Source organism: Salmo salar, chromosome ssa01 (assembly GCF_905237065.1).
Source record: "Salmo salar chromosome ssa01, Ssal_v3.1, whole genome shotgun sequence".
Classification (NCBI taxonomy): domain Eukaryota; kingdom Metazoa; phylum Chordata; class Actinopteri; order Salmoniformes; family Salmonidae; genus Salmo; species Salmo salar.
In genome coordinates, this window is record NC_059442.1 from 41,070,144 (window position 1) to 41,205,414 (window position 135,271).

The following is a 135,271-nucleotide window of genomic DNA, read 5'->3' on the forward strand; positions in this document are numbered from 1 at the left end:
CTGGCCCTGGATGGAGGGATGTGTGTGAATGACTTTGCAAACTATTTTTACTGAGAGGGATCCAACGATGACTTGGCTAATGGAGCTGGTAGGAAAACGTCTTTACTAAAAATACTACAGCCTTTGGTCTGCCTGAGTGACTGCATTGAATGTCTTACGTGTTAACACTAAAATATCACACAAGTTGGCTCGTTGCAGTGTAGGCTACCGTATAAGGCAACAGCACATTATTAGGTCTGATTCAGACTGCACACTCTCACACACAGCACACACGCACACATGTCTGTATTCATACACCAGTGGAGGCTCCTCAGAGGAGAAAGGGGAGGACCATACTCCTCAGTGAATTTCATAAAAATGAAAATTGTAAAACATTTAAAAAGTTGTCATTTTTAGATAAAACTATATTAAATATATTCACGTCACCAAATAATTTATTAAAACACACTGTTTTGCAATGAAGGTCTACAGTAGCCTCAACAGCACTCTGTAGGGTAGCACCACGGTGTAGCCAGAGGACAGCTAGCTTCCGTCCTCCTCTGGGTACAAGGACTTGGTTCACACCCCCTTCTATAGTCTTACACAATAATTATGACAACTTTTGGAGGACGTCCTCCAACTTTTCAGAGCTCTTGCGTGAAATTGACATGTACACCCAATCAAAGGATCAGAGAATGAATCTAGTACTGAAAGCATAAGCTACAGCTAGCTAGCACTGCAGTGCATAAAATGTGGTGAGTAGTTGACTTAAAGGGAAAGACAATAGTTGAACAGTTTTCAATAAATTAATTTCTTCAAAAATTAAGGAGAAGCAAGAGAGAGATAGAGAGTGTCATTTTGTTCAGATTCACAGTACTAGATTCATTCTCTGATCCTTTGATTGGGTGTACATGTCAGTTCACGCAAGCTAGTTTAGCCTACTTCAGCACCCTACTCAAACAGAAGGATGCTATGTTAGCTAGCTAGCTATGACTATCCAACACAATACTGGAACTCTTCCAAGTCAAGGTAAGCTTTTGGTTTTACTAATTTCTTACTAAATTGCTTACTGACTATACAATGTAAAGTCACTGCATGATTGTAGAAGGTTTACTAACGCATTAGTTCTATTAGCTATGTCACACACAGCTGATGTGTTGTGCATTGAAGACCACAAACGAAGGGAAAAGGTAAAAGGAGGAGAGCACATAGATGCGAGAAGGAATACAACTTAGCTGCTATGATGAATATGACCAGTTTTTATGCATTCCCCCAATCCTGTTGAAAAACATTTCTTAAACGGAAAGCAAATGGAACAAAACAGGGATAAACATATCTGAATTTGTCCAATAGAAACTCTCGTTTGCATCTGTTGGACTAATGATCACACCGTAGATCAGCTAGATCACCTCAACATTTTCTCTCGACCTGTGTGCACCTACATTGTAATCTTTCATTCATAGGCTAGGTTGTAGCAACCTCATGATGGGTATAGGAAAAATTTGAGTATCATGTAGTAGCCTAAACCTATCGATGTTACATTGAGCTGGGTGATTGGAATATGAATGACAGTCATCCAATATGCTGTAATAGAAATAAGGCCATGCTGATGAAAAAATAAATAATCCTCCCTCATCTTAAACAGCACTGAACGCCACTGGCACACACACACACACACACACACACACACACACACTCAATGAGTTATTTGCTTTTTCACCGACATAAAGTTTAACATATGCACTGTCTGTTTCAAACAATACTTCTAATTTTACAAAAATCTTATAAGAAATACTCTGACAAAAACTGGTTTTAGGGGAAAACAAACCTCAAGTCACAAGGAACAAAATTAATTAAAAAAAACATGAAACAAGTCAAATTATTCTAGAAACCAATCATCTTGATGAGGTATTTGTTAACAGCCATCAACAGGAAGCGGCGCAGGTCCTAATCCAGGCACCTGTCATCTCCCGTCTGGATTATTGCAACTCGCTGTTGGCGGGACTCCCTGCCTGTGCCATTAAACCCCTACAACTCATCCAGAACGCCGCAGCGCGTCTGGTGTTCAACCTTCCCAAGTTCTCTCACGTCACCCCGCTCCTCCGCACACTCGACTGGCTTCCAGTTGAAGCTCGCATCTGCTACAAGACCATGGTGCTTGCCTACGGAACTGTGAGGGGAACGGCACCTCCGTACCTTCAGGCTCTGATCAGGCCCTACACCCAAAGAAGGGCACTGCGTTCATCCACCTCTGGCCTGCTCGCCTCCCTACCTCTGCGGAAGCACAGTTCCCGCTCAGCCCAGTCAAAACTGTTAGCTGCTCTGGCACCTGGAACAAGCTCCCTCACGACGCCAGGACAGCGGAGTCAATCACCACCTTCCGGAGACATCTGAAACCCCACCTCTTTAAGGAATACCTGGGATAGGATAAAGTAATCCTTCAAACCCCCCCCCCACCCCAAAAAAAGATATAGATGTACTATTGTAAAGTGGTTGTTCCACTGGATATCATAAGGTGAATGCACCAATTTGTAAGTCGCTCTGGATAAGAGCGTCTGCTAAATGACGTAAATGTAATCAAGAAAAAGTCAACATTGATTTTATTAATGCAGGAGATTAATTACTTTTCCACTCCAAAGATCAGGTTCACCAAACAACAATACATGGGATATGTCCCAAATGCCACCCTATTCCCTACAGTGAGGGAAAAAAGTATTTGATCCCCTGCTGATTTTGTACGTTTGCCCACTTACAAAGAAATGATCAGTCTATAATTTTAATGGTAGGTTTATTTGAACAGTGAGAGACAGAATAACAAAACAAAAATCAAGAAAAAAATGTTATAAAATTATTAGCATTTTAATGAGGGAAATAAGTATTTGACCCCTCTGCAAAACAATACTTAGTACTTGGTGGCAAAACCCTTGTTGGCAATCACAGCGGTCAGACGTTTCTTGTAGTTGGCCACCAGGTTTGCACACATCTCAGGAGGGATTTTGTCCCACTCCTCTTTGCAGATCTTCTCCAAGTCATTAAGGTTTCGAGGCTGACGTTTGGCAACTCGAATCTTCAGCTCCCTCCACACATTTTCTATGGGATTAAGGTCTGGAGACTGGCTAGGCCACTCCAGGACCTTAACTTCTTTGGGATAGGGGGCAGTATTTTCACGGCCGGATAAAAAACATACCCGATTTAATCTGGTTACTACTCCTGCCCAGAAACTAGAATGTGCATATAATTAGTAGATTTGGATAGAAAACTCTCTAAAGTTTCTAAAACTGTTTGAATGGTGTCTGTGAGTATAACAGAACTCATATGGCAGGCCAAAACCTGAGAAGATTCCATACAGGAAGTGCCCTGTCTGACAATTTGTTGTCATTCTGTTGCATCTCTATGGAAAATACAGCATCTGTGCTGTAACGTGACACTTTCTAAGGCTCCCAGAAAGTGGAATGGGGTGTCTGCTGTCTCTGGGCGAAGAACAGCAGGAGAATTTGTAAGTGGTCAGCCTGGGTACAGTGACACTGGAGATGTGCGGTCCCGAGACTACTCCATTTTTTTCTTTCAGCCTTTGAATGAATACAACGTTGCCGGGTTGGAATATTATCGCTATTTTATCGCTAAATTGATTTTAAACAGCGTTTGACATGCTTCTAAGTACGGTAATGGAATATTTTTACATTTTTTGTCACGAAATGCGCTCACGCGTCACCCTTCAGATAGTGAGCTGAACGCACGAATAAAACGGAGCTATTTGAATATAACTATGGATTATTTGGAACGAAAACAATATTTGTTGTTGAAGTAGAAGTCCTGGGAGTGCATTCTGACGAAGAACAGCAAAGGTAATCCAATTTTTCTAATAGTAATTCTGAGTTTAGGTTGTCCCAAACTTGGTGGGTGTCAAAATAGCTAGCCGTGATGGCCGAGCTATGTACTCAGAATATTGCAAAATGTGCTTTCGTCGAAAAGCTATTTTAAAATCTGACACCGCGATTGCATAAAGGAGTTCTGTATCTATAATTCTTAAAATAATTGTTATGTATTTTGTCAACGTTTATCATGAGTAATTTAGTAAATTCACCGGAAGTTTTCGGTGGGTATGCTAGTTCTGAACATCACATGCTAATGTAAAAAGCTGTTTTTTTTATATAAATATGAACTTGATTGAACAAAACATGCATGTATTGTATAACATAATGTCCTAGGAGTGTCATCTGATGAAGATCATCAAAGGTTAGCGCTGCATTTAGCTGTGGTTTGGGTTTATGTGACATATGTGCTTGCTTGGAAAATGGCTGTGTGATTATTTTTGGCAGGGTACTCGCCTAACATAATCTAATGTTTTGCTTTCGCTGTAAAGCCTTTTTGAAATCGGACAATGTGGTTAGATTAACGAGAGTCTTATCTTTAAAATGGTGTAAAATAGTTGATTGTTTGAGAAAATTGAATTGTGGTATTTTAGTTGGTTTTGTATTTCGCGCCGTGCGATGCCATTAGCTGTTGGCTAGGGGTTTCGCTAGCGGAACGTCTATCCTCAACAGGTTAATGTGCTTCTTCTTGAGCCACTTCTTTGTTGCCTTGGCCGTGTGTCTTGGGTCATTGTCATGCTGGAATACCCATCCACGACCCATTTTCAATGCCCTGGCTGAGGGAAGGAGGTTCTCACCCAAGATTTGACGGTACATGGCCCCGTCCATCGTCCCTTTGATGTGGTGAAGTTGTCCTGTCCCCTTAGCAGAAAAACACCCCCAAATCATAATGTTTCCACCTCCTTGTTTGATGGTGGGGATAGTGTTCTTGGGGTCATAGGCAGCATTCCTCCTCCTCCAAACATGGTGAGTTGAGTTGATGCCAAAGAGCTCCATTTTGTTCTCATCTGACCACAACACTTTCACCCAGTTGTCCTCTGAATCATTCAGATGTTCATTGGCAAACTTCAGACGGGCATGTATATGTGCTTTCTTGAGCAGGGGGACCTTGCGGGCGCTACAGGATTTCAGTCCTTCACGGCGTAGTGTGTTACCAATTGTTTTCTTGGTGACTATGGTCCCAGCTGCCTTGAGATCATTGACAAGATCCTCCCATGTAGTTCTGGGCTGATTCCTCACCGTTCTCATGATCATTGCAACTCCACGAGGTGAGATCTTGCATGGAGCCCCAGGCCAAGGGAGATTGACAGTTCTTTTGTGTTTCTTCCATTTGCGAATAATCGCACCAAATGTTGTCACCTTCTCACCAAGCTGCTTGGCGATGGTCTTGTAGCCCATTCCAGCCTTGTGTAGGTCTACAATCTTGTCCCTGACATCCTTGGAGAGGTATTTGGTCTTGGCCATGGTGGAGAGTTTGGAATCTGATTGATTGATCGCTTCTGTGGACAGGTGTCTTTTATACAGGTAACAAACTGAGATTAGGAGCACTCCCTTTAAGAGTGTGCTCCTAATCTCAGCTCGTTACTTGTATAAAAGACACCTGGGAGCCAGAAATCTTTCTGATTGAGAGGGGGTCAAATACTTATTTCCCTCATTAAAATGCAAATCAATTTATACAATTTTTGACATGCGTTTTTCTGGATATTTTTGATGTTATTCTGTCTCTCACTGTTCAAATAAACCTACCATTAAAATTATAGACTGGTCATTTCTTTGTCAGTGGGCAAACGTACAAAATCAGCAGGGGATCAAGTACTTTTTTCCCTCACTGTATGTAGTGCACTACTTTTGACCGGAGCTATATAGGCCTTGGTTAAAATTAGTGCACTATAAAAATAATAGGTTGTGATTTGGGTCTCAAACATGGGTATGATGTACTGTCCATTAGCGATAGCTTTAGCTTGTAAAGCTTTACTGTTAATTGGATTGACAAAGACCAGAAAGAGATATCCGATATTGGTTGGAAATTCTAGTTATTTTTCATACAAAGCTTTAATCCCAGTTTTTTTCCATTATGGGACTATTTCATGACTCCTTGAGTTCCATATATTGTCTTCTTTCTTTACTTGAGAGAAGGTTTTGGTGCCAAAGGTGTTAACACTTAATATGCCGAGCCTCGCTACACCCCTTAGTACACCTATGAGCAGCCATTTTGACTGCAACATTCTAATAATCGAATAAATACATTTCATATATGCTATCGGAAAAATTATGCTTTGGTTGTGTTCATGAAGGTCTTAGGTAACATTAGAATCAAATTGCATACCAGTTTTTGATGTGCTCAGAGGACCGTTTTAACCACTCCTATAGAAATGGTAGATGATCATATACTCAACAACAAGGTCTGGTTTCAATATTACTGAAACAGAACCCAAGTGGTAAATATAAAGATCCAGTCCATTGAAAAAATTGGAGGCCCCTTACACTTACGCAAAACTTCTAGCAAAGTGCATAGTGCATGGAATTAAAAAGATATTGTCAGATATTATTCATAGTAATCAGACAGGTTTTTTACATGGACGATACATTAATCCAGGGCTTAAAAACAAAGGTGTCATTGTGCGCTGATGATTCATGTTTTCTTTTAAATCCACAATTTGGATCACTCTACAGACTCATAGATGATCTAGATACTTTTTCTAACCTCTCTGGATTACAACCAAATTAAGTGTACCCTGGTTAACTCTAAAGTCATATCACAATTTACCTATTTGCTTATGGCCTTGCCTACACCTAGCGACTTGTTTAAAAAATTATATTAAAAAAAATATTCAATTTTTTTGGAATGGCAAGCCAGCCTATTTATATAATTATTATGAATTCGGAGGACAGAAATTATTAAATATTAACGCATTAGACCTCTCACTAAACGCTTCAGTCATACAAAAGTTATACTTAAATCCGAACTGGTTCTCTAGCAGATCAGTAAAAATGTCTCACCCAATGTTTAATAATGGCATTTTCCCCTTTATTAAGATTACAACCTCTCACTTTCAGTTATTTGAAAATGAAATAATCTCCAAAAATATTGCTATTGTTAAAACAAGCCATAGAAAGTTGGTTGCAAATTCACTTTAATCCACCAGAAAATACAGAACAAATACTATGGTTCAACTCAAATATAGTAACTTTTTAAAAACCAATATATATATATATATATATATATATATATATATATATATATATACTGCTCAAAAAAATAAAGGGAACACTTAAACAACACATCCTAGATCTGAATGAAATAAATAATCTTATTAACTACTTTTTTCGTTACATAGTTGAATGTGCTGACAACAAAATCACACAAAAATAATCAATGGAAATCCAATTTATCAATCCCAATGGAGGTCTGGATTTGGAGTCACACTTAAAATTAAAGTGGAAAACCACACTACAGGCTGATCCAACTTTGATGTAAAGTCCTTAAAACAAGTCAAAATGTGGCTCAGTAGTGTGTGTGGCCTCCACGTGCCTGTATGACCTCCCTACAATGCCTGGGCATGCTCCTGATGAGGTGGCGTATGGTCTCCTGAGGGATCTCCTCCCAGACCTGGACTAAAGCATCCGCCAACTCCTGGACAGTCTGTGGTGCAACGTGACGTTGGTGGATGGAGCGAGACATGATGTCCCAGATGTGCTCAATTGGATTCAGGTCTGGGGAACGGGCGGGCCAGTCCATAGCATCAATGCCTTCCTCTTGCAGGAACTGCTGACACACTCCAGCCACATGAGGTCTAGCAATGTCTTGCATTAGGAGGAACCCAGGGCCAACCGCACCAGCATATGGTCTCACAAGGGGTCTGAGGATCTCATCTCGGTACCTAATGGCAGTCAGGCTACCTCTGGCGAGCACATGGAGGGCTGTGCGGCCCCCCAAAGAAATGCCACCCCACACCATGACTGACCCACCGCCAAACCGGTCATGCTGGAGGATGTTGCAGGCAGCAGAACGTTCTCCACGGCGTCTCCAGACTCTGTCACGTCTGTCACATGTGCTCAGTGTGAACCTGCTTTCATCTGTGAAGAGCACAGGGCGCCAGTGGCGAATTTGCCAATCTTGGTGTTCTCTGGCAAATGCCAAACGTCCTGCACGGTGTTGGGCTGTAAGCACAACCCCCACCTGTGGATGTCGGGCCCTCATACCACCCTCATGGAGTCTGTTTCTGACCGTTTGAGCAGACACATGCATATTTGTGGCCTGCTGGAGGTCATTTTGCAGGGCTCTGGCAGTGCTTCTCCTGCTCCTCCTTGCACAAAGGCGGAGGTAGCGGTCCTGCTGCTGGGTTGTTGCCCTCCTACGGCCTCCTCCACGTCTCCTGATGTACTGGCCTGTCTCCTGGTAGCGCCTCCATGCTCTGGACACTACGCTGACAGACACAGCAAACCTTCTTGCCACAGCTCGCATTGATGTGCCATCCTGGATGAGCTGCACTACCTGAGCCACTTGTGTGGGTTGTAGACTCCGTCTCATGCTACCACTAGAGTGAAAGCACCGCCAGCATTCAAAAGTGACCAAAACATCAGTCAGGAAGCATAGGAACTGAGAAGTGGTCTGTGGGCCCCTTTGTGTTGTTTAAGTGTTCCCTTTTTTGTTTTTAGCAGTGTATATATATATATATATATATATATATATATATATATATATATATATTATTATTTTTTTTTAAATAAAGGTATAATCTTTATAAATGATATCATAAATAGGACTGGTGGAGTTATGTCACATGCAGCTAACAAAATTATATGGAAAAGTCTGCTCTACTCAGAATTACAAGCAACTAATTGCAGCATTACCGTAAACATGCAAGAGGCAAGTGGAAGGGGAAGAAAGTAAGGAACTTGTCTGTCGGCCCTGCATTAAATACCAAAATTGGCTAAAGAAAAAGAAAATAAATAAAAAAGTACACCCGTTTATAATATGAACAAAAAAATTGACAGCTGTGCAATATTGATTGCAAATAGTTGGGAAGAGATTAGATGTACCGGTTTCATGACACATGGTTTAAAAAAACTGCTGTTTAGAAATGTTAGCAAATTTATTACAAATAAAACTGAAATATCACATTTGATAAGTTTTCAGACCCTTTACTCAGTACTTTGTGGAAACATCTTTGGCAGCGATTACAGCCTAGAGTCATCTTGGGTATGATGCTACAAGCTTGGCACACCTGTATTTGGGGAGTTTCTCCCATTCTTCTCTGCAGATCCTCTCAAGTTCTGTAAGGTTGGATGGGGAGTGTCACTGCACAGCTATTTTCAGGTCTCTCCAGAAATGTTAGATCGGGTTCAAGTCCGGGCTCTGGCTGGGCCACTCAAGGACATTCAGAGACTTGTCCCAAAGCCACTCCTGCATTGTCTTGGCTGTGTGCTTTGGGTCATTGTCCTGTTGGAAGGTGAACCTTCGCCCCAGTCTGTGGTCCTGAGTGCTCTGGAGCAGGTTTTCATCAAGGATGTCTCTGTACTTTGCTTCGTTCATCTTTCTATTGATCCTGACTAGTCTCCCAGTCTCTGCCGCTGAAAAACATCCCCACAGCATGATGCTGCCACCACCATTCTTCACCATAGGGATGGTATGGCCAGGTGATGAGCGGTGCCTGGTTTCCTCCAGACATGATGCTTGGCATTCAAGCCAAATAGTTCAATCTTGGTTTCATCAGACCAGAGAATCTTGTTTCTTATTGTCTGAGAGTCCTTTAGGTACCTTTTGGCAAACTCCAAGCGGAGGAGTGGCTTCTGTCTGGCCACTCAACCATAAAGGCCTGATTGGTGGAGTGCTGCAGAGATGGTTGTCCTTCTGGAAGGTTCTCCCATCTCGACAGATTAACTCTAGAGCTCTGTCAGAGTGATCATCTGGTTCTTGATCACCTCTCTGACCAAGGCCCTTCTCCCCCGATTGCTCAGTTTGGCCGGGCGTCCAGCTCTAGGTAGAGTCTTGGTGGTTCCAAAATTCTTCCATTTAAGAATGATGGAGGCCACTGTGTTCTTGGGGACCTTCAATAATGCATAAATGTTTTGGTACCCTTTCCAAGATCTGTGGCTCGACACACTCCTGTCCCGAAGCTCTACGGACAATTCCTTCGACCTCATGGCTTGGTTTTTGCTCTGACATGCACTGTCAACTGTAGTACCTTATATTGACAGGTGTGTGCCTTTTCAAATCATATCCAATCAATTGAATTTACCACAGGTGGACTCCAATCAAGTTGTAAAAACATCTAGGATGATCAATGGAAACAGGATGCACATGAGCTCAATTTCGAGTCTCATAGCAAAGGGTCTGAATGCTTATGTAAATAAGGTATTTCTGTTTTACAATTTTTATACATTTGAAAACATTTGTAAAAAACACTTTTTACTTTGTCATTATGGGGTATTGTGTGTCAATTGATGAATATTTTTTTTATTTAATCCATTTTAGAATAATGCTGTACCGTAACAAAATGTGGAAAAAGTGAAGTGGTCTGAATGCTTTCCAAATGCACTATATTTTCAACTATATATAACTATAACTACTATAACTATTTCAACTATATATATACAACCATCCCAGTTCTGCAGATTTTGCTGCAAAGACAGAATCATTAGATCATTTGTTTTGGTACTCTCCAAATGTAGGTTTTTTTGGTTGCAGGTTCAGGAATGGCTGAAGAATTGCAACATTTACCTGGAGCTAACCCTGCAGATAGCGCTGCTGGGTGATGTAAAAAGTAATAGTCAATCGGTCAATAATATAATAATACTCTTAGCAAAAATGTTTACCTTTAATTTACAATCAGTAGAATCTTTGAGACTAGAAAAGGTTCAGAACTTTTGTGAAACATCATGGTACAGTTGAAAAATATATGGCAAAAATAAATCAAAACTGGATGGTGTTCAGAGATAGATGGGAGGGGTTGAGTGGAGCTGAAGGATGTCACTAAAAACAATCAAAAGATAACTATTGTAAAATATACTGTGTCCATTAAATGTATATAGTATGTATAAGCTGGAAGTAGAAGCCGAAGTAGAAGCCGGGTTAGGGGAAAATAATAAAGGAATATATATTTGAAAAAAATATACAGTACCAGTCAAAAGTTTGGACACATTCTCATTCAAATGTTTTTCTTTATTTTTACTATTTTCTACATTGTAGAATAATAGTGAAGACATCAAAACTATGAAATAACACATATGGAATCATGTAGCAACCAAAAAAGTGTTAAACAAATACAAATATATTTTAGATGTTAGATTCTTCAAAGTAGCCACGCTTTGCCTTAATGACAGCTTTGCACACTCCGGGGACATAGTAATACCATCAACCGTGTGTAGTTAACCTGTTGGGGATAGCGGGCAGTATTTGCACGGCCGGATAAAAAACGTACCCGATTTAATCTGGTTACTACTCCTGCCCAGTAACTAGAATATGCATATAATTAGTAGATTTGGATAGAAAACACTCTAAAGTTTCTAAAACTGTTTGAATGGTGTCTGTGAGTATAACAGAACTCATATGGCAGTCAAAACCCTGAGACAAATCCTAACAGGAAGTGGAAATCTGATGTGTGGAATCACTTTCAAGCCTTTGCCATTGAAACACACAGGGACTTATTAATCATTTAGCACTTCCTAAGGCTTCCACTAGATGTCAACAGTCTATACAAAGTGGTTTGAGTCTTCTATGCTAGAAACTGACCCAAAGAGAGGCTTGGGAAGTTGGTCACAGGGGGAGGGCCATTACTACTATGACGCGGGAACCATGGGAACCCTTTTGTTCCGAAACGTTTAGTAAGACAATGCAATCGTCCGCCTTGAATATTATTGAAGCTCTGGTTGAAAAAGGCCCTAAAGATTTATGTTATACAACGTTTGACATGTTTGAACGAACGTAAATATATTTTTTTTGCACATTCGTGACGACAAGTCCCGCGCGCTTCAGTACATTATGAGTAGCCCCCGGAACGCGCTAACAAGAAGGAACTATTGGGACATAAATTATTACATTTTTCGAACAAAACTACATTTGTTGTGGACCTGGGATTCCTGGAAGTGCCTTCTGATGAAGATAATCAAAGGTAAGGGAATATTAACAATAGTATATTTGATTTTAGATGGTTCCAAGATGGCGCTAACATGTATCACCTAGCCTATTTTTCTGAGCATACCACGTCGTTTATTGCAAAGTGTGATTTCCCAGTAAAGTTATTTTTAAATCTGGCAATGCGGTTGCATTCACGAGATGTTAATCTATAATTCTTTGAATGACAATATTAAATTTTAACAATGTTTTCGAATAGTAATTTTGTAAATTGTAGCGCTGATTCACTGGAAGCATTTGAGGGAAAATATTTTCTGAACGTCACGCGCCGATGTAAAATGCTGTTTTTATATATAAATATGAACTTTATCGAACAAAAAATGCATGTATTGTGTAACATGATGTCCTAGGAGTGTCATCTGATGAAGATTGTCAAAGGTTAGTGCTGCATTTAGCTGTGTTTTGGGTATTTGTGATGCATGCTAGTTTCTTTGAAAATGGCAGTGTGATTTTTTTTGGCAGGGTACTCTCCTAACATAATCTAATGTTTTGCTTTTGCTGTAAAGCCTTTTTGAAATCGGACAACGTGGTTCGATTCAGGAGAGGTGTACCTATAAAATGGTGTAAAATAGTCATATGTTTGAGAAATTGAAGTTATAGCATTTATGAGGTATTTGTATTTCGCGCGACGCGATTCCACTGGCTGTTGACTAGGGTGGGACGCAAGCGTCCCACGTTCCCAGACAGGTTAACTAGTGATTATGTGAAGATTGATAGTTTTTTATAAGATAAGTTTAATGCTAGCTAGCAACTTACCTTGGCTCCTTGCAGCCACAAGGTCCTTTTGACTCTGCACTCGCATAATAGGTGGTCAGCCTGCCACACAGTTTACTCGTGGATTGCAATATATTGCAATATATTCGGTGTCCAAAAAGGCCGATTACCGATTGTTATGAAAACTTGATATCGTCCTTAATTAATCGGCCATGACCTCGAGTCAAAATGACTACCTCGGCACTTCTAGTGTTAAAGGGATAGTTTGGATTTTTGGCAATGAAGCCCTTTATCTACTTCCCTAGAGTCAGATTAACTTGTGGATACCATTTTTATATCTCTGCATCCAGTATGAAGGAAGTTAGAGGTAGTTTCTCAGGCCAATGCTAACTAGCTTAGTGCAAGCGTTTTATTTTGTCCAAACATTAACCCACCTATCATGGAAAAATGCATTGAAAATACAGAGAGCGTTTTTCACCATGAATGGCGATCAGCGTTTACCCACCTACCCGCAAAACACCAGTCTCAATGTCAACAGTGAAGAGGCAACTCCAGGATGCTTGCCTTCTAGGCAGAGTTGCAAAGAAAACTGGCCAATAAAAATGCTGTACAAAATCTTCAGTTCCTTGGCAATTTCTCACATGGAATAGCCTTCATTTCTCAGAATAAGAATAGACTGATGAGTTTCAGAAGAACGTTATTTGTTTCTGGCCATTTTGAGCCTGAAATCGAACCCACAAATGTTGATGCTCCAGATATTCAATTAGTCTAAAGGCCAGTTTTATTGCTTCTTTAATCAGAACAACAGTTTTCAGCTGTGCTAACATAATTGCAAAAGGGTTTTCTAATGATCAATTAGCCTTTTAAAATGATGAACTTGGATTAGCTAACACAACGTGCCATTGGAACACAGGAGTGATGGTTGATGATAATGGGCCTCTGTACGCCTATGTAGATATTCCATAAAAATATTTTCCAGCTAGAATAATTATTTACAACATTAACAATGTCTACACTGTATTTCTGATCAATTTGATGTTATTTTAATGAACAAAAAATTTGCTTTTCTTTAAAAAACAAGGACATTTCTAATAAACTTTTGAACGGCAGTGTACATACCAACACAAACCCGACACACACACATGCTAGCATATACACACATACACAAGCAAATACACACACATGCATGCACACGCGTGCAGAAACACACACATGCCAACAGAGAGCATGGTGGGAAGACTCAGAGTCACCCATGTCTCCAAGAATTCTAGAAGTTTCCACTTTTAAATGCAGCAACCCCTAGTTGTTAAAGTGGCTAGGATGCCGGTCTCGAGGGGGAAGAAAGAAAGCATTCTCTTATTCACATCTGTGACACATCAAGGAAGCAGCGGGATGCACAGTGGACATGTCTTCACTCAGTGTCAGGTGTATTACAGCTCGCCTGGCTGGCTGAGGGGAAGAGAGAAATGGCAGCACTTAGCTCCACTGCAAGTCATTTTGTTTGCAGTTGGCACCGTTTACGGACGTCTGATGGCTGCGTGTAAAGTCTATGAACCAAAGTGCACCCTATTCTCTATTTAGTGCACTACCTTTGACCATTGCGCTCTGGGGTCAAAAGGAAAGCAGTAAATAGTGGAATAGGGTGCACTTTGGGACATATCCAAAGATGTTTTCCTCTTCGTCTCTATTTCGTCTTTCTGTTTTTTTCTGCAAACGTGTTTGTTTTTTTGTGTCCTAACATGCTATTACTCAAGTCAAGACTAACCCTCTATATCAAAACCATATACATTTTATATAGAGGGCCCCAAAACATGTGAACGCAACCATCAGTATGTCATTGTAATGACTGTTAGTCTCTACCCACAACACTGAGAAGCTATTCATGTAAAGATAACAGATTATGATTTGCGTAATACAAATGAAATACAAACACTATTATAAACAAACACATTTTTCCTGATTTCTTTCTCTGACAATGATCTTGGAAGCTTGCCAAACAAATTCATGAGAGTGCATCCCAATAACCCATGGGCCTTTGTCAAAAGTAGTGCACTAAATAGGGAATTGAGTGCCATTTGGGATGAAACCCATGAATGGCTTAGTGAAGACAACACAGCTAATAGTTGAATACATTTCTCATGTTGTTTGGATTATTCGACCGTTATCATATTTCATCGGATTACAGATTGGCCGCTTATTAAATCCCCTTCCGAAGCAGATGCAATATGTATGCCCCAAATGGCACCCTATTCCCTATGTAGTGTACTACTTTTGACCAGAGCCCTATAGGGAATAGGGTGCCATTTGGAACACAATCAGTATCTGTGTACAAACCATAAAACAAGCACAAAAAATGTACCACAACCAGATGAATAGTTTTACAGAATTCCTATTTATTTAACAACAGGAAACAAAAAAGAAAGCTATTCATTATGAAGAAATGTTCTGTGGCCCCTTTAATTTCTCATCTAAATAGCAACTTTCTTTCTCCAGATGTTTTGACTGTCTCTACCAGACCGAAACAGCTCTGGATTCATAATCGCTGTCGACTGACATGATGCATGCATTCATTTCTGCTGCTCACAATCCCTGAGAAACATTACAGACAAACCAAATTACTAGGCCCTGAATATACAGAGTACTGACTGAGACAGCCTCATATACAAGTAATGCATGTCCTGACCCCTGACCTTCTCAGTCTAGTGACTTATATCTACAGTGTGTTCAATGTTACAACTCCCATAGGGCTTCGTAGCAGTACATAGACACGAGCCAGGGCTTTATCAGGAATGGTGGAAGATATTAGTTATTCTGATTGATTTGGAGGCTTTGCTTTGCAAACATCCTCTGTTGTGACAGTACAGGACGGCCTCGTCCCAGACATGCAGACGCTGTTACCCCTAAATGACATCTCCTAATATGTCTGCAGCTGGGTTTTAGAGAGCACCGCACCCTTGACTTGAATATCAATCTAACAATTAGGGAAACGCAGATCCACATTCAGGGGCCCTCCCTCCATCCCCCTTTCTCTCCATCCATCCCTCCTTCTCTCGATCCCCCTGCTGTTCTGGTGAAGGAATTCTTCATAACCTGAGATGGGAAGATTAATTAAGATTATCAGGTGCTGTGGCCCCTGCTCCCTATGTGTTTACTCTGCATTTGGCCCTTATAGGGATAGCAAACACACATATCGCTGCTTCTTATTTGAGGACAATTGCTGCTGATGAGGAAGGGGAGATAAGGGGATCACTAGGGAGGAAATGGTGCTAGCTCCGAGCTCTTTCTTTCTCTAGACCCAGTGGGAGGCTAGTGTGAGGCTCCTGGGTAAAGCTTGAATAACAAATGAGTTTTGCTGTGGATTTGGCTAATCATCCTGACTGTGCCCTGCCTGCCTAGGCTGAAGCCCCCCCAATTCTCATACTTATCACAGAGCAAAGTCCAAGCACTTGAACTGCAGACCCCTGTCCCTAATTAAGGACAACTGCAAATGAAAAGCAGCTGGCTGTAATTACATAATTAAAGTGGCTTTTGGGGGGAAAGAAGCATAATTTCTGCAGCCATCGCCATAAATCTTGTGCTGTCTGAGCCCATACTTTTAACATGAACTTTTCCCCAGCAGGTTAATGCATTACTCATAGAAAAAACACAGTATCCCTTTGTATTTTGGTTGAACCTGCTTAATAACAAAGAGTAAGTTGGGCAGGCGGGAGGTGGGCCGGGCAGGGAGGGAGCTATCTCTACCCGTGAATGACTCAGATAGTTTCTACAGCACGGTGTACTGACACCTTCACTTAGCTCCATCTGGGACCTTTTTTTCTGTTTTAACACAAGTTGGGTCCGCTTTTTGACTGGGCATGCTATGTGCACCAATGAAAACCTCACTTATATTAATACTGAGTTGCCTGTATAAAGCATGTACCAAAGATGGAACATTTGAGCTTCATAAAACACATTGAATTACAGTCAGCTTAGAAGAATTGTATGAATGGGAAAATAAAACAGCAAGTTAATTTCTGTAATTTTAATGTCCATTGTTTAAAATGTTTTAATAATAATAATTAAATGCTTGCCGCTGATGTGCCAGATTTTTTTTAAAGTTTCTAATTTTATAATTACTCACTACAAACCCTAAAGTGAACATTTGGTTTTACTTTCGATAATTCGGATGAAACCAAAGTCCGGGATAACTTTTCCCCTAGAAACTCTAGAACCACCAGCTAGCAGAACTGCAATTAAGCAATTATGACCATTTCACAGAATAAGCTATAAACACCTCTAAGTGTATTGTGAATGGGCCTCTGCACGTTCCGACAGCCCTAACGCACGATCTTTTGTCAGCCTCTCTCCAGAATGATTAATAGTTAAATTTTTCCAAATTATTTAGACACACAAATAATTTCATACAACGAGGGGCTATTAGCACATCTTGTAATAGACATGTTACTATGATGAAAGCTTTAATTTGTTTTCGGAGCACTTAAAGGGTTAGAAAAGCCACTCCGCTCCCCATCATCAATCATGTGTCACTTAACCGAAGTGTTATATTATGGGAGTAATGAAAATACGCTCAACTTTAAATGGATGCAGTTGGACAGCTGGCTTCCCCTGGCTTTGAATCCCTGCTTACTGTTTTCACTGTAAAGACAATTACACGTAGTCCTCTGGTACATGATTTGTCCAGTCAGACATGAAGGATATTATTGGCACCAAGCACAACTGCTATTATGCTAGCTGTCAGACAGACGTAATTGAAAAGGAAAGTGTAGTTTCACAGGAAGAAGAATGTCTGATGTATGGTGGTTCTTATAGCTTATGTTGTGATTAGCAAGACGTCTGAGTAGGTCAACAAATGAGACATAATGCTCTTCCTCTTTTTTTATTCTTAATTTAAAAACATCTAAAATATTAGCTAGACAATACAGTATTGTTTAGGGGCAGAGTGGATAAATATTCAGAATATTCAAATATCTTTGGGCAAGAATATGCCATGGTAGACAAAGATGGGGTGAGATTTCTCTCCTGAATATAAAAGCCAGAATTATCAGTGTTGCATCATGTATTGATATATTCATGAAATTGAACACTGCCCCAATACCCACTTCTAAACACACCGATGTTCATAGGCTGATCATATTCAGAAGGAAAGTAAATCTCTGGGAAAAGACATGAAGTAAATGGTGTGCAGTTCAAGGGATTATAAGAATTGTAGCTGTTTAAGGTTTTAACTCTGCTGTCATCCATGACCAATACAAGGGCCAATGGTGGTCCTATTTTTGCGTCGCAAATGGCACCCTATTCCCTAAACAGTGCACTACTTTAGACCAGGGCCCTGGTCAAAAGGATTACACTACATAGGGAATAGGGTACCATTTGGGAAAATGTCAATGATTTCCTTTGGCTCTTTGTTGAACTGTTCGCTGCATGTTTTCTTTTCCCTCAGCATGCATAGCCTACCCACAGTTGTAGGTGATGTTATTTCTATTGGAAAGCAGTTCAAAAAGGTGGCTCAGCCAAGGACAAGGCTACGAGGGAATCCTACATTAAAGGTAATCATGGTGGCAAGGGCAAAATGTGAAGCAGATTTCCACTTATTTACTTTACGCTACTTTGTGACTTTAAACAGCGTCAGACCAATTACAAGCCCAATGCACGTTCTCCCTTATGGAACGGCACGGTGCTGTGCCTGGACGCCGTTCACTCAGTTTACTCTCTCGGTTCACTCTGTCTCTCTCTCCCGGACTGGCGGTGTACTGTAAATTAGTTTTCTGGTTGAGGTAGAGCTGTTTTTGTAACCACGCTTGTTGACACGTTTCCGTGCTGCCAAGCAGAGGACCTGATTGGGACCATGAGTGTTCCAGCAACGGCATTCGTTTTCAGAGCCCTGACAGACTTCAGGGTTAAGATGTTCCGAATTAGATTTGAATTACAACCACTAAATGCCCCTGTCACAGCGTGTTATGGCTGACACTACCCATGTGCGTTTAGCTGACTCAGGTCTTATAGGAAGGCCCACAGCTAAAACAAAGGCATACTCCAAAAGGCACAGCCCCTAAAATTGTCACTGTGTAAAATGGTAATAGAGAGGTATTTCTCAGATCACAATCCTAATCCTCACGCAGCCCCACAGCCTTAGCTGGGAAAATAGGCCCTACAATCCTGGGTGGAACGTTTCCAGAGAAGGGGGTTTTAAGATAAAAGCAAATAGAATTAGTTTGATCTTTAGAAGCTTTTTCTGTTTTGATTTTGAGAACCAAGTGTAAAAGAAAGAAGATGTTTTTTTAAACATATGAATGTTGTTATTTGCCATTGAATTTGAGATGGGTACTTTTCTTTTGATGTTTTTAGTGCACTAAAGACTTAGCTAACAATACAAGAGGAGAAGAACATTTCAGTTAGTATAAATAAAAACTTTAGTCGATTTAATGAAAACAACACACGCAAATAAACAACAGAGATGGCCTTAATTTATTAATAAGGTAAAAAAAATATATGTACAAAAATTTGAGATTCAATAATAACAACAAAAATCTGAACCATCAATCTGGCCAGACTGCAACACAACTTGTCCCCTATCTCTTCATGTCCTGTCATGATGAGAGACCTGTCATGATGAGAGACTACGCCGCTCATTGACACAGAGCCCATACACACACAACTCTCTCAAAGTGAAGATCTTTCAAGATGGAGCTAAATCACTCTGCTTCAGCTCAGCTCAGCATCTAGCTACAGATGTTTAAACTCCAGCTCCCTGACAACGTAATTGGCCCAGGGCTATACACGGGGGGAAGAAGCAGGTATCCTTAAACAACAGTCAAAGTCTCCCGGAAAAAAATGAAAGGATGAAGAAATAAATTAAAATTATTGCGTGAAATGGTGAAAATAAACAGTGTGCCTGGGCTGGCATCAACAATCCAAAGAGCAGACTCTGCAGAGTCTCAGGCCTCAGGACTCCCAACAGAGACACAGTATGGGCCCCCTTCTCTCACACTCTCTCTCTCATGTTCCCTCCATCGCTAGTGACAGCCCAGGTGTGAAAAGTTCACCTTTGCCAAGAAGTCTCCTGCTCTCCCTCCCTCCCCCCCCCCCCCCACACTCCCTCTTAAAGTAGGCCTTTTAAAGCGTCAGTCCTCTTAAGTCGCCAGCTCAGAAACAGAGGTGTTTTATACACACTAAAGGAGAGCAGAGGTTACTGAAGCTGAATTACCAGTTGAGAATACGAAGAAAAACTGCAAAACAACTTCATTGTTTGATTGCCATTGCACGGTATGAATAAAAATAATGAAATGTCCCTTATCTTTGCCAATGGGACATTAAAACGGGGGTAAGAAATTCAAGTATTTATGTCGTTGCATAAGGCTTTAAAGTTATTGTTTTCCTCTAGTTCATCGGTTTGGAGACCAATTTGGTTTCATTCGTGTTTATGATGGCTCTCAAGAGCTCTGATGTAATTCAACTCTAAAACACGGCTCCAGCAACACCTCGTTACTACCTCAGGTAACCCTCCCTTTACCCCTGCCCCCCTACCCCTGCCCCTCTGCCCCCTAACCCTCAAGGTGCCAATTTAATGAGGCAAACATAGGACCCACTTCTCATATGCAGCGACCCCCCCACCAACACTGCACCCCAACGCTGACCCTGAGAGAGCTACCTCCCACACCTCCTCGAGCCTCCCTCCCATTTAGAAGGGTACATTACATACAGCAAGTGCAAATTAGGTTACTCAGAAATATACACAGAGTAAGGGCCTCATGGATTTCTCTCCAACTCTGGTGAAACATGTTTAACAAAACAGTTACTGAGCTTAACGCGCGGCAGCTCTTTATCAGGGGTGGGATTAGCCAGGGATTGGGCCAGCCATAAATATATCACAGCTTCATTAAGTTAAAACACCACAGGACAACACTGCACCATAACATACAGCTAAATGGACGAGATGGTCCAAGTCAAGGAAGGAAAGGCATGGGCCCTGGTTAAAACTAGTGCATTATAAAGAGAATAGGGTGCCATTTGGGACAAAGCCATGGAGTGCAGGGGGGCAGGAGGTGTGCTGTAGGGGAGCCATGGAGTTTCAGAGCTGCAAAACAATTCCATCTGAAAGCCCTTCATTAAGGCCTGCCTGAGCTGTGCACCCCCCCCCCGCCCTCCCACCCCCTGTCCACTCCAAACAGGTATTAAACAATTGAGGTCGTGAGTGGAGAGTGGAGCCCTTGAGCCCTGAGTGGAGAGGGGTGAGTGAATTTGCTGAAATGGGTCTGATTTCGCCTGATCATCTCACCTTACATTGTTGTTGGAGAGCCGGGGTCGGCCAAATAAGCTTTGATGCAGTTTAGGAGTATTGTATAAACAACCAATTGGGAGTTTAGAGGGATTATTTTGTCTGAAACAATTCATCTTGATATCCTGCATTTTTAAAAGTGGGGAGTGGAAAAAAACAACAAGGAAAAGGAGACCAGTCAAGGCCAGCTGTTTTGAAAACTCAAACTTGGTTTGAGCTCTGAGGGTTGAAACACATTATATTTGTCAAAGCAACTAAAGGTTTTGGGGAAAGTGTATCAAATTGGTATTGTGTTTTTCAATTTTTCTGGTCATGTTGCACCACCACCATTCTCACAGTTGACTTTGAAGAAGACTGTGCAGTGTTCAGTACCCTCTTTCAAATTCACATCCCATCATTCCAAGCACTTTTCAATCCCCCAGAATCTGTATAGTTATGATTATTGGAATAACTGTTTGCTATACCCATTCTATATTGTTGTAATTGTACACTCTACCTTGATTCATGAAATGAGCAGCAATAATGGCACAAATTCCTACCCTGAGTGATGATATTACCTGCATAGCAACAGTCAAAGCCGTCACGCAACAACCGCACCCACCCACAGCAAATCAATCCCGTATTTCAGTGTGTACAGGCCAACATGGAACTCTCTACAGTAGGGAAAATTTTACTCTAATAATACTGTAATTTTATACACAGGATTATTTTTCTTTCAAATAATGTATGTGTCATGTTAGGCTCGCCAGTGAGAGGCACTTCAGTGTGTATCTGTGTCTGGCCAGCAAACAGACACTCCTAAATCTATCCCAGGTTGGCTCTCTCTCTCTCTTCCCACTAAAATGCATGGTTGTTAAAAAGAAAAATACATAGAGAGGAGGCTTGGATATCAGATTATCATCAAGTAGCACCAGATCCCTGGTATTTTGTAGAAGATTTTGGTATTAAATCTCTGCTTCAAAGTAACTAATTACGCTAAGTCCTGATTTCATGGTCACAGCTGTGTTGCATTACCAATCACAACAACTATACATAGACATCTGTGGTTTTCTCCCTCTGCTAGGCCGAGGAGGAGATGTTGTGGCTTATCTCTGTGGTATCGATGTCACTGAAGCCCTGTCTGCATCCCAAATGGCAACCTATTGCCTACACAGTTCACTACTTTTGACCAGAGCAATAAGGGCCCTGGTCAAAAGTAGTGCCCCGTGTAGGGTGTCATTAGAAGCGCAACCCAGAAAGCCTGGGCAGAACCATCCAGACTGACTGATCACTCTCCCAAATGATGAATTGCCAGATCCAGTCAAAGTCAAATAACAGACACAGTAGACAGTCAAGGCAGGGCCATATTGTTTCGTTCCATCCTTGCATGGATTGGCTTCAGAACTGCATGGAGGATGAAAACTGAAAACTCAAAGGCAATTGCTTTCCTGCCATACATCTCTTGAGGTTCTAGATATTCTGAATATTCTAGAGTTTCCAGGAGCTGGAGGTTGAGCACACTGCCCCTCACATGATACGCAGACCAAACTTGAAGTTATCAGCCCTTAATTCAAACAGACACTTAAATCAATGTGGTGTAGTACTTACAGCGCACAACAATCATTTGATTTCACTTCTATTCTAATGCATGCCTGGTGATGATACTGTGGCTTTAAAATACCATGCAGAATCAAGATAATATTCTGGTCTTGAATTACTAATGCCTAATAATTAGAATATAATGGAAACATAAGGTCAGTTGGCCCTGTGTTTTCAAGAAATACACACGTTTGCGTGTAAAATGTACGACTGTCACAGAAAAAAATATGTCTGCAGAAAAATGTGAGAGAGCGAGAGAAAGAGAGAGTAGAGTGCATGTGTACTGGGTGGACCTGTCAATCTCTCTCTCGATCTCTCTCACGCACACGCACGCACACGCACACACATACACACACACATTCACCCTGGCAGTCACTGAGGGGTAACACTGGGCAGGGCTCCCCAGCGACGCAGCTCTCACCGAAAGAGACAGGTGTGGCTGCTCAGCATCACTTCTGAACAAATCTATTGTTTCTGGTTAGGCTCCAGGGGTTCAACATACAGCGCCAATTACCTTCACATGAAAGGAGATGTGTTGTGAACCACTCTTAACCACAGAGAGTTGATGTTAGGCATTAGACCCATTCCAGTGACAGCCAGAGACACAGGGAGAGGTTGGTAGTTATCTTCTCTGTGTTTGTGTGTGTGTATGTATTCTCGGAGCACTGGACACTATGAGCGAGAAGGGATGTAAGTTCACATGAAGGACATGGAAGGACACCCTGGGAAAGATCTTCAAGGGGAAAACTCCTTTCCTTTCATGGGTCTCCTTCTGGAAAGACAATGTTCATCTCAATGGGACTTCCTGGTTTAAATAAAGGTTAAATTGTTCAGCTTTGTTCATACCATTGCATCTCTATAGGTAATCTAACCCTTCTGTGCAGTCAGTTAGATTTTCCGACATTGGATTTTCAACTGTGGGGCTGTTCAGTGTCACAAAGGATCAGACTACAACCATTAAAAAGTCTGCACTCTGGTTTTAAACTGTTCATATCCCCAATACACATACAGACACGTTACAAACTATTCATAGTACCCAATTGTTAGGTGAAGCCTTGACCTTAGATCTTCATAGTTGAGCATACATGGTAAGATATTAGGTCTGGAGGGATTGCACGGTTCAAAACACGTGCACGCACACACACACACACACACACACACACACACACACACACACACACACACACACACACACACACACACACACGTGAATATGCATGCAAATCTACATCTCCATCAGCCAAACCAATTTCATAGTTTTACACCACTGTGTTATTCACCAGCCAGCTCATATCATATTTAAACCGTACATGATTGAGTTTCCCAGTCCGATGACATATTTTTCATTATAGTCAAATGAGGGAGTCTGCGTACCTAAACACCTTCATTACAGACCAGTCATCGGGGGTCGAACGGTGGGGGCAGTTGACGTTCCGCTCGACTCAGGCCGACTAAAAACACTTATTGCAAATGGAAATATGGCAACCAGGGGCTAAAATTGTTTTTTAATTATTTTGTACCTCTCTCTCCTTCTTCATCTCCATCTCTCACGCTGTTCAAAACACCTTTGTGTCCAAAACCTCATTTCAATATTTCCCAGATTGCATTTGTGCTTCATCAGAGATGGAATGAGACAGATGATGTGGAAGGAAGGGAGGGAACAGGGGAAAGCGGGGGAGGGAGGGGGAGAGAGGTGGGGGGTGTTGGGTCCTTTGAAAACAAACCAACTGTGATACTAAACAAATCACTAGCAGCCGAGGCCTCGCTCACAGACTGTCTACATTATGTTGATTATCTCCTAAACACAGTCAGAAACCTCATTCTCTCATTTATTAGCTACAGTAAGACTATAAGCAAGGCTTCTGTTATACTGTTGATTCTCATATCTTAGAGTTTTCTTTTCATCACTAACATGTTGATTATTATTACTGTAGGGAAGTACGTACGTAGATTAAAAGAATAAGGAAAGGTGAAGTCCGGCAATAGGAATATAATATAATAATATAATATTGGACATCTAATGTACCGTTTGGTGGATGTCTAGCAACCTCTGTTGATCCAATCAATGGGATCTGGGCCACGGCACCAATGCAGCCCGTCTAGATCTAAAAAAAAAAGAATGAAGAAAATAATAAAGAGCAAAGTAAGAGGGATTTTGATTAATACAATGCATGTTACGGTCACCTCCATAATTATTGGCACCATTGATAAAGATTAGCAAAAAAATACAAATATTGTGTTTTATTGGGAAAGAAATGGGAAATTATATTATTTCATACTAATATAATTGCTAGAAAGCGATGGTGTTTAACAAGTAAAAAACAACTCTAAAAGATAGGTGTTAAAATTATTGGCACCCCAAAGATTCTTATAAATAACATTTTAAAATAATAATCTGCATTTGGGTCATTCACTGAAATGACTGTCTTTTACATCCCTTTGATATTATATGTAGAAAATGTGTCTTTTAATATAAACCACATGGAGAATTCAATAAATCAGATTTTTTATATGAATAAAGGTTTTCTAAAATGCCAAAAATGCAGCTTTTTGACATGTCCCTCCGTCAAACCTCTGTCACTTCTAGGAAGAATTCAACACACTTAATCCTAAAATTATAAAGCCCTAGTTATTTTCAAGATTATTATTTATTTCATGTGACTGGTCTGTCTCTCATTTTATGGTCAACCCAGTTACGTGAATTTAAGTATTTTTTAAATATTCCATAAAAAACTTTTTTGCAAGATAAACATTGCACATCTAAAAGACAAATCAAAGTGTAAATACAGGTCAGGTGTTTTTTCTCTTTTTGGCAATTTTTGGGTGGAAACCTGAGTGGGTCGAGCGTAACACATCAACCCTGTTACCCATAGATAGACAGGCTATACATGTTTAATAAATTAAATGTTTTGTGAAGCTTGCATTCAGTTGCCACTCTCTCCCTGTTGCACACAACAAGCTTCCATTTCCCCTGTCACGAGGGGATTTATGGCTGATTTAAAAGGAAATCGTTAACTTCTTGAGATGGCAGAACGTGTTTTTTATTTAAGTTGAACATGTTCTCTTTATGACAGAATGTTAAAATGAGGTGAAGTCAACATTTTATCAAGTTACACTTCTCAAAATACACCGAATCGGTGGAACGACCCATTAACATTAAACTTTTTAAAGTTAATCTCATTGTACTGGAACTGTACTGTGGCCTTCCATGGGTTCCTGTTTCTGTGGTATAAAAACAAGGTAACTCGCATGTAAAATCCCTTTGTTAATTCATCACTAGGCAAAGAACTCACAAATGAAGAGACAAATTGTTGTTGACTTTCATAAATCAGGGAATGGGTACAAAAAAACCCACCACTATTAGGGCAACAATGAAGACGTTTAAAACTACTGGAACAGTGGTAAACATGCCTGGTAGAGGATGGACGTGTATCTTGTCCCCACGCACACAGAGGAAGATGGTTCAAAAGGTAAAAACTTGATCGCAAGTGGATCTTCCGCCAAGACGATGACCTCAAGCACACATCAAAATCAACAAAGAAATTGTTAATTGACCACAAAATCAACATTTTGCAATGGCCATCTCAGTCTCCGGACTTGAACCCCATTGAAAACCTTTGGTTTGAATTGAGGGCAGTCCATGAACACAGACAGTGGAATATCAAGGATCTGGAGAGATTCTGTATGGACAAATGGTCCAAGATCCCTTGCAATGTGTTGTCTAATCTCATAAAACATTATAGAAAAAGGTTAAGTGCTGTTGTCCTCGCAAGGGTGGGTGCATGAAGTATTGAACACAGGAGAGCCAATAATTTTGACACCAATCTTTTTTAGATCTTTCTAAATTACTTGGTAAAGAAAATGTTTCTCTCTGATAAATTGTGTTAGTATAAAATAATAAAATGTTAACATTTTTGGGAGCATATAGCTCAGTGTTTGTATTATTTACTTTATACATTTTTTTTAATCAAGGGTGCCAATCATTTGAGGTTATTGTACAGATGGATGCTTATGTACTGCTGTAAGATTACTACTGACTACAATGCAATGTATCTTCTGGTTAAAGAGGCAATCTAACTTTTTGGGTGACTTGACCAAATTGACATAGAAATGTGAGTTATAGATCTATCATTCAACTTGAAAGCAAGTCTAAGAAGTGATATATCAGTTATATGTGCGCTATTTCCATGCATTCTGTTCTTAAGTTTTGTTTTTACATTTTTTGTTTTTATACTTTCAGTTTTGTACACCAGTTTCAAGCAGCTGAAACAACTATATTTGTTGTTATGGAAAATATATTTCACAGCGGTTTAGATGATAGAATGATTCTCTACAGTATACTAGCTTATTTTGTCACATAAACTGAAATTAGGCAAATTATTCGGGTTTTAGCAACCAGGAAATGGCGGAGTGATTTTTGCATAGTGCAACTTTAATTCAAGATGGAGCTGAAAGGCAGCTCTGCTTCTAGCTCCTAAGCAACTTTGCAGTATTTTTGTGGTTTTGTTATTTCTTACATTACGTTTTTTTGTGTTATTACATATTGCCAGAAAAAACTATTGGATATAAGAGCGGCGGTAAGTCACCAGCATTGCGACCAGAAATACGACTTTCCCGAAATGGATCTTTTGTTCGTACCTCCCTGGTCAATTGAACTTATCCCAGAGGCTGCTCCAAGACGCCACCGGCAGAGAAGAGGTATTTGGAGTGGACTTCTAGTCCAACTCAGGAGGCGTGCACACCGTCCACTGCTTCCGAGTATATTACTCTCTAATGTTCAGTCCCTGGACAATAAAGTAGACGAGCTCAGGGCGAGGATCTCCTTCCAGAGAGACATCAGGGACTGTAACATACTCTGTTTCACGGAATCATATACTGTCCCCGTCCATACAGCCAGCTGGGTTCTCAGTACATTGCGCAGACAGCAATAAAGAACTCTCTAGGAAGAAGAAAGGCGGTGGTATATGTTTCATGATTAACTACTCATGGTGTGATTGTGATAACGTACAGGAACTCAAGTCCTTTTGTTCACCCGACCTAGAATACCTCATAATCAAATGCCGACCGTATCACCTCAAGAAAATTATCTTTCGTTATAGTCACAGCTGTGTATATTACCCTCAAGGAACTACACTGGACTTTGTAAAATCTGGAAATCACATACCTGAGGCCGCATCTATTATAGCTGGAGATTTTAACAAGGCAAATTTGAGGAGAATGCTACGGAGGTTCTATCAACACATTGCCTGTAATACTCGCGCTTCAAAAACTCTCGACCATTGTTACTCTCCCTTCCGAGATGGCTACAAGGCCCTCCCCCACCCTCCGTTCAGCAAATCAGATCATGACTCCATTCTGCTCCTCTCTTCCTTTAGGCAGAAACTCAAACAGGAAGTAACTGTGCTAAGTTCTATTCAACGCTGGTCTGACCAAGAATGTTTTGATCATGCGTACTGTGATATGTTCCGAGTTGCCTCTGAGAACAACATTGACTTATACACAGACACAGTAAGTGAGTTCATCAGGGAGTGTATAGGGGATGTTGTTCCCACTGTGACTATTAAAACCTACCCAAACCAAAAACCGTGGATAGGTGGCAGCATCTGCGCAAAACAGAAAGCGGGAACCACCGCATTTAACCACAGCAAGGGGACTGGGAATATGGTTGAATAAAAACAGTGTAGTTATTGCCTCCGTGAGGTAATCAAACAGGAAAAACGTCAGTACAGAGACAAAGTGGAGTCGCAATTCAATGGCTCAAACACGAGACGTATGTGGCAGGGTCTACAGACAATCACGGATTACAAACGGAAAACAAGCCATGTCGCGGACACTGATGTCTTGCTCCAGGACAAGCTAAACACCTTCTTCGCCCGCTTTGAGGATAACACAATGCCACTGATGCAACCCGCTCCAGAGGACTGTGGGCTCTCATTCTCCGTGGCCAACGTGAATAATACATTTAAGCGTGTTAACCCTCACAAGGCTGCTGGCCCAGACGGCATCTCTAGCCACGTCCTCAGAGCATGCCCAGGACAGCTGGCTGGAGTATTTACGGACATATTCCTATCCCAGTCTGCTGTCCCCGCTTGCTTCAAGATGTCCACCATTGTTCCTGTACCCAAGAAAGTAAAGGTAACTGAACTAAATGACTATAGCCTCGTAGCACTCACTTCTGTCATCATGGAGTGCTTTGAGATGCTAGTTAAGGATCATATCACCTCCACCATACTTGACACCCTAGACCCACTTCAATTTGCATACCGCCCCAAAAGATCCACAGATGATGCAATCGCCATAGCACTGCACACTGCCCTATCCCATCTGGACAAGAGGAATACCTACGTAAGAATGCTGTTCATTGACTATAGCTCAGCCTTCAACACCATAGTACCCTTAAAGCTCATCATTAAGCTTGGGGTCCTGGGTCTGAACCTCGCCCTGTGCAACTGGGTCCTGGACTTCCTGACGGGCCGCACCCAGGTGGTGAAGGTAGGAAACAATACCTCCACTACGCTGATCCTCACCACAGAGGCCCCACAAGGGTACATACTCAGCCCCCTCCTGTACTCCATGTTCACCCATGACTGCGTGGCCACACACACCTCCAACTCAATTATCAAGCTTGCAGATGACACAACAGTAGTAGGCCTGATTACCAACAATGATGAGACAGCCTACAGGGAGGAGGGCAGGGCCCTGGTGGAGTGGTGCCAGGAAAATAACCTCTCCCTCAACATCAACAAAACAAAGGAACTGATCGAGGACTTCAGGAGACAGCAGAGGGAGCACGCCCCTATCCACATCGACAAGACACACACTGCAACACCTAGTATTTTTTAACACCAAGTGTAAAGATACTCACAAACACACACACAAACGTGCACACACACACCCCGTCTACCCACCCACACACATCATTTAAAAACCCTAATCTTGCCATGCATAATGAGAGGAGTGTGATTTCCATAAAGCAACCCATCCATCCCTCCACCCTGGCCTGTGAAATACAAAGCCAAAAGCCCACAGCAGCTCCAGTCAGTATTATGCTGCTAACAAGTCACTTCCTAATGGGACCTTACAGTGGCGAGGCAGCATGCAGGGCTAAGTGACTGTTAGTTCTAACGCCCCATTATCACTGTGGCCAATGGAGATAATCCCCTATGGGACCTCCCATTCAGATGCAGACAGTACATTCACAAACCTCCCTCCCTCCCTCCCTTACAGTGACACAGTCATCCACAGCCACAACGAGGCTGCTTAAATCACACAAGCACTCCATTAGGCCCCTAGTCAAAAGTAGTGCACTATATAGAAGAGGGTGCCATTTGGGACACAGCCGTAGTAAATAGGTCGATTTTATTTGCTGGCTTCAAATGCTGTAGGAAAAGCTTCTTCCCCCAGACACATAGCTGCCCCTGAAGCCCCACTAATGACATCTCATATATATCTTTTTCATTCTAACATAAGAAGACAACACATAATGATGCTTTTCAAAAAAATGTCTCCTCCAGTTATTTCTTTTTGAAATACACAGTATGTGCACAAACACAACAATTAAAACTAATATAGCGTGTCTCATAGTTCCAGTTAGGAGGTTATAACCAGTTATAACAGCAACGTTTGAAGTTGCTGTTCTATCCTCCAATCTCATGTGTATCTTTATGTGTAACTCAACATGAGGTTGTCTAATGATAACACTGTTATTATAGGACAACAAACAGAGAGACATACATGTATGTGTCGCTGATTGACAGGCTGATTGGTATAGTTTATCAATGATCCAATCACGGACAGATGGTGGGTTGACAGCACTGTTGATCGGCTGATCTCTGCCTGCCCCCTGGACTGTGTGTACACAGCACACACACACACACACACACACACACACACACACACACACACACACACACACGAACACGCAGACACACACACACTCGGAGAGAGAGAAACATACAGGTCTGGATGTGGTTAGCATGAGGAAGGCCAGACTCGCTGTAGAGCTGAAGGGCCATCAGTAAGCCTAGGCATTAATAACCTTTTGCTGGGCTGTGTATTGTAATTGTCAGACTGCAATTTACTGTAATCCACAAAAGATAGGGGAATAAAGACAGAATAATGAGCAAGGCTAACCTGTCTGTGTTTGTATCTATTTAATATATCTGTGTACAGTGTTCATGTGTGTGTGTGTGTGTATGTGTGTGTGTTCATGTGTGTGTGTTTTTGTTGGAGGGGTTCTGGCATTCCGAATGCCTTCTACGCTCAATTTGGGTTGTCGCAGCACAACCCCGGCCTTTAAGGAGAAGAGAAAAACAAGATGCCGGGGTCGGGAGGGCAAGTTGTGCAAGCGCGTTTGCTGAGTGACAGACAGTTTAGCACTATCAAGGGACCCACGTTGCAGAGGTCAGAGCAAGCTTTTGGCAAAGAAGTGATCGGAGAAACAATGCACCCCTCCTCCCCCCTCTGCATATTTATTCGTCATCTCTTTGTTTTTACAGCGTGCAGTATAAATGGGTCAGATGACGCGGCGCGAGCCTGCACATTGTCAACACAGGTAATAAGTCACTATAACCCTCTCATTCCCACACTCAGCCCCTTCAACAAATCACACTGCCCTCGAATATGACCACAGAGTAGACAACAGCACAGGGCCTTCTAGAATTTGCATTCCATATAAAAATGAAGTCTATTGTGCATCCTGAATGACACACTATTCCCCATTTAGCGTACTACTTTTGGCCAGTAGGTCAAAAGTAGTGCACTATATTGGGAATGGGGTGCCTTTTGGGACGCAGCCTATGACACAAAAAATAAACTATATACAGTGCCTTCAGAAAGTATTCATACCCCTTGACCCCACATTTTGTTGTGATAAAGTCTAAATTCAAAATGGATAAAATAAAATATATTCTTACCCACATTTTTGTAGAAATCTTTGCAAATGTATTGAAAATTAAATATAGAAATATCTCATTTACATAAGTATTCACACCCCTGAGTCCATACGTTAGAATCACCTTTGGCAGCGATTATAGCTGTGCATCTTTCTGGGTAAGGATTTGCACACCTGGAGTGCACAATAATAGCAATTTTTTTTTTTTTATTCTTCAAGCTCTGTCAAGTTATTTGTTGATCAATGCTAGAAAACTATAGATTTTCAATCTGATTTAAGGCGAAACTGTAACTATGCCACTCAGGAACATTCAATGTCATCTTGGTAAGCAACTCCTGTGTATATTAGGCTTTGTGTGTTAGGTTATTGTCCTGCTGAAGGTGAATTTGTCTCCCAATGTCTGTTGGAAAGCGGACTGAACCAGGTTTTCCTCTAGGATTTTCGTTTCTTTTTATCCCAAAAAACTCCCTAGTCCTTGCAAATGACAAGCATACCCCATAACATGACGCAGCCACCACCATGCGTGAAAATATAAAGCGTGTTACTCAGTGTTGTGTTGGATTTTCCCCAAACATAATGCTTTGTATTCACGACAAAGTTAATTTCTTTGCCACGTTTCTTGCAGTTTGACTTTAGTGCCCTATTGCAAACAGGATGCATGTTATGTAATATTTGTAATATTTTTCTGTACATGCTTCCTTCTTTTCACTCTGTCATTTAGGTCAGTATTGTGGAGTAACTACAATGTTGTTGATCCATCCTTAGTTTTCTACTATCACAGACATTAAACTCTGTAACTGTTTTTAAGTCACCATTGGCCTCATGGTGAAATCCCTGCGTGTTTTCCTTCCTTTCCGGCAACGGAGTTAGGAAGGACACCTGTATCTTTGCAGTGACTGGGTGTATTGATAAACCATCCAAAGTGTAAGTAATCATTTCACTATGCTCAAATGGATATTCAATGTCTGCTTTTTTTATTTTTACCTATCTACCAACACAGTTGAAGTTGGAAATTTACATACACTTAGGTTGGAGTCATTAAAACTCGTTTTTCAACCACTCCATAGACTTCTTATTTACAAACTATAGTTTTGGCAAGTCGGTTAGGACATCTACTTTGTGCATGACATAAGTAATTTTTCCATCAGTTGTTTACAGACAGATTATTTCACCTATAACTCATTGTATCACAATTCCAATGGGTCAGAAGTTTATACACTGTGCCTTTAAACAGCTTGGAAAATTCCAGAAAATTATGTCATGGCTTCAGAAGCTTCTGATAGGCTAATTGACATAATTTGAGTCAATTGGAGGTGTACCTGTGGATGTATTTCAAGGCCTACCTTCAAACTCACTGCCTCTTTGCTTGACATCATGGGAAAATCAAAAAAAATCAGCCAAGACCTCAGAAAAAAAGTGTAGACCTCCACAAGTCTGGTTCATCTGTACAAACAATAGTACACAACTATAAACACCATGGGACCACGCAGACATCATGCCGCTCAGGAAGGAGACGCATTCTGTTTCCTAGAGATGAACGTACTTCGGTGTGAAACGTGCAAATCAATCCCAGAACAACAGAAAAGGACCTTGTGAAGATGCTGGAGGAAACAGGTACAAAAGTATCTATATCCACAGTACAACGAGTCCTATTTCGATGTAACCTGAAAGGCCGCTCAGCAAGGAAAAAGCCACTGCTCCAAAACCGCCATAAAAAAAGCCAAACTACGGTTTGCAACTGCACATGGGGACAAAGATCGTACTTTTTGGAGAAATGTCCTCTGGTCTGATGAAACAAAAATAGAACTGTTTGACCATAATGACCATAGTTATGTTTGCAGGAAAAATGGGGAGGCTTGGAAGCCAAAGAACACCATCTCAACCGTGAAGCACGGGGGTGGCAGCATCATGTTGTGGGGGTGCTTTGCTGCAGGAGGGACTGCAAAATAGATGGCTTCATGAGGAATGAAAATTATGTGGATATATTGAAGCAACATCTCAAGACATCAGTCAGGAAGTTAAAGCTTGGTCGCAAATGGGTCTTCCAAATGGACAATGACCCCAAGCATACTTCCAAAGTTGTGGCAAAATGGCTTAAGGACAACAAAACAAACCTGACTCAATTACACCAGCTCTGTCAGGAGGAATGGGCCAAAATTCATCCAACTTATTGGGGGAAGCTTGTGGAAGGCTACACGAAACATTTGACTCAAGTTAAACAATTTAAAGGCAATGCTACCAAATACTAATTGAGTGTATGTAAACTTCTGACCCACTGGGAATGTGTTGAAAGAAATGAAAGTTGAAATATTCTCTCTATTGTTATTCTGACATTTCACATTCTTAAAATAAAATGGTGATCCTAACTGACCTAAGACAGGGAATTTCTACTAGGATTAAATGTCAGGAATTGTGAAAAACTGAGTTTAAATGTATTTGGCTAAGGTGTATGTAAACTTCCAACTTCAACTGTACGTGCCCTTCTTTGCGATGCATTGTGAAAATCTGGTCTTTGTGGTTGAATCTGTGTTTGAAATTCACTGCTCGACTGAGGTACTTCAAAGATAATTGTATGTGTGGTGTACAGAGACGAGGTACTCATTAAAACATGTTAAACACTATTATTGCACACAGAGTGAGTCCATGCAACTTATTATGTGCCTTGTTAAGCACATTAGTGCTCCTGAACTTTAGGCTTTCCACAACAACAGGGTTGAACACTTATTGACTCAAGACATTTCAGCTTCTAATTTGTAAAGAATTAAAAAAAACATAATTCCATTTCACATTATGGGGTATTGTGTGCAGGCCAATTTTAAAATTCAGGCTGTAGCACAACAAAATGTGGAGAAAGTCAAAGGGTGTGAATACTTTCTGAAGGCACTGTACACACTCCAAAAAGGACAAGTATGGACGTTAGCCATATAAAGGGAACAAAAAGCTTTGCTCCAATTCCCCTTCTAATGAACCAGGACCCCAAAACATATCTGATGAGCCTCCCTGCGCACTCCAACAAAAGAGGAATATTATAATTTATTTCCCTCTACCCTTCAGACTAATGTAGATCAGTGTTTGTGTCGCAAATGGCACCCTATTCCCAATACAGTGCACCACTTCTGACCTCAGCCTTATGGTAGTACACTTAATAGGGTATAGGGTGTCATTTGGGACACAGCCCCTGTGGCCCCTCACTTCCCTTTCCCCTCCAAGGTTGTAGTCAGTAGTAAATAGCGTCAGGCACCTCAGGTAGGCCTCAGCCCAGGGAGGGTGGATGAGACAATATACCAGTGACAAGCCTCAGGCCGGTTGAGGGTGACATCAGCACATCAAGCAGGCCGTGTATCATACAGACAGTCGGAAAAAGATGGAAAGGCAGAGGAGGGAAGGCGAGTTAGAGGGCGGACAGGATAAAGAGAGCCTTTTAAAGGGGCAATCAGAGATTGGTAAATGCATTTTTTGCTGGTTGAACGCTTAGTTATTTGAAATCCCGGTTTTTCTCTTTAATCTGCTGTAAACACAGATCATCGAGGTCAGGTGAATGAGGTCTGGATTCTGTCCTGCATTATTGCATCTTGCCTCAAATAAAGGACTCTCAATTGGGACACAGGAAATGGTGGCTTAGAAACGTAGGTACATTATTATGCCTTAGAAATGGGAGGTCTGTCTCGTCAATAACCCTATTCTTAGGGCAACCATTAAACTCTTGATTTGATCTGATGTTAAGCAAAATTATTAATTGTGGAGAGAGAGTAACTTTAACCACGCAGCTTTAACCACGCAGTTAAAAATAATAGAGACAATTCTGAGAGTAAACGTAAGATGTGTATCTTGGACTATGCTGTGGTGGTGCAATAAAACATTTTTATCAAAATGCCTGGTGAGATGCTTGTACAGCTGAGAGTACATGAGGTCATTTCTCTCCTCAACAAGCAGGATAAACCACTATTTCTTCCTTCAGCTTGGCAATCAGGGCCATGTGTAAGCACAAAAACTGAACACACAACTCCGTAAAGAGCCCGGAGAGAGTGTAAAAGTACACTCAGACAAGCATATACTTAATACCTATACTTCATCTATTCCATAGGCCTTGATGTGATAAAATGGGAGAGGGGGTAGGGTGGGTGGTTTGGGAGAGGGGCTTGACTGAAGCCTCTCAGTGGCCATAAAGGGTGGGTAGAGCGGTTCACAAAGCTGGGCTGGAGTACTGAGGTCACCACCAGCGCCCACTAACACACACGCACAGCAACACCCATTTACACACACAGCAACATGGGAAACCCCACTTAGACACACAGCAAACCTTACTATTAAATACTGGACTGACCGCTGAACTGGAAGGTAAACATAGATTTCATAGAGTGTAATTTGTAATCTTAATCGTGAAACTGACTTAAGCCCTTGGCTCCTATAAGGAGCATAGGCCGTTGACAAATGTCCTGCATATCACTCAGTTCGGGGAATGTTGAGGCCACTCTTGGTCATCTCTGCCTGGACATGTCTCCTCCCAAGTGTTTATGGGTTAAACTAGATGACTATTTGATTTGAATTGTCCTCTTTGGAAATCTGGCACATGAAATCACAGAAGAATACTAAACTCAAGTATATGAAATTGCACACCAAACATTGAAAGCGTCACAAAAAAAGCGGGGGAAACTCATAATAACATACCCAGAGTGTTATACCAGAATGAATGACCATATCATATCTTTATTGTAGATATACTCGGCAACAATTACAAAAATGTAACAAAAACTAAAAATAATAATAAAGGTAATTGTGATCCATAAGGTGCGGACTGCAAACCACTGCAGCACAGTATTACAGTATGAGTGAGAAGTTGGTATTATTTTCAATGTCCCTTAAAATTCCGCTGCAAGTTGTGTTGGCCCATATTTCCCCATACTGAAATCAATACATCATCAAATCTGTTCCATTCCATTCTGTTGTATTCTGCTGGTGTTCCGCTGTTTGGTGACAATTACATTCTCACAAGTTCATTCCCAAAAGTCACTGTCTGTCAAGACTCCCCATCCACTAGAGCAACTTGCTGCTGTAAAGAGCACATCTGATTATGAAGTTATTTTACTCCATGTCCAATGTAGCAGACCTTGTTTACAAATGTATAGGGGCTGGGAAAAGCTTGTTGTTGATTGAAATCATAATAGTACAATACACAAAATAAAGGGGGGGGGTACATCTTTCTACTGGACATGCACTACTCATGTGGAACTAGTTAAATGTAATCTAACTCAAAGGGGGTAAATAGTTGACTAAACATAATTCAAGTCATGCCTATCGGAGGACATGGAGGTTTGTGAGTTACATTACAATTCAATATTCAAAGAATAACATTTAGGGCAGGACATCGATGTATACACAACACATACATTTTAGCCCCCCGTCCTATCGCAGAGATCTTTTACTTCTTTACTAGTGTATTCATCAGATGGTATCCTGCTGTAGGCACATCGTATCTTTCCCATCCATCGCTTCTTATGGTACAGACACACAGAGAAATCTGACTGCCGATAGGCACTAGTGCCGTAGGAGGCCGTTCCCTCTCTTGCTAGAACAAAAGACGCCCCTGCTGTGTCCCGACCTGGTACAGACGAACCTTGTCGTTTCTACTTGTAGAACCACAATGCTCGTCAGTGGCCGACAACTTGACTTTGAGCCAATCAGAGAGTACGACCCCCACGTGGAGGAGCTGATAGAAGTGAGTTATTTGTACAGAAAAAAATAGGGGACTCTTCTGATGTAATCCACCCCCCTTTTCGTCACAATTGCTGAAACTAATAAAGCTGCATAATTCATTTTTTTCTAGAACAAGTCTTTACATCTTCTACATCTAGCTAAGGAGTTTTGTGCTTGAATTATTTTTTTGTTAGATTCAGTTTGATCATGTGCACCTGCTCATTAGTTAGCTAATGTTAGCAGGCTAACTGAGTTTGGCAGTCACACACATTTCATATAAAACGAATGGGGTGGTAAGTGCAGCACAATGCACTAAATGCTTAACCAAGCTAACGATCTAGTAAGATGCTTCATTCAAAAACGTATCCAGTGTGATTCAAATATAATGTTGCTAGTTATCTAGTTGTGGCCATCTGGTTAGTATGAACAAGGGCTTACTACGCATTCTAGCTAGCTAGCAACATTAGCGCAGCTTGCATTAGCTACAGCAGGCACAAGCCAAACTAGCTACCGTCACTTTGTGTCCTGGAGTATTTAAACAAAGCAAACCAGAGATAAAACAGTTTTAGGTGAACAACAAAAACGTAACTGCTGACACTGGGCAGAGGTGCCATGTACACATCGGCAGTCAGATCTCTGTGTCTGACCCTTTAAATACAGTAAAATACCAGCAATCAAAACAGCAGCAAAGTCTAAACCACAAGTTGTTCCTCCTCTTCACATAACGGCAGCATCATATAAACGCTTTGACTCTTTCTCTGACATGAGGTAAAGTATGGCGCCCAAGTGCAATGCTAAATTGTGCTACATGTACAAAAAGCAAACAAAAAAAACAATAATCCATTGCCAGTCCGCAAACGATTGAGGACTACCTTATAACTACACTTCCATCAAACACCTTTACTAATACAACACTCAGGTTGTTGGAAATTGATCATGCTGCAACATCTGGCTTGAATGATCATTTCTTAATTGTGTATTTTCATCAGTGAAAAAAAGACAATGGATGTGGCACCATATGAGTGATTATATATTATTTTAAAGTCATCACCCCAAATAAAACATTTGTGTGTGCGCACGCACGCTTTGAAATTCCGGAACACATAACAGAACAAACCAAAACATATACAGGTGAATGTTACATTAGCTGTAGTTCTTTAGACTGACTGAGTGTTGGAGAGAGACAGTGTGCCTGGTAGTGCCTGAAGCTCCAATCTCCAGTCCGATGCTTGATGCTTATTGTGATGAAGTCCCCCTCCTTGGGGGGGAACCAATGTACACTTTAGACCAAATTTCACCACATAACGAATGCTTAACGAGGTCACATAACTGCTGCTTGAGAGTGTAAATCCAGATTGCACTCTATACGATGACATCTGATGTCAAATTATGTTATAAAATAAACTGTCAGAATATTAATATATATAATAACAATGTTATAATATAATATACACCACTGTCATTTAGTTAAGCCTTCCTTCTAGTCACATACACACACAACTTCTGAATGCTGTTATCAATAATGTATAAATGTAGCATATTTACATGGGTATTCCAAAGTTCAGAAACCAAATGACATTGTAGGGCACCATGTTAAGTAATAATATTGCATGCATACACACATACCCACTATGAACAAACAGTACTAGGCTCGTTGCGGCTACTGTAGGCAAGGTTCCCTCGAGTGACAAGAGTTGCAGAATTCACTTGATTAGTCAGGATACTATAAGTCGAAAGGCAACCGTTTTAGTTTGCGTTATTCGGCTGTCAAAAATATTCGTCATCATCAAATAGATACAAGTAGCTCTGTGGGAATGTTGCCTCTTTGCAAAGAATTACGTGAGTTTATACATGTGTATATGTATATAGATAGATTTCATTTTTCAAGGTACGGATATCACAGTAAAAAGACTACAGTATATATCACTGCAATTGATATTTGTCAAATTGCAGTTGTGTCCAGGAAAAACAGTTCATTTGTATTGATATATATATAACAAGACATTGTGACTGGCAATGATCAGAGTGCAGTGTCTTCTGAGGTAGTGTACCTACGGTAGGATTTTATGACTTAGCCATACATTTGCCCAAGTTGCCATACTGACGGAAAGCGTCGGAAGCATCCATGATATATATATGAAATATAACACCATAAAATGCACCACAAACCTCCTAATTCATTCATTCATTCACTTTGGGCACTACTAAGTTAATCATTTGAAAGAGCTTAATTACGTTTCTTGCACACCCAATGTTTTAGGACAACACGGGTGTACAGTTTAAGGAATGAAACAGCTGTGAGGAATGCCATTTTCAAGTGAGTTGAGAGTAGAGTGAGAAATTATCTTAGAATCTAGAATCTTAGGATCTGGAAATCTAGAATCCTAAGAGTCTTCAACCTACAGTAAGACTAGGCTGGCCACACAAGGTGAGAGAGAGATTGAGAGTGCAATCGGCTTACCTCAACAAGCTACAGTACAGATGGAACCCTCCTCGGACCATTGCTAATTCATTTCTTTTTCATTTGAAGAGGATTGATGCTCAACAGAGACTAAACACATTACTTTAGGCCTATGTATGTGCAGAATGAGAATACCCTCTGGTTTAACCCCACCAAATCTTCAAGCATTAAATAAAAAGAGGGGAGAGGGAAAAAACTATGACAACAACGAAGCTAAACCTCTACAGCTTGACGGCTGCTAAAACTGGTCAATCAAACCGACTGACAGATTTCAAAGGTCAAATAAAGAGGTATTGTAGGTACAGTGCAAAAAGGATGAAAAATTCAAGCTTAAAACGAAAAAAAAATCATGGCACCCAAAAAAATTGCATGCAATCAACTGAGGTATTCAAGTGAAGAGGGCCTAATGACATTTTTGAGAGAAAATAAAAACATTTAGTCTACGAAGCTATGAAGTCACAATGTGTTTGAACTAAATAATAAAACAAAAAGGCTGGTATCCATATCCCTAGGAACTCACATGTGCAACCCTGTAGCGCCACATCTGCATAAGCTTTGGTAAGTGAAGGGATGTGTGAACCGCAATTCTGTTGAAGAACAACGTTGTCTGTGTGTCCTAAAGACTGTACTTAAAAGGTGCTCTGTGCCTTACAGAAGTGTCCAATTCATACAAAATCTGCAGCATATTACCTGGGTGATGTCTTCTTTTTCATAATATTTTCAAAAACGAAACAACTCAGCCAATAGAGAGACATAACTAAATGCAAAAAAAAAATGACCATCAAAAGGAACATTATCAATCTTAGTATCAAAAGACATACTTGAAACCAAAGTTTCGACTTATGTCATAGTAAACATATCATTTCTTTCACTTTAGATATATTGATATATTTATAATGTTTATATAAGCCCTCCAGTTGCCATGGTTATTAATACATAAGCTACATGAACATGCATCCTCAAATGCTGTTTAAAATCTATTTTTAAATTACAGTAACTGGGTATGTTGACTTTCTATCATTTTTTTCAGGATACGAGGAAGGGCCTTAGTATGTAAGGCAAATAATATTTATATTTCATCATAAATTTATAGATATTGTTACGTATAGTATTTGTGTCCATCCGACCACACAATTCTCAACACAACAGACCGTAATGGAATAAGTGCAATAATGACTGACGCTGCATTCCTAATGGTACCCTATTCCCTATATAGTGCACTACTTTTGACCAGGGCCCATAGGGTCGTATATAGGGGAAAGGGTGCCATTTGAGACGCATCCTAAGAATACCATCTCAAGCGAGTTCAGACAGAGGTGGGCCCCAATGGTCTATTTCGTCGGTGGTCTGGCCTCTGCTTGCCATGTTCTTAGCCATAGCGTTTTAAAAAACACTTCAAAACTGGCACTAGTGCACAGACTGAGGAGTTTAGCGTTTTTTGATTTACACGTTTGATTTGAACCATCTATGTACAATCTAAAACTACTCATAATAAGCATAAGCCTCATATCTCACTGACACAAAGCAAACATAAAAAATAAACAAAGCGAGACCTGACTTTTTTCCCTTTTTAACACTTTGCTATATGTTAATAAAGCACTCTTGTGATTACACAAAGCAGAAAAGGAAAGTAAAGATTGTGTTTGCGCAAAAAAACATCCAACGTAAAATCCGTTACGACCAGATCAGCTCTCTTGTTGTGTTGGGACTTCCCCAGGTCTCTACAGAACGTTCCCTGGCTGCGCCGTTGTGCGCTGGAGATACAGGGTTAATTTTGCGCTGTATTGGTAACTATCATCAATCGCTAGCACCGGTAACTACTGGTTAGCGTCAGTAGCTAGCATCAGTGGCTACCGGCTAGTAACAGTTGTAGGTAGCTAGTGTCAGTTGCTAGCATCAGTAGCTAGCTAGTTAGCGTGTGAACCTCAGTTGTTCGGGACCTGAGGTTGGTTGGCTTTGAGGCTGCGCAGAGCCCGGCGCGCGGCGGCAGACTTGGCGATCCGGTAGCTGCGGCCCACGCCTTTAAACTTGCCCTTGCCTACGACCTCCACCGTCACACGGACCTTCCCGTCGTACGTCCTCTCTGCAGGGCTGAAGGGGAGGGCAAATAATTACATAAATGACACTAGAGGAACAATGGCATCCTAGCAAAACAACCAGAAAAACGTTCATTCTAGAAACGGATTAAATATGGTAAAATATTGTATAAAACAATGCATTTGTAATTTTAGGATCTATATGGGGTAGAGGGTGAGGGGATAGAAAAGAATGGGAAAGATTACATTAATTGCAATCAAGTAAGTGTAAACAAATAGTGTAAAAAAAATATATATTCTTACCTGAATTTGGCCGTCTCTGGCTCCATCTCCAACAGCTCCCGCACCGGAGAGCGAGGGACATTAGCTGAGAATTTCTCTGCGAGGGAAAAGAAAAGCGTTATAACACGAACCCTCATCTTTTTACCTCCTCAATATGATGTATCACTGGGACAGAGAAATATGAGAACCTTTACATTTTGCAAATCAGTGGAACTAAAAGCCTCCCTGCATGAACTATCAAACAATCAGAAAAGAGGAAATCTAAAATGTGGTCGAAGTTTCCCTCTCTCCGTTTCTCTCCTCCTTACCTATAAGTGGCCTCATCATTGGATAATACACTTGCCACACAGTCTCCAGTGACATCCTGCTATCCATGTAAATTGCTCCGGCTAGCGACTCAAAGATGTCTCCCATTGCCTTGGGGACCTCAATGTCCTCCTCTTTCGCCTCGTCTTCCTCTGACCGCCGCAGCTGAAAGAAAGGGTGGAAAAACAGAGATGAAGTACAAATTGTTTTTGTTAGGGTGAAAAAAAGAAAGATTTTGTCTCGAGTGGATTAAAGGACAAAATGATTGTCTGTGCTGTAGTGTGGCATCTTTCTAATAACTGACTGAGCACTGTCCCCTATTTCATATCATATCCATCCAGTAGAAAATGCGCTTAGAAAAATGTCAACGTTAGCTATAGAGTGAATTTAGCATTTTCCTTTGAAAATGTAATCTGAGACAAATATCTATTACACACCTCATTTTACGTGTAGGCCTACATCGATAGAAGATTGCAAATGTATAATCGACAAGCGTCAATAGTTTAATAGAAGTATTGAATACAAGTGATACAGGTATTGAACTGTATTCAAGTTGTTACTGTATTCAATTTAATCCCAAAAACGTAGTCAGCTGTACCTTTGCACACTCTGGAGACCCCGTCGTCCAGTTGTGCTTATTAAGGGGAAATATTTACCAATGTTCCTGAATTTGTTTTTCCTCTTACTGTATCCAATGTTGTCCCTTAGGCATAAAACCAGCACTCCTCAAACGAGACCAGATTCACTGCCAAGATAGGCATTTCAAAATAAATTAAATCCAACTGCTCTCACTCCAATCCAACTCTCAAAACTCAACAAAATATAAAACAGATTCATAAGAACTGACAGCCCATGTTTTGGGCTGTTAATAATTAGCAATAGGGGCAGAAAAAACATGATTATTTCCCACAAAACACATTTAAATGTTAGTAATTATCAGCAAGGCCAAAAGCTATCATTATGTCCCTGCAAAAATGTCTTGGTCAACATATACATGGGGTGTGCTGGGAATATTGGGAATGGGCGGACATTCCGAGCAGTAGAACAAGAGAAATACAACAGATGTACATCCCACTATGACAAACAAACATATGCAACTTTTGTTTCGCATCCAGCAAGCACCAATAAATACACCACAACAAACAACTTCTTCACCAAAGCTGCATCTCAAATGGCACCCTATTCCCTATATAGTGCACCACTTTTGACCAGAGCCCTATGGGCTCTATATAGGGAATAGGGTGCCATTTGAGATGTAATCCAACTTCAAAATCCCGGAGATGGACCACCTAACCATACACACACCTCAGAGTCCATGCCTTGCATCTCCTTCTTCTCCAGCTGGAATTGCACAAAGTCGTCGATGACGTGGAACAGCTCGGGCGACACAGCCTTGAAGTACTTGTGGTAGTCGTACTGGACGGCCAGGGAGGCGAAGATAGTGTTGTTGACGAGTGCCGAGCGCAGGTCTGTGAGCACGCCGGGAGAGTGTTGGCGCGGGTCTTCATAAAGGTGCTTCGTTATGAGGTAGTCTAAAATTGCATCGCCAAGAAACTCCAGCCGCTGGTAACAATCTGGGACAGAGAGAGCGGGGACGAGAAAGAGAGCAGGAAGGAGTGATACTAAGCCGACACAAAATAAGAGTATAACTGAGCAGACATACTAAAGGCAAGCTGGAATCAACTATTGAAAGTTTTTTTTCTGCTTCTTTACAATGGTTCAGCTAATGGTATTGTTGTGATATCACAGCCCCTCAGGAATGATTGTATTGCAATTGAATTGGGTTGCTGTGCTACTACAGGCCCTCACCTTGTGTTATTATTAGGTCCTCACCTAATATTGTGATATTTCTAACCTGTAATGGTATTATAATGGTAGGAGGCGTGTGTGAACGCCTGCAGCAAGTAGGCCTTGTTCTGGAAGGTGTAGCTGATTTTCCTCTCAAAGTTCTCGAAGCCGGAGATGAGGTGGTTGAGGGTGCGCTCTGCGTCCGGGTGGTCGAACATGCAGCGGTGCGGGATCTTCAGCCAGCCATATTGGAGGTCAAGGTTTGCTACCTCTGTGACTCTGCCCTCCTCCCTCAGAGTCCGACTCTCCACCGGTAACACCTGTTTGATACAATGATAGAGAAAGATGTTATTATTGAACTACAAAGGATAATTTTCCAGAAGAAAAATGGTGCGCTTGCATCAGCTGGTCAAAAGTATTTGTATAGTAGTGGAAGAACTTCCTCTCCACCAGTAATACCTGTTTTGATCCGTTCACATTGTTATTGAAATACAAAGTCACAATCATTGAAAAATTACCGCGGTGTTCGATTTCAATATATATATTTTTTACATTAAACGCGTTATGAAATAATGACATTACAATGATTTTGTAGCTTTTTAAATGGAAATTCCAAAGCAAAAAACTGGAAAAAATATTCCACTGACTATTTCAGGTCCACATTGGGTAGCCATCAACACAAAAATAGGATATTTCTATGAAATAATAAATAAATAAATCCTTTGCCTTGATAACAAGCACACTCTTGGCATTCTCTCAACCAGCTTTATGAGGAATGCTTTTCCAACAGTCTTGAATGAGTTCCCACATATGTTGAGCACTTGTTGACTGCTTTTCCTTCACTCTGCGGCCCAACTCATCCCAAACCATCTCAAATGGGTTGGGGTCAGGTGATCGTGGAGGCCAGGTCATCTGATGCAGCACTCCATCACTCCCCTTCTTGGTCAAATAGCCATTACACACCCTGGTGGTGTGTTTTGGGTCATAGTCCTGTTGAAAAACAAGTGATAGTCCCACTAAGCGCACACCAGATGGGATGGCGTATCGCTGCAGAATGCTGTGGTAGCCATGCTTGTTAAGTGTACCTTGAATTCTAAATAAATCACTGACAGTGTCACCAGCAAAGCACCCCCACACCATCACACCTCTTCCTCCATGCTTCATGGTGGGAACCACACATGCAGAGATCATCCGGTCACCTACTCTGCATCTCACAAAGACATGGTGGTTTGAACCAAAAATCTCAGATTTGGACTCATCAGACCAAAGGACAGATTTCCACCGGTCTAATGTTCATTGCTTGTCTAAAGCATTTATTTGGGCTGCAATTTCTGAGGCACACCTGTTAATTGAAATGCATTCCAGGTGACTACCTCATGAAGCTGGTTGAGAGAATGCCAAGAGTGTGCAAAGCTGTCATCCAGGCAAAGGGTGTCTAATTTGAAGAATCTCAAATATAAAATATATTTTGATTTGTTTAACACTTTTTTGGTTTCTACATGATTCCATATGTGCTATTTCGTAGTTTTGATGTCTTCACTATTATTCTACAATGTAGAAAATAGTACAAAATAAAGAAAAACCCTGGAATGAGTAGGTGTGTCCAAACGTTTGACTGGTACTGTATATATATATACACACATAAGTCCACTACATAAACAAAAGTATGTGGACACCCCTTCAAATTAGTGGATTCGGTTATTTTAGCCACACCCTTTACTGACAGGTGTACAAAATATCCATAGACAAACATTAGCAGTTGAATGGCCTTACTGAAGAGCTCAGTGACTTTCAACATGGCACCATCATAGGATGCCATCATTCCAACAAGTCAGTTTGACAGATTTCTGCCCTGCTAGAGCTGCCCCGATCAACTGTAAGTGCTGTTATTGTGAAGTGGAAATGTCTAGGAGCAACAACGGCTCAGACACGAAGTAGTAGGCCACACAAGCTCACAAAACGGAAACGCCGTGTGCTGAAGTGTGTAAAAATAGTTTGTCTTCGGTTGCAACACTCCCTACCAAGTTCCAAACTGCCTCTGGAAGCAACGTCAACACAATAACTGTTCATTGGGAGCTTCATGAAATTGGTTTCCATGGCCAAGCAGCTGCACACAAGCCTAAGATCACCATGTGCAATGCCAAGCATCGGCTGGAGTGGTGTAAAGCTCGCCGCCATTGGACTCTGGAGTAGTGGAAACGCGTTCTCTGGAGTGATGAATCACGCTTCACTATCTGGCAGAATCTGGGTTTGGCGGATGCCAGGAGAACGCTACTTGCCCGAATGCTACAGCATACAATGACATTCTAGACAATTCTGTGCTTCCAACTTTGTGGCAACAGTTTGGGGAAGGCCCTTCCTGTTTCAGTATGACAATGCCCCCGTGCACATTGCGAGGTCCATACAGAAATGGCTTGTCGTGAGCGGTGTGGAAGAACTTGACTGGCCTGCATATAGCCCTGACCTTAACCCCACCGAACACCTTTAGGATGAATTGGAACGCAGACTGCGAGCCAGGCCTAATCGCCCAACATCAGTGCCCGACCTCACTAATGCTCTTGTGGCTGAATGGAAGCAAGTCCCCGCAGCAATGTTCCAATACCTAGTGGAAAGCCTTCCCAGAAGAGTGGAGGCTGTTATAGCAACAAAGGGGGACCAACTACATATTAATGCCCATGATTTTGGAATGAGATGTTCGACGAGCAGGTGTCCACATACTTTTGGTAATGTAGTGTATGTATGTATTTATGTGGCAATATGAGAATGTGTATGACAAGGGTAACATGGAATGTTGGTATTATGTAGAGTGTGCAATGTACAGTGTCTATTTTGTATCCAGCAGTACTGTGTGTATAAGAAAATGTACTCCTTGGGGAGATGAAAGTTCATTTTAGATAGAGGTGGTGTATGTGGTGTATATACCTTAAGTCCCAGTGAGCAGAGGTACATCTGAGCAGCCCTCTCCCCACAGCTGGTGAGGTAGCAGCCCAGCAGTGCCTCTACACAGTCAGCGATGCTCTTGTCAGCGATGCACTGCTCCGTGTGCAGGTTGTAGGAGATGGACTGTTTTGCCAGCTCCACCCCACAGTTCTCCTCAGACGGGTTCCAGAAACCCACCACGAAATCATCCTCCTCCCCCGCCTTGCTGGGGTCCAAGTAACACATGGCATCCCACGAGCTAATAATAATGCATAATAATTGAATGGATTTATATAGCACTTATCCACCAAGCCCTGCGATAGACTAGCATCTTGTCCAGGGGGTTTACTTGTACATCAAAGCTGCCTCAAGCTACAGAAACAGGAAATCGGCTCCTGGCCTACGGGCCATTCTGGTTCAGACAAGGCTTAATTACTTCATAATTGATTGTATTAACATAGCGCTTTTTTCCACCTAGGTGCTCAGGTTCCACTTTACATAGTATGGGGGTGGGGGACTCACCTGTAGTCAAACTCATCTGCTGAGCCACCACCGCCAGGCTCCGAGGGGTAGTCGGGGGTGGGGACCGGGCCAGGTTTCTTGGGGGGTTTCCACACCCCGAAGCTGGGCTCGGCTGCAGGGGAGGAGGAGCGGGCAGAGGGGCTGGGGCCAGGGGCCGGGGTGGCGAGGGCAGCGGGGAAGGTCCTGAGGGAGATCTTCTTGCCGAAGGCACCGGAGCCCATGAGCATGTTGTCGATGAACTTAATGTGCTCCTGGTAGTAGGGATGAGTTAGAGCAATGAATACATTCGTTGATGGGGGGGCATCTGTATATTTATTTTTTTAAATGTAAGTGGTGTTTTCCATAGCTGGACAGACAATTTTTTTTTAATACACTAGATTTGTGTTTTGATTCAGCTTTTCCCCCCTGTAATAGATAAGTAAGCATGTGTCTAGTATGCATTCTTACCTCTTACTATATATGGCCAAGAGTACTTAAGATTTATTACCACTAACCATCACCTTGCCTAATCAATTCTGAAAAACGTAACTACGTCCCAAATGGCACCCTATTCCCTTTAGTAGTGCACTTCTTTTGACCAGAGCCGTATGGGCACTGGTCAAAAATAGTGCACTATATAGGGAATAGGGTGACATTTGAAACAGACCCCTTGCGCTGAACTCCTCCCTACCTGGTAGTACTCCAGGTCATCCTCGATGTTGACTTCTTCTTTAGACTCCTTCCACATCAGATCTTCATCCTCCTCCAGCAACTCCTCCTCGAGCTCCACCTCATCCTCACACAACTCTTTTCCAGCACTACCATTGTCCAGGGGGTCCACTTTGGTCTGAAAGAAGGAGTGAGGAAGGAAGGAGGGAGGGAGAGGGAGAGAGGAGGGAAAGATGAGGGAGTAAGTGCGAGGATGGCGAGAGAGAAACAACGAAAGGAAGAGGGTAGAAGAATAGCGAGAATGGGAGACAGAAAAAGTGGATGGATTACTATGTGGATTGTATTAATGTCTTATTACCCAACGTCTCTTTAATCCAGTGGTGCCTCCAGGCCTGTAGTTGACTCCTGAAGCCGTGGTCAAGCCCCACAGTGGGATTTACACAGATTATAGTCTCAGAGTTTCACTCTCACCACAGCATTAGGTCAGCTAAGAGGGCTTTGAATGTTAGAGGGGAGGCAGGCCTATCCAACTCAATGACTCATAGGCCTAATGCAATTCAATATCTGACAAGCTGCGTCCTGAATGTTACATTAATAATTATTAATAACCCATAAAGTTGACCGTGTGGGAAATTCTCTGATGCATATTCATTAAATGCTAATGGCCCTGACATCTAATTTTGTCAGAATACAGCCAGGCCTTGACACTGAAAATTACATTGCCCCGTGCACATTATGCACACACGGTACACCACACAGTGTTACGCATTCACTCTCCACTTTCTCTCTCGCACACACACGACGAACACACACACGGTAAGTAAATGCAGACTTGCCAGCCTAACAAAATTCAACACTGTGGTTGACCTCATATACCTCAGACACACACCTCCCGAACAGCCCAGGAAGAGTCTCCAGCTATACCCAAGTTTCCCTAACAACCCCATATCTCCCTGTACCGTTTACTACCCTGCTGTTCTCAAAGTAATTCATGCTGCATTTTTTAAATTTTATATTTAGCATTCATTTGGATAATGTATAAGAATGTCTACATGTTCACTAAGAAAGAGAATACCATAACCATAACAATAGATAATTCATGTACTGTTTATAAAGCATACCCATGTGCATTTATTGACAATCTCCTTCAGTATCATATGGAGGAAACACTATCAGTTGAAGTATACCAGTAAGGTGAAAGCCTGCCCTCTGGTGGTCTCATGAATAACAGAGCGTCAGGTACCTCATCCCATTTGTCTTCGCTGCTCTCGTCCTGGTTGACCACGTAGCCAGGGGGCAGCCAGTTGACCGGCGGATCAAATATGGACACTACCATCCTGCTTGGAAGACCTTTCTTCTTCCCCAGACGATACAAGTTACAGTTGCTCACCTGTTAGACAGAAAATAATTAAATTCACATCATTTCACACATGGATCATATCCATACTTTCTTAAAATACATGAAACATGGGCATATGTGTCAATAACAAAAAAATAAATACTCTCTTACAGCAAATAGGCAAACACAAAGCATTTCATTGACAAACATTCCATTCAGACATTCAACCCTATTCCCTATATAGCGCACTACTTTTGACGATATGCGGGTCATGGTCAAAAGTAGTGCACTATAAAGGGTGCCATTTGGGACGCAGTGGCAAACTCCATTCCCCCCAACCCGCTGCCAGACTCACCTTCTTGCTCCTCATGTAGGAGAGTCGTCCCTCGTGAGCGTCGGGGTAAGTACAGAACAGGTAGGTGGTGATGGCGTGCTTCAAGAACGAGTCTCCCAGCATCTCCAGACGCTCCAGGTTGAAGCCATCGCTGGCGTTGGATAGGGTCAGGGCCTGCAGAAATGTAAAGAAAAAAGGATTCAATTGAAACTTATAAGTGAGTGCTTGCCTTTAAATTTTTTTTGAAGTAATACATTTTTTGTTCAGGGCCTGAAGGTAGGGGATCAGTTACATTAATCGGTTAGTCTATTCAGAGCATCCGAATTGATTCAAAAATGTGGGAATCGAACATCGAAAACAACACATTTAACTGATATTTTGAATTGCTGGGCATATTCATTAGTTAAAACAATCAAAACTTCAATTAGGTAATCAATTAATCGACCAAAGAACTGACTCTGAAAAACTTGTGTTGAACCCATCCCTACCTGAAGGATAAGCCCTGGGTTGGGCCCCAGGGTCTTGGGGCAGGGGCCAGGTGTGTCCCCCTCTGTGTAACTGGTCTCCTGGGTCTTTGAGTAGTCATGTAAAGGTGCTGTGGTTGTGATGGGAGCGGTGCCTTTTGGCCACGTCACTGTTGCTGGGCTGCAGGAGTCTGAGGTAGCTTGATTCACGTGGTGTCCATCGCCCTCACGGAGCTCTGTGGTCCCCCTTGGTTTACATTCATCGCTAGGCTGTGGGGGTCGAGGCTGGGTCCAGGGCTGAGGCTGGGTCCGGGGCTGAGGGTGCTGAAGCTGAGACTGGGTCCGGGGCTGTGTTGGGGTTAGATTCTGGTTCTCTGTGCTTGGAGAGGGCTGCACAGGATGAACTGAGGTAGTGGTTTGTGTTGTCATTGTTGTTGATACTTCTTCGCTCTCCAGTGGCGAACCAGGGCCAGCCGGGAGGAACTGGCAGTTATCACGTCCGTCATGAAGGTGTGCGTGGTCGCCGTAGTCACTGTTGTCTTTGGCGACGGCAGCAGTGCAGTTAGTGAGGGTATTGGTGCAGGAGGCAGAGTCTGGCTGCTGGGGCTCCTCCTCCTCTAGCCTGTCAGCTTCTTGGTGTTTGCTGACATCACCCCTCTCAGGCTGGGAGGAGACATGACAGTCACTAAAGGGTTGCTGAGCAACAGCAGGGTCAGGGGCTGCAGTCTGGCCGTGATGTTTACAGTTCTCATCAACGCTATCCTCTTCCTCCACATCATCATCATCATCATCATCATCATCATCATACTCTTCCTCATCACGCGGACAGATGAAAGACTTGCTGTCGATGGACTTCTTCCATCCAAAGTCCAGGTTTGGATACCTATAAAGACAGAGTGAGATGTAGGGGCAGTATTTAGTGTTGGAGAGTAGGGTGTTATTAAACAGCCAGTCATTAAATCAATTATTAAAAGGGATAGTTTTTCAAAATGTCATAAAATTCATCAGATGTACCTGAAGTCAGGGGGCAGGGTCTGGGCTCCAACTCCAGCATCGCTGGCTGTCTGGGCCCTCAGCTCCTCAGCTGTGAGGAGGCAGTGGAGGCGGTACAGTATGCTGGGGAGACACACAGCCTTCCGCCACAGAGAGGCTGGGATGGGGTGGATGGCACACAGCTCTGGGACCAGGATCTGGAAGGGCAGAGGTGAGGGGAGGAAAAAGAGAAAGAAAATTTGACATCTTTCCAGATGTTTCTAGGCTATGGCCAGAAATAAAGTAGATACTGGGATGAGGTGGATGGCACACAGCTCTGGGACCAAGTTGTGGAGGGGAGGAAACATCTTTCTAGAAGTAGGAGAAGATGGTTCTCCAACATACTCTAATCTAGATTCTAGACCAGGGATCAAATCAAATATTATTTGTCACATGCGCCGAATACAACAGACCTTACAGTGAAATGCTTACTTACAAGCACTTAACCAACAATGCTGTTTAAAGAAAAATGAAATACAATAAAAAAAGAAAAGAGAAAAATAACTAATTAAAGAGCAACAATACAATAACAGTAGCGAGGCTATATAAAGGGGGTACCGGTACAGAGTCAATGTGCAGGGGCACTGGTTAGTCAAGGTAATTTAGGTATTATGTACATGTAACTAGATCTAAAGTGACTATGCATAGATAATAAACAGAGTAGCAGCAGTGTAAAAATGGGGGTTGGGTCAATGCAAATAGTCCAGGTAGCCATTTGATTAGCGGATCAGGAGACTTATGGCTTGGGGGTAGAAGCTGTTAAGAAGCCTTTTGGACCTACACTTGGCGCTCCGGTACGGCTTGCCGTAAGATAGCAGAGAGAACAGTTTATGACTAGGGTGGCTGGAGTCTGTGGCAATTTTTAGGGCCTTCCTCTGACACCGTTTGGTATAGAGGTCCTGGATGGCAGGAAGCTTGGCCCCAGTGATGTACTGGGCCGTACGCACCACCCTCTGTCAGGATGCTCTCGATGGTGCAGCTGTAGAACTTTGAGGATCTGAAGTTACAAGCCAAATCTTTTCAGTGTCTTGAGGGGGAATAGGCGTTATCGTGCCCTCTTCACAACTGTCTTGGTGTGTATGGACCATGATAGTTCACTGGTGTAGTGGACAGCAAGGAACTTGAACCTCTCAAACCGCTCCATTACAGCCCCGTCGATGAGAATGAGGACATGCTCGGCCCTCCTTTTCCTGTAGTCCACGATCATCTCCTTTGTCTTGATCACGTTGAGGGAGGGGTTGTTGTCCTGGCACCACACTACCAGCTCTCTGACCTCCTCTCTATAAGCTGTCTCATCGTTGTCGGTGATAATGCCTACCACTGTTGTGTCATCGGAAAACTTAATGATGGTGTTGGATTCGTGCTTGGCCATGCAGTCGTGGGTGAACAGGGAATATAGGAGGGGACTGAGCACGCACCCCTGAGGGGCCCCCGTGTTGAGGATCAGCGTGGCAGATGTGTTGTTACCTACCCTTACCTCCTGGGGGCTGCCCGTTAGGAAGTCCAGGATCCAGTTGCAGAGAGAGGTGTTTAGTCACAAGGTCCTTACCTTAGTGATAAGCTTTGAGGGCACTATGGTTTTGAACGCTGAGCTGTAGTCAATGAATAAGATTCTCACGTAGGTGTTCCTTTTGTCCAGGTGGGAAAGGGCAGTGTGGAGTACAATAGAGATTGCGTCATCTGTGGATCTGTTGGGGCGGTATGCAAATTGGAGTAGGTCCAGGGTTTCTGGGATAATGGTGTTGATGTGAGCCATGACCAGCCTTTCAAAGCACTTCATGGCTACCGACGTGAGTGCTACGGGTCGGTAGTCATTTAGGCAGGTTACCTTGGTGTTCTTGGGCACAGGGACTATGGTGGTCTGCTTGAAACATGTTGGTACTACAGACTCAGTCAGGGACAGGTTGAAAATATTAGTGAAGACACTTGCAAGTTGGTCAGTGCATACTCAGAGTACACATCCTGGTAATCGGTCTAGCCCTGCGGCCTTGTGAATGTAGACTTGTTTGAAAGGTCTTGTTCACATCGGCAACGGAGAGCATGAACACAGTCGTCCAGAACAGCTGGTGCTCTCATGCATGCTTCAGTGTTGCTTGCCTTGAAGTGAGCATAGAAGTAATTTAGCTCGTCTGGTAGGCTTATGTCACTGTGCAGCTCGCCGCTGTGCTTCCCTTTGTAGTCTGTAATAGTTTACAAAATCCGACGAGCATCGGAGTCGGTGTAGTACGATTCAATCTAAGTCCTGTATTGACGCTTCACCAGTTTGATGGTTCGTTGGAGGGCATGGCGGGATTTCTTATAAGCGTTTGGGTTAGAATCCCGCTCCTTGAAAGCGGCAGCACTGCCCTTTAGCTCAGTGTGGATGTTGCCTGTAATCCATGGCTTCTGGTTGGGATATGTATGTACGGTCACTGTGGGGATGTCGTCATCGATGCACTTATGGATTAAGCCAGTGACTGATGTGGTGTACTCCTCAATGCCATTGGAAGAATCACGGAACATTTTCCAGTCTGTGCTAGCAAAATTGTCTTGCAGCTTAGCATCTGCGTCATCTGACCACTTCCGTATTGCGCGAGTCACTGGTGCTTCCTACTTTAGATTTCTCTTGTAAGCAAGAATCAGGAGGATAGAGTTATGGTCAAATTTGCCAAATGGAGGGCGAGGGATAGCTTTCTAGGCATCTCTGCGTGTGGAGTAAAGGTGGTCTAGTGTTTTGCACATATGACATGCTTGTAGAAATTAGGTAACCAGATTTAAGTTTCCCTGCATTAAATTACCCGGCCACTAGGAGCGCCGCCCCTGGATGAGCATTTTATTGTTTCCTTATGGCCTTATACAGCTCGTTGAGTGCGGTCTTAGTGCCAGCAAAGGTTTATGGTGGTAAATAGCTACAAAAAATATAGATGAAAACTCTCTTGGTAAATAGTGTGGTCTACAGCTTATTATGAGATACTCTATCTCAGGCGAGCAAAACCTTGAGACTTCCTTAATATTAGATTTCCTGCACCAGCTGTTATTTACAAATAGACACAGACCGCAACCCCTTGTCTTACCAGAGGCAGCTGTTCTATCTTGCCGATGCACGGGATACCAAACCAGCTGTACGTTATCCATTTCGTCATTCAGCCACAACTCGGTGAAACATAAAGATATTTCAGTTTTTAAATGCCCCGTTCGTAGGTTAGTCTTGATCGGAGCTCATCCATTTTATTATCCAATGATTGCATATTGGCTAATAAGACTGATGGAAGAGGCGGATTACCCACTCGCCTACAGTACCAGTCGAAAGTTTGGACACACCTACTCATTCAAGGGTTTTTCTTTATTTTGACTATTTTCAACATTATAGAATAATAGTTTAAGACATCAAAACTTTGAAATAACACATGGAATCATGTAATAACCAAAAAAATGTTAAACAAATCAAAATGGAGTTTCTTCAAAGTAGCCACCCTTTGCCTTGATGATAGCTTTCCACACTCTTGGCATTCTCTCAACCAGCTTCATGAGGTAGTCACCTGGAATGCATTTCAATTAACAGGTGTGCCTTGTTAAAAGTTAATTTGTGAAATTTATTTCCTTCTTAATGAGTTTGAGCCAATCAGTTGTGTTGTGACAAGGTAGGGGTGGTATACAGAAGCCCTATTTGGTAAAAGACCAAGTCCATATAACGGCAAGAACAGCTCAGATAAGCAAAGGGAAACAGTCCATCATTACATTAAGACATGAAGGTCAGTCAATGCAGAACATTTCAAGAACTTTTAGTTTCTTCAAGTGCAGTCGCAAAAACCATCAAGCGCTATGATGAAACTGGCTCTCATGAGGACCGGCACAGGAAAGGAAGACCCAGAGTTACCTCTGCTGCAGAAGATACATTCATTAGAGTTACCAGCCTCAGAAATTGCAGCCCACATAAATGCTTCACAGAGTTCAAGTAACAGACACATCTCAACATCAACTGTTCAGAGGAGCCTGAGCGAATCAGGCCTTCATGGTTGAACTGCTGAAAATAAACCACTACTAAAGGACACCAATAATAAGAAGAGAATTGCTTGGGGCAAAAAACACAAGCAATGGACATTAGACCAGTGGAAATCTGTCCTTTGGTCTGATGAGTCCAAATTTGCCTTTGTAAGACGCAGAGTAGGTGAACGGAAGATCTACGCATGTGTGGTTCCCACCGTGAAGCAAGGAGGAGGAGGTGTGATGGTGCTTTGCTGGTGACACTGTCTGGGATTTATTTAGACTTCAATGCAAACTTAACCAGCATGGCTACCACAGTATGCTGCAGCGATATGACATCCCATCTGGTTTGTGCTTAGTAGACTATCATTTGTTTTTCAACACGAAATGACCCAACACATCTCCAGGCTGTGTAAGGGCTATTTGACCAAGAAGGAATGTGATGGAGTGCTGAATCAGATGACCTGGCCTCCACAATCACCCGACCTCAACCCAATTGAGATGGTTTGGGATGAGTTGGACCGCAGAGTGAAGGAAAAGCAGCCAACAAGTGCTCAGCATATGTGGAAACTCATTCAAGACTGTTGGAAAAGCATTCCAGGTGAAGCTGGTTGAGAGAATGCCAAGAGTGTGGAAAGATGTCATCAAGGCAAAGGGTGGCTACTTTGAATAATTAAAAATATAAAATGTATTTTGATTTGTTTAACAAACTTTTTTGGTTACTACATGATTCCATATGTGTTATTCCATAGTTTTGATATCTTCACTATTATTCTACAATGTAGAAAATAACAAAAATAAAGCAAAACCCTTGAATGAGTAGATGTGTCCAAATGTTTGACTGGTACTGTAAGTCCCCGATATCTCTGTCTCTTCTTCATCAAATGGGATTTGGGCATTGTCCTGTGTCTGAAGTAAGTCCTTCGCGTCCAACTCGTTAAAGAAAAAATCTTTGTCCAGTACGAGGTGAGTAATCACTGTCCTGATATCCAGAAGCTCTTTTTGGTCATAAGAGACGGTGGCAGAAACATTATGTACAAAATAAGTTACAAATAACGAAAAAAAAACACACACAATTAGCACAATTGTTTAGGAGCCCATAAAACGGCAGCCATCTCCTCCGGCGCCATTACAAGATCATCCACTAGATTTAGCCGAGGGACAATATTTTCTTGAGCGGATGGTCAGGGGGCCAGAACATAATTACAAATAAATTGCAAGAAATGGACCGCAAGAAGGCCAAACAGATATATTATTTGGCAAAAACATAATAATTTGAAACCTTGCATACATTTGTATACGATCATATATTATGAGTGGGACTACTTTGAACAGATTTCCAAAATGTTACTCACTTGCAGCTGATTTGCTGATGTTTTTACAGTCTTTTACGTCCAACAATTACATTTTTTTATTTATTTTTTTATTTGCTAAGTAAACATGGGGGGCCAAATACAATCAAATTCGGCCCACGGACCTCCAGTTGGGGAACCCTGTTTTAGACCATCTTCAGAGTTAGTCTTCAGCTATTGGTTCATCTCTAAATATGGTGGAAGGTGGATCCATTGCTTTGTATGTAGACTAGATTACCTGTTTGTTCTGTAGACTCTCCCACTTGGCCTTCCTCTTCTCTGCACTGCTGAGGGGCAGCGCTTTCCCCTTCTGGTTCAGGTGGCGAGGGGTTAACAGGTTCAGTCTGCAGGCAGAGGTCAGAACTGGATGAGTTACACAGTAGTTCAGATACAGTAACCTTCATGGGTGTAAAGGTACAGATAAAGTGTTCTCCCCATATCTTTTTATTTTGATGGTGCTCCCCCCCACCATCCATGGAGGTCTGAGAGACAGAGGGCATCCTTACGATGATGGAGAGTTGAATAAGATACATTTTCCTCTCTCTCCCTCCTCCGTCCTCCTCCTCTCCCTCCCCATCTCCTTCCACCTCTCCTCTCTCTCACCGTGAGGAGGTGTGGTCGACATCCAATAGTGGCTGGTTTACATTGGATAGGTCCAGGTTGTACTTGGTTTTGTAGTACTCAGCAAAAGTCTCATACTCCGGCGACGGGAACTTGCTAAGTGGTGTGAGGTCTGTGTAAACGTCAGCCACGTAGAAACGGTGAGGCTGGTCAAAGTTACGATACCTGAGAGAGAGGGAGAGCGAGAGAGAGAGACAGACAGGGGTTAGAGGTCAAGGGTTGGCATAAATGGAACAGTGAATATATACACTGAGTGTAAAAAAAAACATGAAGGACACCTTCCTAATATCTGGTTGAACGAGAAAAGTTTTTTGTGCGTATGGAACATTTCTGGGATCTTTTATTTCAGCTCATGAAACATGGGACTAACACCTTACATGTTGCGTTTATATTTTTGTTCAGTGTATAATCTTATGGCTCATATCAAATTAATTGTACGCTGTTTAAATCAAGTCTCTTCCCTATGGACCCTGGTCAAAAGAAGTGCACTAGATATAGAGAGCTATTTGGCTCCTCAGTCAGGGAGGGGTATGTAGTGAAGCAAGCAGCGTACCGTGGAATGATGACAGCGTCTTGGTAGTCTTCCAGTTTGAAGGTGAAGGGGTTCTGCTTGGTGTACAGGGTGGTAGGAATGCCAGTACGAGCCTCAGACTTCTCTATGTCCTCCATGAATTTAAAGTCCAAAGCTAGAGTGATGGAATCCTCAACTGGAAGAAGAAAAAATGTAAACAATGGAAGTTTACATGGTGAATGAATACCTTCAGACATTGGAAATTCACTGATTTGACACTAGGGTTGGGTGGTATACCGTATTTACACCATATCCCAAGGTATTTCGAAACACCCTCAGTATGATTTTCCAATACCGCTTTTTTATAAAAGTCGGAAGTTTACATACACTTATGTTGGAGTCATTAAAAATCGTTTTTCAACCACTACACAAATTTCTTGTTAACAAACTATATGTTTGGCAACTCGGTTAGGGCATCTACTTTGTGCATGACACAAGTAATTTTTCCAACAATTGTTTACAGACAGATTATTTCACTTATAATTCACTGTATCACAATTCCAGTGGGTCAGAAGTTTACATACACTAAGTTGACTGTGCCTTTAAACAGCTTGGAAAATTCCAGAAAATTATGTCATGGCTTCAGAAGCTACTGATAGGCTAATTGACATCATTTGAGTCAATTGGGGGTGTACCTGTGGATGTATTTCAAGGCCTACCTTCAAACTCAGTTCTTCTTTGCTTGACATCATGGGAAAATCAAAAGAAATCAGCCAATACCTCAGAAAACAATTGTAGACCTCCACAATCGGAAAAAGGGTCCGAAGAACATCTTGCAAGCCGAAGAACACCATCCCAACCGTGAAGCACAGGGGTGGCAGCATCATGTTTTGGGGGTGCTTTGCTGCAGGAGGGACTGGTGCACTTCACAAAATAGATGGCTTCATGAGGAAGGGAAATTATGTGGATATATTGAAGCAAAATCTCAAGACATCTGTCAGGAAGTTAAAGCTTGGTTGTGAATGGGTCTTCCAAATGGACAATGACCCCAAGCATACTTCCAAAGTTGTGGCAAAATTGCTTAAGGACAACAAAGTCAAGGTGTTGGAGTGGCCATCACACAGCCCTGACCTTAATCCGAACGAAAATTTGTGGGCTGAACTGAAAAAGCAAGGAGGCCTACAAACCTGACTCAGTTACACCAGCTCTGTCAGGAGGAATGGGCCAAAATTCACCCAACTTATTGTGGGAAGCTTGTGGAAGGCTACCCGAAACGTTTGACCCAAGTTAAACAATTTCAAGGCAATGCTACCAAATACTAATTGAGTGTATGTAAACTTGACCCAATGGAAATGTGATGAAAAAAATAAAAGCTGAAATAAATCCTTCTCTCTACTATTATTCTGACATTTCACATTCTTAAAATAAAGTGGTGATCCAAACTGACCTAAGACAGGGCATTTTTACTAGGATTAAATGTCAGGAATTGTGAAAAACTGAGCTTAAATGTATTTGTCTAAGGTGTATGTAAACTTCCGACTTCAACTGTAAATACCTGCAGTCAACTTGTGCACTAGGTAATATAGAAAGCAGATCGCATTAATAATTTTGCCCATTAGATTATCTTTCATTATGAAGCTTACCAGTAATAACTTCCCAAAACAGCTGCTTGAGACAGTCACCTTTGTTTTTTTAGATGCACAATGAGCAAAATGGGAGCATCGTGAGGTGAATCACTCCTGCAGCGTAACTTAAGTGAGGTGACCAAGTTGCACTTCTATGAAATTCAATAATAATGTTTGTCAGCTATAGATCTTATAATTATTAAGGTAATTATCTAAGATGTGGCAAATAAATTCTCTCCAGATGTGTTTTGCTAACTTGCTAACATTAGCCAAGTGGTTAACGTTAGCTTGCATGATCAAGCTTCTTGGTAACAGCAGCAGAGACAATCCCCTCCTGGATTAAGATCCCTCCTGTCTAAGATTTATTTTGTGTGTGCTGCAAACTGCATTTTGAGATACTTGCGTAAATCTATGAGCTGAGCTGTCTGTCTCAGAAGTAAAATATTTGCATTCGCTAAATAGCACTTACCTAGCATCTGCTATGGGGATTCCGTAGTACTTGTTCGAATTTTGTTAGCATTCTGTTAAATTAAGTTTTATGGGCTTTTTTCACATTTTAAAATACATTTCGTCCCTTGTGTGCACTACTGGTAATACCGTTAATCCAGGGAAGATTAACGGTATTAGTATGAAAATGTGTATACCGCCCAACTCTATTTTACACAGTACGCATCCCTATGTGCCCTGCTCAAAATGAGTGCACTATAAAAGGGAATAGAGTGCCATTTGGTACCCACCCATAGGCTTACTAATGGAGTAAGGCTTACAGTATGTGCGCAACGTTGGGCTCTCACTCACCAACATTGAGAGGCAGACTGTGTATCTAACAGTAGGCTGAGTGTACATGTCACCAACATTGAGGGGTAGCACACAGCAGACTAACTCACCAACATTGAGAGGTAGAACGCAGTAGGCTGAGTCGGCCTGCGTGGGTTTGAACTCCAAAGCAGGTTTCTCCAGGCGGAGGATGTGAGAGAAGATGTACTGGTGTAATCTGGTGATCAGGTCCAGCTGGATAGCACTCAGGGTGAACCCTGCCTTCTGGAGCTCGATGGAGATGGTCACCTCACCAGACCGTGTGTAAACAGGAAAATGGGGAATCTGTGGAGAGGGATGAGTGGGTTAGGTGAGTTTCAATGTACACTTAATAAAGGCCATACTAACTTTGGAAAATCAAGTGGGCCCTGCTGTCTAGCTGTTGCTTCCTAGAAAAATATGTTCTCGATCAGTTTCAATAGATATTGTTAATGTTTGCATCCCTAAATATTGCTTTGAGACCTGCCCGGAAACAATGAAATGGGAAACTGAGATAGGTGTGTTCCTTACCCGAGGTATAGGTTTAGCGGTCAGGATGCCGAAGCACCTGGTAGTGTCTTCTGGAGGGTAGAGCTTCCTGCGGCGGAAGTTGAGCTCATCAGGCAGAGGGGTGGTGAGGACCATGCCGACCACATACAGGTAGTAAGACTGCTGCGGTACAGGGTAACTGTCCCGAAGACACTCCGGTATCTGGGGTGAAAACAGCATTGGATTGTGGAAATTTATACACCAGTGAATTATGTTTACATCCATGGGGGAGGGAATGAACGAGTGAACACTTCTGGGTGAAGAGAATCAGACAGTAGCCAAGGAGAGGAAGCAGTTCCACACCATTTAGATGGAGGCACCATATACAGTGGCTTGTGAAAGTATTCCCCCCCCTTGGCATTTTTCCTATTTTGTTGCCTTACAACCTGGAATTAAAATACAGCTGCAAGTCTCCTGGGGTATGTCTCTATAAGACTGGCACATCTAGCCACTGGGATTTTTTCCCATACTTCGAGGCAAAACTGCTCCAGCTCAAGTTGGATGGGTTCTGCTGGTGTACAGCAATCTTTAAGTCATACCACAGATTCTCAATTGGATTGTGGTATGGGCTTCAATTAGACCATTCCAAGATATTTAAATGTTTCCCCTTAAACCACTCAAGTGTTGCTTTAGCAGTATGCTTAGGGTCATTGTCCTGCTGGAAGGTGAACCGCCGTCCCAGTCTCATATCTCTGGAAGACTGAAAGAATTTCCTTGTATTTAGCGCCATCCATCATTCCTTCAATTCGGACCAGTTTCCCAGTCCCTGCCGATTAAAAACATCCCCACAGCATGATGCTGCCACCACCATGCTTCACTGTGGGGATGGTGTTCTCGGGGTGAAGGGAGGTGTTGGGTTTGCGCCAGACATAGCGTTTTCCTTGATGGCCAAAAAGCTCAATTTTAGTCTCATCTGACCAGAGTATCATCTTCCATATGTTTGGGGAGTCTCCCACATGCCTTTTGGCAAACACTAAATGTGTTAGCTTATTTCTTTCTGGCCACACTTCCGTAAAGCCCAGCTCCGTGGAGTGTACAGCTTAAAGTGGTCCTATGGACAGATACTCCAATCTCCGTTGTGGAGCTTTGCAGCTCCTTCAGGGTTATCTTTGGTCTCTTTGTTGCCTCTATGATTAATCCCCTCCTTGCCTGCTCCGTGAGTTTTGGTGGGCGGCCCTCTCTTGGCAGGTTTGTTGTGGTGCCATATTATTTCCATTTTTTAATAATGGATTTAATGGTGCTCCGTGGGATGTTCAATGTATCTGATATTTTTTTATAACCCAACCCTGATCTGTACTTCTCCACAACTTTGTCCCTGACTTGTTTGGAGAGCTCCTTGGTCTTGATGGTGGCGCTTGCTTGGTGGTGCCCCTTGCCTAATGGTGTTGCAGACTCTGGGGCCTTTCAGAACAGGTGTATATATACTGAGATCATGTGACACTTAGATTGCACACAGGCAGACTTTATTTAACTAATTATGTGACTTCTGAAGGTAATTGGTTGCAGCAGATCTTATTTAGGGGCTTCATAGCAAAGGGGGTGAATAGATATGAACGCACCACTTTTCAGTTTTTAATTTTTTAAAATAAGTAACTTTTTTCATTTCACTTCACTAATTTGGACTATTTTGTGTATGTCCATCACATGAAATCCAAATAAAAATCAATTTAAATTACAGGTTGTAATGCAACAAAATAGGAAAAACGCCAAGGGGCATGAATATTTTTGCAAGGCACTGTTTCAGCAATGGAAAAAAGCCCCAGTAAAAAGTACTGCACTACAGTATACACAGAGTATACAAAACATTAAGAACACTTGCTCTTTCCATGACATAGACTGACCAAGTGAATGCTATGATCCCTTATTGATGTCACCTGTTAAGTCCACTTCAATCAGTGTAGATGAAGGGGAGGACACAGGTTAAAGAAGGATTTTTAAGCCTTGAGACATGGATTGTGTATGTGTGCCATTCAGAGGGTGCCTTTGAAAGGGGCAGGGTAGAGGGTGCCAAGCGCTGCTGGGTTTTTCAGGCTCAACAGTTTCCCATGTGTATCAAGATTTTCTCATGTATTGTTATTTACAATGACAGCCTACACCGGCCAAACCCGGACGACGCTGGGCCAATTGTGCACCGCCCTATGGGGCTCCCAATCACGGCCGGTTGTGATACAGAAAGGTCCACCACCCAAAGGACATCCAGCCAACTTGACACAACTGTGGGAAGCACTGGAGTCAACATGGGCCAGCATCCCTGTGGAACGCATTTGACACCTTGTAGAGTCCATGCCCGATGAATTGAGGCTGTTCTGAAGGCAAAAAGGGGTACAACTCAATATTAGGAAGGTGTTCAGTGTATTGAGAATAGGGTTCCATTTGGGATGCATCAGTGATGAGTACTCACAGCTTTAGGGTAGCACTGCCTCCTCTTGGTGGATCCTGGCCTGCCTGGAACACTGGTCTCCTCCTCATCATGGAGATCCAGCTCCTCCTCATACTTCACTGTCTCCTTCCCCACAGGCATCAAGTGGTCATCTAACTCACCTGGGGGAGGGAGGGAGAGAGAGATTTACCTACTATTTACCTACTGGCAAAATTAAGTTAAATATGTCACAGCAGTTAATACCAGGTTCCCCTCTTCTCCCACCCCAGCAAATTCAATTACATTCCCCACAAGCTTGAAGAGAGAGGGAGGGAGATTTGAGGGAGGAAGACAGAAAGAGAGATGGGGAGGGAGAGATACAATCTGGGACTAGCTGCAGTGAGCTAGTCTGGGTACCAGTCTGTTTAGCTATCATTCCACTCCGGTCATGCTAAACATGGCATAATCTTTGGCATAATGACACAGAGTACAATTAGTAGAATGTTAGCTAAACAGACTGGTACCCAGGCTAGCAGTGAGCACTACAATAATAATATTCTACCATTGAAATAGCTGCATTTTATTTACCTTTTTTGTGAAGCTTTTCACAACAAAGCAGTGCTACTGCTTTCTCTGCCAGTCTTGCACAGTTCATTGTCGGCCCCTGCAGTGACAAAACAAAGTGTACATTTGTCTCAGAAACATCCATTATATACACCGTTAGGTGAATCTTGACATCCCGAATAGAAACAGTGGGTGCTACACAATGGTGGTGGATGAGGTGAATTTCCTGCTTACTATGTAGTCTACTACAGCCCTTTGAGCACCTGGAAGCACTGTATAATTATGTGTGTCTCAAAAGGCACCTTTTTCCCTGTATAATGCACTACATTTGACCAGAGCTGGAATATATAGGGAATAGGGTGCCATTTGGGATGCAGTCCTATAAATCCAATCAACGACGAAAGCCTGCAGACTCACAGCGACGGGCACCCGTAGAGGGGAGTTGATGGGCAGGTAGAGGGTTGACTGGTAGCGCCCATCCTGAAGCTCCTTGGTCTTACACTTGGGTGCCAGGTGGGTAAACGGGTCACTGGGCAGACGGGCACAGTATCTGAGGCAGCCATGGGGGAGAGGGACATTAGCACACCAGACCACCAACAGCAAAATGAAAACAAGAACCAACAAAAATGAAATCTTCAAATCCAATTTAGCAACACCGCCTGCTTATAATTATAGTATTTTGAGACAGCAATTTATTTTGTTCTCAGTGTATTTAGTCTTGTTGCCACGAAGCGCCCTTTTTCGAACCCTTTTTCAAACCCTTTTTAGATTTTTCAAGGAAGCAAAGCAGTCCCCATTTCCTCTTACCTGTTGATGTGTCCGATGGCCGTGTTGATGGTGACGCGGGGCCCTGCGTCCTCAGAGCGGAGCACGTAGGGAGGCAGGATGTTATCATCATCCAACACCTGTTCCACCTCAAACTCACCGACCCCCGCTGCCTTGGAACACTTATTCCTCAGAATCTGGAGAGATCAAGAGAAGATCTACAGTCGTCAGTATTAGGGTTGTCACAATACTAGCAGAGAAACACAGAAAATACTTTTTTCTTCAGGGTTCCCATTTTCCTTTTCTCAAACGTACACATCAAACTCCCCTTGACATCAAAACTTGATTTACATGAAAGGTTTACTTCCACAACTAAGCAGCATTCACCAATTAATTCACATATCATCCAAGAATGGCCCTTGTGGACAGGCTCTGAAAACCAGTGTTCCCCAAAAAGACACCAATCAATTGAACATAATTGAGTGGATTATGGTGAAACCATAATCAGCAAACGCAGGAAGATAACTTAGGTTGAGTCCCAAATGGCACCCTATTCCCTATATACAGTTGAAGTCGGAAGTTTACATACACCTTAGCCAAAAACATTTAAACTTAGTTTTTCACAAATCCCGACATTTAATCCTAGTAAAAATTCCCTTTGTTAGGTCAGTTAGGATCACCACTTTATTTTAAGAATGTGAAATGTCAGAATAATAGTAGAGAGAATTATTTATTTCAGCTTTCATTTCTATCATCACATTCCCAGTGGGTCTGAAGTTTACATACACTCAATTAGTATTTGGTGGCATTGCCATTAAATTGTTTAACTTGAGTCAAACGGTTCGTGTAGCCTTCCACAAGCTTCCCACAAAAAGTTGGGTGAATTTTGGCCAATTCCTCCTGACAGAGCTGGTGTAACTGAGTCAGGTTTGTAGGCCTCCTTGCTCGCACACACTTTTTCAGTTCAGCCCACAAATTTTCTATAGGATGAGGTCAATGCTTTGTGATACCACTCCAATACCTTGTCTTTGTTGTCCTTAAGCCATTTTCCACAACTTTGGAAGTATGCTTGGGGTCATTTTCCATTTGCGACCAAGCTTTAACTTCCTGACTGATGTCTTGAGATGTTGCTTCAATGCATCCACATAACTTTCCTCCCTTATGATGCAATCTATTTTGTGAAGTGCACCAGTCCCTCCTGCAGCAAAGCACCCCCACAACATTATGCTGCCACCCCCGTGCTTCACGATTGGGATGGTGTTCTTCGGCTTGCAAGCGTCCCCTTTTTTCTTCCAAACGTAACGATGGTCATTATGGCCAAACAGTTCTATTTTTGTTTCATCAGACCAGAGGACATTTCTCCACATTGTCCCAATGTGCAGCTGCAAACCGTAGTCTGGCTTTTTGATGGTGGTTTTGGAGCAGTGGCTTCTTCCTTGCTGAGCGGCCTTTCAGATTATGTCGATATAGGACTCGTTTTACTGTGGATATAGATACTTTTGTACCTGTTTCCTCCAGCAAGGTCCTTTGCTGTTGTTCTGGGATTGATTTGCACTTTTCGCACCAAAGTACGTTCATCTCTAGGAGACAGAACACGTCTCCTTCCTGAGCGGTATGAAGGCTGCGTGGTCCCATGGTGTTTATACTTAAGTACTATTGTTTGTACAGATGAACGTTGTACCTTCAGGCGTTTGGAAATTGCTCCCAAGGATGAAACAGACTTGTGGAGGTCGACAATTCTTTTTCTGAGGTCTTGGCTGAGGTCTTTCTTTTGATTTTCCCATGATGTCAAGCAAAGAGCCACTGAGTTTGAAGGTAGGCCTTGAAATACATCCACAGGTATACCTCCAATTTACTCAAATGACGTCAATTAGCCTATCAGAAGCTTCTAAAGCCATGACATCATTTTCTGGAATTTTCCAAGCTGTTTAAAGGCACAGTCAACTTAGTGTATGTAAACTTTTGACCCACTGGAATTGTGACACAGTGAATTATAAGTTAAATAATCTGTCTGTATTCAATTGTTGGAAAAATTACTGTCACGCACAAAGTAGATGTCCTAACCGACTTGCAAAAACTATAGTTTGTTACCAAGAAATTTGTGGAGTGGTTGAAAAGTGAGTTTTAATGACTCCAACCTAATTGTATGTAAACTTCCGACTTCAACTGTAGATGCATACTTAGACAACAGTCTCTGAGAATCACTGTGTTCCTCAGACAGACACATGCATTGGGGTCTTGAGGACAGGCTCTGAAAACCACACCTTCTCAATGGCCTTGTAGGTCTTCAGGTCGTCCTCGAAGGTCTTGGCCCTCTCACTGTCAGCCAGCATGATGTAGTTGGATACAGGAGCTCTGGCTCGGCCTTTAGACTGAACGTAGGACCTGTAGTCGAGTCAAGTCAACATTTATTTAAAGTGCATTTAACAGGGGTCACAACACACTTTACATTATTAAAAAAGAAGAACAAAACAATGTAGAAAAGGGAGGGGAAGTGGAATAATTTCAACAACAATATAAAATAGTCCAATGGGCAGGAAGCAACAAGGAAGTGGATAGACAAGCAGTGCTGTACCTGTACTCAGTGGGCAGGTCGAACCGCACCACCAGGTTACATTTGGGAATATCCACTCCTTCCTCCACGATGCTGGTCGCTATGAGCAGGTTGGTCTCGTGGGCTCGGAACTTACGCAGAACCTGAGGGATGATGATGGATGGAAGAATGGGTGGACGGATGGAAGAATGGGTGGATGGATGGATGGATGGATGGATGGATGGATGGATGGATGGATGGATGGATGGATGGATGGATGGACATACAAATGTATGGGTAGGTCAATTTCGATGTATCTACAGAGGATGATGTCCGAAAATACAAAATGGTGTCAATGTGTTCTTACCTCTTCCTGCTTCCTGAATTCCACCTCCATCTGTTTGTTGCGGGGCTGGTTCTTGCCGATGCTGTGGCCTGTGATGAAGTTACTGCTGATGTAGGCCAGCTCTGTGTCCTGCTTCCCGGCCTCTTTAATCAGCCTGACACAAAGAGGGACAATAATCATGGAAATGGTATTAAGACAACCTAAATCCTCCCAAAATAAGATATTATTATTTTCTTCCTATATGGTAACAAGTCCTTTTGAGCAGTGTAAAATTAAGATTCTAAGTAGACAAGGTAGCAGAGGCATCACACATTTTAACCAAAATGGCATTGAACACCAGAATTGTACCGGTTGAGGACGACGGCCGTGTAGCGCCTATCCACGAAGATGATTCCACACAGAATGTTGGTGAATGGCGAGGGGAAGATGGCCTCGGGCTTCTCCTTCACCTCCACCTCCTCATCCTCGTCTTCGTCCTCTGAGTCACTCCACGATACGTAATTGTCCTCGTTGCGGTTGTTGTACCACTCCACACTCTCAAACTGCTGCCTCTCGAAGGGCTTGTACTCATGGAGGATCTCTAAGAGACGGATGACTTTGGGGGTCACGAACTTCAGGTCCAAAGAAGCCGGGGTGAAGTGCTCTTCGCACAGAGCGTGGACCTAGGATACCAGAATTAAATAACTTCACTAGCCTATACCCAGAGTGGAAATTCACCTGCCTATGTACACACACAGTAGATTGCACAGGAACACAAAATACAATTTATTTATACAGCCCTTATAACAGGAACAGTTGTCACCAAGTGCTTTATGGAACTCAACTAAACACGAATTACAACACACCCACATGGGATAGTTAGTACAGTTGAAGTCGGAAGTTTACATACACTTAGGTTGGAGTCATTAAAACTCGCTTTTCAACCACTCCACAAATTTCTTGTCAACAAACTATAGTTTTGGCAAGTTGGTTAGGACATCTACTTTGTGCATGACACAAATCATTTTTCCAACAATTGTTTATAGACAGATTATTTCACCTATAATTCACCATATCACAATTCCAGTGGGTCAAAAGTTTACATACACTAAGTTGACTGTGCCTTTAAACAGCTTGGAAAATTCCAGAAAATGATGTCATGGCTTTAGAAGCTTCTGATAGGCTAATTGACATAATTTGAGTCAATTGGAGGTGTACCTGTGGATGTATTTCAAGGCCTACCTTCAGTGCCTCTTCGCTTGACATCATGGGAAAATCAAAAACAATCAGCCAAGTCCTCAGAAAAAAATTGTAGACCTCCACAAGTCTGGTTCATCCTTGGGAGCAATTTCCAAACGCCTGAAGGTACAACGTTCATCTGTACAAACAATAGTACTTAAGTATAAACATCATGGGACCACGCAGCCTTCATACCGCTCAGGAAGGAGACGCGTTCTGTCTCCTAGAGATGAACGTACTTTGGTGCGAAAAGTGCAAATCATTCCCAGAACAACAGCAAAGGACCTTGCTGGAGATGCTGGAGGAAACAGGTACAAAAGTATCTATATCCACAGTAAAACGAGTCCTATATCGACATAACCTGTAAGGCCGCTCAGCAAGGAAGAAGCCACTGCTCCAAAACCGCCATCAAAAAGCCAGATTACGATTTGCAACTGCACATTGGGACAATGTGGAGAAATGTCCTCTGGTCTGATGAAACAAAAATAGAACTGTTTGGCCATCATGACCATCGTTACGTTTGGAAGAAAAAAGGGGAGGCTTGCAAGCCGAAGAACACCATCCCAATCGTGAAGCACGGGGGAGGCAGCATAATGTTGTGGGGGTGCTTTGCTGCAGGCGAGACTGGTGCACTTCACAAAATAGATGGCATCATGAGGTAGGGAAATTATGTGGATGCATTGAAGCAATCAGGCAGTCAGGAAGTTAAAGCTTGGTCGCAATTGGGTCTTCCAAATGGACAATGACCCCAAGCATACTTCCAAAGTTGTGGCAAAATGGCTTAAGGACAACAAAATCAAGGTATTGGAGTGGCCATCACAAAGCCCTGACCTCAATCCCATAGAAAATTTGTGGGTAGAACTGAAAAAGCATGTGCGAGCAAGGAGGCCTACAAACCTGACTCAGTTACACCAGCTCTGTCAGGAGGAATGGGCCAAAATTCACCCAACTTATTGTGGGAAGCTTGTGGAAGGCTACCCAAAACGTTTGACCCGAGTTAAACAATTTAAAGGCAATGCCACCAAATACTAATTGAGTGTATGTAAACTTCAGACCCACTGGGAATGTGATGAAAGAAATAAAAGCTTAAATAAATCATTCTCTCTACTATTATTGTGGCGTTTCACATTCTTAAAATAAAGTGGTGATCCTAACTTACCTAACACAGGAAATCTTTACTAGGATTAAATGTCAGGAATTGTGAAAAACTGAGTTTAAATGTATTTGGCAAGGTGTATGTGAACTTCTGACTTCAACTGTATATACACACCTTACATCAACCACACAGGAGTATATAGACAGCTTACTGGACATACCTTCCTCAGGATGGTGTCAGTGAAGAGCAGGAACTTCCTGTTGATCTCTTCCTGTTCGTGTTTGATGTACTTCTGTAGCTCCCGCACCATGATACCAGCCACCTTGTCGGCACACCACGGCCCCAGCACCAGCAGCACCGCCCGGCAGTCCCTCAGCACCTGGGGAAGAGCAGGGAGACATTTCTTTATTTAACCAGGTAAGTAATTGAGAACACATTCTCTTTAACAACGACAACTTGTGCAGCAAAGCAGACAAGTGACATTAAATACAAAGCAGACAATTACAATTCTCAGATGTATAGGCTAGGCTGTAGGGCTCTGAATAAAAGTAGTGCAGAAATATAGGGAATATGGTGCCATTTGGGATCCAAGCTTGGATATGTATATAAGGTCAGACCTGTTTGGTTATGAAGGTGGGGTCTCTGTCCTCTCGAGGCACAGATATGTTGCAGTCGTTGAGGAAGTGGAGAGCCTTATCCAGCTCACTCAGCAGACACTCAGAGAGGCCACTCTTGTCCAGGTAGGGTCCACAGTCCAGCACCACTTCTCTGGGCTGGGAGGCATATCTGAGACACACAGTTCAGTTTTCCCTTTCCGATCCTAAATAATATGATTGTGGACAGTTGGGGACCTGCTCCTAGATAAGCACTCCTACTAGGAGTTGCTTAATGAATACGGGCCATTGTGTGTATTATTACAATACCTGTCGAGGACTACGAGGTCAGTAGCGGTCTCTGCATTGCTCCTTAAGATCCGCTCCAGGTTCTGGATCTTCTGCTCCAGTTCAGACGGGTCACATTTACCATTCAGAATGGATGCTGTGAGGCCCAGGATGCGAGGGCTGCACAGAGAGCCCTCACATAGCTGAAACAAAGATTGCGAGAGACAGATCACACATTAGTGAAACAGAGGAGAGAGAACCTTCACATTAATGAAACAGATAGCGACATCCTTCACATAGCTGAAACAGTGGAGAGAGACAGCACTTCCATACCTGAAATGGAGATAGAAAGCCTTAACATAAATTTAAAAAGAGCTAAAGTAGACAGCCCTCACATAGCTGAAACAGAGATTGAGAGCCTGCACATAAATGAAAACAGAGATAAAGTAATGACAGCCCTCACATAGCTGAAACAGAGATTGAGAGCCTTCACATAAATGAAAACAGAGACAAAGTAAAGACAGCCCTCACATAGCTGAAACAGAGATTGAGAGCCTTCACATAAATGAAAACAGAGACAAAGTAAAGACAGCCTTCACATAAATGAAAACAGAGATACAGTAGAGACAGCTCTCACATAGCTGAAACAGAGATAGACAGACCTCACATATCTGAAACAGAGATAGAGACAGACCTCACATAACTGAAACTGAGAGAGGCAACCGTCACATAGCAGAAACGGATACAAGGACAGAAAATGCTAAAACATTGAACAGCCTGCAACGGGGTTCAATAAGGAAGGCTGACTGACAACACTTTTCCTCATTTCCAATGGTGAATAATATAATGACTAAACTCCAATCTCCATAATGCTTTGGCTCTCGCCATACAGGGAAGGAAGCTTGAATGCATAACTACGTAGAGTAGACTGTAACTGTACCTTCATTATCTCCCGGTAGGGATGGTCTGTGATTGCCAGGTGACACTCATCAAACACCACCAGGTTGAGTTTCCATAGTGGCAACACTCCATTCTTCAGCACATGCAGGAAGATATGGCAAGTCATAACGAGCACCTAGAAGAACAGAAATGATGGAGAGAATGAGTGGACGGGAGGATGGAGGGATGGCATATTGCCTTGAATAATAGATTACAGTGTCGTGACATTGATTGGGTCCATCCACAGAACGATAACTTTCCAGTCCTCATGGAAATGACACTGGGAATTCAGTGTTTTTTCAAAGTTGTTGAAATTGAGAGGGGAAAACTTTAGTAATGCTATTACCAATGGTATTTATCATGAAAGTAATTGGTAACAATTGGTACATTATTCTGGCAATTGTAATTATATGACAAAATTGGTAGCAATTGATATTTTCGAGATCTGTGTTCAATGAACCTCACCTGATTTTCAATCATTTCTTGGCTCCACTTTTCCCCGGACCATGAGGATATCTTCTCCGCGCTGGTGTATTCTCCAACCTGGAGATCAGAGTGGGTCCTAACACTAGCTGCTTGCTGAATCACAGACGATTCTTTATTTATCATTCAAGAAAAGAGGGGAAAAGAGGGGAAAACAGAGAAATCTCATGGTCTCAATCATACCTTTGGGAGAAGTGTGAAACATTTGGATGCACCGAATAATGGATTTGTTTGTGACTCCAAATGTAGCTACCTGTATTCACCAGGAAAACTGTCCTCTTCCCATGTTCCGCGAAGTCTCCCCGGATTTGGTGGGAAAGCTCTTTAGTTAAGAGTACTGCAATAAAGGTCTTCCCTGAGCCAGTATTTAAACAGACGATAGTATTGTGTTCAAGAGCTGCTTCAAGAAGTTCAACCTGGCAGGGAAGAGAAGGTTACAGTCATTAGTTTCAACTGTTGTGCAAGCACACTCAATAACTGGTTACAAAAAAAAATACAAAAAAATAAAGATAGATAACCACACACTGATTAATGTTCCCACAGTTTATTTAACAACATTTAGACCCGAAGGTCTTCCTGCTAAGTTACAATTGTTTCTGTTATTACGGTGCTATCACTCTGTTATTAGTGTGCCTGCACAGTAATGTCACTGGAGATGGACCAGACCTGACTGCGATGGCGACTATGTACTGTTGTAATACGGTGGACATTGTTAAACCGGAACCTAGTTGTTGTGCCATTTTGAGGTAACATTGGTAGCAGAGGATGGCTAATAACTACAATGTGCCACTGACAAGAAGAGGTCATATTATAGTTGGAAAAATGGACTTGGAATCTGGACACGGGTTACTAATCTAGACGAGAAAAAGCAAGCACTTGAAGTGGTATTATCGCTCGAGGGAAGAGCAAGAGATACAGCACTGGAAATATCCGTGGAGGATTTGAACAAGGATGACGGTATGAGAACTTTGATCAAAGTACTGGATTCTGTGTTTCTTAAAGAAGAGAAAGACTGTGCCTACGAGGCATATTCAAACCTTGACAGTGTCACCAGAGACATTCGGTTGCAATGACAGACTACATAATTGATTTAAACAGAGGTACAATAGGATGCGCAAGGACGAATTGGTTCTCCCAGATGCAGTGTTAGCTTTCAAGTTGCTAGATACTGCCTGTCTCAATGGTAGGGAGAAACAGTTGGCTTTGACTGCTTGTACTGAGCTGACTTTAGCGTCAATGAAGTCACAAATATTTTTGGTTAAAAAATACGTCTGTCGCGCCAATAACAGATGGAATGCAAGTGAGTGACGCAGCATATTACGCTGAGCAGCAGAGAAAAAGCGCCAACAAGTCACGTTCTCAAGACAACCAAACGAGGGCACCATTGCCCAGCACAAATCCACTGGACAGGTATGGAAGGAGATCGAAATGGGCTATTTGGCAAAGCACTTAGCATTGGATTAAAGACTGTCCTCATAAAAATGAACAGGTTAAACTAACAGAGGAAAATGTAAACACAGAGATGGAGCAGTGTAACATTACACTGTTTTCATACAAGTCTGCTTCTGAGATCTGTGTAGTTGAATCCTTAGGATCTGCTGTAATTGTTACGGCATGTACACGCACGGTGTGTGGTGAAAAATGGCTTGATAGCTATGCCAGCGAACTAAATATGATTGACACACCAAGCAACAGAACTTTCAAATTTGGAGATGGGCGAGTCGTCCATTCTACCGAGATGGTCAAGATGCCAGCAAAAATAGGTCAGACTAAGTGTCACATTGAAACAGAGATGGTCCCTACAGATATCCCCTTACTATTAAGCAAAGCTTCCCTCAAGAAGGCAGGGGCTGTACTAGACATGAAAAATGACAAGGCAGTGATGTTTAAACAACCAGTGACCCTTGAACTTACTACCTCAGGCCACTATTGTGTAAACATTTTAGACAACAACATCGCACAGAGTCCATGTAAAAATTTGATTCTGACGGACACAGAGCGCATAGAGATTCTGACAGTCAAGAGAATATGACCACAGAGGAAAAACACAAAGTATTGTTACAACTTCACAAACAGTTTGGACATGTTACAGTTGACAGACGTCAGAAATTACTCAGAAGTTCTGGGAATAATGATGATGAGAGCATGTCCTTTCTACCGCAGATAGTTAACAGCTGTGAGACATGCCAGAAATAGAGCAAACCTAAGCCCAGACTAGCTGTTGGTTTGCCACTGGCTTCCGAGTACAATGAAACAGTGGCTGTTGATCTACATGAGCTAGGACCAAGTATGTGGTACCTTCACATATCGACCACTTCACACGCTTCAGTGCTGGAAACATTGAAACCCAGTGAAATCGTCAAGCACTTCATTCATTCCTGGATAAGTGTGCATGGCCCGCCCAAGAAATTGTACAGTGACAATGGAGGAGAATTCAATAATAATGAAATAAGAGAAATGGCAGAGAAATTAAAATGGAAGTAAAGCCAACTGCTGCATACAGTCCATGAAGCAATGGACTTCTGGAGAGACATAATCAAACACTCACAGAGATCATGCTGAAATTGAAGCAAGACAATAGATGTGATTAAAAAACAGCCCTAGATTGGACTTTGATGGTAAAAAACTCAATGCACAATTTTCATGGCTACAGCCCATACCAACTAGTGTTGGTGCAGAACCCTAATCTTCCCTCTGTACTGGTTGACAAGCCACCAGCACTAGAAGGGACCAGTGTGAGGGCATGGGTGGGACAGCACCTTTCAGCACTACATGCAGCGAGAAAAGCGTTCACTGAAGCAGTGTTCAGAGAGAATTCGCAGGGTTCTGCGTAAACAGCTTCGACCCACAAATGACAAGTACGAGACTGGAAACAAAGTGTACTACAAACGAGTTGACTGTCATGAATGGAAAGGACCGGAAGTAGTCATTGGCCAAGATGGTGTAGTGATATTTGTGAGGCACTGAGGCACCATTGTCAGGGCACTGAAACTGACACAGAAAATGGAGCATAGACCTTCAACCATGACACAGGTAATACTGTTGAGGGTTCAAATGAGGAAAACGTTCAACAACAGCCACGTGTTAAGACAACTTGGTTGTTCCAATCTGAAAACTGGACATTTATATGGACAGAGAAAGTGGTATTAGACACACAGCAACAGTCAGTGGACGAGCTGGAAAAGCCAAAGGAAAACACCAGAACTGGTACAGCTTGCAGTACCAGCTACACTTCCTGGTACAACAGGGTCAGCTGACCTGTCACTTGTAGATCATCTCAGAATTGAACCAATAGAAAATCGAGAAAAACAGAATGACGTACTTGAAACAAAGGACATGTCATTTGACTCAGCTAAACTAGATGAGCTCAGTAATTGGAGGAAAAAATGAGTGTTTGAGGAAGTCAAAGACATTGACCAAAAATGTGTCTCAATAAGGTGGGTGTGTACCCTTTTGAGGAGCTGGCTGCTAAAGAACTCTCAAAAGACTCACAGACATGTACCTCAGAGTCACTCAGATCTGCCAGAAAAAAATGGAAACTTCATTCCATAGACATCAAATCTGCATTTTTGCAGGAAACAGAGCTGTCAAGGGACATTCACAACCGACTTCCGCCTGAAGATAAGAGCAAAGGAACACTGTGGAAACTAAAAAAGTCTGTGTATAGCCTGGCAGGTGCATCACTCTACTGGTACAACAAAGTCAAGGCGACAATGCTGAGTACAGGTAGAAAAATGTCACAAGTAAATCATGCAGTCTTCTATTGGCTTGATCAAGACCGCAATGTGACTGGAGTACTTACTTATGACGTCATCTGGGGTGGCTCACAGACTTTTGCTACAACTGTGATTCCCCACCTCAAAGCTGTTTTCCTGGTCGGCCACAAAGGATAAGCTTGCTGACTATCTGACTGAAAAGGGAGCATCCGGTCTTGTGCTCCTAAAGGCACTCAGTAATGGAAAGTGGCAGCTTGAGTAACACAAATAAAAACTTTGTCACACAACCCATTTGCGATGAGGAACTTAAATAATACTTGGGACATTTAATTATTTTGTTGATGTTTTATTTGTCTTTAAAGAAAAGTGGTAGATTGTTAAATTCATGTTTTAAGTATCCCTATATTTTTGTTATTACAGTGCTATCACTCTGTTATTAGTACACTTGCGCAGTAGTCTCACTGGAGATGGACCTGGCCTGAGTGTGATGGTGACTATGTACTGTGGTAATACGGTGAATGTTGTTAAACTGAAACCTAGTCGTTGTGTCACTTTGAGTTAGCACTTCTGTCAGGCCAGTCGAATTGTTGCACAAAAAACTGTGGGAGCATTCATTTGCGTGCGGGTATGCATCTTTATTCCATAGGTTAGGCTATAGTCATTATCAGATATTAGATCAATGGGGAAAGTGATACCAATGTCTACGTACAACGCACTGCAATCTTTTTCCTAGTGCATAGTCAAGTGTCAGTTTAAACACGTCAGTTGAGCTCCATTGTCAATTGGACTTCCTCCTTCCTTACCTGATATTTCCTAGGCGTGTAGATGTTGTCATGGATGGCCTCCTGTTGCCACGGGAGACCAAAGAAAGGCCCCATGGGATTGGAGGCGGGGGTGACCAGCTGGAGTCCTGACATGTTGCTTCAGGACTGGGGGATGCTGGGGGTACAGTCCTCCACTCGTCCACTTTATCTTTATCTCATTTCCTCATTCTCTTCCTCTAAAACTTACTGGTTCACAAAAAAACAGGCATCATGCAGGCTGGATGTTACTAATAATACAATCATTACTAATATTATTGACAAGATCAATAATAAACATGATATTATTATTCACACAAGTATATACTTACAGGTAGGGTCATAGACTCTGTGATGGACCAGGCAGCACTTACTCTGGGCTTCATGATCAACGCTCATCAATCAGCTCATCATACTCCCCCACATCTTAACTAGAGGAGCTGTACAGAGAAATACACAACCGCCCCGACATCAAATCCATGAATAGGCCTATTACACCGAAGCAAAAAAAACTGGTGTCCTAGATTCTGGCCAACCATGCTAGCTATAACACGTTAGGCTTATGGTAAAACCAATTTTACCTCTACACAGTTGAAAGGCTTTAATGACAGTGCTTGAGGAGCTGAAGATTCTTCCTTCCTAAACCGCAATCACAGACAGAGGGAAAAGAAATGAGAACACAGTCATCTTGCTTGGCGGGAATGAGAGAGGGCTGGTGTGGAGTGGAGAAGGGAGTGCACCTGGTTAGGGGGGGGGGGATCTAATTTCTGGATGACAACTGGCTTTTCACCACATTTTTGCCACCCTAAAATCAAGACCACACGCCTGCCCTGACCACTGCTGTAGAACACAGCTGCAACCAATCCCAGAAGTCATTTCAGCTTAGCCAGCACAAGCCCTCATTTTTATAGAGTGCTCACATTTGCTGCTGGTTAAAAGCTGTTGGCTCTCTTTCTCTCTGTCTACGTCCCAAATGACACACTATTCCCTATATAGTGCACTACTTTTGATCAAAGCCCCTATAGATGCGTTGGCTGACAACGTCACGAAAACAATGTGCACGCTTCCATGGGACAGAAGTCGGCCTGTTGTTGTGATTCTGGATGGCTAGCAAGAATGACAAGAAACTGCCATGTGGGGAATCGTAAGTGGCTCGTATCAGCTTGTTTCATCTTGTTATTGATACCATGTCTTGTTTTGAAGTGTTTTGACTGATTTCATGTCAATGCTAATATGGCTAAGATTCGCTAGATAACCAACAAACAGTAACGATCTATTTGAGAGACAGGTGGTCATTGTGCAAATGTATTTATGTGTTCAATAAACATTCGAGACAATAGATAGTTTACATGTTGTCAACCATCTCAGGCAACCTCATCTGTTTTGTCCTATGTTTGCGCGCGCGTTGTTTTTGTTGCTAAACAACCAACCCATATATGGGCCAAGGTCAAAAGTAATGCACCATATAAGGAACGTATGAGATGGGATGCCATCCGGGATGCAGACTCTGACTCCGTGAAGAGAAAGAGCACATACACGCATATATAATAAAACAAATCCAACAGATTATGTACATCTAGGCCGTGCCTCAAATGAAATGCATGCTGCTGACATGCCTCAACTTTCCCAGGTTCTCATTGCTCTTTCCAAGTCAAAGATATGTCTGGGGAAGAGTGCAATTTATGAACCAGACCACTCTGACGAAGTAGGAAGTAATGATATAGCAATCACTGAAAAAAATGCATTCGCTATACTGCAGTTCCTCACGACAAGCAGAATGCATTTCTACAGCCCAGAAAAGCTGTGCCCAAGGCCATGGTCAAAAGTAGTGCACTATATATAGTGAATAGGGTGCGATTTAGGACCCACAATCTGAGGAGTAGGGATGCAATCAATTAACAGGTTAAAATGGGGCTTCATTCATCTAATCTAGAACAAGCCCTTAGGGACCCTCTGCTTTCTTTCCACCTTGGCTGACTACTGTGACCCAGAAAGAAAGGGGGTGTGGGGGTTGGACAGTGTGTGTGTGTCTGTGCACTACACAGAAAATAGGGGGCCATTTGTGCACTACACAGAAAATAAGGGGCCATTTGGAACGGATCATTAAAAGTAGGCTACATCAATAATTTATTCCTGTTTACTCTGCTGCCACTCACATTTGGGGGAAGTGACAGAACAATTTTGTGTGAAGAAACATTTGCTAAACACATGTAGGCAAAATGGTTTCAACCCACTCCACTTCAAAACCCATGCACACGCTTGCACATACGATACACATTCAGAAAAATTGGCTAATAATGAAACTGAGCAGGGCTGGGTATATGGTGTGTGTGTGTAAAACAGATGGAATAAACTAGTCAAATTGAGATAGGCAAATTAATTTTACCACATAACCCAGTGTTTCCCCTATATTAACTTAGCAGAGGTGGGCTGCTGCTGCTGCTAAATTGTTGCCGCCACTCTAAAAATATTAGTAAAAAATATACAGTACCAGTCAAAAGTGTGGACACCTACTCATTCAAGGGTTTTTCTTTATTTTTACTATTTTCTACATTGTAGAATAGTGAAGACATTCTAACTATGAAATAACACATATGGAATCATGTAGTATCCAAAATAGTGCTTAACAAATCAAAATATATTATATATTTGAGATTCTTCAAAGTAGCCACCCTTTGCCTTGATGAGAGCTCTGTACACTCTTGGCATTTTCTCAACCAGCTTCATGAGGTAGTCAACTGGAATGCATTTCAATTAACAGGTGTGTTTTTCTTTCCTTCTTAATGTGTTTGAGCCAATCAGTTGTGGTGTGATAAGGTTGGTATACTGAAGATAGCCCTATTTGGTAAAAGACCAAGTCCATACTATGGCAAGAACAAGCTCAAACAAGTAAAGAGAAACAACAGTCCATCATTACATTAAGACAAGAGGGTCAATTAATCCGGAAAATATCAAGAACTTTCAAAGTTTCTTCAAGTGCAGTCGCAAAAACCATCAAGAGCTATGATTAAACTGACTCTCATGAGGACCGCCACAGGAAAGGAAGACCCAAAGTTACCTCTGCTGCTGCAGGATAAGTTTATTTGAGTTAACTGAACCTCAGATTGCAGCCCAAATACATGCTTCACACAGTTCAAGTAACAGACACATCTCAACATCAACTGTTCAGAGGAGACTGCGTGAATCAGGCCTTCATGGTCTAATTGCTGCAAAGAAACCACTGCTATAGAAGATGGCGCCGAAGAACATGGCTGACGTTTTACATTCTCCCAACTAATTGTTCTATTTTGTTAGTTTTCTTACATTTTGTGTAACTTGTTTTTTTACTTTTTTTGTACATAATGTTGCTGCTACCATCTCTTATAACCGAAAATAACTTCTGGGCATCAGAACAGCAATTACTCACCGTGAACTGGAAGAAACTTTTTCCTTTAACGAGTCCGACGAGAAGGATATACTGCTTTTACTGGAACAGGCCCAGATCCCCATAATTTGCTTGAAGAACAAGATGCAGGAAAAGGGCCCGCAGATCGGGCTGCCTTCTGAGAATCCGTAGGCGAGTAAGTGAACTCCCGCTACCATCCGTTCTTCTTGCTAACGTGCAATCATTGGAAAATAAAATTGATGACCTACGATTACTTAAAATAAAATTGATGTCCTACCAACGGGACATTAAAAACTGTAATATCTCGGTTTCACCGAGACGATACGGATAATATAGAGCTGGCAGGATTTTCAATGCACCGGCAGAACAGAGAAGCTTTGACTGGTAAGACGAGGGGTGGGGGTGTGTGTGTATTTGTCAATAACAGCTGGTGTGCGATGTCTAATATTAAATAAGTCTTGAGTTATTGCTCGCCTGAGGTGCTTTATAATATGAGTACTTTATGAGTACTTTATGATAAGCTGTAGACCACACTATCTACCAAGAGAGTTCTCATTTATATTATTCGTAGCCATCTATTTACCACCAAAGAACGAAGCTGGCACTAAGACCGCTCTCAACCGACACTATAAGGCCATAAGCAAAGAAGAAAATGCTCACCCAGAAGCCCCGCTCCTAGTAGCCATGGACTTTAATGCAGGCAAACTTAAATCAGTTTTACCAAATATTTACCAGCATGTCACATGTGCAACCAGAGGGGGAAAAAACAGAGACCACCTTTACTTCACACACAGACATGGATACAAAGCTCTCCCCCACCCTCCATTTGGCAAATCTGACCATAATTCTATCCTGATTCCTGCTTAAAAGCAAAAACTAAAGCAGGAAGCAGCATTGACTCTCTCAATACGGAAGTGGTCAGATGACACGGATGCTACACTACAGGACTGTTTTGCTAGCACAGACTGGTAAATGTTCCAGGATTCATCCAATGGCATTGAGGAGTACACCACCTCAGTCATCGGCTTCATCAGTAAGTGCATCGACGATGTCATCCCCAGTGACCGTACGTGCATATCCCAACCAGAAGCCATGGATTACAGGCAACATCAGCATGGAGCTAAAGCCTAGAGCTGCCACTTTCAAGGAGTGGGAGACTAATCCAGACGCTTATAAGAAATCCCGCTATCTCCTCAGACGAACCATCAAACAAGCAAAGCGTCAATACAAGATTAAGCTTGAATCTTACTACACCGGCTCTGACGCTCGTCGGATGTGGAAGGGCTTGAAAACTGTTACGGAATAAAAAGGGAAACCCAGACGTGAGCGGCCCAGTGACGCGAGCCTACCAGACGAGCTAAATGCCTTTTTTGCTTGCTTTGAGGAAAGCAACACTGAAGCATGCACGAGAGCACCAGCTGTTCTGGATGACTGTGTGATAACGCTCTCGGTAGCCGATGTGAACAAAACCTTTAAACAGGTCAACATTCACAAAGCCGCTGGGCCAGACGGATTACCTGGATGTGTACTCAAAGCATGCACGGACCAACTGTCAAGTGTCTTCACTGACATTTTCAACCTCTCCCTGACCGAGTCTGTAATACCTACATGTTTCAAGCAGACCACCATAGTCCCTGTGCCCAAGGAAGCAAAGGTAACCTGCCTAAATGATTACCGCCCCGTAGCACTCACGTCGGTAGCCATGATGTGCTTTGAAAGGCTGGTCATGGCTCAAATCAACAGCATCCTCCCGGACACCCTAGACCCACTCCAAGTCACATACCGCCCCAACAGATGACGCAATCTCAATCGCAATCCACACTGCCCTTTCCCACCTGGACAAAAGGAACACCTACGTGAGAATGCTATTCACTGATTACAGCTCAGCGTTCAACACCATAGTGCCCACAATGCTCATCACTAAGCTAAGGACTCTGGGACTAAACACATCCCTCTGCAACTGGATCCTGGACTTTCTGACAGGCCATCCCCCAAGGTCTACACCTGTTGTATTTTGTGCATGTGACAAATACAGTTTGATTTGATTAAAGGACACCAATAAGAAGAGGAGACTTGCTTGGGGCAAGAAACATATTTTTGGTTCCAACCGCTGTGTCTTTGTGAGACGCAGAGTAGGTGAACGGATGATCTCCGCTTTTGTGGTTCCCACCGTGAAGCATGGACGAGGAGGTGTGATGGTACTTTACTGGTGATTTGCAGTGGTTTGCGAAAGTATTCACCCCTTGGCATTTTTCCTATTTTGTTGCCTTACAACCTTGAATTAAAATCGATTTTTGGGGGGGATTTGTATAATTTGATTTACACAATATGCCTACCACTGTGAAGATACTAAATATTTTTTTTGTGTGAAACAAGAAATAAGACCAAAAAAAAAATCTTGAGCGTGCGTAACTATTCACCCCCTCAAAGTCAATACTTTGTCGAGCCACCTTCTGCAGCAATTACTGCTGCAAGTCTCTTGGGGTATGTCTCTATAAGCTTGGCACATCAAGCCACTGTTAACTAATCCAGCTGCTTCAAGTTGGATGGATTCTGCTGGTGTACAGCAATCTTTAAGTCATACCACAGATTCTCAATTGGATTGTGGTATTGGCTTCAATTAGACCATTCCAAGATATTTAAATGTTTCCCCTTAAACCATTCAAGTGTTGCTTTAGCAGTATGCTTAGGGTCATTGTCCTGCTGGAAGGTGAACCGCCGTCCCAGTCGCATATCTCTGGAAGACTGAAACAGGTTTCCCTCAAGAATTTCCTTGTATTTAGCGCCATCCATCATTCCTTCAATTCTGACCAGTTTCCCAGTCCTTGCTGATGAAAAACATCCCCACAGCATGATGCTGCCACCACCATGCTTCACTGTGGGGATGGGGTTCTCGGGGTGAGGGGAGGTGTTGGGTTTGCGCCAGACATAGCGTTTTCCTTGATGGCCAAAAAGCTCAATTTTAGTCTCATCTGACCAGAGTACCTTCTTCCATATGTTTGGGGAGTCTCCCACATGCCTTTTGGTGAACACCAAACGTGTTAGCTTATTTTTTTCTTTAAGCAATGGCTTTTTTCTGGCCACTGTTCCGTAAAGTCCCGCTCTGTGGAGTGTACGGATTAAAGTGGTCCTATAAACAGATACTCCAATCTCCGCTGTGGAGCTTTGCAGATCCTTCAGGGTTATCTTTGGTCTCTTTGTTGCCTCTCTGATTAATGCCTTCCTTGCCTGGCCCGTGAGTTTTGGAGGGCGGCCCTCTCTTGGCAGGTTTGTTGTGGTGCCATATATTTTGATTTGTTTAACACTTTTTTGGTTAATACATGATTCCATATGTGTTATTTCATAGGTTTGATGTCTTCACTATTATTCTACGATGTAGAAAATAGTACAAATAAAATAAAACCTATGAATGAATAGGTGTGTCCAAACTTTTGACTGGTACTGTATACTTTAGAGAAAATGGGGATGGTAAACCGTTTTCAGTGTAAACGTAAATGACTAAAACCAGATATAATGTAGAAAAGATAATGGACTTATGTTTTATTAAATCATCTTTGATCACTAACAATCACCAAAATCAAAACTAGATCATCAAGGAGAATCTAAAATTCCCCAAAATTTGAAGGCATGGGGCCCCAATTGATTTTGTTATGTTTGCGTCACTCACATAGCATATGGCATAAGCCATGGCAAAATGTGTAGAATTCCAGGAAACTAGCTTTAAAACTGTAAAATGTTGTCTCTGTCCCCACCAGGGGAAATACTGTAACATATCACAGATTATGAAATGTGGGTGTTATGCCACAACCCCAGTTAGCCATATTGTGGCAATCTGACTGGGGGACATTTGTATCAATGAATAGGCTATCATTACCAGTCCACATAAAAGTCCATATAAATGTATACATAGCACATCATTCATTGTGCATAAATATGGCTGAGAACTGAGAACATAATTTCTCACCACCAGCAACTTGCTAACGAATTTAATTTCAAAACATCAACCAACACATTCCAAAATACAACGAGAGATCAGGTCAGGGAAATAATAACTAGCTAGTTATACGTCTTTATATTTTAATAGTTTCTACGTTAGGCCCCAAGGAGACCTTGGCATTTTAGTGAAACGAGTTAGCTAGTTAACGTTAGCTGGCGAGCGAATGATAAAAACTGGCTGTTGCGTTAAGCTAGCTTTCTAAATGCTAACTAAGCACAGGTGGCTAGCTACATCAACATCAACCTGATGGCAAACAAACACGTCCACGAGGACAAGTTTATACATTTGAAAAATATCTAAATACATTAACAAATATTTAATGTGGTTATTCTTTGATGATTTGCACTCTAGTAAACTGAGTGATAAATGCAATGGCTTGCTATCCCACGCGTGCAGCTAGCGTAGCTACTGAACTTGACAGTGACAGCTTAGCAAAGTAGGTAGCGAACTAGCTGGCCGGTTGACTAATTATAATTAAATACACAGAGAGCATAGATGCATACATTTATTTTGTCTATGACAACTGATGGACATTGTAGTTTTGCATGCAACTATGTGTAAATTGTCTATTCGAATAATGAGTAATGTGCAACGAAAGTGAGCCTAGCTAACGTTAGCTTGTTAACATTATTGACTAACTTTGTATTTTAGCTAATATACTTATATTGTGGATGCGAAAAGGCATATTTCACACTGTCGACAAAGCCAGCGCATAGCCACGAGTAAGGAATAGCATGCATTCCTAGTGCTTCCGTTAAACGTCCTCACCTAATAAATATTTTTTATTGGGCCTTCTTGAATGAAAATTGTCCTGTTATTTCGTCTGATACACTCTCCTCCATTCCCTCCTGCTGCTGTCAGGAACTACCCCACCACGATACTTCCTTCCACCTGGGCCTTCGAAACGCAACATTTTGCGTAAAATACGTAAGATTGTTGTTTTTCATAGCATGGATGACATGCGTGAATGGTGGTCGAGAATACAAATCCCCTCAAAACCCAAGAGTTGCTACGCAAGTGAAACCATTTGCCCCCAGCATTGGCTCCTGAAAATAAATGTAATCTTGACTCAAACTATGAGCTTTTTAACTTTGCTTTGACTTGGTTGTGATTTTATTTTGGTTTATTTGTAAAGGGGGGTGTTTCCGCAACTTTGAAGCCTGATTGAATTTCAAACAAGGCAACAGTCAACATGTCGTCCCTCACGAATGATTCAGCACCCCCTTGGGACAATTCGTGTCAACATGTCAAACTCGGACAGGAGATCCAGACCAAGTTGTTTGACAAGATGAGATGTGTGTGACCATCAATACCTAAAGAGGAACTGACTTGTTCTAGCTTAAACAATTGAAATATTATATGCATCAACTATGAGTGTCACATAAATCCTAACCTATTTTTGCATGTTTTTTACACATACAGTATATAAACCCTTAATAATTATTTTTTTCAGTTTAGAACAAATTCTTATATACAATGACAGCCTACACCAGCCAAACCTGGGCCAATTGAGCACCACCCTATGGAACTCCCAATCACAGCCAGTTGTGATACAGCCTGGATTCAAACCAGGGTGTATATAGTGATACCTCTAACACTGAGATGCAGTGCCTTAGACCACTGCACCACTCAGGAGTCTGAGTTCATGAAGTAGAGACAAACTCATTCCACCAAATGGATGCATTTCATACCCATTACTTCAATACCGGTAACTATGTAGTCAAAAATTATATTATAATATAATTATTATTAAATAAAATATATTAAATGTATTGTATCTATGTCAACAACACATTTATGTATAAAATACTCTTCATACAGTGACTGGAGCATTGAAACGTAGGCAGGAGCTTGATTATTACATTTTTTTATTATTTATTTATACACTTGATTTTTATGTGATGTTCAGTAAGTATTCACCAGGTCATAATTTTTTCCACTTATGGAAACGCACAATAATTTAAGTGAAATTTAGTAACGGTTCTTACCTGATTAATTTGCCTGGGGTCTGGTCCCCAGGCAACTGAATCATATGCTAATTGTTATTTGGCCATTTACTGTTTCTGTACCTGTATTTGTGAACCTGGATGAAGGTGACTCTCTTGCTGATGCTGATGGCCCTGGGTGCCGTGGCGACAGCGTCCTCTCGGAACCAACCACTGAGCTCTGAGATGGATGGTGTCTGGGAGGGCAGGAAAACCCAACCCAGCAAACAATGTGCCCAGGTTAAACAGACCCTTACATGTCCTGATAATGATCAACTCAACATGTGAAAACAGTGAGCTGAGGATAGTAAGATTTAGGTGTTTCTCCTGATAAATATGTCTTAGGACTCAAAGATGTTTTGTTCCTATCTCAGATTTCTTTACTGCTTCTACAGTGCCTTTGTAAAGTATTCAGACCCCTTGACTTTTTCCACATTTTGTTACGTTACAACCTTATTCTAAAATGGATAAAATACAAATAATTCATCCGTAATCTGCACATTACCCCATAATGACAAAGCAAAAACAGGTTTTTGAAATGTTAGCAAATTTATTAAAACTAAAAAACAGAAAAACCTTATTTACATAAGTATTCAGACCCTTTGCTATGAGACTCGAAATTGAGCTCAGGTGCATCCTGTTTCCATTGATCATCCTTGATTGGAGTCCACCTGTGGTAAATTCAATTGACTGAACATGATTTGGAAAGGCACACACCTGTCTATATAAGGTCCCACAGATGAAAGGGAAAGGGGGTTACCTAATCAGTTGACAGTGAATGTCAGAGCAGAAATCAAGCCATGAGGTCAAAGGAATTGTCCGTAGAGCTCCGAGACCGGATTTTGTCGAGGCACAGATCTGAGGAAGGGTACCAAAAAATGTCTGCAGCATTGAAAGTACACAAGAACAAACCTGCTCCAGGGCGCTCAGGGCCTCAGACTGGGGTGTAGGTTCACCTTCCAACAGGACAACAACCCTAAGCACACAGCCAAGACAATGCAGGAGTGACTTCAGGAGAAGTCTCTGAATGTCCTTTAGTGGCCCAGCTAGAGCCCGGATTTGAACCCGATAACACATCTCTGGAGAGACCTAAAAATAGCTGTGCAGCAATGTACCCCATCGAACGTGGCATAGCTTGAGAGGATCTACGGAGAAGAATGGGAGAAACTCCCCAAATACAGGTGTGCCAAGCTTCTAGCGTCATACCCAAGAAGACTCGGCTGTAATCACTGCCAAAGGTGCTTCAACAAAGTAATGAGTAAAGGGCCTGAATACTTATGTAAATGTGAAAATGTCATTAAAAAAATAAAATAAGTTAAGAAAATAAAAAATAAGCTGTTTTTGCTTTGTCATTATGGGGTATTGTGTGTAGATTGATGTGGGAAAAAAGATGTTATACATTTTAGAATAAGGCTGTAACGTAACAAAATGTGGAAAACGGCAAGGGGTCTGAATACTTTCCAAAGGCTAGACATAAGGTAGCGTTATGGTGGGTTACTGTAAGTCTGCGTCCCAAATGCTAGAAATAAGGTAGCGTTATGGTGGGTTACTGTAAGTCTGCGTCCCAAATGGCATCTATTCCCTACCCAGCTAACAACAAAGATTCCCACAACTTTAGAGAATGTTCCCTTAATGGTCATTAACTAATGTTTTCGTAGGAATGTTCCTGTGATGTGCAAGGAATGTTTCCAAGAGGCCATTCCCTTATTGTCAACTAGAACTTAACCAGAACGTGGTTACCATATTCTCAAAATATAAGATATTAATGTTCTAGGCACAGTTCATGGGAACGTTGCAAGAACATTTGTGTCTAAAGAAAAATTTGTTACACATCATGTTACCGAGCCAATCAAGGTCCTGATTGGTGAACCTCTGCTCTATTCATAGCTCTTTGTCTGTTGGCAAGGTTAGGGATACTCACACAATGCTTTGGGCATATGGTGTTTTTAATACACTTGACAGATGATTACCTTGTGCATTTATACAGTAACTAGTATTCAACATGTGGATTTCACCATGGATTTCAGCTCACAACCTCTGTTCACAGTACTCCGATCTTCCTGCTATGCCACCATGTCCGTCTCTGGTATCAGTTAATCTGACTATTCTCTCATCATTGATTTTTTTAATACTTATTTCAGCAATTGAATGGATTTCTGTATAGTTGACTAATGTTGGTGGGGCATATTAACCTGTTTTAATGATACTCCTAAATCACTATGATCAATAAAATATTTTATTGAGTTTACTTTTAACAGAGCTGAGATTTACTTCAAAGTGCATTCAATTTATTGCTTACACCTATCAAATTGTTTCAGATCTACACAAGTGCATAGGGAGGAGGGTTTAGGGTTTCTTCTGGACAGGGCCTAACTATACTGGCCCAATAAGCATGCCCTAGAGCAAGGGGGGGTCAAAGTACGGCCCGCGAGACATTTACAAAGTTTTTATTTGTATTTTTTATACCTTTTTTCTGGTTATAGTCTTGTCCCATCGCTGCAACTCCCATATGGACTCGGGAGAGGCGAAGGTCGAGAGCCGTGCGTCCTCCAAAACACAACCCAGCCAAGTCGCACTGCTTCTTGACACAATGCCCGCTTAACCCGGAAGCCAACCGTACCAATGTGTCAGAAGAAACGTCGTACACCTGGGGACCGTGTCAGCGTGCACACACTTGGCCCGCCACAGGAGTGATGGCACAAGGAAATCTCAGCTTTCCAAACCCTCTCCTAACCCATATGATGCTGGGCCAATTGTGCACCACATCATGGGTCTCCCAGTCACTGCCAGTTGTGACCGAACCCAGGTCTTTAGTGATGCCTTGAGCACTGCGATGCAGTGCCTTAGACCACTCCACCACTCGGGAGGCCCCTGTAAATTGATTTTAACCAGCAATTGGTCCCCCCAAAAATGCAGCCCTCTGTTGAATTTCAAAATCCCCGATGTGGCCCTCAAGCCAAAAAGTTTGCCCACCCCTAGCCTAGAGATATCCCTTACTGGGACAATGATTAGGGCGTTCGTCATTGCTGCTGGTGGCCTCGGTTTGAGACTCGCTAGGGGAGTCGGGCCTACTCTCACATTCTTAGCAATATATGTTAATGTCATTATTGACGTTTTGAATGCATTTATCAGACATTTCAATAGTTTATATGGAAATGTCGTTATAACACTTGGAACTATTATATATACATCTTTGTTTATTATCATAATGTGTATAGATTTCTCTTTTTTAACACATTTCTGTAAGGCTAACAGCTTTGTGACTTTGTGCATGACCTCCAGATGTTTTTTCAGGTTTGATGTGGAGTTTCTGGATGAAGAAATCAATGCTGCATTTGCAGAGTTCGCATTTGACTAAAATGTTGTTCTCTTTGTCCTCGATTAACTTGAAATAATAGGAGCATTTCCTCAAAGAAAGGGTTAAAGGACATGAACAGTCAAAATCATGTTTTTATGAAATTGGATGATATTTGAAGGAAACCAGATCAAAGTATGATGACTGTCGTGTCTCTGACTGATTAAATTATATGACATGCTATTTTATCAAATCGATTACCTACCTTAATTGATTATGTGATTGAATTAAACCATGCAACAATTAAACCAATAATATCCTGGGGCACCACGGAAGCATTCATTTATACAGAGCGGTTATCTCCCGAATCCACTCTCTTAAAGATCTGAAGATCTTTTATATCAATAACAGTAAATTATTAATCGTCACCTCGATTGGTCTCATTCTGACTGTCGTAAGTACTTGGTTATCTGCAAGAACCCTAGCTAATAAGTTGAATCAGCAATAGACAAATTGGCTTAATTATTTATTTACTAAAAATCTAAATAATCACACAGAATTACATATATATACACAGGATAGAGCACACATCGATTACTAATCATGTCATGAAAAGCCCCAAGTGGGCTAACCCGATATGACGGCTGGTTACACAAAGGAAGGGGGTTGGGTTTGAATGGAAGAGCGGGAAGACTGAGGGACAAAGGGATGGTCTCCATCGGACCTTGAGAAGCTATGCTACCGTAAATACAGAACCCCCCATTCGGAAAAGGACAATGCAAGAAAAATATATTTACTCTGAGCTGTGCTTTGATGGATTGGTCAAAGATGAGAGACTGGTTTACCCAGCAGAGATCGCCATTGCCCTTTGAAGAATCTTTCTGGTCATAGTGTTGTAGAGCGGACACGTTAAAGTACACTGTCGTTCTTCGGAGATTGTCTGTCCTTTCCTAGGCCACGTACGTTTACAGCTGCAGCTGATAACTCGACGTCTAGGATGTACCACTTCTTTAGTGAATAATCGTTCAAAGTTCATACCAAGTTGCCATAATCAGCTTGTGCTGTATTCTGTCTGGTCTAGTCAAAATTCACCATTCCAACAGCAGTCCTAACATTTCTGGAACTAATTGTTAATTTCGTTAGGTTGTAGTTGAAGTTGGCCCTTTTAAAAGTATGGACACCAGTCCTCACGTCGTCGGGAACTGAGGTTGACTTCCGTCAATGGGCTTTTGTAATTGGGGGAGAGAAAGGCGTGTTTCATAGTAATCAACCAATGTCTGTTCACTTGGGCATGGCCACTGAGTGAGCGTAAGTGTACTTATGAAAACATTTCTCTCATTTAGAAGCTAAAATCTAATTTCATCTTCTCACAAATAGTTGAATATTTAAACATTTAAATTGCACAACAATTCCATATGAATCTGATAACTAGAATGTGTGGACTTTCCAAGATACAATTTATGTCGTCCTATCATCAGATATAATGTCCCAGACAACAACTGATCTGACATCATATTCTTTAAGTACCAACGGACACTTTCAACTGGTTGAGAAAGGGAAATATTGTTCCATTCTCCAACCTTTTGAAGTTACCATACTTTCTCTGTGGTAACACAGGGCTTTCCAAGAGTCCATTTTGTAGAGTGGAGAGAAAAGGGGGAAAGGTATTTATGGGGGGTCATAAACCTCACCCAACAGGGCAACGTCATGACATGACCAAAGTATGAAAAATTACTGTTGCTTCTACATTGATAAATCTGATCATAAAGTTACTGGTCCTGCCCTATGTCAGACACTTGGATTCATTATTAAAGGGACAAGGTGACGTCACATTAACTCTCATTTTAATACACCAATGGTAACATGATATTCTCTTACATAATTTAAATAGGTCCCGCCTTGTAACCAACCAGAGTATGTGAGTAGAGCGGAGCTGGAGGAGATCGTGCCCAATTTGACTGGAGTGCTGAGCAAGTTTCCCAAAGGCTGGAGCTTCGACCTTCTCCAGTACCGCTCACTTCACGAACTCAGGGCATGCCCGGCCCAGCATGCGTTTGTAGGCTACTTGTGTGCTGCTATAGCTCCATGCTTTAGCTACTGTCATGGACTTGGCTAAATATTTTCATAATATTTACAAAGACGGGGAGGACCAAGAGTAAGAGAGGGAGTGCGGTGAGGTAGTTTCTACAACTAAAGGATCATTGTGGAATCTGTAAAGACACATGATGGTGTACTTACTACATGCACATTCTAACAGAAAGGAATGTGGTGGGTGGCTAGCTAAGTGTGTCATGGTCACAAAGTATTTCTAAACTAAAAATCAGATCTCTTAAATGTTATATAATCTATACAATAGGCTATGATTGATTTTAGCACAATAGGCCTGACGGAAAGCTCTTTCAAGGAGCTCTGCTGCTGGCCTGCTTTCCTGGCACCATCTCATGAGCCAGACTCTAGCCAAACCGGTGTTTCTAAAAATGAATTCAAAAGCACTGCAGACTGAGCCTAATAAGGAATTTTTCAGTCACAGCCTATATGCGCTATTTATTGACTATAAAGATTTGATAGAACGAAATGTTGTTTAAATGCTGAGCGCAAAATGTCACTGCCAGCCTAGTGCATCACACTCGCAAATGCTTCACAGTGTATTTCTTTGTAGGCTATAGCCTTGAAATAATTTTAATAATAGGCTAATAATCTGGCCTAAATAATGAATTTCCGTTCCTTCTTATGCAACCTGTGTCATGGAAATTCAGTACTGAGAGACTTGGTTATTTTTTCAATCATCTTTATTTAAAATCAATTAACTAAAATTGATGAATTATTGCAATTAAGCCCAAAAGTCTTGACAGGATGATGTTTTACCCCTAACCCGGCTTAGTTTCCCAGATGCCAGGAAGATGAGACAATGAGGCATTGCTCTAAACTCTTCCAGGCTATCTCTATCTCGAGTCACACACACCACATCTTGTCTATGAAATGCCTGCTTTTATGTTTTAGCACCAAGGAATTGTCAACTCTAGCTATCTCTAGCAGACTAACTGCAGGAAGCTTGAGTGGAAACCATCTCTTTACAGAATTAAACAGAACAAAAATGTCCTATTTGATAAGTATTAATTGCTAACCATTAATATCAAACAAACCAGGTAAATATGTAATTTATCACATTCCCCCATTTTGAGAATTCTCTCAAATTAAAAGTAAAATCACATGCTTTAGAAAGATATTTCACAGATGAGAAAAGTTTTTGATGCCTCATTTGGCTAACTTAAGCATAAAAACTTCCTTACGCTAGTATATTACCATTGTAAATGATCATCCGTTGTTTCACTGAGTTTCTACCTTAATATAAAATATCCTTCATTGGGAACGATATAAACATAAAAATATTGTTTAAGAAATCCTCAGCCATCTAAGCCAGAGTACTTTTTCCATCAGTACAAAACAATTCATCATGTCGATACTGAGCATACCCCCATTAGTCAGCATTGTAGAAATAACAATTTCCATCCCAATAGAACCATCTGTAGAAACTAAAATTAGCATATCTTGTTGGACAAATCCAGGTAGTGACTCCCTGTTTAAGTCACATTTCTTCCATTTAGTGCCTAATGAACATGACCCAGGACAAGCATTATGATCCCACTATGTATAAGGTATCGCCTATGGACTATATGTTCTATTTGCATAAACCTGCTATAGTTCCTGAGTATTATCATAAAAAATTACAATTTGGCAATGGATATAAATCAAATAGATTAGGATCAGTTTCACTCTCAGGATCAGAGTTCACCTCTCCATTCACCAAGGCATGCTGAGAATAGTCTCAACGTAGTACACAACTTCTTTACCCATGTCATCATTAGCATAACAACAATCAAAACAATCAATCCATAATACATTAATTGCTCCACTCATAGTTTTTAACATACTAAACCTTACTGAAATCAATCAGTCAGTTTTAAAAATCATTCAGTTTCCAAATCATAGCTCAAAACCTAATTAATCATCCAACCAACATTTTTAATGACATTGCTCAGTGATTCACATTGGTTCTATCACTCAAAATTAAAATCCTCAACTTAACCCACATCAGCACTGGCAGAATGTACATTTATATTAACATACAATATATTCACCTTATAATTAACCCAATTAACTCTCTCATCAGGGTAATAATTACAGATCACTAACTCAATGCATTCTTAGCCTAAATTACTATACATTTAGCAGTGTGTAATCCTCCTCGATCAACCTGATACCCCAAATAACAATTTCAGACAAGTCTAAATCAACTACAGGCACAGTTGACCAACCCCCTCCCTTTCCCAGCACTCAATCTTCTGGTATTTCTTTCATTTTTCTTCTTCAGATAGCTTCACAGTTCAAAGTGGATGGACCATGATAATGTCCCAATTTCAATGTCTCACCTGAACCCCACCACAACTCCTACTATGTCTTGTCCATTTGCCAACCAGTATCCATGCTCACTCCACGTGGACTTCTGAGAGAAAAGACAGTCGATAACTTCAACTGGATGCTGTACACCGGTAGCTGGCTCGGACTCAGGTCTCTCGACAGAAGTGGTGCAGGACAGGGCCGTATTGAACACCATTTCTTTATTACTTCGGACCAATATTCTTAATAAACATTTCTAAAATAAATGTAAAAAAGAATAACAACACATTCTGTTGAAACACTTTTTCAAATTAGCTTATACTCCCTTATCACACTGTCAACCTCATCGCAGAATCATAGGATCAGGAAGTTATCCCGATCATCCAGCAGACCCAATCTGGTGAGATTTATCGAAAAAAAAACAGAACAAACAATGCAACAATACACTCCTTCATACATCATTGAATACATTTCTATATATCACTCAAAGTTTATAAACTTAATTCCAAAAACCTCAAAAGACTGTAATTCCCCCATTTTGACACATAATTCACATAATGACTAATGTATAAAAACAACACTACTGGTTAAAAAATAAAACAAATCAAATTAAAATCCTCACTACCCATAATAACTCAATAAAGATTTTTTTTTTACCCATGACTTGATTCTGTAAGGACCAACGCCGGAGATGAGAAGCAGGTACGGGGAGTCAACATTTAATCAGGAAACAGACAAAGACCAAGACAAGAACAGCGTCGGCACATGGATACAAAATGACAATTAATGCTGCAGCAGGGAATAGAGCGGGGAACAGACATATATAGGGGAGGTAATGACAGAGATGATTGAGTCCAGGTGAGTCCAATAATTGCTGATGCGCGTGATGGGGAAAGGCAGTTGTGCGTACTGTTGGTGGCAGGAGTGCGTAATGCTGGGGAGCCTGGCGCGCGAAGGAGAGCGGGAGCAGGCGTGACAGATTCAAGAAACAGAAAAATAGACTAGAGACAGGACTATCCTTCTCGTGGTCCGAATCACACATATAACTATTAGAACCTTCTTCGTAATTATCATCATTACAAATGACCTTAAATTCATCATCCAATGTCTCTCGGCTTTCCAGTGAGGGCGATCAAACCATACTAGTCAGGACAGAGGTCAGAAGTCATTCAAACCCTTCAAATAAGTGTTACTTTCTCTATTTGACCAATTATCTAAAAACAGTCAAAGTTTCTTCAATACATTTTTTATCAAAATAATTCACTTGTTCAATTAAAATTCAGAAATGAAAAACTTCTGAAAATTCCATGTGTGTGTGCCCCATTAAGATACCTCGGCACTAACCCATATTCACAACCAGTAAGTTTTGTGTGCGTGCTGGTGTGTGTGTGTGTGGTAAACCATATGGCAAAAACAAACAAAAATGGCCAGGCCTTATTTAATTTGGTAACTCCTCTTTACCACCGAATCCGGATACCTTTATACCTATAGAACTGCTAAATTTCACTAACCCCTCTCCCAAGACCATAGCCTTAGGAAACATTTCAAAGAGAGAGGAAATGACCACCCCCATTCTCCTGGAAGAGAAAGTGTTCATTTCTTTAGCACTCACTATACTAATATCATAATCAGCAACCCAAAGGTTTTAACTACAAACAAAACATGATAATTGTACTCTCTCAAATCATTAATCATTTGTTTTAATGTACCCCAACGTTTATGTGCGATTAATTTAGCATGCGTTACCTTTAGACATGGCAACATGTATCTCGCCACCGAGTCTAACAATTCACTTCCATATCATATTATATGACTCCTTACAGTTCTCTGCTGCCTATGACTGGAACGAACTGCAAAAATCACTAAAGCTGGAGACTCTTATCTCCCTCACTAGCTTTAAGCACCAGCTGTCAGAGCAGCTCACAGATCACTGCACCTGTACATAGCCCATCTGTAAATAGCCCATCCAACTAACTCATCCCCATACTGTATTTATTTATTTATTTATTTATTTATTTATCTTGCTCCTTTGCACCCCAGTATCTCTACTTGCACGTTCATCTTCTGCACATTGTACCATTCCAGTGTTTAATTGCTATATTGTAATTACTTCGCCACCATGGCCTATTTATTGCCCTACCTCCCTTATCCTACCTCATTTGCACATGCTGTATATAGACTTTTTCTACTGTATTATTGATTGTATGTTTGTTTATTCCATGTGTAACTCTGTGTTGTTGTATGTGTCGAACTGCTTTGCTTTATCTTGGCCAGGTCGCTGTTGCAAATGAGAACTTGTTCTCAACTAGCCTACCTGGTCTCTCTTTTCCATAACCATGTACAATTATCCTGGTATCGTTACTGGACCAATGTCCAACGACATATGTAATAGCTGTTTCACCTTAGATTGTTCCTGTTAACCTTTTATTTAACTAGACAAGTCAGTTAAGAAAAATTCTTATTAACAATGACGGCCTACCCCAGCCAAACCCAGATGATGCTGGGCCACTTGCGTGCCGCCCTATGGTACTCTCATTCACGGCCGGATGTGATTCAGCCTTAATATTCAATACTCATTTCAATCTACTTGAATTACTGGACACTGTTCCACGTAATGGTAACAGATTATAGTTTTAGAACACAATAACTTCCTGCTCAAATTCACTGGTGTTACCTAACTATAAAACCAAGCAACAATAATCAGAAACTGTCAAGAATGTTTCTCATACCTCTACTTCAAATGTCCCACTGCCTGCTTGCTTTCTACCACATCTAATCTTTTTTACAATCTCAAGGCTCAATCCCTCTACTCATCATTTAATCTTGTACCTTGTATTTCTAAAATATCGCATCATTAGAGTGCTATCAAAAAAACTCACCAATAACATATTACCATTTATATACTGTCAACACTCATTAAGTTTACATCAATCCTCCTTATCAATGTCTTCGTCACTGTCACCCATCGTAAGGTTTAGAAAATAAAAGAAACCAAACCCTGATTATTCTCTCCTAACTAGAAGACAAAAGCCAAATCTATAAAATACACTGCTCAAAAAAATAAAGGGAACACTAAAATAACACATCCTAGATCTGAATGAATGAAATAATCTTATTAAATACTTTTTTATTTACATAGTTGAATGTGCTGACAACAAAATCACACAAAAATAATCAATGGAAATCCAATTTATCAACCCATGGAGGTCTGGATTTGGAGTCACACTCAAAATTAAAGTGGAAAACCACACTACAGGCTGATCCAACTTTGATGTAATGTCCTTAAAACAAGTCAAAATGAGGCTCAGTAGTGTGTGTGGCCTCCACGTGCCTGTATGACCTCCCTACAACGCCTGGGCATGCTCCTGATGAGGTGGCGGATGGTCTCCTGAGGGATCTCCTCCCAGACCTGGACTAAAACATCCTCCAACTCCTGGACAGTCTGTGGTGCAACGTGGCGTTGGTGGATGGAGCGAGACATGATGTCCCAGATGTGCTCAATTGGATTCAGGTCTGGGGAACGGGCGGGCCAGTCCATAGCATCAATGCATTCCTCTTGCAGGAACTGCTGACACACTCCAGCCACATGAGGTCTAGCATTGTCTTGCATTAGGAGGAACCCAGGGCCAACCGCACCAGCATATGGTCTCACAAGGGGTCTGAGGATCTCATCTCGGTACCTAATGGCAGTCAGGCTACCTCTGGCGAGCACATGGAGGGCTGTGCGGCCCCCCAAAGAAATGCCACCCCACACCATGACTGACCCACCGCCAAACCGGTCATGCTGGAGGATGTTGCAGGCAGCAGAACGTTCTCCACGGCGTCTCCAGACTGTCACGTCTGTCACGTGCTCAGTGTGAACCTGCTTTCATCTGTGAAGAGCACAGGGCGCCAGTGGCGAATTTGCCAATCTTGGTGTTCTCTGGCAAATGCCAAACGTCGTGCACGGTGTTGGGCTGTAAGCACAACCCCCACCTGTGGACGTCGGGCCCTCATACCACCCTCATGGAGTCTGTTTCTGACCGTTTGAGCAGACACATGCACATTTGTGGCCTGCTGGAGGTCATTTTGCAGGGCTCTGGCAGTGCTCCTCCTTAGCGGTCCTGCAGCTGGGTTGTTGCCCTCCTATGGCCTCCTCCACGTCTCCTGATGTACTGGCCTGTCTCCTAGTAGCGCCTCCATGCTCTGGACACCACGCTGACAGACACAGCAAACCTTCTTGCCACAGCTCGCATTGATGTGCCATCCTGGATGAGCTGCACTACCTGAGCCACTTGTGTGGGTTGTAGATTCCGTGTCATGCTACCACTAGAGTGAAAGCACCGCCAGCATTCAAAAGTGACCAAAACATCAGCCAGGAAGCATAGGAACTGAGAAGTGGTCTGTGGTTACCACCTGCAGAACCACTCCTTTATTGGGGGTGTCTTGCTAATTGCCTATAATTTCCACCTGTTGTCTATTCCATTTGCACAACAGCATGTGACATTTATTGTCAATCAGTGTTGCTTCCTAAGTGGACCGTTTGATTTCACAGAAGTGTGATTGACTTGGAGTTACATTGTGTTGTTTAAGTGTTCCCTTTATTTTTTTGAGCAGTGTATAATACTTTTTTTTTGCCTCACACTCAAGCTAACTGGCTAAAATATGCCAGCATGCTAGCTAATGTTACTTCCAGACACAAACAAGAGAATACATCTTCACTCTCCATTCTACTCACCTAGCAGAGCTGGTTGGCTTTTTTCATGTTTATTCATAGCATTGGTGACTAACTGTGCGGCTGAAACCGGCCATATTCAACCGGCATTGAGCATTCTTAAATTCATCAGTTATTCTGAGCTCTGGTACATTCACACCAGTGCTCTGAAATCCGAACAAAATAGCCTGAGCGAATTTACCAAGTACCCCATTTAACAATGTCTGAAAGATTATTGGAATCTGTGTGGGTAGCTGGACAGGTAGGATGACTGACAATAGTGAAGGTGACAGAGGAATGGATGAGACTGAGGCAGGAATTCCTTTAACCACAAAGTGGTATATTTACTGGGCAGTTTGTCTGTGCTGCTTAACAAAGGAAACAAAATAACATGTATCCAATCCAATTCAAATCAGAAAGTCAAATCATAACAATAATTCTCATTATTTGTTAGGGCTAGGGTCCTTTTTTCTGAATTTCAGCCTGACTGATGTGCCCAAAGTAAACTGCCTGTTACTCTGGCCCAGAAGCCAGGATATGCATATAATTGGTACCATCAGATAGAAAACACCTTGAAGTTTGTAGAAATATTAAGGAGACTATAACACAATAGATATGATAGGAGAAAATCCAAAGAAAAAACAACTTACAATGGAAAGTATAGGGGCATATCCAAATCCAGCTCCCAGATTGCAATTCCTATGGCTTCCACTAGATGTCAACAGTCTTTGTTCAAGATATCAGGCTTGTTTCTTCCCAAACGAGGAAGAATTTTGAGTTTTAGTACTGAGATTCAGAGTTGGAAATCAGTCTGCGCGAGCAACGAAGAGGACACGCACCTGCTAATATAATGTTCCTATTGAACATACTTCTTTCTGTATGAAATATTATAGTTTAATATCCATAATTTTTATGATTGTTTATTTGAAATGTGTGCCCTCCAATTTCACCGTAAGTTGACGACAGGTGTCCCTCAGCAATAAGGTTCCATAGGAATTCATTATGAAGCAGAATAGAGTCATTTAGGATCATAACCATTCATCATAATCATGAGAATGATAATACAAATAAATAGATCAGTTATCAGTTAACCTGTTATGGATAGGGGGCAGTATTTTCACGGCCGGATAAAAAACGTACCCGAATTAATCTGATTATTACTCCTGCCCAGAAACTAGAATATGCATATAATTATTAGCTTTGGATAGAAAACACTCCAAAGTTTCTAAAACTGTTTGAATGGTGTCTGTGAGTATAACAGAACTCATTTGGCAGGCCAAAACCTGAGAAGATTCTGTACAGGAAGTACCCTGTCTGACCATTTCTTGGCCTTCTTGATCATCTCTATCCAAAACAGTGGATCTCTGCTGTAACGTGACACTTCCTACGGCTCCCATAGGCTCTCAGAAGGCGGCAAAAAGCTGAATGGTGGCTTTGCAGGCCCTGGCTGAAAAACACTAGCGCATTTAGATAGTGGTCGATCAGAGAACAGAGACTGGAGGCGCGTGCACGAGGCGACACCATGTTTTTATTCTTTCGTCTTTGAACGAAAACAACGACTCCCGGTCGGAATATTATTGCTTTTTTACGAGAAAAATAGCATAAAAATTGATTTTAAACAGCGGTTGACATGCTTCGAAGTACGGTAATGGAATATTTAGAATTTCTTTGTCACGAAACGCGTCGGGCGCGTAACCCTTCGTCAGCCTTGGATAGTGTCTTGAACGCACGAACAAAACGCCGCTATTTGAATATAACTATGGATTATTTGGAACCAAACCAACATTTGTTATTGAAGTAGAAGTCCTGGGAGTGCATTCTGACGAAGAACAGGAAAGGTAATCCAATTTTTCTTATAGTAAATCTGAGTTTGGTGAGGGTCAAACTTGGTGGGTGTCAAAATAGCTAGCCTGTGATGGCGAGCTATCTACTCAGAATATTGCAAAATGTGCTTTCACCGAAAAGCTATTTTAAAATCGGACACCTCGATTGCATAAAGGAGTTCTGTATCTATAATTCTTAAAATAATTGTTATGTCTTTTGTGAACGTTTATCGTGAGTAATTTAGTAAATTCACCGGAAGTGTTCGGTGGGAATGCTAGTTCTGAACGTCACATGCTAATGTAAAAAGCTGGTTTTTGATATAAATATGAACTTGATTGAACAAAACATGCATGTATTGTATAACATAATGTCCTAGGCGTGTCATCTGATGAAGATCATCAAAGGTTAGTGCTGCATTTAGCTGTGGTTTTGTTTTTTGTGACATTATATGCTAGCTTGAAAAATGGGTGTCTGATTATTTCTGGCTGGGTACTCTGCTGACATAATCTAATGTTTTGTTTTCGCTGTAAAGCCTTTTTGAAATCGGACAGTGTGGTTACATAAAGGAGAGTCTTGTCTTTAAAATGGTGTAAAATAGTCATATGTTTGAAAAATTGAAGTTTTTGGATTTTTGAGGAATTTGTAATTCGCGCCACGCCTATCATTGGATATTGGAGCAGGTGTTCCGCTAGTGGAACGTCTAGATGTAAGAGGTTAAATTAATCAATCTATAATCTCCATCAATTTGATATCAGAATTGATCAATTCAGCAAATAATTACGTTTCATATTTCATCCTTCCAGGTAAGTCTTCATATGTACATGTCATTTCATTACATTTTAACCATATATCAATTGGCCTGTGATGATCTGTTGGGCCGTGATCATTGTCCATTTACATAACACAATAGGTTTGAAGCGTGTGTTCCAAGCTGCGCTCCGCGGTAATAACTATAAACAATAACTGATGGCCCGCTCTCCCGATCGCAACAGATAGTTCAGATGAAAGGTATCAGATTTGGTGGATTTACGTTGATTCATGGATGCACAGAATGTCTGGATTAGACAGAGTTGAGGAAAAGAAAGCAGCGAGGTCGGGTGGTGGCGATTTCCTCCTTTTAATGAGTTGAGATCTGTCTGACATTTCCACCTGACCTAATTAAAGCTCCCCTGGCACAGCTGAGCAAGTGGCCATTAATTCCACACTCCTCAAAAGGCTCATTGCTCCACATTCTCTGTAGTCGGGCAACTGGCCGGATATATGTCCGGTTCTTTACCTGGATCTCCACTGATCTAACACGATCATCGGTCCCAGGCATAGTCTTGGTGATATGGCCCACTGGCCAGGAGGCTCGAGGCAGTTGAGGGTCCACTATCATTACTACCTGGCCAGTGTCCAGGCTAGCCGTTTCTCTCTTACATTTCCCTCTGTGCTGTAGGCTTGGTAGGTAATCCCAAATGAATCTGGCCCAGAACTGGTCAGCCAAGATCTGGCTGTGTCGCCACCAGCATCTGCCAACGAGGTTGGTATCAGCATACATGGTCTGAGGAAGTGACGCATCTCGACACCCCATCAAGAGCAGATTTCGTGTAACCGGAACGGGGTCATCATTGTCTGTAGAGAGATATCCCAAGGCTTTGGGGTTCAGTGTCCCTTCCACCTCTATCAGGATGGTCCGCAAGACATTTTCAGTGACAGTTTGGTCCACCAGGATGACTTGTAAGGCCATGTTCACAGATTTGATCTCTCGCTCCCATGTTCCTCCAAAATGAGGAGCTCCTGGAGGGTTAACCTGTTAGGGCTAGGGGGCAGTATTGACACGGCTGGATAAAAAACGTACCCGATTTAATCTGGTTACCACTCCTACCCAGTAACTAGAATATGCATATACTTATTACATATGGATAGAAAACACCCTAAAGTTTCTAAAACTGTTTGAATGGTGTCTGTGAGTATAACAGAACTCAAATGGCAGGTCAAAACCTGAGAGATTCCTTTACAGGAAGTGGCCTGTCTGACCATTTCTGGAACTTCTTTGCCATCTCTATCTTTTACTAAGGATCTCTGCTCTAACGTGACACTTCCTACGTCGTCCATAGGCGCTCAGAGCCCGGGAAAAACCTGAATGTCGTCATCCCAGCCCCAGGCTGAAACACATTATCGCCTTTCTCAAGTGGCCGATCAAGGGATTCTGGGCTTAGGCGCGTGACCTGACCGCCCCCGTCTTTGTGATTTTTTCCTCTGTTTGCCGAAAAGGAGATTCCCGGTCGGAATATTATCGCTTTTCTACGAGAAAAATGGCATAAAATTGATTTTAAACAGCGGTTGACATGCTTCGAAGTACGGTAATGGAATATTTAGAATTTTTTTGTCACGAATTGCGCCATGCGCACGACCCTTCTTTACCATTTCGGATAGTGTCTGGAACGCACGAACAAAACGCCGCTATTCGGATATAACGATGGATTATTTTGGACCAAACCAACATTTGTTATTGAAGTAGCAGTCCTGGGAGTGCATTCTGACGAAGACAACAAAAGGAAATCAAACTTTTATAATAGTAAATATGATTATGGTGAGTGCTAAACTTGCCGGGTGTCTAAATAGCTAGCCCGTGATGCCTGGGCTATGTACTTAGAATATTGCAAAATGTGCTTTCACCAAAAAGCTATTTTAAAATCGGACATATCGAGTGCATAGAGGAGGTCTGTATCTATAATTCTTAAAATAATTGTTCTGCTTTTTGTGAACGTTTATCGTGAGTAATTTAGTAAAATGTTAGCGAATTCCCCGGAAGTTTGCGGGGGGTATGCTAGTTCTGAACGTCACATGCTAATGTAAAAAGCTGGTTTTTGATATAAATCTGAACTTGATTGAACAAAACATGCATGTATTGTATAACATAATGTCCTAGGGTTGTCATCTGATGAAGATCATCAAAGGTTAGTGTTGCATTTAGCTGTCTTCTGGGTTTTTGTGACATTATATGCTAGCTTGAAAAATGGGTGTCTGATTATTTCTGGCTTGGTACTCTGCTGACATAATCTAATGTTTTGTTTTCGTTGTAAAGCCTTTTTGAAATCGGACAGTGTGGTTAGATTAACGAGAGTCTTGTCTTTAAATAGCTGTAAAATAGTCATATGTTTGAGAAATTGAAGTAATAGGATTTTTAAGGTTTTGAAAATCGCGCCACAGGCTTCAAGTGGCTGTTACGTAGGTGGGACGAATTCGTCCCGCCTAGCCCATAGAGGTTAAATTTGAAGGAGATGTGTTGGTCCATCAGTTGATTCTGGAGGCTTGGTTCCATTGCTTGGAAGGCTTCCTCCAACCTGGCTTCTCCTGCCTTGAAGTTTGTGCCCCTGTCAGCCAGGATCTCGTAGGGTTTCCCCCGTCAGGGAGAAAAACAGCCGTAGGGCCATGAAGAAGGCTCCAGTATCCAAACTCTCCAGTAGGTCCAGGTGGACACATCTAGTTGTCAAACACTTGAAGAGAATGCCCCAGCGCTTCTCCACTCGACAACCTAGCTTGATTGTAGAGGGGCCAAAGCAATCTACTCCCGTTGACCAGAAGGGGGGTTTGAGGAGGCGCAAGTGAGCAGGGGGCAAATCCGCCATTTTGGGCATAGTTGCTCCGGCCCGCCATGTCTGACATTCCATGCAGGCACATTGGTGCTTACAAATGGCTCCTTGTCCTCCAAATATCCAGTACTTCCGCCTCATCTCCCGATAGACTCTCTGGCCCTGGGTGGAGAAGCCTCTCATCATAACTTGATGAGGAGGCTGGTGAGAGGGTGTCTGGAGTTGAGGATAATTGGGTTGATAGCATCAGGATCCAAGACTTCTGCTTGGCGCAGCCTCCCTTCGACACTGATCACTCCGAAGATTTGTTTGTACTCTGGGGCAAGAGAGAGAAGACGGCTGTCCTTAGGCACTTCCCTACTGGCTTTCAGAGCTTTTAGCTCCTCAGGGAAGCTGACTGCTTGTGCATACTGTAGGAGTAGTGTCTCTGCAGCGAGGGAGGTGGGTATGGAAGCCACCCCAACTGAGGTCTGGTTTGTGGCGGCGATCAGATCCTGCAGTGTTTGGGATTGTGCTGAGTTAGGGAGAGATGTTGTTGGCTCCGTAGAGATGCTGTAGCATTGGGCGGACTTCCTTAACTCATGAGCTTCAGTTGGTTGCGGAGGGGCCGCAGGCTTGGGGTCTGTCCGCCATTTGTTCTCTGGTTGGGACAAGAATGGTGGTCCCAAGCTCAAGCTATGGGGTTGAGCCAGTTCCTTAAGAGTTTTACCACGAGTGATGTCATCAGCAGGATTGTTTACGCTGTCAACATACCTCTAATCATTGACTTCTGTTAGGTCTTGGATTTCTGCAATGCGAGTTCCGATGAACACCTTATACCTGCAGGACTCCGACTTGTGCCAGGTCAGTACAGTGGTCGAATCACTCCAGTAGATGACCCTTTGGATTGGCAAGGTGAGCTCAGCTTGCAAGGTGGAGGCCAACCGGGCTCCGGAAAGGGCAGCGTTGAGTTCCAGCCTAGGCATTGACAACTGCTTCTTGGGTGCGATCCTGGACCTGGCTATGATAAAGGAGACATGGGTGTGGCCTGCCTTATCCTCCACTCAGAGATAGGAAACTGCCCTGTAAGCGTGCTCTGAAGTGTCACAGAATGAACACATGCAGTTACATGGCTTGATCCCAGTTGGTCAGCACAGGGTGGCACATACACCTTGGCATCTGGACATTAGAGAGACTGCAATAGCCATAGTTCACTGCTACTTGACCTGGCTTGTGGCGGGAAGTGCTGGATAACCTCAGCTCTGTTGCTCGCCCACTGTCTCACCCCGAATCCCCCTTTGGACAGGAGATTCTGGACTTTATCAAGGAGTGCTTTCGCTTCAGCAGTGGATGGGACACTCTTTAAGCAGTTATCCACATAGAAGGCATTCTCCACTGAATCCCATGCTTCTGAGTCACTGTCTGGGTGCTCCCGTGCATGTTTCTGCAGAGCGTATATAGCACAGCAAGGACTGCATGTGGTGCCAAATGGGAGTACTTGCCATTCATAGATGGTGGGCTCTGCGTCTCATTCCATATCTTGCCATATGAACCAGAGCAGTGTGGTGTCAGAAGGTAGCAGACGAATCTGATGAAACATTGCTTTGATGTCTCCAATGATGTCTGTGGAGTGCTGCCGGAACCGGAGAAGGTTGGTCCAGGGAGTAGACAGTCATTCAGGCTTTGACCAGCGGCTTGGAATGAACCGTTGAAGACAAGTCTGTACTTCCCACCGTGTTGCTAGATAACATGGTGAGGGAGATACCAGGATTCATTAAGTGGGTTTCCCTCTTCATGAGCTGTCACTTTGGTGACATAGCCTGCCTTCACAAGGTTATGAATCTCTCGGTTATGAACGTCAGCAAGCTCGGGATTCTTCACCAGGCGCCGCTCTGTTCCACGCGGTAGTGGGAGTACAACCCATGTCGTTGTTGCCAGAGGAGAATGGTTAGGCACCCGTAGCAATGGGGTCGTGTACCTTTGAACGCAATCCATTTCAGTGGTGCTGGTGCGCTTCTCCAGGAGGTCTAATGCATAGGAGTCATGTTTCGAGCGGGTGACTTCCTGTAGCTTCCGATTGGCGAAAGTGTCCATCTTCCAGAGCATTTCCACATTCCGAAGGAGGTCAGTGGATGGACAGGGAGATGGAGCTGGACTGCTTCTGGTGAAGAGGACTTGCTGTGACTGTACAGCTTGGGTGGAGAGAAGTAGATGGGCTGGACCCTGCACAGCCCAACCCAAGGATGTATGGACAGCTACGAGCCCTCCTTCTGGTCCAGCTTGTATAGGCTCGGTCGGGGTGACGAGGTGCGGTTGGTCTGACCCAATCAGGATGAGTGGCACAAACCAGGCCATGTTAGGAAGAGGCGATCTTCTTCCTAATGAGGATATTGCTTCTGTAGAACACTCATCGGGCTGGAGTGCTCTGCGAGATTCAAGCCAACTGCTGTGAAGGCATTGGTGATGTTATAGGCAAGGTCCCTCTGTCCTGAAGGTGAAACGCAGAAGGTCACAGCAGAGCCTTTCACTTGGATAGCATCATGTCGCACCATTCTGAGGTTAACCTCTATGGGCTAGGTGGGACGCTTGCGTCCCACCTACGTAACAGCCACTGCCAGCCTGTGGCGCGATTTTCAAAACCTTAAAAATCCTATTACTTCAATTTCTCAAACATATGACTATTTTACAGCCATTTAAAGACAAGACTCTCGTTAATCTAACCACACTGTCCGATTTCAAAAAGGCTTTACAACGAAAGCAAAACATTAGATTATGTCAGCAGAGTACCAAGCCAGAAATAATCAGACACCCATTTTTCAAGCCAGCATATAATGTCACCAAAACCCAGAAGACAGCTAAATGCAGCACTCACCTTTGATGATCTTCATCAGATGACAACCCTAGGACATTATGTTATACAATACATGCATGTTTTGTTCAATCAAGTTCATATTTATATCAAAAACCAGCTTTTTACATTAGCATGTGACGTTCAGAACTAGCATACCCCCGCAAACTTCCGGGGAATTCGCTAACATTTTACTAAATTACTCACGATAAACGTTCACAAAAAGCATAACAATTATTTTAAGAATTATAGATACAGACCTCCTCTATGCACTCGATATGTCCGATTTTAAAATAGCTTTTTGGTGAAAGCACATTTTGCAATATTCTAAGTACATAGCCCAGGCATCACGGGCTCGCTATTTAGACACCCGGCAAGTTTAGCACTCACCATAATCATATTTACTATTATAAAAGTTTGATTACCTTTTGTTGTCTTCGTCAGAATGCACACCCAGGACTGCTACTTCAATAACAAATGTTGGTTTGGTCCAAAATAATCCATCGTTATATCCGAATAGCGGCGTTTTGTTCGTATGCGTTCCAGACACTATCCGAAATAGTAAAGAAGTGTCGCGCGCATGGCGCAATTCGTGACAATAAAATTCTAAATATTCCATTACCGTACTTCGAAGCATGTCAACCGCTGTTTAAAATCAATTTTTACGACATTTTTCTCGTAGAAAAGCGATAATATTCCGACAGGGAATCTCCTTTTCGGCAAACAGAGGAAAAAATCCCAAAGGCGGGGGCGGTCGGGGTCACGCGCATAAGCCCAGTGTCCCTTGATCGGCCACTTGAGAAAGGCGATAATGTGTTTCAGCCTGGGGCTGGAATGACGACATTCTGTTTTTTCCCGGGCTCTGAGCGCCTATGGACGACGTGGGAAGTGTCACGTTAGAGCAGAGATCCTTAGTAAATGATAGAGATGGAAAAGAAGTTCAAGAAATGGTCAGACAGGCCACTTCCTGTAAAGGAATCGCTCAGGTTTTGACCTGCCATTTGAGGTCTGTTATACTCACAGACACCATTCAAACAGTTTTAGAAAATTTAGGGTGTTTTCTATCCATATGTAATAAGTATATGCATATTCTAGTTACTGGGTAGGAGTGGTAACCAGATTAAATCGGGTATGTTTTTTATCCAGCCGTGTCAATACTGCCCCCTAGCCCTAACAGGTTAACCTGTTAAGGACAGACGTTCCGCTAGCGGAACCCCGTTCCGCCTGCGGAACCCCTAGCCAACAGCCAATGGTATCGCACGGCGCGAAATACAAACTAACTAAAATACCACAATTCAGTTTTCTCAAACAATCAACTATTTTACACCATTTTAAAGATAAGACTCTCGTTAATCTAACCACACTGGCCAATTTCAAAAAGGCTTTACAGCGAAAGCAAAACATTAGATTATGTTAGGAGAGTACACAGACACAAACAATCACACAGCTATTTTCCAAGCAAGCATATATGTCACATAAACTCAAACCACAGCTAAATGCAGCACTAACCTTTGATGATCTTCATCCGATGACACTCCTAGGACATTATGTTATACAATACATGCATGTTTTGTTCAATCAAGTTCATATTTATATCAAAAACCATTTTTTACATTAGCATGTGATGTTCAGAACTAGCATACCCACTGAAAACTTCCGGTGAATTTACTAAATTACTCATGATAAACGTTGACAAAATACATAACAATTATTTTAAGAATTATAGATACAGAACTCCTTTATGCAATCGCTATGTCCGATTTTAAAATAGCTTTTCGGCAATATTCTGAGTACATAGCTCGGCCATCACGGCTAGCTATTTTGACATCCGCCAACTTCGGGGTCACCTAAACTCAGAATTACTATTAGAAAAATTGGATTACCTTTGTTGTTCTTTGTCAGAATGCACTCCCAGGACTTCTACTTCAACAACAAATGTTGTTTTGGTTCCAAATAATCCATAGTTATATTCAAATACCTCCATTTTGTTCGTGCATTCGGGTCACTACCGAAGGGTAACGCGCGAGAGCATTTCGTGACAAAAAAATTCAAAATATTCCATTACCGTACTTAGAAGCATGTCAAACGCTGTTTAAAATCAATTTTTATGCAATTTTTCTCGTAAAATAGCGATAATATTCCAACCAGGCAACGTTGTATTCATTCAAAGACTGAAAGAAAAACATGGCGAGTTCTCGTGACCGCGCATCGCCAGTCTCACTGTCCCCAGGCTGACCCCTTACAAACTCTGCTCCTATACTTTGCCCAGAGACAGCAGACACCCCATTTCACTTTCGGCGGCTTTAGAGAGCCAATGGAAGCCTTAGAAAGTGTCACGTTACAGCACAGATGCTGTAATTTCGATAGAGATGCAACAGAAGGACAACAAATTGTCAGACAGGGCACTTCCTGTATGGCCTGCCATATGAGTTCTGTTATACTCACAGACACCATTCAAACAGTTTTAGAAACTTTCGAGTGTTTGCTATCCAAATCTACTAATTATATGCATATTCTAGTTTCTGGGCAGGAGTAGTAACCAGATTAAATCGGGTACATTTTTTATCCGACCGTGAAAATACAGCCCCCTATCCCAAAGAAGTTAAGGGACTCGGGGGTCCCCTTCAAGTTAAGCTGACAGGCGGCAGCCAGGAGAGTGCTTGTTCTTTCAGACCCATCATCTAGAACGGAGAATGTATCCATGCTCCTCCCTTCGCTTTGCAGAGTGACCTTTACCACCTTCAACATGACCCTTGGAGACCGGTTCTACTGGTTGAAGTAGAGCTACTTTGCGGCTCCTACCATGAGCATACTCTGCTCCTTCAGTGCTTGGGGAATTACATCATGCAACACTGTAAGATGGATTTTCTTACAGCGATTGCAGAGCTTCCTCAATGTGCAGGTCTCCGCTTTATGGCTACGGGCACACTTGTAGCATCGCTCGCCTGAAGTTATCCAAGCCTTCAATTAGGGTCGAGTGAGATTTTTCACCCTGGGGCATGAGCCAAGGAAGTGCAATAGGGGCAGTAAGGCTGGAATTTTATGTTCTTGCTCTTGAGAGAGGTCTTCTTCCCGGGTTCCTCCCTTCCGGGTTCCTCCCCTGCTTCACTATTTAAGTACACAGTAGTGGGATTTGGCCTTTTATGACCCTCCTTGCGTTCAAACTCCTTCCTTACCCCGGAGGCTGTGGCTGAGATTGTGGCATGGTGAGCGATGCTCTTCACCCTCGCCTTCACCAGCAACCATGCTGCCAGGTCTTTGAGGGCATAGGAGCCTCTCGAGCCCACTTTCAGGACACCTTTGTTCAAACAATGTTTGATTAAATAGATGTTCCGCTAGCGGAACGCCTCGCCAATATCGAATGATAGAGCGTGGCGCGAATTACAAACACCTCAAAAATCCAAAAACTTCAATTTTTCGTTCAAAGACTGAAAATGTAAAATGGACTCTTCACGTGCACGCGCGCACCCGTCTCATTGTTCTCAGATCGACCACTATCCAAATGCGCTACTGTTTTTCAGCCAGGGGCTGCAAAGTCATCATTCAACGTTCTGGCGCCTTCTGAGAGCCTATGGGAGCCTTAGAAAGTGTCACGTTACAGCAGAGATCCTCTGTTTTCAATAAAGAGGGTGTAGAAGGCCAAGAAATGGTCAGAGAGGGCACTTCCTGTACAGAATCTTCTCAGGTTTTGGCCTGCCATATGAGTTCTGTTATACTCACAGACACCATTCAAACAGTTTTAGACACTTTAGGGTGTTTTCTATCCAAATCAAACAATTATATGCATATTCTAGTTTCTGGGCAGTAGTAATAACAAGATTAAATCGGGTACGTTTTTTATCCGGCCGTGAAAATACTGCCCCCTACCCTAGAGAGGTTAAAATCAATTTTTATGCGATTTTTTCCGTAAAATAGCGAAAATATTCCAACCGGGAGACCTTGTTTTCATTCAAACACTGAAAATAGAAAATGGAGTCTTCACATGCACGCGCGGGCCAGTGTCATTGTTCTCTGAACGACCACTTTCCAAAACCCCTACTGTTTTTCGCCCAGGGAGTGCAGAGATATCATTCAACGTTCTGGCGCCTTCTGAGAGCCTATGGGAGCCTTAGAAAATGTCACGTTACAGCAGAGATCCTCTATTTTCGATAAAGAGGCTACAGAAGGCCAAGAAATGGTCAGACAGGGCACTTCCTGTATGGAATCTTCTCAGGTTTTGGCCTGCCATATGAGTTCTGTTATACTCACAGACACCATTCAAACAGTTTTAGAAACTTTAGGGTGTTTTCTATCCAAATCAAACAATTATATGCATATTCTAGTTTCTGGGCAGTAGTAATAACAAGATTAAATCGGGTACGTTTTTTATCCGGCCGTGAAAATACTGCCCCCTACCCTAGAGAGGTTAAAATCAATTTTTATGCGATTTTTTTCGTAAAATAGCGATAATATTCCAACCGGGAGACCTTGTTTTCATTCAAACACTGAAAATAGAAAATGGAGTCTTCACATGCACGCGCGGGCCAGTGTCATTGTTCTCTGAACGACCACTTTCCAAAACCCCTACTGTTTTTCGCCCAGGGACTGCAGAGATATCATTCAACGTTCTGGCGCCTTCTGAGAGCCTATGGGAGCCTTAGAAAATGTCACGTTACAGCAGAGATCCTCTATTTTCGATAAAGAGGCTACAGAAGGCCAAGAAATGGTCAGACAGGGCACTTCCTGTATGGAATCTTCTCAGGTTTTGGCCTGCCATATGAGTTCTGTTATACTCACAGACACCATTCAAACAGTTTTAGAAACTTTAGGGTGTTTTCTATCCAAATCAAATAATTCTATGCATATTCTAGTTTCTGGGCAGGAGTAATAACCAGATTAAATCGGGTACGTTTTTTATCTGGCCGTGAAAATACTGTCCCCTATCCTAAACAGGTTAAACTGTCTCTAAGGTAGGCTGGAAGCTTGCTAAGAAGCCTATCCACATGGGAGCCACATTTCAGCTCGTTCCCGTCTTCACTTTCAAAGGATTGGAGCATCAAGGTCAGGGACTGAACAGCAAGGGAGAACTCTTGGAAGGCAGCATGGTCTCTCATTTTGATTGGAGAGGTGTTCAGGATGTTGTTTAGTTCATTCTGGACTAGCTGGCTTGGTTCACAATATCTCGCTTTCAGGGACTGGAGAGCGGCAGTGTTTAGTGTTGCGGAGTGCATAAAGGATTTGGCCAGCTTGTATGCACTGGGAAACCGCAAGTGATCCATCAGTACTTGGTATTTGTAGTGTTCTGACAGATGGCTGTGAATACCCAGTAGGCTCTCCAATGCCATTTCCAAAAGGACAAAATCACTCTCCTTTCCGCTCTCAAAGTATGGCAGTTTAGGTCTGGGAATTACATAGGCTGAGGTTACTAGCGGTTTCATGATGTTGGCTCCCTCTTCTGGTTGCATGAAGGATAAACCCAGGACTGCTGATGAGCTCACTGTGGCCTCATTGGGCCTGTCCCCTACTGTCCCAGACCCTCCATTGGTGGCAGCCTGAATTGAGTGAGAGCTCTCCCACCTGATGGTTGATGACTGGCCTGGCCCAGGACCTGGACGAGAAGAACGATTTGCCGTTGTTGGTAATTGGCGGAAAGGCAAAGGAGTGGTGCTTTGTCTAGATGAAGGAGGAATGCTACCTTGTGTCACTGGCATAGAGGCGTTGATGGAGCAGCCTGCCCCCCGTGCTCCATGTTGGCAGTTGACCTCAGAGCCTCTGGGGACTGTGTGCCATGCTGTACCAGAGGAAGAGATTGGGAAAGAAAGGCAGACAGGTCAGGTCCATGTGGAGGGGTGGTCAGGTCAACTCCCTGTTCGTTCCTCTCCAGGAAGGATGAGAACATTTCCCAGCTTGTGTGAAGTGTGTTTTTAGCGAGGAAGTTTTGTGCCAAAAATCATAATTCTGCTCTACATCCTGCAATCTCATCTGTCATTCAATAGGGAACAAGTTTACCTGCAAGATAAACTTGCTTGACAGTGCCGCCGCTGCTGTGCCAGGTCTTTGGCAATACATTCAAATTCCTGTAAAGCTCTATGGGCCTGCACATCCAATAGGTGACATCGTTCATCAACCTGTCGTTCCTCCTCAATCTGACGCTCAATTTCCTCCAATGCTAGTACATTAACCTCACCAGTCCTACTGTGATCAACCCAGTACCACGGATTTGGACTTTTGGTTGGCCGCAACTGGCTAATTAACAATTATGCCCAAGGATACCTCACTTAAGAACACTCTTATCAACTCAACTCAGTCCTGCTAGTCACCTCAGCTGTGGCCCTCTTAAAACCTCTTCACTATAGGGGGCAGTATTTTCATGGCCGGATGAAAAACTTACCCAAATTAAACTGCCTCCTACTCAGACTCAGAAGGTAGGATATGCATATTATTAGTAGATTTGGATAGAAAACACTCTGAAGTTTCTAAAACTGTTTGAATGATGTCTGTGAGTATAAGAGAACTCATATGGCAGGCAAAAACCTGAGAAACATCCAACCAGGAAGTTGGACCTCAGAGGGTTGTAGTCATTTCAAATGAAGTTCTATCTAAAATACAGTGTCTGTGATGTCATATTGCACTTCCTAAGGCTTCCACTAGATGTCAACAGTCATTAGAACCTCGTTTGAGGCTTCTAGAATACAATTTGATTGAATAACACCCGGAAAAGTATGTGGTCGACCTGGGGTCATTGCCTTACCTCGCGCGTGCTCACGAAGGATTAGCCATTTTTCTTTTTCTTTTGTAATGAATCTGCTATTGTCCGATTGGAATATTATCGCAATTCTACGATTATAACACCCTAAAGATTGATTGTGAACATGGTTCGACATGTTACTACAAATGCTGAGGGAACTTTATAACTTTTCGTCGACGGTGGATAGATACATTTTGGAATGGGGATCTGGACGCGCCATCAAAACGGATTTATTTCGACATAAATGATGGACTTTATCGAACAAATGAAAATTTCTTGTGGAAGTGGGAGACCTTCCGAGTGCATTCAGCCGAAGATCAGCAAAGGTAAGATAATATTTTTAACATATTTCAGCATTTTGGGGATGCCGTGGCTGGACGGCTAACTGAATACCATGGTGCTCAGTACTCAGAATATTGAACAATGTGCTTTCTATGTAAAGTTATTTTGAAATCTGACACAGCGGGTGCATAAAAGAGTACTGTATCTATAATTCTTAAAATAATTGTTATGTATTTTGTCAACGTTTATGATGAGTATTTTTGTAAATTCACCAGAAATTTTGGGGGAATACATTTTCTGAACGTCATGGGCCAAAGTAAAATGTTTTTTTTTAATATAAATATGAACTTGATGGAACAAAAAATGCATGTATTGTCTAACATAATGTCCTAGGAGTGTCATCTGATGAAGATCGTCAAAGGTTAGTGCATCATTTTAGCTGGTTTTGTGCTTTTGGACGGCTAACCTTGCTTTGAAAATGGCTGTCCTTGCTAAGAAAATGGCTGTGTTGTTGTTTTTTGCTGTGGTTGTATCCTAACATAATCTAATGTTTTGCTTTCGCTGTAAAGCCTTTTTGAAATCGGACAACCTGGTTGGATTCAGGAGAGGTTTATCTTTCAAATGGTGTAAAATAGTCATATGTTTGAGAAAACTGAATTGTGGTATTTTAGTTGTTTTTGTATTTCGCGCCATGCGATCCCATTGGCTGTTGGCTAGGGGTTCCGCTGGTGGAACGGGGTTCCGCTAGCGGAACGTCTAGAAGCAAGAGGTTAAGGAAGACCTCGCTCTGAGCATACCCTCAACAGGGGCTTTTCTTTTTGCATTCATTTTATTTTTTATTTATAATTTCATGACTTATTGATAGATTGTCCAAGCCTACCTCTCTCAGTACTCCAGCCGAGATCTGGTATCCACCCGTGCCCGCTACTCAGATCATAGGCGGGTCCAGCTGCTCAATAATACGCGTGGTTTACCCTGAGATCCCAATTTATGATCCCCTGTGCACAGTTTACCCAGATCTTCAGGAGCGGTCAACAGGTGAAGTTGCAGATCCCATCCTCGTCGCCAAAAATGTAGTGGAAATTCACTGAGAGAGACTTGGTCATTTCTTCAAACAATCATCTTTATTTAATATCAATAAATTATTGCAATAATGAAACCAGTCAGCCCAACAGTCTTGACTGTTGAGCTGAGCAGCCTAACTGAAAATGAAAAAACTGATATTATATAGGACCTAAAAATGCTTAGTCAGACTGGTTCCATCTCCCATAAACCACCTTGGTTATCTATACAGGATGATGTTTTACCCCCAACCCGGCTTAGTTTCCCAGATGCCAGGAAGATGAGACAATGAGGCATTGTTCTAAACTCTTCCATGCTATCTCTATCTCGGGTCACACACACCACATCTTGTCTATGGAATGCCAGCTTTCAGGTTTTTATCACCAAATCGTTGTCAGCTCAAGCTATCTCTAGCAGACTATCTGCAGGAAGCTAGAGTGGAAACCATCTCTTTACAGAATTAAACAGAACATAAATGTCCTATTTGTTAAGTATAAATTGCTAACCATTAATATCAAACCAACCAGGCGTTAGGTTCTTATTTTTCAGAGTAAATAACCCACAGACACTAGAGAAGCTTTAACCAAGTTTAATTATATCCCAAAGGTTCTGTACAGCTGTAATCAGACAACCCAACATTTGTCCCATCCAGATATGTATATCCCACTTAATAAGACACTCCTCCTTCTCTCCAATCCTTCTTATGGTTTAACAGGAAAAGAGGAACAAGATCCCCAACACTTATTACTCCCTTCAGGTGACCTGTCCTCACCTCCTGACCTCAACCCTTCCTTCATCTAATCCACAGATGTCCATCTGCCTCCCCTGTATCAACACGTTGCTCTCCTCTTGTCACCCAACACATTCCACAGCTATCTGTCTTTCTACAGAGACCCAGTCTCTTTCACACCTTAATATACTGTGTCTGATCTATCATGTCTTTAATATCTCAATGTTCAAAATGTCGAATCCAACACAAGTAAATATGTAATTTTTCTATCACACCTGTCTGGCTCCTGGTCTATTTAGAGTTTTTATATGCTGTTTAATAAGACATGTATCCTATTTCAAATGATGAGCGCTTCTTAAAGTCACATTTTTTTATGTTGTTTATTAAAATACTTTTGTTGGTAACAACATTAACAACAAATTAACAACAAAATTGACAATAGAAGCAACAAAAAGTTAACACATACGTAACCAAATAAGAGCATCATGACAACACTAATGTAAAAACATTGTGTGCCTGTGTGTATGGGGTGTAGGGGGGAGAGAGAGACAAAGAGAGAGAGATGGAGTTAAAATTGGGATCCCTAGATGTATGATCAGGGGCAACTCTATTCAAGGTAAGGGGGTTCAGAGGCAGTGAAACACACAATGGGACAGTTTGGGCAGGAGAGCATCCAGGAGAGAGAAGTCAGAATCAGGTGTTCCTTATGGGGCTTGGTAACAATCCTCATCAGTTCTTATTTGTCAGCTCTTCTCACTTCTAGCACAAGCATAGAAAAATAAAGAATAGAATGAGAGACAGAGAGCATCAGGGCTGTTACTCTGTGGATACAAAGACAGGGGACATAGGGACATATCAAGCTGGTGTCGTGTATGTGTGTGTACTTACCTCACTCACGGTCTTCATTCAAACTGAGTGAGCTCTTGGAAGAATGGGACAATGTAGGGGTTAAGAACAAACAGCTGGCTTTCTCTGGGCCTGCTTGTCATGCACTTTGCCCCATCTTCAGGGTTCATCATCTTGGGTTGATTCAGACATACAACATGTAGCCATTATGGTTTATGAAATCAATTGAGGCATTGAACAAATACAAATAAGACAGCTAGATACACCTACTTAAAACCCTAGCTAACTAATACAACATTGCATTAGTTAGCTAGAACCGAATCACACAGGGTTGTGACAGCTAAAGGGTGTCAGTACGGCATGGCGCCAGACCAAACTCAGCTAGCCGAAAAACAAACGAGAAACAAGCTGCAATAGTACTGTTTGTCCATTTTGAGACACCGTAGCCAGTATTCACTTCCTCAAAATAGTCAGAATTAACCTAAAATTATTTATGACAGATTATCTGAGTTTTGATGTTTTTGCCGAGGAGATCTTAATCAAGCAATTTTACATCTAACTAAGATGTTTGATGCAGTATTTCTCAATTAAAAAATGTCCATGAAAACAAGTCATCTCTCGTTGAATGAAAACAAAGACTGTAACGCACAGCGTTGAGATTGCCTGCAATGACAACAAGCTCAGTCCGATGATGCTGTGACACACCGCCCCAGACCATAACAGACCCCCCACCTCCAAATTGATCCCACTCCAGAGTACAGGCCTCGGTGTAATGCTCATTCCTTCGACGATAAATGCAAATCCGACCATCACCCCTGGTGAGACAAAACCGCGACTCGTCAGTGAAGAGCACTTTTTGCCAGTCCTGTCTGGCTCAGCGACAATGTGTTTGTGCCCACAGGCGACGTTGTTGCCGGTGATGTCTGGTGAGGACCTGCCTTACAACAGGCCTACAAGCCCTCAGTCCAGCCTCTCTCAGCCTATGGCGGACAGTCTGAGCACTGATGGAGGGATTGTGCGTTCCTGGTGTAACTCGGGCAGTTGTTGCCATCCTGTACCTGTCCCGCAGGTGTGATGCTCGGATGTACCAATCCTGTGCAGGTGTTGTTACATGTAGTCTGCCACTGCGAGGATGATCAGCTGTCCGTCCTGTCTACCTGTAGCGCTGTCTTAGGCGTCCCACAGTATGGACATTGCAATTTATTGCCCTGGCCACATCTGAGGTCCTCATGCCTCCTTGCAGCATGCCTAAGGCATGTTCACGCAGATGAGCAGGGATCCTGGGCATCTTTCTTTTGTTCTTTTTCAGAGTCAGTAGAAAGGCCTCTTTAGTGTCCTAAGTTTTCATAACTGTGACCTTAATTGCCTACCGCCTGTAAGCTGTTAGTGTCTTAACGACCGTTCCACAGGTGCATGTTCATTAATTGTTTATGGTTCATTGAACAAGCATGGGAAACAGTGTTTAAACCCTTTATAATGAAGATCTGTGAAGTTATTTGGATATTTACAAATTATCTTTGAAAGACAGGGTCCTGAAAAAGGGACTTTTCTTTTTTTGCTGAGTTTATATGCACGAACTGAGCCAAACTGTTTGGGCATGGAAGCATGCAGACACCTTTAAGGAGGACACTGTGTCCCAGTGTTTTTCCGTTCATGCTCTCCCCATTGAGTAGACTACATCACAGTGACATCTAGATGACTACCAATATTAGTTATTTCTTGTGTAGGCTGCTATTCTACTTAATAACTGGCCACATTACTAGCTATGCCGGCGATACTGAGTGTGAATAAGCTACAGCTGCCCAGTGGCACTGCACCTTAAGTCGGCAGGCAACTCAATAAAAAAAACAGTGTTCTTGTCACTCGCATTATCGGATTTAGCAGCTCGCAAGTACAGCCCACGACGTGGTTTATGTGTAGTATGGGCCCGTTAAGCCCCCAAAAAACATTGCACCGGTAATATCTTTTGAACTGCTATAAACATCCAATTTTCTCTTAAGTTTTGGTAGCTAAAAATTTGCTAGAATTCTGATCACCTGTTCACACACCTGCATGTCATTATCACACACTATTTAGTTCAGTTCTTTGTACCAGATCATTGTTGTTTTGCGACACACTTTGGAGCTCTGTTTTTACCGCAATGTAATCCTCCGTGTATGATAGTTTTTGTCTGCCTCACTAATGACGCCTTTTGCCTATTCCCTACCTGTACTTTAGCCTATCGGATTTCCTATTATCAACCTATTGCCAGATCTCCCGGACCGCGTTACTAGCCTTTTCCCTGCCTGTACTGTTGCCTTTTTAGACCCCCTGTGTATGACCTTCTGCCTGCCCCTGGACCCAGCTACCTGCCTCTTCCTGTGGTCATTCACAAATAAACACCTGCTGCGCCCTGCGCCTGAAACCAGCTCTGTCTCCCATCGTGTTCATTACACCTTTCATCACAATAATTCATCTCTGGGTAATGTTTGGAAGCTAGCTAGCTAAGAAAACATGCTACTAGCAATAAACATGCTACTTGGCTAGCAATAAAGAAACGTATAAACATGTCTAGGTACCTACCCAGCAGCTGCTGAAAATATTCTTACAGTTCACAGCCGCTTAAATATATTTTGCTAAAATAGTCTAAGCGTCGTGTCTCACCTCACCCGACAACATGATGTTGGCGCCTGAAACTGATAATTTCAATAATGTATGGTATTATACTGTGCATTCTACAGTATTTCACTGTTGAAATTCCAGAAAAGTCTTATTCTGTGTATGTTTGGTGGAATGTTTATGGCATATTCTCCTAACTGGACACATGAATGTTGCATATTCTGAGAACATTGTAGCCAAATTCTATATAAGTTCTGCTTGACATTAAGGAATGTTCTCCTAACTTTAACACCAAAAAATTCTAAAAAGGTTCTCAGAAGGTTTTTGCTAACATATATAGAATGTTCCCATAACTAACGTAAAACTGGATACTCAAACATTACGGGGAGCATTACAAAAACGTTCTCTCTCCCTAGAATTGTTAGCTGGGTACATAGGACACTACTTTTGACCAGAACCCTACAGTATGAGTCTCGGTCAAAAGAAATGTACTAAATAGGATCCCAGTTGGGACACAGCCAAGTAGTAAAGTTCCTACTGTATGGCCCAGGTGGAGAGCCACAGGAAGATGGTCTGGGAGGACAACATGTGATTCATCGACCAACACAACCTGGAGGCAGCAGAGGGCAAGCACACCTACACCCTGAGAATGAACCACCTTGGAGACATGGTAACTCCTGTATCTATGCTTATGTCCCAAATGTCACCCTATTCAATGTATTGCACTAGTAAATAGCATTACCAATGTATTGCACTACTTTTGACCAGAGCCCAAAAGTAGGCTCTGGTCAATACATTCTGTTGTTTATTGATGTGTTGGACAGGTCGTTATTGTAAATAAGAATTTGGTCTTAATTGGCATACCTGTATAAATAAAGGTGAAATAAAATAAAACAACATAGGCAATATGGTGCTATTGGGGATGCATATCTACTTACATTATTTACCATGTAAATACACAGATATTGTCCCACAATTTATAGTTGGACTTACAGTGCCTATCATAAGTATTCACGCCCCTTGGATTTCTTCACATTTTATTTTGTTATAAAGGGGGATTAAAATGTATTTAATTTAAAAAAAAATAGTCAACAATCTACCCAGTCTTTGCCGATATAACTGACGGTGGCTACCGATAGTGGCTCATATTTAACATGTTACAAATTGTAAAAAATACAGTGAAAAGTACGGGCATATAATTAAAACATTTTAGAAATCCAAAATCAACTTGGTAGGGTTGTCGCTAAACTGTCATTTGTGCATGGCTACAGAAGCCTATAACTTGGGTCTCCTAAGGCCAGCATATCATAAACCTCACTGTGGAAAAGGTGATATGTCTATATGCTTCAGTTTGCTGCCATATTTGTCTCCAGCAGTCCTAAGGTAAGCTCTTATCAATTTGTAAATTACAGCGCATGGAGAATGGTGTTATTTCTATCGGAAAAAATTAAGTAGATGTTGTTCCACTTGTTACCGACAGGTTGCTCGACTTTATTCATTGTTTCATTACACTTAAAGGTGGTGGAATTATGAGGGAATTAATTCAAGGACAGAATACGATGTATCTGGATGTATTTACATGGCTTTCTTTCATTGATCTCTAATATACTGAACCGTATTGTATTCTAGTGAGTCTGTTGAGAAAATTCGAATTAAAGTTACACCAAATTTAAAGGGATGGCTGTACTGTAAACCCCGTTCAATGAAAACTCTATGAGAAAGTCTGTTGGCCAGCAAGTGGGAGGGTTTTTCAGTGTTGAATTGTATTTATACAGCACGTGCAAGGGAACCACGCCTGCAAAGCCCATTACACACCTGCATGAGGTAAGTCTGAATATCAACTACTGAGAAGTGTACAGGAAAGGCGTGCGTAAGAAAGGAATACATTTCCTGTGTCTGAATTGGGCCCCAAGATCGATTCACACCTAGACTGTGCAACATTTTCCCCATTATTCTTTTCAAAATTCTTCAAACTCTGTCAAGGTGTTGGGGATCATGGCTAGACAGCAATTTTCAAGTCTTGCGATAGATTTTCAAGCAAATGTAAGTCAAAACTGTAACTTGGCCACTCAGGAACATTCACTGTCTTCTTGGTAAGCAACTCCAGTGTAGATGTGTCTCAGTGTCTTGTGTAAAGCAGACTGAAGCAGGTTTTTCTCTGTGGATTTTGCCTGTGCATAGCTCCATCCCATTTTGTTTTATCCTGAAAAACTCCCCAGTCTTTGCCGATGTCAAGCATACCCATATCATGATGCAGCCACCACCAAAAAAAGTGTATTCCTTTGCTGTGTTTTTTTGCAGTATTACTTTAGTGCCTTGTAGAAAACAGGATGCATGTTTTGGAATATTTTATCTTATTCTATTCACTCATTTAGGTCATTATTATGGGTTCACTACAATGTTGTTGATCCATCCTCAGTTTTCTCCCATCATAGCCATTGAACTCTGTAGCTGTTTTAAATTCCCCAATGGCTTAATTGTGACATCCCTCAGCAGTTTCCTTCCAGTCCTGCAGCTCAGTTCAGAAGGACAACTGTATCTTTGATGTGTTGGTGTGGTTTAATACATGATCCACAGCATAATTATTAACTTGACCATGCTTAAAGAGATATTCAATGTCTGATGTGTTATTGTTACACATCTACCAATCACTGCCCTTTTTTACAAGGCTTTTGAAAAGCTCTGTGGTCTTTGTAGTTTAATCTGTGCTTGAAATTCAATACTTGACTGAGGGACCTTTACAGATGTTGTATGTACAGGGGACAGCGGAAGGGGTAGTCATAAAAAAAAGAAATCATGTGAACCCCTATTATGTAACTTATTTGATTTATTAAGGTACAGAGAGTCAACATTTAATCAGGAACAAACAGGTAACAAGACAGGCACAATGTCGGCACACGGGTAAACAAGGACATACGGCAATCAATGTTGAAGCAGGGAACAGAGCGGGGAACCAGACATACTGTATAGGGAAGGTAATGACAGATGTGATTGAGTCCAGGTGAGTCCAATAATCGTTGATGCGCGTGACGGGGGAAAGGCAAGTGTGCGTAATGGTGGTGGCAGGAGTGAGCAATGCTAGGGAGCCTGGCACCCTCAAGTGCCAGGGGGGAAGAGCGGAAGCAGGCGTGACAATTTTGTATAGATCAATGACAAGACATCGAAATGAAATCTATTTCAATCTCACTTTGTAACACAACAAAATGTGAAAAAATCTAAAATGAGTGAATACTTATGATACTCACTGTATTGTCAAAGTCATGTCATCATGGGACTGGCATAATTACGAATATGTGACCTTAGAAGAACACAACAAATATTTCCTTAATTTCACACACTCACAATACTTCCTTTATATAGCTCACATGTAAACAGACACTGATGATGTAGCTAGAGAAAAGTGCAGCAAGGTAACCTTCCAAAACTCCATTCCCCCCCCCCCGCTTACACAATTGCTGCCGTTGGGTCTCTGGAGGGACAAGTGTACAGGAAGACCGGCAGGCTGCGCTCCCTCAATGCAAAGAACCTGCTGGATTGTACCAGGCCACTGGGTAACATGGGCTGTGAAGAGGGCCATATTGCTCTCTGTTATGAGTTTATCAGAAAGTATGAGATCATGTCAGAAACAGGATATCCTTACTCCCCCAAGGTAAAGAGTCAGAAAAGCTACACAATGGTGTCATGGTGTAGTAGTACATTATTATTTTTGCATGACTAATATTCATAGGAACTTCCTTTATTTCTTTATTTTCTTTTTCAGGAATACGTGTCAAGGGATACTAGAGATTTCCTGTTGACAACGAAAGAGCACATGTGTGACGGTCTGTACAATGTGGGCCCAGTCACTGTGTACATGAATTTAAGCTCTCAGACCTTCCAGTTTTACCATGCCGATGAGCATTTTATCAATTCCTCGCATCCTCCCTCTCCTCACCTACTTCTCAAAACGCATTAGAGAAGGAGGTCTGAGGGGAGGGACCTTACATTTAATGTTGGTTTTACATTTCATTGCATTGCTGAATTATAGCACAAGTGTATTAAAACAACCACAATAATTAATTTTAGGACACCTCTATAACCCAGCATGCTCCAAAAATTATAATCATAATGTTTTGGCTGTTGGGTATGGCAGACGCAACATTGGCTACTGAATTGTGAAGAACATTACATGCAAGTGATATACACATTTTGGCAGATTGTCAGAGTGTGAAGTTTGTTGTCATGACATCAGTATCCAAGACAGGCATGGCATGATAATGGAAACTTTATCCAATATTTTTTATCTGTATATGTTTTAAGACAACACATTTCATGAAGTAAAATCAGCGACAAACAAATATTATTCAGTTGATTAAAGGATAACTTAATTTTGTTGTAATTGAAAGTCTGTGTTGTCTTTACATTTTACAGCTGGGGTACTACTTGGGGACATAAAGATATCTCCTCAAAATCAAATCAAAATGTATTTGTCACATACACATGGTTAGCAGATGTTAATGTGAGTGTAGCGAAATGCTTGTGCTTCTAGTTCCGACCATGCAGTAATATCTAACAAGTAATCTAACAATTTCACAACAACTACCTTATATACACAAGTGTAAAGGAATTAATAAAAATATGTACATAAAAATACATGGATGAGCGATGGCCGAACGGCACAGGCAAGATGCAATAGATGGTATAGAGTACAGTATATACATATGAGATGAGTAATGTAAGGTATGTAAACATTATATAAAGCGTCATTATTTAAAGTGGCTAGTGATATATTTATTACATCCAATTTTTAATTATTAAAGTGGCTAGAGATTGAGTCAGTATGTTGGCAGCAGCCACTCAATGTTAGTGATGGCTGTTTAACAGTCTGATGGCCTTGAGATAGAAGCTGTTTTTCATTCTCTCGGTCCCAGCTTTGATGCACATGTACTGACCTCGCCTTCTGGATGATAGCGGGGTGAACAGGCAGTGGCTCGGGTGGTTGTTGTCCTTGATGATCTTTTTGGCCTTCCTGTGACATCGGGTGGTGTAGGTGTCCTGGAGGGTAGGTAGTTTGCCCCCGGTGATGCGTTGTGCAGACCTCACTACCCTCTGGAGAGCCTAATGGTTGTGGGCGGAGCAGTTGCCGTACCAGGCGGTGATACAGCCCGACAGGATGCTCTCTATTGCGCATCTGTTGAAGTTTGTGAGTGTTTTTGGTGACAAGCCGAATTTCTTCAGCCTCCTGAGGTTGAAGAGGCGCTGCTGTGCCTTCTTCACCACGCTGTCTGTGTGGGTGGACCATTTCAGTTTGTCCGTGATGTGTACGCCGAGGAACTTAAAACTTTCCACCTTCTCCACTACTGTCCCGTTGATGTGGATAGGGAGCTGCTCTCTCTGCTGTTTCCTGAAGTCCACGATCATCTCCTTTGTTTTGTTGACATTGAGTGTGAGGTTATTTTCCTGACACCACACTCTGAGGGCCCTCACCTCCTCACTGTAGGCCGTCTCGTCGTTGTTGGCAATCAAGCCTACCACTGTAGTGTCGTCTGCAAACTTGATGATTGAGTTGGATGCGTGCATGGCCACGCAGTCATGGGTGAACAGGGAGTACAGGAGAGGGCTGAGAACGCACCCTTGTGGGGACCCAGTGTTGAGGATCAGCGGGGTGGAGATGTTGTTTCCTACCCTCACCACCTGGGGGCGGCCCGACAGGAAGTCCAGGACCCAGTTGCACAGGGCGGGGTCGAGACTCTGGGTCTCGAGCTTAATGACAAGTTTGGAGGGTTCTATGGTGTTAAATGCTGAGCTGTAGTCGATGAACAGCATTCTTACATAGGTATTCCTCTTGTCCAGATGGGTTAGGGCAGTGTGCAGTGTGATTGCGATTGTGATTGCGTTGTTTGTGGACCTATTGGGGCGGTAAGCAAATTGGAGTGGTTCTAGGGTGTCAGGTAGGGTGGAGGGGATATGGTTCTTGACTAGTCTCTCAAAGCACTTCATGATGACGGAAGTGACTGCTACGGGTCAATAGTCATTTAGCTCAGTTACCTTAGCTTTCTTGGGAACAGGAACAATGGTGGCCCTCTTGAAGCATGTGGGAACAGCGGACTGGGATAAGGATTGATTGAATATGTCCGTAAACATACCAGCCAGCTGGTCAGCGCATGCTCTGAGGACGCGGCTAGGGATGCCGTCTGGGCCGGCAGCCTTGTGAGGGTTAACACATTTAAATGTTTTACTCACGTTGGCTGCAGTGAAGGAGAGCCCGCAGGTTTTGGTAGCGGGCCGTGTCGGTGGCACTGTATTGTCCTCAAAGCGAGCAAAGAAGTTGTTTAGTTTGTCTGGGAGCAAGACATTGTGGTCCGCAACTGGGCTGGTTTTCTTTTTGTAGTCCGTGATTGACTGTAGACCCTGCCACATACCTGTCGTGTCTGAGCCGTTGAATTGCGACTCTACTTTGTCCCTATACTGACGCTATGCTTGTTTGATTGTTTGATCATCACTAGAGGATACAACCAGTGTGGAATCGCAGGCCGTTCCATCTACCCTCTTGTGTGAGACTTTCCTCTGCAGAGTTGGTGTCAATCTCCTTTCTATTCCAGGCAGTTAAATAAGGCAAGGTTTTTCATCATAAGAATACAATTACATGGTTGAAGTATCTGGAAGCCATCGGTAAATACTATTCAATTGGTTACATATTGACATATTTCAAAGACAACCTACCATTTTTATTTGCTCAAAGTGGTGTTACTGACAATGGAAGGTTGTCAACAATACCACTTAGAAGACAACACAAATAGACAAAACATTGATTGATACTTTGATTACTATAATATACTTCATCATTGAGAAAATATTTCCTTCTTTCAGTAAGGTTGTGACCAGTGACAAAGTGGATGGACAATTTTTATGTTTAGCTTGTTAGCATGATGTTCTCTTTAGAAAGTGACAACACCGTCATCCATTGGACACAATGTGTGATGTGTTAATCTGTCATAAGTGACATTGAATTCCTTGCTTTCTGGATTCTTCTTATATTTCAATAAAGAATTATTCAAAGACATTTGTGACTCATGTCCTATCTACCTCCCTTATGGTTTCAAAAGGGACACTGATGCCTCTATATTAACACAACAAATTATGTGACCATAGACAAATCTAGGTTTAGTGAAATGCTCAGCTGTTTTTCTCAAGCCTTATGATGTTTCATGACTGATGTTGTCCTTTAGATGGCAGTATGCACAAGGTAACTGAGGCAGAGTGGCCATACAGATAATCTTTGGTGGCCATATGTATCAAGCTTCTCAGAGTAGGAGTGCTGATCTAGGATCAGGTCCCCATTGTCCATATATTCTTATTAATAGTGACCTAAACGGCTAAATTGATCCCAAATCAGCACTTCTAATCTGAGACGCTTGACACTCGCTCTCCGTAGCCGATGTAAGACCTTTAAACAGGTTAACATTAATCAGGCCGTTGGGCCAGACAGATTACCAGGACGCGTACTCAGAGCATGTGCTGACAAGCTGGTATCTTCACTGATATGTCCAACCTCTCCCTGACCCATGCTGTAATACCTACATGTTTCCAGCAGAACACCATAGTCCTTGTGCCCAAGAACCAGTGGTGGCCCGTCATTCAGTGCAGGTGGGGCAGAGCTTGTTTTGCATGTTATTTTGACATTAATACATGTCACGTATCAGTTTGCAAACAATGTCAAAAAAATGTAATATTGAGTTAATAAAGCCGCATACAAACAGGGTCTCTTTTTTGCTTCTTGAGTAAGGCAGCTCCAAAATGCAGGTGTTTCAGCCTAGCTCAGTGCTTTCTGTATTGGTGGGGCAGCCAACGGAAAATACAAAGCGTAAGGGTTGGTAATGTTCTCTAGTTGCGCCGTCATTGGCTCAGTGTTCTGTCAGTCATGGGGAAACTACATCACCGCAAAATTTACAGAGGAGAGCTCAAAAATTCAAGCCCCTTGGGTGCTGTCATAGATTTACACTAACTGCCTATACAAGAAGGCTCAAGGTCATTGGCCACAGATAAAATGACGTCAAATCACGATATATCTACCATATTTTTGATTGCACCGATCATGTCAACCTCATACCTTCAAATCTTAGCTAGCAAGCTAGACAAGCAGTCATCCTCATGAATCAAGTCGACAATCTACTGGCAAATCCTTTTCAATCCTTGTCATATGAAGAACTTATAGATAAAACGTATCGATGCTCATCGGCCATTGGACATAAACATTACACAACAAGTTGGAAATTGCAAATTCAACAATGAGTGGTTTGGAACAAATCAGTGGCCAACTGCAAGCGTTGCAAGGCAATCATTAGCCTGCTATTCAGTGGAGAGCGTATGTGGTCCAAGTCTGGGTTTAAGGGTCTCTTATCCAAGCTTAAAAGGATACACATTCACATGCAACACTATGGGCCAGAAAAGGTTGAATACATTAGCCATGCAGTCAGTCCATCATGACTTCTGCCGAATTCAAGACAACTAGGAACTCTGGGAGAAAACGAGCTCCGACTGGGAAAATACGTTTTGAACGGTCATCAAACTCGGAATTGCAAGTATAGAATTCGGCCTTCTCTCTAGAGTGCAGACCTGTAATGACTGTCGGGAGAGAGAGTAGTCCAAGGCGCAGCGGAGTTAGTGTTCATCATTGAATTTAATAACAGAAAGAACACTATACAAAACAAAACAAGAAAACCGACAGCCAAACAGTCGGTGCAAACCACACAACAGAAACAATTACCCACAAAACCCCAATGGAAAAACAGGCACTTATGTGTGACTCCCAATCAGCAACAACACTCTACAGCTGTGCCTGATTGGAAGCCACATGGCCAAAATCAATGAAACAAACCAACATAGAAAAATGCACATAGAACGCCCACCCAATGTAACACCCTGGCCTAACCAAAATAAATAACAAAAACCCCTCTCTATAGCCAGGGCGTTACAAGACCTTGAAGATTACTGATGTTTTTTTCCCTGAGTTCCCAGTTGTCTTGAAGGAACCATAAATCCAGAGAAAACCAGACTTTGATGACAAAGTTTGATGACAAAATTTGCCCACAAGAAGGAGCACTGCACCACCTTCCTGTTCAAGTGAGCGCAACAAGGTGAGTCCAAAAATGTATTGTGTGCTGCTATATAAATGATGTAATATGCCAGGAAGATACTGTATGTATACTGTAGCTAAAAAAGTAATATGTTATGTAGTAAGCTGTAGCCATGTGCCTCACCCTAATACTTTGGTCCCTTTTCCCCCTCTTAACTTAATCTAATGTTCTGACTTGGTGGTGCACATGTAGCCTATAGCCTGTTTTAGAGAAATGTCATCATCAATTATTGTAAGAGCTTTCATTGCCTGCTTATATGCGGCCTTTATTTTTCCTATGGTTCTGACTTGGTGTACATGGAGAATACTGTAAGAATGGCCCATGTTCTGAATTCTGTCGCTGTACATTTCAAAAGTGCTGAACAAATAGTTATATTGACTACATCAGTCTTAGCTCGCTCATTAATGTCTTAATCGAAATTACGGATTGATGCTTATCCGCTCATCGTTCCTTATGCCATAGTGTCACACCCTGATCTGTTTCACCTGTCTTTGTGCTTGTCTCCACCCCCCTTCAGGTGTCGCCAATCTTCCCAATTATCCCCAGTGTATTTATACCTGTGTTCTCTGTTTGTCTGTTGCCAATTCGTTTTGTTTCGTGAAACCTACCAGCGTTTTTCCCCTTGCTCCTATCTGTTCTAGTTCCTGTTTTATAGTTTTTCCCGGTTTTGACCATTCTGCCTACCCTGACCCTGAGCCTGCCTGCCGTTCTGTACCTTGCCACACCACACTGGATTATTGACCCCTGCCTTCTCTGATCCTGAGACTGCCTGCCGTTCTGGACTTTTTGCACCCTATCTGGATTACTGATCTCTGCCTGCCGTTTTGCCTGCTCTTGTACTAGTAATCAACTTTTGTTACTTTGAGAGTGTCTGCATCTGGGTCTTACCTGCAACGTGATACAAAGTTTGTACATCTCAATTGTCAGTAGAAACCACATTTGTTTAAGCATGTCAGCCATATCAGCTATGTTTTTTTTTAAAAGACAGTAAATGACACTGAATTAACTGTTTCCCTGCCAGACAAGGCTCCACGGATAGCCAGGTGTAGCAGTGGTAAAGATTCACTCCATGGTGCTGAAAGAAAAGCTCTGGTGTTGGGACAGCTTAATGTACCCCTGAACAGTTTGTGGGAACCGTTTGTCGCCGTAGTGAAATTATGTATTGTTTAGTGTTCTGTAGTGGCTTTGCTGGCATGCATCCCATATTTTTGTTTATTGTTTGCCCCACCAAGGTTTACATGCTAAAATTGCCACGGCCAAGAACGGCAAGGTAACCTGTCTAAATGACTACCGCCCTGTAGCATTCACATCTGTAGCCATTAAATTCATTGAAAGGCTGGTCATGGCTCACATCAACACCATCATCCCAGACACCAACTCCAAATTCACATACCAACCCAACAGATCCACAGATCTCTGTTGCACTCCACACTGCCCTCTCCCACCTGGACAAGAGGAAAACCTATGTGAGAATGCTTTTCATTGCCTACAGCTCAGCGTTCAACACCATAGTGCCCTACAAACTCATCACTAAGCTCAGGTCCCTGGGAATGAACACCTCCCTCTGCAACTGGATTCTGGACTTCCTGACGGGCCGCACACAGGTGGTGGGTGTAGGCAACAACACATCCCCCACGCTGAGCCTCAACACTGGGGCCCCTCAGGAGTGGGTGCTTAGTTCCCTCCTGTACTCCCTACACCCACTACTGCGTGGTTGCGTGCAACTCCAACAACTTACATTTTGCTGATGACACTACAGTAGGCCTGATCACCAACGACGATGAGTCGGCCTATAGGGAGGAGGTCAGTGACATGGCAGTGTGGTGCCAGGACAACAACCTCTTCCTCAACGTCAGCAAGACAAACAAGCTGATCGTGGACTACAAGAAATGGAGGGCAGAGCATGCCCCCATCCACATCGACAGGGCTGTAGTGGAGCAGGTCAAGAGCTTCAAGTTCCTTGGTGTCCACATCCCTAAGGAGTTAACATGGTCCAACTAGGGCTGTGACCGTCACGACATTTCGTCAGCCGGTGATTGTCAAGCAAATAACTGTCGGTCTCAGTAATTTACCGTTAATTAACATAAACACATCCTATCCGCGTAATATACTGTAGCCTACACCTTAAATCCATTATTTAACTTAGACAGGTCTAAAAAAAGCATGATATGAAGCTAATGTAGTTTATTTCAGAAGAACAGAATAGCATACTCTGAGTTGTCCTTATGTTAGGTCCTGATCTGGCTATGCCAAATGGCTGTGGGCTACACTAGTTAACTTAGCAGACAAGATTTGCTTAGAATTCCATGGCATTATTTATATTATTTTATAGTATGAAGAATGAAATTGAATAAAACGTAATAAAATATACATAAGTTCTCCAAACGATTTGAGGGAGTGCGCACATGCAGCTATTCTGTGTTGAGCAGTTAACAAACAAATAGGTACTCCTATATGCTTAATTTAGAGTTATTAATGTAACTTAAGTTGTTCTGCAAACGTTGAGCTATGTGTTTAGATTTTTAATACATTGTAAGACTGCATGATGCAACTCTAGTGATGATTTGAAAAAAGTTGCATGAGCTCTTGTTTTTTACGCAGGCTGTACACTCTTCATTAGTCTCTCATTCACAATTTGACAAGCACTTGGTAATGCCTCGAATTTCATGGTCGGAATCCCCTTTGTGGCAGTAATGCACCCTTAACAAATCCATGCCTTTTGTGACCAGTGGCCGTTGTGCCCTTGGGCCGGGGTGCTGCGTTGTGCCCTTCTCCCTGAGTGCTGTGAGCTCCTAAGCACCTCTCCCTCACATGGCTCTCCATCATGTGATTGGGTCTTTCTCACAGGCTACAAGTGAAGACAGGCACATCGGGGACGCAACTGCTTGTGTCCTTAGCCAATTCTGAGGTGCATATTGAAGATATTGGAAGAACTGTCCATATTTACTTTTCATCAGCCAACAAGATGAGTAGGCCTAACAAACAGCAAAAGCACTAGCCTATGTCAATCCGCTATCTCCCATAGTACAAAAGTTGAGGGCCTTGTTGTGGGATGCAATAGATCCCAAATTAATACAACCACTAGCATCAAAATACCTTTTTTATGCAATGTGGCTGACCCAACAGATCAAAACATTTAGCTTAAAATGTTAATAAACTATAAGGCTATTTCTTCACATTATAAGCGCAGCAATGTGCACATGGCAGTAAGCTATAAGCGCAAATGTTCCAGTAGCAGGAAAACACCATTATCAAAAAACTGACCGCAAATGCGATTATGCATGTCATGCTTTTATTATAAAGGTGCATTTTTTGGGTGAAAATTATCTTCCCCAAACTTGAAACTCAAGCGCTGCTTATATATGCCAGTTAGGCTTCAAACCCATTGTAAAGGGCATTGATCTGCTTAATTTTAAGAAGTTATTTGGCCACTTTAGTTGTGATACAAACATTATCAAAACATATAGGCCTATGGGCTAGGCTGCATGAGGTGTGCGACAATGATTTGAAAAAGTCGCCAAAAAAAGGCATTGTTTCTTATGCTGGGCATCATTCACAAGTGATAGGCTAAAGAATTTAGAATGGACCATTATCATGCACCTGTCTCGAAACAGGTGCAGCGGGAAAAGATATATGTAATCTATGCACTTAAATAGCGAAATGGCGCCGGAGGAGATAGCTGCCGTTTTACAACTGTGCGATTGTGTGTGTTTTTTTGCGTTATTTGTAACTTATTTCGTACATAATATTTCTGCTATCAGGACAGCGATTACTCACCTTGTACTGGAGGAAGATTTTTTCTTTAACGAGTCAGAAGCAAAGGATTTACTTCAGACACCCAAAAAGGCCAACATCCCCGTCATTCGCATGAGAAAGGGATAGAGAAATCGGGGATGTAGGTCGGGCCTTGTAAGGATCCGACAGCGAGTGGGTAATCTGCCTCTACCATCAGTCCTATTAGCCAACGTACAATCATTGGATAACAAAATAGACGAGCTACGATCACGTATATTCTACCAACGGGACATTAAAAACTGTAATATCTTGTGTTTCAGCTAACGGGGTTTACGCTGCATCAGCAAGATAGAACAGCTGCCTCCGGTAAGACAAGGGGTGCTGGTCTGTGTATATTTGTAAACAACAGCTGCTGCATGAAATCTAATATTAAAGAAGTCTCGAGGTTTTGCTCACCTAAGGTAGAGCTGTATGATAAGCTGTAGACCACACTATTTATCAAAAGAGTTTTCATCTATGTTGTTCGTAGCTGCCAATTTCTCACCACAAACCGATGCTGGCACTAAGTCAGCACTCAATGAGCTGTATAAGGCAATAAGCAATCAAGAAACTCTCATTCAGAGGCGGTGCTCCTAGTGGCCGGGGAATTTAATGCAGGGAAACTTAAATCCGTTTTACTTAATTTCTACCAGCATGTTAAATGTGAAACCAGAGGGGGAAAAACCTCTGGGTGTGGAGACCACCTGTACTCCACACACAGATACGCATACAAAGCTCTCCCTCGCCATCCATTTGGCAAATCTCACCATAATTTGATCCTCCTGATTCCTGTTCACAAGCAAAAACTGAAGCAGGAAGCACCAGTGACTCAGTCAATAAAGAAGTGATCAGATGACGCAGATGCTAAGATACAAGACTGTTTTGCAAACACAGACTGGAATATGTTCCAGGATTCTTCCGATGGTATTGAAGAGTACACCACTGGCTTCATCAATAAGTGCATCGATGACGTCGTCCCCAAAGTGACCGTACGTATATACCCCAACCAGAAGCCATGGATTACAGGCAACATCCGCACTGAGCTAAAGGGTAGAGCTGCCGCTTTCAAGGAGTGGGACTCTAACCCAGACACTTAGAAGAAATCCCATTAAACAGGCAAAGGGTCAATACAGAACAAAGATTGGATCATACTACACTGGCTCCAACGCTCGACAGATTTTTTTATTTTACCTTTATTTAACTAGGCAAGTCAGTTAAGAACAAACTCTTACTTTCAATGACTGCCTAGGAACAGTGGGTTAACTGCCTTGTTCAGGGGCAGAATGACAGATTTGTATCTTGTCAGCTAAGAGATTCGAACTTGCAACCTTTCAGTTACTAGCCCAACGCTCTAACCACTAGGCTACCCTGTGGCAGGGATTGCAAATTATTACAGACTACAAAGGAAAGCACAGCCGTGAGCTGCCCAGTGACTTGAGCCTACCAGACGAGCTAAATTACTTCCATGCTCACTTCGAGGCAAGCAACACTAAAGCATGCATGAGAGCATCAGCTGTTCCGGACAACTGTGTGATCACGTAAGACCTTTAAACAGGTCAACATTCACAAGGCCGCAGGGCCAGACGGATTACCAGGATGTGTACTCCGAGCGCACACTGACCAACTGGAAAGTGTCTTCATTGACATTTTCAACCTGTCCCTGACTGAGTCTGTAATACCAACACGTTTCAAGAAGACCACCATAGTCCCTGTGCCCAGGAACACTAAGGGAGCCTGCCTTAATGACTACCAACCAGTAGCACTCATGTCTGTAGCCATGAAATACTTTGAAAGGCTGGTCATGGCTCACATCAACACCATTATCCCAGAAACCTGAGACCCATACTGCCCCAACAGATCCACAGATCATGCAATCTCTATTGCACTCCACACTGCCCTTTCCCACCTGGACAAAAGGAACACCTACGTGAGAATGCTATTCATTGACTACAGCTCAGCGTTCAACACCATAGTGCCCTCAAAACTCATCACTAAACTAAGGACCCTGGGACTAAACACCTCCCTCTGCAGCTGGATTCTGGACATCATGATGGGCCGCCCCCAGGTGGTAAGGGTAGGTAACAACACATCTGCCATGCTGATCCTCAACATGGAGGCCACACAGGGGTGCGTGCTCAGTCCCCTCCTGTACTTCCTGTTCACCCATGACTGCATGGCCAGGCACAACTCCAGCGCCATCATTAAGTTTTCCGACGACACAACAGTGGTAGGCCTGATCACCGACAATGATGAGACAACTTATAGGGAGGAGGTCAGAGACCTGGCCGTGTGGTACCAGGACAACAACCTCTCCCTCAACGTGATTAAGACAAAGGAGATGATTGTGGACTACAGGAAAAGGAGGACTGAGCACGCCCCCATTCTCATTGACAGGGCTATAGTGGAGCAGGTTGAGAGCTTCAAGTTCCTTGGTGTCCATATCACCAACAAACTATCATGATCCAAACACACCAAGACAGTCGTGAAGAGGGCACGACAAAGGCTATTCCCTCTCAGGAGACTAAGAGATTTGACATGGGTCCTCAGATCATCAAAAAGTTATACAGCTGCACCATCGAGAGCATCCTGACTGGTTGCATCACTGCCTGGATTGGAAACTGCTCAGCCTCTGACCGCAAGGCACTACATAGGGTACGGAGTACGACCTAGTACATCACTGGGGCCAAGCTCCCTGCCACCCTGGACCTCTATACCAGGCACTGTCAGAAGAAGGCCCTAAGCGGGACCGATGCAGCAAGTCTGGAACCAACAAGATCCTGAACAGCTTCTACCTCCAAGGTATAAGACTGCTAAATAGTTAACCAAATACAGTTGAAGTCGGAAGTTTACGTACACTTAGGTTGTAGTCATTAAAACTCGTTTTTCAACAACTCCACAAATTTCTTGTTAACAAACTATAGTTTTGGCAAGTCGGTTAGGACATCTACTTTGTGCATGACACAAGTCATTTTTCCAACAATTGTTTACAGACACATTAATTTAGTTATAATTCACTGTATCACAATTTCAGTGGGTCAGAAGTTTTCATATACTAAGTTGACTGTGCCTTTAAACAGCTTTGAAAATTCCAGAAAATTATGTCATGCCTTTAGAAGCTTCTGATAGGCTAATTGACATAATTTGAGTCAATTGGAGATGTATCTGTGGATGTATTTCAAGGTCTACTTTCAAACTCAGTGCCTCTGCTTGACATCATGGGAAAATCAAAAGAAATCAACCAAGATCTCAGAAGAAAAATTGTAGACCTCCACAAATCTGGTTCATCCTTGGGAGCAATTTCCAAATGCCTGAAAGTACCACGTTCATCTGTACAAACAATAGTACGCAAGTATAAACACCATAGGACCACGCAGCCGTCATACCGCTCTGTCTCCTAGATGAACGTACTTTGGTGCGAAAAGTGCAAATCAATCCCAGAACAACAGCAAAGGACCTTGTGAAGATGCTGGAGGAAACCGGTACAAAAGTACCTATAGCCACAGTAAAACGAGTCCTATATCGACATAACCTGAAAGGCCGCTCAGCAAGGAAGAAGCCACTGCTCCAAAACCGCCATAAAAAAGCCAAACTACAGTTTGCAACTGCACATGGGGACAAAGATTGTACTTTTTGGAGAAATGTCCTCTGGTTTGATGAAACAAATATAGAACTGTTTGGTCATAATGACCATCGTTATGTTTGGAGGAAAAAGGGGGAGGCAAAGTTGTAGCAAAATGGCTTAAGGACAACAAAGTCAAGGTATTG

At 42.3% G+C, this 135,271-nt stretch overlaps 1 protein-coding gene across 4 annotated transcripts; it reads right to left on the reverse strand.

The window, feature by feature from the left end:
* Positions 1 to 36,135: 36,135 nt before the first annotated feature.
* dicer1 (dicer 1, ribonuclease type III) lies at positions 36,136 to 84,674 on the reverse strand. Of its 4 annotated transcripts, none has more exons than XM_014195065.2 (36): positions 84,540 to 84,673; positions 79,796 to 79,983; positions 76,971 to 77,028; positions 76,764 to 76,829; positions 76,393 to 76,599; positions 72,127 to 72,289; positions 71,856 to 71,986; positions 71,392 to 71,526; positions 70,494 to 70,654; positions 70,188 to 70,356; positions 69,791 to 69,949; positions 67,605 to 67,918; positions 67,278 to 67,410; positions 66,953 to 67,074; positions 66,642 to 66,762; positions 64,420 to 64,574; positions 64,030 to 64,162; positions 63,637 to 63,712; positions 63,091 to 63,230; positions 60,672 to 60,851; positions 60,233 to 60,446; positions 57,763 to 57,916; positions 57,192 to 57,374; positions 56,827 to 56,932; positions 51,256 to 51,431; positions 50,266 to 51,124; positions 49,799 to 49,951; positions 49,348 to 49,494; positions 48,127 to 48,282; positions 47,457 to 47,707; positions 46,938 to 47,193; positions 44,083 to 44,335; positions 43,533 to 43,801; positions 42,230 to 42,392; positions 41,943 to 42,018; positions 36,136 to 41,694 (listed from the first exon to the last, which is right to left on the reverse strand). In XM_014195065.2, exons 5-36 carry the CDS (start codon positions 76,504 to 76,506, stop codon positions 41,529 to 41,531), a joined length of 5,988 nt encoding a protein of 1,995 aa, XP_014050540.1. In that variant the 5' UTR covers positions 76,507 to 76,599; positions 76,764 to 76,829; positions 76,971 to 77,028; positions 79,796 to 79,983; positions 84,540 to 84,673; the 3' UTR covers positions 36,136 to 41,528. The 4 variants fall into 4 exon arrangements, with proteins under 4 accessions (XP_014050540.1, XP_014050529.1, XP_014050520.1 ...); XM_014195054.2 differs by having other exon boundaries at positions 76,722 to 76,829; XM_014195045.2 differs by lacking the exon at positions 79,796 to 79,983 and having other exon boundaries at positions 76,722 to 76,829; positions 84,540 to 84,674.
* Between the last annotated feature and the right edge of the window lie 50,597 nt (positions 84,675 to 135,271).

Bases quoted from the DNA above. Each gene is read 5' to 3' on its own strand.
- dicer1 (XM_014195045.2), bottom strand. From the start codon at position 76,506: ATGTCAGGACTCCAGCTGGTCACCCCCGCCTCCAATCCCATGGGGCCT. The intron at 66,763-66,952 runs GTACAGCACTGC...ACTCGACTACAG, and splicing joins GACCTGCCCACTGAGTACAG to GTCCTACGTTCAGTCTAAAG. The intron at 42,393-43,532 runs GTGTGTGTATGG...CCTTTCTTTCAG, and splicing joins TGCAAGGCATGGACTCTGAG to CTGCGGCGGTCAGAGGAAGA.